This window comes from Oryzias latipes, chromosome 22, assembly GCF_053564925.1.
Source record: "Oryzias latipes strain Hd-rR chromosome 22, Olatipes_Hd-rR_3.1".
In the NCBI taxonomy this organism is placed as follows: Eukaryota; Metazoa; Chordata; class Actinopteri; order Beloniformes; family Adrianichthyidae; genus Oryzias; species Oryzias latipes.
The window spans coordinates 8,057,018-8,201,196 of NC_136258.1; the positions used below are offsets into that span (position 1 = coordinate 8,057,018).

The 144,179-nt window shown below is 43.3% G+C and overlaps 1 protein-coding gene and 2 long non-coding RNA genes across 8 annotated transcripts; 2 read left to right on the top strand and 1 right to left on the bottom strand.

Moving 5' to 3' along the window:
* The first annotated feature begins 32,073 nt into the window (after window positions 1-32,073).
* On the top strand, window positions 32,074-99,721 carry fgfr3 (fibroblast growth factor receptor 3). 5 transcript variants are annotated; one of them, XM_011490710.4, is made up of 18 exons: window positions 32,074-32,486; window positions 34,978-35,203; window positions 57,413-57,676; window positions 60,484-60,549; window positions 67,888-68,060; window positions 77,150-77,273; window positions 77,419-77,609; window positions 80,078-80,222; window positions 82,232-82,407; window positions 85,889-86,037; window positions 86,142-86,263; window positions 86,373-86,483; window positions 86,553-86,743; window positions 88,934-89,056; window positions 89,255-89,325; window positions 94,500-94,637; window positions 94,740-94,845; window positions 95,576-99,721. In XM_011490710.4, exons 2-18 carry the CDS (start codon window positions 35,056-35,058, stop codon window positions 95,738-95,740), a joined length of 2,463 nt encoding a protein of 820 aa, XP_011489012.1. In that variant the 5' UTR covers window positions 32,074-32,486; window positions 34,978-35,055; the 3' UTR covers window positions 95,741-99,721. The 5 variants fall into 5 exon arrangements, with proteins under 5 accessions (XP_011489012.1, XP_078796930.1, XP_011489011.1 ...); XM_078940804.1 differs by having other exon boundaries at window positions 85,892-86,037; XM_011490709.4 differs by lacking the exon at window positions 80,078-80,222 and adding an exon at window positions 81,545-81,689.
* A 20,290-nt stretch (window positions 99,722-120,011) lies between these two features.
* Window positions 120,012-126,254, bottom strand: LOC144989047 (uncharacterized). 2 transcript variants are annotated; one of them, XR_013653186.1, is made up of 4 exons: window positions 126,132-126,254; window positions 124,749-124,820; window positions 120,601-120,647; window positions 120,012-120,148 (listed from the first exon to the last, which is right to left on the bottom strand). It is a non-coding gene; the product is annotated as an uncharacterized LOC144989047 (long non-coding RNA). The 2 variants fall into 2 exon arrangements; XR_013653185.1 differs by lacking the exon at window positions 126,132-126,254 and adding an exon at window positions 125,336-125,471.
* Window positions 126,255-136,692: 10,438 nt separating this feature from the next.
* On the top strand, window positions 136,693-137,469 carry LOC105356977 (uncharacterized). Its single transcript, XR_002292957.3, has 4 exons — window positions 136,693-136,724; window positions 136,839-136,873; window positions 137,055-137,116; window positions 137,274-137,469. It is a non-coding gene; the product is annotated as an uncharacterized LOC105356977 (long non-coding RNA).
* Window positions 137,470-144,179: the final 6,710 nt, after the last annotated feature.

A 144,179-nucleotide genomic window follows, 5' to 3' on the forward strand; every position in this document is an offset into this window, starting at 1 on the left:
ACTCCATGACTTAGGGGGTGGAGGGCTTGGTCGTCGCTGCTCCTTGCCCTTCTGCCGTGGTTTGGGGTGGGGGTCGGGGCTTCCGGTGCCTGGCGGGGGCGGTGGGGGGCTCCGTTGGTCGGGGGGTCGGGTCCGGTGCCTGGGTGGGGCGGGCTGGGGCGCTGCGTGGTCCTCTGGGCTTGGGTGTGGGGGTGCGTGGTGGGGGGGTGGGGTGGTGGTCTGGCTTGGCTTGGGGGGGTGGTCCCTTTGCCTGTGCTGGGGGGGGTTGGCGGGGGGCCCTGCTCGGGTGGGGGGGGCCCAGCGGCGCCGGATGGGCTGCCCATCTGCACCTGGGGCTGGGATCGGCCCTTCCCTGGCTCTGGGACGGGACGGGACAACCCTCTCGGGGCCCCCGGTCGCTCTGGGTGTCACCCGCTTCGGCTGCGGGGTCTGGGGTGGGGTGGGGTGGGGGGCTTGTCGGCCCTGTCCTGTGGGGGGGCGTTCTGGGGGGGAGGGGGGGGCCCATTATTAGTACGGGTCGGGGGGGCTAGCGGGTCGGGGTCTCCGCTGAGGCAATCAGTGGTTGCCTCGGCCGGTTGGCCTCCTCGGTCCCGTCGAGGCCTGACCAGAGCTCTTCTAGGGCCGGCGTCTGGGGGTGGGGGCCTGGGCTTGCTCCGGGGGGGGGGCGACGCTTTCTGGCTCCTCTCTCTCTGTGTGGGGTGGGTGGTGCCGGGCCTGGGGTGTCGGCGCCTCCGGGGGTGGGCCCCTGGGCTGGGTGGCCCTGGCCCCTTTGCTGGGGGTGGGCTGGGGGACGGCTGTTTGACCACCGGGGGACAGTCTACCAGCTGTCCCCAACTTACCCCCTTCCTTATATAACCTCATATTAGGGTGAGGGGGTGGGGGGTTTAGCCTGCGATGCGCCTTGGGGGGGGGCTACTTGGGAGTGGCCCCCCTCCTATGGTTGCCGTATGGAGTGGGCCCCCCCTCTTTCGGTTTTATTTGCACCTTAGACACGTAGGGTCCTTGGTAGGGGGGGTGCTTGGACATCACTGCCAGCAAGCAGCAGATGTCCTCCTGGCACCCTACCCGCCAATTTTAACCGCACCTTAGACATTTAGGGCCCCTTGGTGTGGAGGGTGAGGGGACATCACTGTGAGTAATCAGGAGATGTCCCCTTAGTGCCCTACTCGCCAATTTTAACTGCACCCCCCTTAGTACACACACCCCTCCCCCTTCAATATATACATTCAAACATAAACACACACACATGCACACAAACACCCTCTCAAACACCCATACACGCACACACATTTTACAAGGAAGGTGGGACCTGGGTCCATCTGTCCCCTACCCCGTCCCTGGTGGGGGGTGCGGGCCCCTTGGCGATGGCGGCCGTGTCCCTTGGGTGCCGGCTCCCTGGGCCCGGCGGTGCTCTCTCCGCACGGTGGGGGGGTTCATATTACACCTGAGCCGGGGGTGTTCGTGTCCCTGGGGGGTGGGTCCTGGTCCTTGCCCCTGGGCGCTGGGCCCCGCCAAACTTCCAACATGGCCGAGCCTGGTCGGGCCATATTTATAACATCCCTTATGGGCCGCCCTTTTTTCCCCGGGGTTCCCCCCTCCTGGGCGGGGGCGGCGGGCCCCTGCCTTGCTCCTACCTGGACCAACCGTGGGCCGGGTGGGTGGCTGCCTGGAGTGCGGAGCGGGTCTCCCTTGGGGGGTCCTGGCTCGTACCTGGGGTCGGGGCGGGGGGATGCCCGGAACTCCTGGGTGGTGGTGGGGTGCTCGTCTGGGGCTGTGGGCGTCCCTCTCCGGTGGGGCCCTGCGTTGGGCTCTTCCGGCGCGGCGGGGGGCTGCTTTCCTGGCTGGGCTGGGGCGGCGCTCTCTTTCCCTCTGCGCCTCCCTGCTCTCTGGCTCTGGGGGCCTCGCGGCGGTCCTGCTGGCCCTGGCCTGGGTGGCGGTCTTGGTCGCCCGGGGGGCGGTTGTTCCCTGCCTGTTCCCGTGTGGCGCTGGGGGAATTCCGGCTGCCGCTGCTGCTGCGGCGGGGGTATGGGTGTGGGGGTGGCTGGGCGCTCCTCCTCCTTCTTTTCACATTCCACCATCCATTTTAGAAGAACATAAACACTCACCTGAGCACAGGTGTTAGCTCACCTTTGCACTAATAGTTTGCATGATTGAATGAATGAAAGATTTCACACTAGTTGGTTTAAAGGCATAAGTATGCGTTCGTGAACACTATCTGTTTTGTGTGCATGTTGACATGTGGACATTTCTGCGGCTAGCAGGTGTGTTGATAATATTTGAGTGTGTGTGAACAGGCCCCGCCCTTTTTGTACTACATTTGAACCGTACCGTAACGATAAACAACCAGTAAACCTGCCTGCTCTATGCTGCTTCATGGTCTTACCCCCCTTCCCCTCCTATTATCACCCTCCTACCCCCCCCTCTCTCTAACGTCCCTCTCTCTTGTTCCCCTCTTTCCTTTTCCGTCCGGTCCAACACCAAAGATTTTCAAACATGATTGAAATTAATAAAGTTTGGCCTCAATTACAAAAGGGGTTTATTCAGACATACCTTTGGTTTGTCTGAAGATGAATAACCCCTCTTGTTAGAATAAAATATGTCCAACACAAGAGGCCCTCAGCTCTCATCTGTTTGCCTAGCTGTTGGACAGGACAAGTTAAAAAAAAAAAAAAAAAAAAAAAAAAGTTCAAACATTATTGGTTCTACCTAAAACAGCCTCTGTGTATACATTTAATACAAGTTGGACCCTATTAAGACAACAGAGACGTGTCAATGGGCGGTTGAGCAGGTCGTCCAATGATCGAAGGGTCGGCGGTTCAATCCCCGCTCCCCCCAGTCAACTGTCGTTGTGTCCTTGGGCAAGAAACTTCACCACCATCTCCGTCTCCATTGTTGCTCCACTGGTATGTGAATGTGCATGAATGTCCCAGTGACCATGGATGCACACTGGCAAGTGAATGAATAATGGACACATAGTCAGCGCTGTGAGCACCAAGAAAAAGCGCAGATAAATCTATTCCTTTATTGTTATTTTTCAATAACATATCCCTTTATCGCAAAGGTTTAATAGAGATCAGAATTAAAACAGACCTCAATTTGTTCATTTGAGAGACACTTATCACCAACATCTTCATATCATCATGCTCTTCTGCAGATTTCTGATGTGGTTTTCACTCTTTTAAACACACTGTCTTGACTGAAGAGCATTTCAAAAAAAATAATTCTTCTGGAAGCATCATTTTGTTCACACAGAAACTCGCTGAGTTACTTCTGCATGACAAAAATGATCATGCAGTAGAAATTGCTGCACATGTATTGAATCTGCTTTTTTATTTTTTATTTTTTCTGCACAAAAAGCTCAATTTCCAGCCTGTTAAAGGACAATTTTCCTCTGTTTCCAAGGTAACCACAAGCTGCCATCTAAATGAACCTCTGCCACAGAGCAGCATAAATATTCCTACATGTTTTAATATGGATTTCCAATTAAGCTTAGCCACCAGCATTAAACACATCATTACTCTTTAGACCCCTAAGAGACTGAAATATGAAGGTTATTGTAGTTATGATTTTTGTAAATGATTCTTTCCTAATGAAGCATGTTTGTTGGACATAAAATGCGATTGTTTCGCATTGATCAGACTTAAATAATACTATATCGTTGTAATATCTCCACACTTCTTGGAAAGTTTGTAACCATGTGAAAGTGAAACATTTGCGTGTGAGGAGTCCCCATGCAGACACTTTCCCTGCAGTTGACTCCAGCGCACATTTCTTGGGTGTTTTGAAGGCATCTGCTTGTGTCCAGAGACAGGCAGAAAGACAGGTAGCTGTGAAGATAAAGGACCTAAAGACTGTGACATCTGCAGTTCAAGTACTGACGTTTATCCACCTCCACGTCTAAGGAGCTGCTGTGCTTTGTAGGTCCGATATTTCTGTGGAAGGTATGTATCTAAATATTGGTTCAAGTTTACAGGATATTCGCCTTCAGCAGAGTTTAACCCTCCTGTTATGTTCGTTTGTGAGGAACAGAGATGATGTCTCAAATGAGACAAAGGACACAATCCAAAATACAGGGCTCTCTACAGATTGGGACTGGTCTTAGGAGGATATGAAAAATGGTTTCCAAGCATAGACATTGATCTTGCTAACTTTTCTCCAGCCACGCCTCCTCAGTGCCTCTTCACAACCTGTAACCCTTGTGCTATCCCATAGGATGATGTTCTCCCTACCATGACAAAGGTGGATAAAGGTGAAAAGGATTTCATGTAATCCGTGGACACCAGTGAAGATCACAAATCATTGAAGAAAAAAGGTTTAGCGCACTGTCTAGTGGGTCTAGATGACCCAACTCCCAATGTCAAAGAGCCTAGGATAGAGCAAGGGTTAAAATTCTACCGCCAGTGTCATGATGTGTATGACAAGACAGACCCAGACGCTGAAACCCGTAAGCAAACTCAAACCAGGAAGTCGTTTAACAGATGTATTTCTCTTCCACATGTGGCATAAGAGAAAGTTCGTTGCAAGGTTTGTAGCTTATTGTAATCTTGCCCCTGGGTCTTGACATCAGCGTTGAAGCTGGATGTAGGCGAAGGTGTTCGTGACATGTTTGGTACTTGGCAGGAGTCTTGGCCAGACAGCAGTGAGCGAGACCGGAGCTTTGGCGAGACAGGATCGTCCTGGCAGGAACAGGATGGATCGAGGAGCTATTGGAGAAGAGGAACCAGGTGGATACTCGTAGAGATGAACCAGAGAGCGAGCGACAAGGCGAGGTAAGTAACAAGTTTAAACTAGGAAACTTAGCTTAACTTGGCGACCAGACAGAAGCACCGTTCAGTGTAACGAACTGGCAATGAACGCTGGGGTTGGATCTCCTTAAGAAGGCTGGAGGGTGATGAGGTGAGTATCCGCAGCTGGTTCCAATCAGCAGAGCAGAGAGGGGAGGGGGAGAGTAGACTGCCAGAGGCACCATGACAGCCAGCTCTTTAAAATCTGCAGACAATTGCTAAATCTGGTGACATTTGAATGTTTCACTGATCCACATGGCCGTTTTCTGCATGAAACTTTTACAGTTTAACAGCAACCCGCAATCCGAATGTTGAAGGAAAGCTTTTGAGAAAATCTAGTCGGATTTTAGAGTCAGGAAAAAAAAAGAAAACAGTTTGGAAAAATTTGAAAGTTGATTTTTTAGAATTTTGACAAAGTTGCGCGCATATGTGTGATGAAAAACGCAGCTGATGAGTATTCTGCTGATGGAGAAGTGCCTGCAGGTGTGCAGGAGGTGTGGCTTGTTGACGCAGACCAAAGCAGCAGCACCCAACTCTTCCCCTCATTTCTGCTCTAAGAAAACATAGAATTAGGAGGGACTAGATAGATAACCCAACATGTCTACAGGTTAGATAGAATACTAAAGTTTTTAAAATAAAACTTGAACGCATAATCTGATCTATTTTTAAATAAAGAATGAAAAAAGGAATCGTGTGATTATTGTCCTGGATTTTGGTAAACAAAGATATTTCTTTAGATGAAACCGTTTTATTAAAATCCCATCATCAATGCATAAATTGATTATTTAACTTGTATTTGTCATTCAAGGATCACATTTAACTTTAGATTGGGTCACAAGTCACCATCACTTACTCACAGGTGTGGTGAATGAATGGAGCACAAAGACAGGCACACATACAACAAGAAGGACACAGAAAGTTTTGTAGATGTGCCATCAATCAATCTATAGCACTCTTTGGTCCTGAATTGTAGGTAAAAGCCCTTAAGACACGTCTTTGTGTCGGCTGACAGCAAATGAAGCTCCTTCGCGTCGTTTACATTGAGGTCATTCATAACTGAGGTCATTTCAAAAAGTTAAACAAAGAAACAAAAAAAAGATTTCTACCAACACGTACAGAGAGATTTGATTGAAGTGAAAAACGACTCACTTCTATCCAGAAGCGAGTCCAGAAGCAGAACCGAACCCAGGCCTGCTGGATCAGAGAGAACACAAAAACAACCACAGGAGCATCTGCAATGAGAGAAAGTAAAAGGCTTCATCAGTAATGAAAAGTCAGGAGAGCAAAGAGAGGACGCAGCCAAAAGCGGCAGTAAAATCTGACCTGAGCGGCGGGCTGGTTTCACAACACAGGCGCCAGGTCTCTGAAGGCCCCGCCCCCTTTTTTTTTTTTTCGCTCTCAGAGTGAGTTTTAGTCCCATGCTGAGCGATGTTGTTTCGTCAAAATATGAAAGTGTGCGGACATGATAGAGGTTGGAGGAGTTTCCTTTGTTTCTCCTTCAACTCGTCAGAACAGAAGTTTGGATGATTTCACTCTGACGGGATGCTTCGGATAAGTCCAGTCATCTCATTCGTAAGCGAGAGGTAATACATGCTCTGGTCAAACATCGGTCCCACTGAACTGGTTTTTTGTAATTATGACACTTTCTGCTCACAAATCTGTTTGTTTTTGGAGGCAGCTTGAAATGAAAGCTTCAGCTGATCATTTCTTAGCTGAGCACACTTTCCCACAATGCAGCCCATAAAGTTGAGAATGTGCATAATCCCATCCAGAGTTATGACATATGGTCAGTGGCTTAAGTGATCCGGAGCAATCTCAGGAGGTAAGTGGAATGTTATTCTCAAGGGGCAGCAGGAAGGTAAATAGAGGAGACAATGTTCAGCAGATATGGGAGAATGTTGACATGGCTGACCTGGCTGCTTATCCGATTAAGGAGGGTAACATCTCACAGCTGTTTACTCCCCAACCAGCAGTGTGAGTTCTTCTTTCAAGTGGAAACATGTCAAAATCATCAAAGGTTTTATTGGTATTAGATCAATGAGAGGCTGGTTTGATTGGATTTTTACGTTTTCTTTCTCAACTCTTATTGAAATTTCCAACACCAAAATCAGGATCGACTCCTGCTTTACAAAAATAAATCCAATATTCCACACAGCTTGAGAAGAATCTTAAACTTTGACCTGCATTTACTGATAGACCTCATTATTGTTGTAGTACAGAACAAAAATTGGATGAATGCTTTAAAGCCTTCAACCCATAGTTTTCCTGTTTCTCTTTCTTTATTCTAGTATCTTCCGCCATTTTCTGCTGCTTAACTCCTTCAATGTTTCTGCTATTTTAACTATTACAATGTTCAGCTCTTTCAGCTTTTTCCAGCTATGACCTTTGGTCCTTCAAATCCTAATTTTTTTCCAGGATTTCCAGGATTTTTGCCTCCATTGAAATACATGGGGAATCCTTGGTGCAAAAGCTCTTTGGTTCGATACCCGGCTCTGGCGTTTTTCATAAACATATCTTGTTTGTTATTGAGCTGTTTTCACTTTACTTATGGTTAACTTTGATCATTTATTTATTTCTTTATGTTATTACCCTTTGAGTTTCCTTTTCATTCAGCAGCACTGCATTCAACCCTACATTTTCTTTTGGAAATGCAGCTCCTTCTAGTTTAAGGAGTCGTCCTCATGCTCGCATTTTCTGACAGTCTCAGAAGTTTGATGGTTTCAAGAATCCGTGCTAATATCCACAGCCACACACGATCCTTTGCTCTCTGTGTGCTTCTCCTGATTCCACGGTTCACATGATGACTGGGTTTAGGAGCTCATCAATAAAGATCTATAGTGACTCTTCTGTTAGTTTGAGAAGTCTGAAATGGATTTACAAATACAATAACTCAGAGCTTGTGATCTGCAGTGTGACCCCTGACCTCTACGTCCTCCTGAAGAGCTGCTTTTCACTGCTCTGTTGTCCTGCATGGGCTGGACAGTACAGACTGTACAGACGTTGTACTCTTACAGCTCTTTGGAGATGTCTAGGTCTTAATGCTGAGACCTCTAGCAGGAACTTTTAAACGACAAGAATGCAGAAGTCTTCACCTTAGTGTTTCTGAATTTTCATAAAGACTTTAAGCATTTTGGTCATGTACAACAGGACAGCAGCTCTCTGTGAATGTTCCTCCAGCTAAAGAAGGGCTCTGAGTTTAGTTTAGTGATGTCTTACGAGAAAAAGTGTCTCAGCTTCTACCAGAAACCGACTAGGCAGGAATCTGCTGGATCATTTTAATTAAAACCTGGAGGCTTGACCCATTGGAGGAGCTACAGGAGCAGAATGAGGTGATGCAACAACCACCAACCACGCACAAAGGATCCTCACCTCGTCTTCTAAAAACATAAAAGCTTCAGCTCTCATCTGTCTGCCCAGCTGTTGGACAGGACAAGTTTAAAAAAAACAACAAAAAAAAACATAAAAGCTTGAATGAAGAATGTAGAATGCTCTGTGAAAGGTAAACAATAAGGTTATACACAAGGTACAGGGTTACTTTTTAAATGTGTTTTTTCATTTCATTTTAAATGTCATCAAGATCAAAAACAGATGTAAACAATTACATGTTGCGAAAAACCTTGTTTCTCTGGCTTTTCTCATCAGGGGTCGCCACAGCGAACGAGTCGCATGGTAAACTTGGCAATGTTTTACGCCGGATGCCCTTCCTGACGCAACCCTCTCAAAGCAACCAGGCTTGGGACCGGCACAGAAATAGAGAAGGGAACAGGGAGCAGCCCGGAGTCGAACCCTGGTTTCACGGACGGAAGGCGCCGCAAACCAGCACGATGATCATGATGATGATGATCATAATACTTTTTCATAGCTGGAATGAAAATGTTGTTTAAACCATACATTTTCATTCCGGCTATGAAAAAACAAATGTCACTGATGTTTTTGCTTTCAAGTAAATGCTTTAATGCTTTTAAATGCTTTTATGTTTTTTTGTGGCTGGGTGGCTCGGTTGGTAAGGTGACAAGCTACCATGCAGGAATCCAGGGTTCGATTCCCGGAGGGGAATAAGCAATGGTACTGGGGGGCAATTACCATATCAATGGCGAGCAGTTAACATCACTCAGTGAGGGTCCTTAGGCAAGGCCCTTAACACTACTGCCTCCCGAGTGCAGTTCAGCTGCAGCTCACCGCTCCCCCAGGGGATGGGTCAAATCTTCTTCCACTTTCGGCTTCTCCCATCAGGGGTCGCCACAGCGAACAAGTCGCATGGTAAATTTGGCAATGTTTTACGCCGGATGCCCTTCCTGACGCAACCTTCTCAAACCGGGCTTGGGACCGGCACAGAGGTAGAGAAGGGAACAGGGAGCAGCCTGGAGTCGAACCCTGGTTTCACGGACGGAAGGCGCCGCAAACCAGCACGAGCTAAACCAGCTCAACACAGGGGATGGGTCAAATGCGGAGAAGAATTTCCCCATTGAGGGATAAATACAGTATATATTTATTTATTTTTATTTTTTAAACTTAGGTCATTTTAGAGCCGTGTTAATAGGCAGGAAGGGGTTAATAGAAATGTTGTTGGAAACCTTTATGCTTACGAACATAAAGAAATTCATAAAGAATTCTGATGTTTTGTGGAGAAAGTTGCAATAACAAGACAATCAACTTCCTGATGTGAGAATAACAATATTTCATATTTGAACCAAGCCATTGTTTGCTGTTCAGAACTAAACGTACACCACATATCAGGAGTATAGAAAAAGGAAAAGTAAAAAAAAACCTCACGAATGTCCTTTTTCCATGTAAATGAAGATGAGTTGTGTGGTTATGACTCGTGGTTTCAATGAGCAAAAAACTGAATCTGAAAGTTTTTCCTGGTCACCAATAATGAGCAGACCTGATCAGACAGACCAATGAAATTTTGAATTACAAGATCACTGATCAATTGGATTTCCTCTGCAACATAAAAAGAAAGCTACTGATTTTATTCGTCAAAATTTCATTCCAAAAGCTATTTTTTTAGATAAAATTTTCACAATTAGAGATTTTAACTGAACGTGTTAGAAGGGCCTATATCACGCAAAATCTCTTTTATTTTTCTTTAGCTTTTTTAGTGTTTTATAATCTTCATTTCTCACAAAAACAACCCCAAAGTGGTATTTTGATCCATTCCCACATTTCTGAGTATTCCTCTAAATAACCTGTTCTCTGAGCACCAGCCCCTCCCGATCCACAAAAAGTTGTGGGCTCTAACATTGTGACATCACAAAGTGAGGGACCGCCCCTTGCACTGCTAGCCCCACACTTTCTCAGTGGAACTAGCGGTATAATCGGCTAAACGTTTTCCTTTTCTATGAACAATATTCAGATCCATCTTTGCCAAAGTTCAGATGTTTGTTTCCGTGGGTGAATTGCAGACGCGCTGTTAAGGCCGGCATCACGTTGACGTCATGAAATGGGCGGAGAGAAAGGGGGAGCCACAGAGAGAGTCGTCTCACTGGGGAGGGACCACTGGGGGGTTTGAACTTTGACCAGTCAGACGAGTGAAGCTGCAGGGAAGAGAGACGTCTCTCGGTGACATGTCGCTCTCTCCTGCAGTTTATGACGGCATCTTGCTGAGGTTTCTCCTCCGTGACGCCTGTTCTTTCTGGAAATTGACAACAGCCCCCCCCCACACACACACACACACACACACACACACACTTTAAAATGCCCCCCTCCCTCTGATAAATGCACGTTCAAACACTTGGTTTCACTTTTCAGTGCACAGCGTGACCCACAAGCACTATAACTCCCACACTGCAGGCCAGTGCACGCTGTCATGTACCACTTCACACTGAGCGTGCACACACACGTGCACACACTCACACCCACATGTAGAGTAGCAGGGCGGAGCTCCCACTAAAAGACTTGTAATTTGTGTTTTGCCAACAAAGGCTGCCTAATCCTGCAGTGGGCTTTGTCACAGCAGCTATTGTGCGTGTGTGTGAGCCTGTGTGTGTGTGTGTGTGTGTGTAAAAAAATGTGTGATGTGTGTTATTGTAGTTGACAAAGCAGATAAAGCGGGTTGAGGGAGGGGGGGGCAAAATTAACTGAAAGAAGCAAGTGAGACGGAGCAAACTAGAAATCTTTGGTGAAAAGTTGTGAAGTGAAAAGTTTTTATGTGTGTCTTTGTGCGTCGCTCTTTGTCTGACCTGTGTGTGCGTGTCTGTGTGTGTGGGGGTGGTTGCAGTTTGTACCCCCATGGGCTCACCTCTTTTGCAGCTTTTTCCATGGCTGAGCTCATTTCAGCCCATCTCCTCTTCCTCCCCTGGCAACTCCTCCTCGCCCGGACTCAGCCCTCTGCTCCCCAGGCTGTCCGGGGTGCCAGGAGGTCACAGGGGACAAGGGAGGAGGCTGTAACGCTTGTTGGAGACATTTAGCGTGAGACGGAGATGATCTCTCTGATATCAGCGAGGGGGCATGAGCCCCGTCTAAATAAAGTTACCAAAGTATGACAGGTGGAAAGGGATAGAGCTAATAGCTCCAGAGCAGCGAAGGACTCTGTTCCCTTCGTGTCCTTTTCAAATTGTCCCATTCTGAGCTTTCAATCAGCCAAACCACAGTTATAAGGGGGGGGGTCTGAGGCTCAGGAGCCACATGTGGCTCTTCTACCCCTTCACTGTGGCCCTCTGCATGAAGATAAAGACAAAGGTTTTCATTTTTAAAAAAAATAACTTTGAAGTAAAATTGAAATAATTAGTACAGTCAAAAAGAATAATACTTTATCCAAGCCAGTTGAAATACAGTATTTATCACAAGTCGAACTAAAAACATTTTTAACAGATTTATCAATTTAGTTCAATTTAAACAACTTCATTGATTCTTTTGAAGGTGCAGAGAGAGCTTGCAAAAGTTTACATCACAGAGGCGCATTAAATAAAAAATATAAATAAAATATAAAACAATACTATACAGTACTATACAGTATGGCCTAAGAGTACACAATAAAAAAACAGCAACGTGTACAACTGAAAATCACTCCGAGGTCAGTAGAATTAAGGAACCCCAGATTATCAAGCAGATTTTCTCATTTTGAACATAAATGCACATTTTGGTTGTAAAAATAAGGTAAGGGTCACCTAATTAGCTCTAGTTTAAAGTTTCCCACAGAGATGCCCCCCAAACGGTAAATTAAACTATGTTTTTTAAATCACTGCTACATTGCACAAATCCTACACGACTCAGGGTCTTTTATTTTGAAAGGAAGTCATCTGAATCTATGTCAGAAACTATTTCATATATTAAAAAATATATTTCTATTCATTTTTGTGTTTTAATTATGCCCAAAAAACAAAAGGTTATTGATATTTATGGTAATAGTAACACGACTATGAATACAAACCAGTATTTTTAGAACTTTGTGGCTCCTACTGTGTTGTTGTCAGTGAGAAATTGACCCTAATGGCTCTTAAAGTGTTGGAGGTTGTTGACCCCCTGATCTGGACAAAAGGGGACTGTCTCCAAAGATGCAGATAGCATGAGCTTTGTTTGCATCTTCTGTTTAGCTGCAGAAAGTTGGATTGTCTCGGATCCGTTTGCAAGAATTTGCTGACGGGCTTCTGGGTTCAATCCAGCGGCCGGAGGGAGGAAACTGACATTCAACTGTGTGCTTGTTGCGCTGTTTTCAACGAGCTCTGCAGGGAAAACTGCTAAACTGCTTTCGGCAACCCCCTCCCCGTCAGAGAGCAGAGATCCTTATCTGTGCACGCTGCTCGGTATCTCTCTACGGGAGCAGTTGTTCCTATGTACATGTGATCTTAGCCAGCGCCGCAGAGGCAGTTAAGAGCTAACCATGTTTATTGGACGTGTAAAGTTTACTCATCAACAAATCTTCAGTTTCTGTCTGCAAAGTTTTTCAATCAGCAGGATAGATTTTTGTTTTGCCTGTGAGACTTGACCCTTGCACTAGTTTTGTTCTGAAATACTTTGATCGTTGAACTTTGTGTATCTGATCGCTGGGTACACTTTATCAAGAGGGAAGAGTGCGTGCTTTTCCAGGGCACAGCTTATTACATGTTAAACCGAAGCCTCCACCCCTCACACTGGTCCTGACTGAACGAAAATGATCAAGTTAAACAGAGGATACAAGTTTTAGCAGAAAAACGAGACACGCTTTGATGGTTCAAATCCTCCCTCGGTAACAGCTCAGGTTGGTTTTCATGCTGGGGTCTTTGACTGCCGTCCTGCTCTGTAAAGGTTTTCTGCTCTCCTTCTGCCTGATTATTTATACCAGAGGTGTCAAACTCATTTTCACTGAGGGCCACATCAGCATAGTGTCTGTCCTCAAAGGGCCAGATATAACTTATACATGTAACTAAATGTAATGGAAAATAAATGTACCTACTCCTTAATGTTAAATAACTCATTATTTATTTATTATAACTTTTTAAAGTGACAATTACAGTTGCAGAGAAAACATGTTTGCTTGTCACTTTAGCATAAATCCTTTTAAATTTTGTCTGCTTATTAAAACCCACGATCAAACTGTCCATGTGAATAAAGAAAAATAACATAAAACTGAGCTGCAAACAACATGTATTACATGAGTAACATTTAACAAAAAAAGGCTGCACACAGCCTCGCATCCAACTGATGGATTGATTACAACAATTTTCTGCATACAGACCTGCAAACATTGAATAATTACAACAGCAGCTCCACATAAATAATATGTAATGAACTAAACATTTTTATTTTAAGAATTTAAAAACTTTTATGCTCTCGTAAAACAACATAAAGTGACTTGGCGGGCCACATTTGGCCCCCGGGTCTTGAGTTCGACACATGTGATTTATACAGTTCTGACGATATTTTTTCTAATACCATATTTAATAAAGGAGAGTTTGATTATAACCTTTACCGCCTCTATGGAGTGATCTTTGTGCCTTTATTCCAAGCGCAACACTCACTGTTCTGAGCGTAAAACATACAAAATGTTGTGTTCAAAAGATGTTTCTGCACTTGAAACTGAAAATACGTGCAAACAAAACCATATTTACTCAAGAAAAATTGTCTCTGCACTCGAAGCAGAGAAGGACACTGTGCCCCAAAAGCCGGCCAATCACATACATGGACATGAGGGTTAATGCTGATTGGTCAGAGATTCTTCCAATCGAGCACAAACCTGATCCAGTCTACGAGCTGATTGGAAGAATCACTTCTTAAAGTTTTAAAACTGTGAATGTTGAGGTTGGAATAATGGCGCTTACATGCCTCCATATTCAATTTTTTTCCAATTCAATTTTATTTGTATAGCCCAAAATCACAACAACAGTCGTCTCGATGGGCTTCGAAGTAAAACATGAACTTAAAAGGATCACGAATACAAAGACTTCAATAGGAAAATACTAAAATGAACTAACAAACTGACTAAGCTACACTGGCATCCCTGCCCTTAGACCCCCCTTCGCGGTAAGGAAAAACTCCCAAAAAAACCGGATTCCGGAAAAAACGAAGAAACCTCAGGGGTGCCCACATGAAGGAGGGATCCTCCCCCAGGACGGACAGGCGATTTACCAGAACTCTTAGAGAAGAATTAACTTATCTAAATCTACAACTACATATATAAAAGTCCAGCAGACGAGCTTCATCCAGCCGTGGTTGTGGGGACAGTCAAAGGCGTGAGTCGAGCCGGAGACAGGAACCACAGCCAGGTGTAGGAGCAGGAGCAAAGGCGAGGTAAACGGTCAGGAACAGGAGCACAGATGAGCCAACTGGAGTCTGGAAGCACTCCCACTCCCCAGGAGGGGAGAGGAAAAGAGGGACAATACATGAATCACACTGCACCAAACAGAGGCATGGAGAACTAAATGATAAATTATGGTCAAGAATAGAGGAGAGGAAGGGTAAAGTAGATGAGAAAAGAGGACAGAGCCCCAGTGCACCATAGTTACCCCAGCTTCAACTTCTAGCAGCCTTTTAAAGGAAAAAGTTATTAAGTTTAATTTAAACAAATTAACATTAAGTTAAATAATCTCTAAATACTATGTCTCCACTGTGTCTACATTAACCCCCCCCCCCCCCTTGCTCATTGGGTTTAAGGAAGTTTTAACTCTCTGCTCTCTTGACTAAAAAAATGTTTGACTAAAAAATTCATTTCAAATTCATTCATCAAGACCAGAACGTAGAAAAAATAGTGTTAGAGCATGACTCACCGAACTGATAAAAATAAATACCATTGATGTTTAATCCTTTAATTCTGATTTTGGCTGTGAAAGTTCTCTCTGTTCTTTCACATAATCTTGACTTGAGCCATGAGATAAGAGCAAGTCGATAACCCTTTTGCTATCCCATGACCTTTATCCTTTCATCATCAAAACAGGAACAAAATGACAGCAGACCTATTCAAACATTTCTTCTCCGTGTCTTTATTTTGCTGTCAGAGCTCAGACAGTTAGAAGAAGTTTTTTCAGTGTGGTGTCATTTGAATTTAAAAGCAGCGGTAAGCACCGTCATGAAGCTGCACTCCACGTGTGTTATGCAGGTCACAAGCATGACGCTGAACTCCCATATAGGAACCGGTTTCAGAGTAGAGAGTGGAGAGGGTCACCGTGTTTCCCGCACTATAGGGCGCCTGGGATTATGGGCACACCATCAACGAACCCCCGGCACCAGTGTGCAAATTAACCAACCCCTGTAATTGAATTACTTTTGCCAGTAATAGAGTAACGTAACAAATTACAGTTCAATTTGGGGTCGTTAAATTACAATTACCAGCCTCCAGAAACCCTCATTTCTTCATTCGTCACATTTTGGTGCAGTGTCACCATATAGGTGACTAACAAAACAAAGATGATACAACATCTTATGTTGTCTAATTCTTTTGGGCATTGCACTAAATGTATGATTAATCAATGAATCATTAAGATTTATGAAGCACTTGATCTTTTCTAGGAGCCCCAACTGTCACCCCTATTACAGAGTGGAGCCAATCGGAGGCTGTCAAGTTTCTGTGCACAGAAAACCCTGCTGGTATTGGAACCAGACTGTGAGAATGGCTGCTGGAACCTCTCAGTCCTCCTTCAGCCAGTGTGTTCATACATGGACCTCCTTCCAAAACCCTCCTCAAATGGGTATGAAGTTTCCTTCGCAGTACTGGGTGCTTTAACTCCCAAATTTTCTGATTTTTATCTTCACACTGCAAAAATGCTGATACCCTCTATTAATGATTGAAAGACAAAAAAGAAAAATCAAAGGAGAGAATTCAGGATTACTGAGAGCAACAACTTCAGCCAGTTACCAATTCAGTCAATGATCAGCACAAAGGCGGCGCACCAACATGAAAAACACACCTATTTGAAGCTGATTTGAAAGGAAAACGTGTCTGATGTGGTCATTTTTAATTCAGACAGTAGGTGAGTAGCTGTGTTTACATGGACAAAAGTAATCGAAATGAACGCCTGATCAGAATAAAAAGGCGTCATGTGAACACGCCGTTCAGAATACTCTGCCCCGATCAGACTCGTTCGGTCAGATGGAGATAGGTGGTTCTGCCAATTGGTGATCCGATCGTGGTGCATGTAAACAGTTTACTCCAATCGTGGGTCACTACTGCTGTGGCTTTACGTCACGTATAGACGGTGTGGCGCTCCAGAGGAGGAGCGCGAACAGGACCCTCTAGCTGCTCTGCGTGAGCTGGATTCAGGAGAACCGTGTCTCCGAGCAGAGGAGCGGCTCTGGGACGGTTTTTGATCTAACGGAGGCGGCTTTTTAATGGAGAAATGCCGCTCAGTCCTGAAGATCAATCATGTGAATTCATGTTTCCAGTCGTGTCCAGACAAAAATAGAGGCTGATGTTTTTCCCACATATTTACGTTCAGTGAAGATGCACATGGGGCGACCGCATCCTCTGAACCGAAGATTGCAGGTTTGAGTCCCGCCCTGTCCACACATGTGTCAAAGTGTCCTTGGGCGAGACAATGAACCCCACCTTGACGCTGATGGAAGGTTGCCGCCAGTGTTCAGCAGCTGAGTCGCCATCAGTGTGTGAATGTGTGGCTGGGACTGTGACTGTTATGCGCTTTGGGCTTATGAGGAAGGTAGAAAAGCGTTATATAAGTATACGCCATTTACCATTTGTATTGACCGCATGGATTTTAACTGCATCCATGGCTAAATGTTGTTGTTAGCACGTACTAGCCTAACTCTTCTTCCGGCTTCGTTCCGCCAAGAAATAAAAGCACGGTTTTAAAAAAGCGAACAAACACTTCATAATCATAACCATGATAAAATCACGTTTAGAAGATCATGTCGCTCTATGCTGCAGCTTGTTTGTTTACAAGGGAACTCAGTATTTATTCATCAACGGTCATTTCTGTTTTTTCAGAGTTCTGCGCATGTCCAAATGATTTATTCTGACCGAAAGTGTGCCGTATGGAAACGTTTGTTATAATCGGATGAAGTTTTTCTGGTCCCATGTACACAGTTCAATTCTAATCCGATCTTTGATCCGATCAAAGATATTTTGCACATAGAACCGCGGCTAGTGATAAAAAAAACTGTCTGACACAGTTGTGTGGACAACAGTAAAAAAAAAGACTCAAAGACGTGTTGTTTCCCTGCACCGATGATGCCATAGTCTGACAGTCGGATTGTAAATCACGTGGGGTTGAGTCAGACACCAAGGTGCTTAGTGCTGCTCTGACTCGGGCTTCCCGAACAGGTCAGACCGGCACTGCGAGTCTCTCCTCTAACTCTCCTCCTACGCTGCCACTCTTGCAATCCAGCGGCCAAACCCTGCGGTTCTTTGCGGAAAAATGAGTTCAGAGTTGTGCCTCTCTGCCCTCCCACACAGTCATTAAAACCGCCTCATGCAGACGAAAGAGAGGGGGAAAAAAATCTCTGCTGTCAGATGAAGGTCCTCTGATGTTGGCTGTGGCTGAAAGGGCACACACTGAATTATCCAACACATCGGTTTGCATCCTTTTCATTTTCTTTTGTTTCTTTACAGAGAGAATCCCAAACAAATTGTGTCCACACCGTTTCTTCTCTTTGCGTGTCAGTGAGCAAACAAACCTCCACTAACATTCAACAGCACGCTCTGATTTCTGGAAGCCATAAATATCTTTAAACCCTGGGCTGTGGCAGCAGCTTTTTGATGTCAGTAAGTGAGGTTGGGCTAATGAAAAAAATATCAGGTTAAAAATAGCTTTTGGATGAGGAGCAGGCAGAAAATAGCCATTCTACTGTAGAATCGGTTTCTGTCTTTTCCGCCAGATAGATCACAGGAAATCCTGAAAACTGAACTAATAGAGAATCAAGGCTGAAATAGAGAACAGTTCTCAGGTCAAATTTGTCCTTTGTGAAAAAATAACCAGCATTTTTCATGTGTTCTTACTTTTTAATGTCTCAAATATCAAAGTTGTGCCCAATTAATAAAACAAATAAGAAACGTCTGCATCCTCACATGGAACACTCCTCTGCAAAGAGCAATCAGCGTTAGTGTAAAGGCCGTGGCACACAGCCACCATGTACATTTTGCACATATTGCATTGATGAAAATTGTTCATACGTGAACATACATGAAAAAAGTGACTAAATCTTGTGATCTTTGTTCTTGTGCGTCAATTACGCAATTTGAACATGATATGTGTGCTGTATATGTGATATAATGGTTATACATCGGTGGTTCATCCGTGAAAATTCTGTTAGACATTCGTGGAACGGTCGTGGAAAGACACAAATTCGCACATGCAATCAGTAAATTCCACATGTATATACAGTACAGACCTAAAGTTTTGGTCTGTACTGTGTGTGTATGCGTGTGTGTGTGCATGCGTGCATGTGTGTGTGTGTGCATGCGTGCGTGCATGTGAGAGTGTGTGTGCATTAAAGCTACAGAAGTCATTCACAGCAAAAAACTTGCAAGAAATTTTCCTTTCTGCTGTCGGGCGCAGACTTTTATTTTTCTGCCTGAACGTGTATCTTTTACAGCAGAAAGCTGGTTTTATTAGATAGATAGATAGATAGATAGTCTTTATTGTCATTGCAACATTGTACAACGAGATTAAGGTGCAAAAATAGTCAAATAGTAAAAATAGTAAAAAAAATAAAATCACAATAAATAGTATAAAAACAATATAAAATACAGCAGACATAACCCACACACGCGTGAACCCTTGTTTTTCAGGGCAGAATCATTCAAATTCATCTAATTACTAAAATATGTTTGCACACATCAACAGCTAACTGGATTAGCCAAAAGATTTTTACATAAAATAAGTCATATATTCCCTTTGAGCCTGCATCCAAACGTGTTTTGACTTCAGTTCTGGTCAAAAGCTGTCTTTATTTCAGGTGCAAGTTTGGCTTTTAATTTTACACGACAGCACTTTGTATTTCATGGATAAAAAGTGCTCTAAATTTGATTGTGACACTAAAAGAGCCGAAAAAGGGAGTTTGACCATCTTTGAATAGATTTATAGAGCATCTGTTAGATCACCGTATCTTCAGTTAATCTGTAAAGACTCCTCATCCTTCCCTTCGTTGTTAAATAAGCAAAAGTATCTGACCACTCCCTGAGACCGAAGCGTTCACTGGCAGAGCTGAAATACTTGCCCAGTGCAGACGATAAGCCTGCACCTAAAACATAAATACAGCATTGCTGAGTTTGCATTTTCCTGTCAGTTATAACGAATAGAATTAAATTCATCTTTACTGTTTTTTAAGGATGCAGGCGCGGCACTTCTCCTCTATCCCCAGATGAATACATTACCCAGAGGCTTTGCACCAACAGAACGTGGCATCACAGCACCTGCAGGATGGAAGATCAGGAGCCACAGATTCATTTATATAACCTCACCGGAGGAGCTTGTCTTGGCAGAATGCCGGCTCAAAAAAAGGAGTAAAGGTAGATTTGTGTCTGATAGAGGTGGATCTGAAGTCCTTTTTGCACTTCTGACAGGGACAAAGTCAAATCCAAAAGGACAAATGAATAAATCCAAATTCTTCTGAATCCAAGTGGAATTAAAGTTGACCACAAGATCCACCAGAGAGAGACAAAAAAGAGCATAAAACTTAAAGAGGAGAGATATAAGCAAGAAATTGAACAGTACAAGGACAAAAGAAAAGCAAAACAGAAAAAATGTGGTCATACACCAACAAAAAAGGAAAAAGGGGCATGTTGCAATGAAAGTATAATAAAAATGCAGCAAAGAAAAAGGTGAAATCTTTCTGTACACAAAGATAGAGGAAATTACAAAGTTTCAGGCTCAATTCAAATAGTTTTCTACATCACCTATGATAGCTTTCAGTCTCAGCATTCTATAAAAAGGCAGGAAAAGGATCTAATTTCATCTCCACTCCTTTATTTTTCCTTACCTCTGGCTGGTACCGAGGTAACTGGCAAACTCAGAAAATGCTGATTCTTTGAAAAGAAAGAAAGACATAAAAATGATGGCTTCTTTACCACATTCAGCTTTTCCTACTGAAATTTTACCTGTTTCATGTGAAAAAAACACTCAGGGTTTCACCTCTGCTTTGCTTCAGGCTCTCGTTTAGTTAATTATTGTGTTTAATTTTTTTCAGGTCAACAAAGTAAAACTGTGTGATCTTCCTCTGAGCATTTCTATCACATCATTTTGTTTTTCAGTTAAAAACAGATCATTAATGAATGAAAAAAAGACTTACAAAGACGGAGAAAGCTGCCTTTTGGGCTCTTTGGGGGTTTAGTGAAAATGCAAACAGCGGAAAGCTTGTTTTGTTTGCTAGGCCTGCTCTTGGTTTAACACCCCAGCTTGTAATCAGAGCAAAAAGGGGGTAAAGCCAAAGTCTGACATGGAGACGGACCGAGTGTGCCAAGACCCGGACGCGGAACAACAAGCCACTGTTCACGGGGACAAAGCAGAGAAGATTTAAAGTCTGCTGTTGGAACTAACCCGCCTCGAAAAGCAGCAAATCATTTTACCGAAAAGCTTGATCGATTCCAAAAACTGAAATCAGAGTACTGAAACGGTCTGTCATTTCCTGTTTAAACCCACAACATTTGACCTCTCTCCTGTCATTCTGTTTGATAACTTACAGTAACCGCTAGTTTTGATTGTAGAATACAGTGATCCCTTGCTATAACGCGGTTTGCTTTTCACGGTTTCGCTACTTCACGGATTTGCATCGTGCATTGTGTTCTGCATTCTGATTGGCTAAAATGTCACTCCGCTTCTTCTTTACCTGTGCGTCGATAACGTTGCAGTTTAATATGTACACGTACGTAAAACAGCTCGCCAAATTTACAACATGTACGTGCAAATTCTCTTGCAATTTCGAGTTTCTGTTAAACCCATAGAAAAAAGAGCGACAACAACTGCCTATGACTGTGTTCTTCTCCTGAACAAACACACCTGCTCTGCGGGCTTCAAAAGAAGAAAACACTGCAGAGTGGAGTCAGGATGCAGCGGCTCAGTCTGAAGAGCAGTGAAATACACCCGAGTCACTATTTGTCCCACTGTACTTTGTATATTTTCATAATCATTTTACATTTTCTCCCGTTTACTATTAATTACTCTGGTCGCGGTGGGCGGGGCTAATCTCCGCAATTTGAAGCCTTCTGTTCACATCGATGATTAAAATTATTATTATTAGACAGTACAGTACAGAAGTTATTTGTTAAAAAAAACGTTTCTAAAGTACTTTTATTTGTGAAACAAATGCTAGAGCCTGTAAAATGGTTTGTTCTTTCTTTTCAATGTATAATAGAGTATTTAATTGTATATCAATTGTAAGAAAAAACAAAGGTTTCTACTTCACGGATTTTGCCTATCACGGGTTCTTTTTGGAACGTAACCCCAGCGAAAAACAAGGGTTTACTGTACATCATTCTCATAACATTAGTAGTTTTTCACTGACAGTCGTCTTCCATTTTCAACATTTAGTCAAAAATATGACCAAAACTTTAAAAATGGAGCCCTGCTGTAACAAAAGCAGGTGGAGAAAAAAACTCCCCTACATATAATAATATTGATTACAAAAAAGAAGACTCCTTACATTCCACATTCTGTGTGAAAAACCTGTGTAGTTTTTGAACCATTTAATGCAATTAAAGGTTAATTTTCTAAATTTCAACTACTGACCACTTTTTTAAAAGGCCAACTAAAGTTGTGTCACATTAAATGTGATGATGGTTCCCTTTGGGTTCCTTCTCTAAAAATCCACAGCTGTCTTCATTTAAATTATAGTGTATTAATCTGGGATGGGTTTTTCATGTTTTAGGTGTATTCAGACTGGAAAAATCCTTTGTTCCGGAACCAGTCTCCTTAATTTGGTCTGGATAAGTCTGAACCTTGCACCTGGTCTGTATTCAGACCCCCATCAAGGGGATTGTCCTGTTCAGAACCAAAGCTTGCAAACAAAACCATGTGACTAAAGATCTCTTCAGTCATTGGCCAGGAACTACCAGGGCAGAGCAAAGCAGCTAAAGGCAGAAATTATGGAAGGCCTGCGCTTTGCAATCCTTTTCGCATTTATCCGACCACATTTCAAGGAGTTGCTGTGTCTCATCGTTGTGGTGTCATGGTTTTGTTCAAAGAGAATTCGTAAGGAACTGTGTGGTAGATTTGGGATGATGTCACAGCAGCGCCGGGCGCGTGCTGCATAAGGAGATACAGAAAAGCATGTAGCATTCTCTTTAGCATGCGTTTTCAACGGTGCGTTCAACATACAGTAGTCGTACAAATACTTCACGATATCACACGTACGACAATGGTACGTTCCATTTTCCTAATGTCCCTTAGTCTTAAAAAATACTTCACAAAACACTTAGCACACCTACGACAATGGTACGTTCCATTTTCCTTATGTCCCTTAGTCTTAAAAAATACTTCACAAAACACTTAGCACACCTACGACAATGGTGCGTTCCATTTCCGTAACGTCCCTTAAGATGGTTGCACAAGCCTCTAGGGAACTGCCAGACACACCTGTTCTCTCCCTTACAATGGAGCCGCTCCTCTCAACAACTTTCCACGGACCGGACAACCCAAAGGCCTGCAGCACCCACACAGGTATGCCCCTGTGCAGGTGCAGGTGTGTGTCTTGCCTTAAATATAGAAATAGTGTCAGCTGCATAAATTCAACCAGGGAGTTGATTCTACAAAAGAGGAGTCTGAAAGCTGAAGACTTTCAACCCCATTCTAGTTTAAGAAGTTCTTGGAACGACCAGTAATCCTGCAGACTGAGAACAAAAAGTTCTGTGTCTAAAAAAATAAAACTATGAGCCTTTTTGAGATAAGATTGGGCTTTTCTGCTGATGTTAGCAAAACACCTATTCTGCCCTTAACAGGAAACCATTATAGACGAGCTAGAATTTGTCCTTTCAGAACATTTCTGCAAATTCATGTTCAACATGATTTGCAGCAATTTGACCAACTGAAGGCATTTTGAAAACGTCTCCCTGACAGTAAAGAGCTATAGCTGTTCAATCTGAACTTGCGAATGCATGAACTCTGCATAATTCTGATACCAATGTTCTTTCTTCGTGAAATGTTGCAGATATGGACGTTTTAGGAATGAAAAGCTGCTTTTCTTTCAAAACGACTCTGAGGTTTCTCACAGTAAGATTGGAGATCAACTTGACCTCACCCAGTTTTATGTCTACAGGAAGCAACTGTGATTGTGGTGGAGTGACTGTTTCCCAGCCCCTGTTTTAATAGGTTTGAATCCCCACCACCTTGACTTCTGAGCAAGGCACTGGGACAAGGTTGGAGATAACCGACATCCGTGTTTGAATGTGTTGTATGAACAAAGTGTTGGTATTCACGGACCTTTTATACATCTCTACTTGAGAGTATCATCCGCTAAGCTGTGTGTGTCTGGTTTGGCAGTTTGTCTGTTCAAAACAAAAACAAGATTGGTGACATGGTGAAAACAGGTCCAATAGTTTTTAGTCATCTTGTTGCTTTGCATGTAAAACAGAAAATTCTATGAGACACTGTACACAGAAACAGGAAACTCATCTTTTTTTAAATCCAATTATTGAGATTTTCTGGTTTGCTTCCATCTTGGTTTATGAGCTCCAACACATTTTATGTTGTTGTCGTCTTTTTTTAATCATTTATTTTCTTTTCATCAGTGTTTCTTTTTCTGATGAGTATTTCTAAATTTATTGACAAATAGGAAACAAAGTCTGAAAAAAATATAGAAAATCTTTTTTTTTATTCAAAAAATCTGTTTCCTCCATCTATACAAAGACAACTTGAGGTATTAATGTTAGTTCTCAGAATTATGTTAGACAAACCTCCTATCAGTCATCTCAGCCTTGTCACAGAAAAGTCCATCTGAAGGAGCAATTCACACCACAACGAACGTCAAGATACCCCCATCCCATAAATGCCCATTGTCTCTGCCCCCAGGACCAAATTTTACACTATGGAGGATCGATCCATCTCCCCAATTTTGGATTGTTCCAGTGTGCGTCTGTGACTCTGGACTGTTTCTAAAAACGATGCTGATATTTGAAATTTGGCTGAACGGCAGTGAATTAAACCAAAGTCAGAACTTTCACAGCTTTGTGTTCTTCTGGATTTCTGTTAGTTTATTTGTTTGTTAGCTTGATCTTGGAACCCTTTGGCTTATGAGAGCTGCAACAGATGTGACCCTTGTGCTGTCCTAGGCACTTAAACATTGGGAGTTGGGTCATCTAGACCCACTAGACAGTGCGCTGAACCTTTTTTCTTCAATGATTTGTGATCTTCACTGGTGTCCATGGATTACATGAAATCTTTCCACCTTTATCCAGCTTTGTCATGGTAGGAATAACACGTCAATGTAAGGGTGGAGTCATAAGGGCTAAATCCAGCAGCAGTCGGTGCAGCAAAAAAAAAAAAATGGACAGTGACAAGCAAAAGAGATTGTCGTGTTAGCTTAAGCAGTGAGCTCAGTGGGGTTGCAACACAGAGTGGTCCCCCAGATCACCGCTAACTGTTTACTCCAAGCTTTTTTGGTTGTCGCAGAAGTCCATCATGAGAGGGCGTGGTTTTGTGACATGCACCAATCTAGTTTTTTGTGGAGATATCACCCAAAACAATCTTCACAAGCATAAAACTGGGGTTTTCTCTTCCATTTGGTGTCCTGCGTGTCTAGATTCTTCAAACTTTTGTTCCTTTTGGAAAACTGAGAATTTGTTCTTCCCTTACTTTTATTGCAACCAACAGTGCTCCCATGTTTGTGAGGCAAATGTGTTTCTGCAGCATCATGGGAATTCGTGTGCCCACCAAAATATTTATGTTGTCACATCAAAGTTAGCAAGAGAGTAGTGAGACCACCAACTGTTGTCTGTCCTCCTGTTGGACAAGACTGGGCTTCTTAGTGAAACAAAGCCTAGTCAGTGTCAAACCATGGCCTGCTGGATGTATAGAACTATCGTTTCCCAAGTGTTCTGCACAAACTCAGAGCAATCTGACCTTTTAGAAACGTTTTTTTTTCCACAAGACATTACTAACTCCCAAGTTGGAACAATGTTTATGCTAAGTCAGCAAATGTTCAGCTCTGTGAATGGAAGAGTGGCAGGTCCAGACTTTGATTTTACTGCTTAAAAAACTGCATCCAAACCAGAGTTCTCGCTGTTTCTTTATAATTCATGGCTTTCATCCTCGTGTTTGTGAAAAAGAGCAAAGCTGTGGTCCTACAGACGTGATGCTCAGCTTCTTTTTCCTCTCTTTAAACACAGGTCTCTGACATCAGGTCTGCATTTCTGTGAGACTTCAACCTCTGACTCCATTATTTTACCCTTTTCAATCTTCTCCAAATAACCTCCACGTGTCAGAAATGCTTTCACAGCCTGCTCTCTTGTATCACAGCCCCCAGAGGGACAAAAAGGTTTCCAGCTCAAACTGGATCAAACCGTCTACCAGCGAGTGGAGGAAACAATGCTGCCTTCTGAAACCATGCAGAACCGTTCTCCTGGTTCATCTGGATTAAGCAGATGAAACAAATGAAATCAACCTGCTGGGGGGTCTAACTGCTCCGTCTGTGTGACAGCCTCCATCTTCCAGTGGGATCGGGGGGGGGTTCCCTCACCTCCTGATCAGCTGGTCAGAGCCCTCAGCCCCTTCGTGTCAGTAAATCAACACAAGACAAGCGTTTCTTCCTCAGTTGTCCCTCAAAACAATCAAAAAAAAACACTGAGTTTCATGCTTCTTAAAGTCTGAAAATGAGAAAAGCATCTTGACAGTTGAAACTGCAACTTCTGCAGGTTCAACTTCATTCTAAAATCCACAGATGCATCAATTCTAACAAATACTGTAGCATCTTTTTGGGTTCATACTAGTCCTATCCTTTTTTTTACCCTTTTTTATAAATAAATGACAGATGATTAATTCACTCATTGGTTCACAACTTTCAAACAAGACTGTAGGGTCTAGAGGAGAACACAACAGGTCCCTTTCTGATCCCAAAAGTAAAAAAAAACATGATCAACTGAAAATTTAAAAAAGGACACAAAGAATCAAACAATATTAAATCATTTTGAATTATTTTCAATAAATGTGTGAAATGTGAAATTTTGAAATTTGTTATATTAAAAGAACATTCAGGTTTTTTTGTTTTGTTTTGTTTAACTTCCTTCCTTTTTTTCCCCAACTGTTAAAACTTGATTATGTTAAATTTTCAATAAAGATACTAAAGATACTGTGATTCCCCCCCCCCCCAAATACCTGGAGCTTAAACAAGCGGACATGCAGGCCGGAGTTTACTATCCCAACACTGACAGCAACAGAAAACAGGTGTATAAACAGTAAATCCACCTTCCTACATACACTGTATGTAGGAAGGTGGATTCCCTTCCACCTGTCAGGTCACATCTTTTTGTCTTCTGTTCTGAGCAAGAAATACTTCAAAAACCTTTTTTTCTTCCATTTTTCTCCACCTGGATGGAAACCAGATTATTGGCATTGAACACGGTGGTTCTTTTCTATCAAAATGATCGTGTTTACCTTCGTTAAGGGTAAAATAACACGTGCACACAACCTTCCAAAAGGCCAGTCTTTTAGGTACCGGAATTCTTTTTTTCCGGCTGCATTTCCATTTTCCCGAGAGTAAATGAAATGAATGAGAACACAGGCCGGCAAAAATAACTGGTTCTTTTCTCCTTCTCTAAAGTGTTGGAGGGGTTTCAACCATCTCAGTAAGAAGACCCCCTTTTCTCTCCAAGCAGCAGTTGCTACCCGGTAAGTGTACTTGTGTCGGCGGTCTGGGGGGGCTTGATGATCTGCCCCCTCCCTCTGAGCTGCATCTTTGTCTGACCAGAGCCTCCTCATTAATGATTAGCCCCTCGGCTTTTGTCCGCTCCAGATTGAGTCAATTGGCCGTTGGAGACACAACAACAAGTACGACAAGCCTGAACAGAACCAGCCCCAGCGGGCCCTTTGGGGTTATCAGTGAAAATATGCAGCGGGATAAGGGCGTGCAGCGGTCTGCCGCCAACAGACAGAGTCCCTCAGCTTCTCAAACCTTCTGGATGTTTCAGTCTTGGACAATCAAAGCCCTCTCTCTTCTTGTTGCTTAATCTTTAACTCATTTTAAATGAAAAAGATTTACCTTTCATCTCCTGCTGATCTCTCCCCTGGGGGGGCTGGGGACCAGGAATGTGAGTGATGGGGATGGGTGTTTGTGTGTGTTGTGGGAGTTCATTAGAAGTTTGGGTGTTGCAGGGTTGCTGGGAGGAGTTTTGTTTTTCCTATTAACATGAGCGGTTGTGTGTGGGTGTTTGTGTGTGTGTGTGTGTGTGTGGGTGGGTGTGTGTGTGTGTGTGGGTGGGTGTTTGTGTGTGTGTGTGTGTGTGTGTGGGTGGGTGTGTGTGTGTGTGTGGGTGGGTGTTTGTGTGTGTGGGTGTGTGTGTGTGTGGCTGACGGGGTCATTTGGTCAGTTTGCCCATCAGTACTCGAGCTGTCTCGGTGAGCATTCTCACCATCTGTATGACCTCTCCTCCTGACCGGCCGGCTTTTGTTCCCGAGCTCTCCTCCTTCACGCTAACTTCTCACCGCGCTAAACTCCCAACAGCCATCAAGGCCGACCTTCATCAGCGGTCCGCCCTCCTCGCCGTCCGCGTCTTTACTCTGCACTGTTTGTTCTTTCAATATTGATGTTTCCCACAGAATTCATGTAAAATCCGTCATTATTACTAAACAACCCCTTAAAGCGCAAACACTTTACTTTTCTTTTGGTGTTGTTTTGGTTTACAGATGGAGAATACAAACCGGTAAAACACAGTTTTTATTGAAGGGGACCTGCTGCTGCAGGTTTCTGAGATCTGCTGTCAAACAGGAACATGGAAGATTTTCCTGACATTGTTCCATGTTTACTTTGAGGATGTATCTGTTCCAGTCATGCTTGTGTTCGCAGATCTTGCTCTTGTGGCGACACTGAAGGCAAAGTTGGGCAGAACTTTTCAAGAAGAAGTCTGAGAGTGTATTCAGACCGAACACAATTAGTTCACCTAAAGTCAACCAGACTTTGTTTATTTAAGTCTGAATAACCCGCTGAAGGAACCGCTCTTGGACCCATCTCTCCAGGTGGTCTCAGATCGTTTCTAATCAGCCTCGGTTCCCACAGACTGAACAGGCTCTGTGCTCGCAGCGGAACCACTGGACCCAAACGGCCGGGCTTTACGATGTCAACAGAGAAGGACGGTAGCAGACGATGAGACACAGCAACTCTTTGAAATGTGGTCGGAGAAAACAACTTTGAACACGACACACGTTGCTTCTCACTGTTTTCCCAACAGTCTATATGTCATAAACACTTATCGGCGTACCTTCACAGCCATCGTCTCCTCAGTAACCGCCTTGTAGCATGACTCCACCGTAAAAAGTGATGAACCTGACGTTGATACAGACGCTCAAAATTGGTGAGTGAAATATAAAATTCAATTCAATTCATTTTTATTTCTACAGCCCAATATTTAAAACAATAGTCGTCTCAATGGTCTTTATACTGGTAATTGTGTAATAAACTTGAATCATGGAGAACATAAAGTCATAGAGTTAAATAGGTAATGACTAACTAACCAGACTAAACTAAACTGGGCATCCCTGCCTTTAGACCCCCCTTTTCTGTAAGGAAAAACTAAAAAAATAAATAAATAAACCTCAGGGGTGTCAGATGAGGGAGGGAATCTGAACAAGTGAACTATCCCGACAAGGATTGCAAGAAAAATCCAAGATTTCCGCCTGTAGTTGCCCCGCCCTCGCAATTCCAGGCCAATGACTGAAGAGACCTTTAGTCATGTGGTTTTGTTTACAAACGTTGGTTTGGAACGGAGAAGTCCACTTGACGGCAGTCTGAACGTAGACCAAACACATGGCTTAGGTTTACGTTCATGATTCTTCCAGTCTGAATACCGTATATTAGGGGGGCAACTTTCAAACTTCGATTTTTGGGTCACAGTTTTGTTTCAGTTCATATGGTTTGTGTTTCTACAAAACAACTACAAAGAAATAAGACATTCAGAAAAAAAATATTTTTTTAAATTGCCACTAAGCAACTAACAATGAAGAAAAATGGTTGGCTCATACAATAAGCCTGGTTTAATGTAAAACAACAATAAAAAATATATTAAAATTAGCACACGTGTTTGACACTTTTAACGTAAAATATGCCAATGCAGAGGGGATGGAACGATTCACTTGGGTTTAATGGTGAAACATACAGTTCAGTTGTAAACTAAGAATTGTGGGTAAATGCCGACTGCTCCAGTGTGTCTGTTCAGAAAGAACACCATCCTTTCTGTGCACAGCACCATTGATTGTTGTTCATTTAATCCGGTACATCACTGCATCATCTGCATGATGGGAAAGTCTGCCACCAGGATTTTCTATTTTATTGTTTTCAAAAGCTGATGAATGAAGGTTTCTTCAGAACTGTTGCTTTGATTTACCTTAAAAGGTTTAAAGGTTGTAAACTAAAGGACGAACCTTGGCTAGCAGCTCAGCGTCTTGAACACTTGAAGCATTGAAGAACTTTCACCTCAGAGCTGAAGCTGGGTCAGGAAGCAGCAGAACCAGTGATTTCCCAGCAGAGCAGCAGCTTTAGAAAACCAGCCTGTGATGCAGATTCCAGACAAACGTGTTGAGGCAGCAAGCTGCCCTCAGCCAATCAGCTCACATTAGAAGAGAAAACCCAAACACTAACATGACTTCTGGCTGCAATTTATTATTGCTTATTTTACTGTAATAAATACTGCATTTCACTATTGATCTGGGTTTGATTGAATGAGTTTTCGTGGATGCGCGTTCATGCAACATGCGGGGACGGGGGGGGGTGGAGGCGGCAGCCACAAATCACGCGCAGGAGCCCACCTTTCCCGCCTGTAGGTGACAGTGGCACACTCCTGACGCGCCGGGCTTTATGGTGCCATAAAGCGGCCCTCTCCAAACAGACTTTATGGGATGACAGTAATTAGAGTGTTGTTTTAAAGTCGGGTGCAGGTTCCATCCCCTCCTGACAGCACCAATTAGCCCAGAGGCTCCGGCATGTGTCCCGTTCAATGTTGACCTTCACTCACTTACTTATGATTTTATTCAGTTGAAGCTGTCATATATAATTCTCCCGTAACGTTTGACCGACATGTACTAAACACGGGACAGCAACAAATGGGTCGGAAAAAACTGCAGGACGAGTTTGGCTCTCCAGCTCCTTCCTCTGAAACTTCAGCAACTTGATTTCCTAAATTCAACTCTTCTCTAAGCCAGTCGTGCCTCTACCCCCCACCATGATGGACCCTGTCAATCTAAAGCTGCATCTCTGGGTTCTGATGCTCCGGAGGCTGACGTTTTCTGTGAACGCGTCATCCCTTCGCCACCACCCCCAGCTGCCAGGCCCCCGTCCCGCAGGCAGACAGCGGTTTGGTGCAAAAGCTGCGTCGTCACACACGCGGCGTTCACGCACACCTATGTTCCAGCTTTCAAAATAAAAGCCTCCCTCCTGGCTTTTAGGCGAATCAAAGGACACACATGGTAGATAGATAGATAGATAGATAGATAGCAGTGACGTGCGGTGAGGTTAATGGCTGGTGAGGCACTGACGTCATCAATCAGATTTACAAACATATGAACCATACTGAGTAACTTATTCACCATTTAATTGACAACAGTTAACGTGTTTTGTTTAAAATATCATTTCAACATGTTTTTTCATATACAAACTGCAGCATAGAAAAAAGCACAAACCTTATTATCATCTTACCTTTACTTGTAAATAAAGCCCATATGCCGCTCCTTCTGAAGAAAATGACTTGCCGCTTGCTATCACTTCTTCTATTATTTTTAGCGTCATAATCTCAGGGCTCATCGGCGCCCCCTAACTTGAGGCACGGGGACTTCTGGCCTCACCCAGTTGCTTTTTTGCCGGCGTTTAGCGTTCAGCACAAGAAACACGTCCCTCACAGTTATTTATAAAAACAAACACTGTACATCATATACGTCTGTTAAATTATGTAAACTCAGCTCATATAGTACAAGTGATTGAACCGACATACAGAGAGACAGCAGTACCGACTGACTGCATAGGTATTGCGCAATCCAAGGTGAGGCTCAGCGGGCTGGTGCCTCATCGCACGTCACTTCTTAGTATCTGAACGGCAAATGCGGAAATTCAGCGATTTTGAAAAGAAAAAACACCCAAAAATTATACATTTAAATGGAAAATGACTGCAAAGCACAAATTACTGAACTTAAATATAATAATAATTGAATTTATTTTTCTCTTTTCTTCCCATAATGACAGGTGAGGCACAGCCTCACCTGCCTCTCCTGACTGCACGTCACTGATAGATAGATAGATAGATAGATAGATAGATAGATAGATAGATAGATAGATAGATAGATAGATAGATAGATAGATAGATAGATAGATAGATAGATAGATAGATAGATAGATAGATAGATAGATAGATAGATAGATAGATAGATAGATAGATAGATAGATAGATAGATAGATAGATAGATAGATAGATAGATAGATAGATAGATAGATAGATAGATAGATAGATAGATAGATAGATAGATAGATGAAACAAAATACTTAACGTCTAATATATATGGGAAAGCAATTGCTTTTCTTGAAATGAAATATTTACAAAAAAAATGTTTCCAAAAAGAACAAATTCAGTTACATAATTGAGGAAAAACGTGCGTATTTCTCTCTGTCTGATCTTGTTTTGGGCTGAAACTAACGTCAATATTGGGTCATTTTCTCCTCGTGACATTAATAAAGTTCTATTCTATTCTATTCTGCAGACTCTCACGTTTGAAAAGCATTGCGTCACTGATTCAACTTTTATTTTGAAAGTGAGACTCGGAACGCCCTGCTGTTACTAAAGCTGCTGCGACTCCAGCTCACCGCCTCACAACTCTACTTCACTGGGAGCAGCACAGGAGAGCCGCCAGTCCGAGTCCCCGGATCACTGCGGACAAAACGCGCAGCAAACGGAGACCGGAGCGGAGCCCCGGTCACCGCGCGCGCCTTACGCCGCTCCGCGCACGACGGGATGGTCAGGCTCTGGAGCCCTGAACGCGTTGGACTTCGCGAGGCGGGATTAATATAGAGAAGTTGCAAGTGTGGCTTTTGCGCTTTGAAGAGGATTTTTGGCCGCTTTTTTCTCCCAAGCGCGGACGTCAAGACTTTGTGAATAATTAGTTGCTGGAGTTTCTGTGAACAACCTGGTTCTGTCAGAACGCGAACATCTCGGTAAGAACAAGTTTCCTTCATTTGTCACTTGTGGACTTAGGGAGACACAGAGGACACCAATGCTGTCTCACACGGGTCAGAGTGACAGCTTGGAGCGGGTTTTTGTTTGGAGACGTGTTGTCAGGTGGCGCAGCGGCTCGCGCGCCTGCTCTGCTGTCAGTGCGCAAACGCTGCGTCCGCTCCGGCTGGGCTCTGGGAGGACCTGATGATTTGGAAAAAGATTCTGGGGGTTTTTGCTTTATTTTGTCTTTTTGTCCTAAATGTGATTTTTTTAAATTACCGTTTTGTGTTTACTTTTCCGACCAAAAAAAAAGAATGAAAGAAAGAATGCGTCTTACGCCCTGAATAAATTAATAAAGTCAATAATTTTAAGCACCGGGCTTCATTCAGGACGTGCCCGCGGCCACAACGACCTCTTTTCTGGGGAGGACGTGAGATTCATTGCGCATCCGTCCAATTTGCCTCTCTAACGCATTTGGAGTATCTTCTGAAAGCAAGCAGAGGATGTTTTTCCTCTCTCAGAACGTTACGAACCAAGTGTGCGGCTGTGCGCCTTCAGCAGCAGATCAGTCTTCCTCCTCCTCACGCGCGCGCGCCTCAGTGGGCTTCAGATGCGACTCCGGCCGCTCCGCACACAGAAGAAAGTCACAGACAGCTGCTGCTGAATTCCAGTCCCTCCTGTCAGTGAGCTTCTTCATCAGGGCCCCCTCCGGCTCCAAATGAGGGTCTGATCATCTTCTCGTTCTGGCGTCAGTCTCTCCGTGGAGCTTCATTGAGTTTGCCTCGTGGTAACTTTTCAAATCCTGAAGTGGCTTCTTCAGATTCAGGCTTTGAGAGAAGAATGAAAAGGCTTCACCCAAGCTGGTGGGTTTGGGATGTAGACCAGGACTGATCCGACATCAGTAAAGCGTTAAAGGCACGTGAGGATGTGTTCTGGCGATGAAGATCTGCTCCTCCTCAGGACTCACAGGAGGTTTTTGTGGAACTGAATTCCTTCATATCAGTTTGATAAATCAAAGGCCTGCAGATTTCAGGCGATCGATATGTCTGCCCTGAGGGGGGCAGAAATGTGAGAAAATCGGAGTAGGCTGAAGGTCTTCTCTCTCACAAAATCCTAAAGCATGTTTTTAGACCCGCTGCTGATGCTTCGTCTTAATTATGGAAGTCTGCCGACTCTCTGCAGAGGTGTGATTAGCATGTGACCTCGCATTGATCCTTGCTGAAGGGAGCGGGACGGCAGGGATTTGAACCGTCTTCTGCCTCTGAGCTCCTTCAGCAGCACTGGTGTGTTTTTACTGAAAACAACATTTACAAAAGAACTCACCTGTGGGCCTTCATCCTGCTTTTCCTCTCCATCGCTGCCAAAATGATAGTGACCCCAAAAATTAAGTACAACGAAAACGCTGAAACCTTATCACGTGTTACTACATAAGCTACTGCTCTGGCACAGACGGGTAGTTTGTCTCACCTCCTTGCAGTCAGTCATGTTGCAACACTTGGCTCCCCTTCAGATTCGTCTAAACTACCATCTGACACTCGATTAGTCACTTCCAAGTCCTTATTGTTTCTCACATGGCTTGAGAATGTCATGCTGCTTGTCTAAACAGATCTGTAATTTGGCTGAAACTATCTTTAACGGCTTATCAACAGTTTTATTTCATGAACACACAACCATGCATGTGCTTCCGTGCTTGCCAGACAAAACGAGTTGTGTGCTTTCGAAGATCTGGATTTGGTGCACAGCTTTTTATGCCGTAGAAACTAACCGTAACTGGTTAGTGGGCGTCTTTTCTTTTCAAAGCCGAGGACATGAAAAGCTGCAGCGTTTAAATCAGTGGAAGTGCAGGGTCTTGTCAAGTTAACCGAAAAGGAAGCTTCTTCTGGGAGAGGAAGAAAAAAGTGCATTAGCTGAGACTGAATGCAGCCTTTCTGTGGACGCTGCGTGCACGACTCCCTCCTGCGTGTGTGGAGGGAAGCCACTCCGCTTTTCTGCAAAGCTCCGTGCATTCCTGCTTCTCCCCGGTCCAGCAGATGGAGACCACATCCCCTCATCAGCTCCCGTCTGCGCCGCTCGGTCCTTATTTTAAACTGCACCCTGGTATTTCTCGTCCTCCTGGAAGATCCGTAAAAGTGTCAGTCACTCGTGAAAGCATGCGGATGAGCTTCTCAAGCAGAAATGAGTCCTTCTGAAAGGTTGGTCGGTTCTGAAAGTCAGGCCACACTTCTCTTTTCTGAGGAAAACTGACGTCTCTGTTAATCTTCAGCCTAGAATCAGAATGAGCACATCTCAACGACCACGTGTTCTGAGAAAAACTACAAGAGGGATTTTCCTCCTAATGCTTAAAATCTGTGTGGAATGTCAAAATAGAATGTGGGTACACCCCGAGGCGCTCCGCTGTGTTATATCTTTTCTTGATGCCTGTGATGTTATGACAAAAGCTCCAACTCTTCCATTTCTTATCCAGCTCTAATGGACTTTCTTGTCTGTCAGGTCAGTGGTGGGGAGTTGTTGGACGGTGTCCTGCAGCGCCTGCGGCGGCCGTTCTGCTGGAGAGAATGCAGATGGAGGATGCCGCCTGAGCTGGAGCCGGGCCTCACTGCTCTACGCCGCACCTCTCCTTCCAGAGGAATGAGGGCTCTGCGGCCATCCCTCTGGCTGTGTCTCCTCCTGCCTCTCTGCGTCACTCCGGCCAGGCTGCCCACCGCTGAGCCCACAGGTAGGATGCGCCGTCATAGCCGAGGTCAGGCTGTGCTGCCGCTGCCGCTGCTGCTGCTGCAGCGGGACATCTCCAAACAGAGCTTAAGGACATTAAATGCAGCAGGAATGCTTTTTTTCATCTGCTGCTGAAGCGTGTCAGTTCAGACAAATTTACATTTTTCTAAATTTATCCAATTATTGTACAACTTCACAGTTTGCACGAAAACGTCAGTCGTCTCTCAGCTTTTCTTAAATTTGAGTTTTAATGTACAGACGTTTGATTTAGCGAAATATTCCCAGAATTTTCAAACCTGATGGCGCGCCGGCTCCAGCTGTTTTCATGAATTGTTAATGGAATTTCTGTTGCTGCCACAACAAAAGCATCACACTCTGTGCAGCACAGCAGCACACACAGCTCCAGCTGTCTCTCTTCAGGACTTTTTTGATGTGAAACCAGAAAAGACGGCGTTTACTTCTTTTTGTTACTCCCTTCATCACTTGCGTCACTTTCTGTGAGTCTGACATTTGCTTAGAACAGCACTCTGTTTTCTCTTTGTTCACCACTTCAAATGAAAAAGTTTCAGAAGACATTTATTGTTCATGTAAATGCGGTCCTTTTTTTTTTTTTTTTTTTATTTCAAGAGGAGGATTTAATTGGACTCTTCTTGCTTTGCTTTGCTGCGCTTAGCGAGACTCGCCTCTTTGTTCTGGTGACAGACGTACCCAAAGATCAATCCAAAGTAAACTCCGACTGTTTGCTTTAATCTCTTCATAACGCACACGAACCCCCCAAACACAGCACAGTCATCTCTTTCTGAGCCAACTTATTTCAACCGAGACACTTTGCACGCTCTGCATTAGGAAGGATGATGCTTTCAGGACGCCCGTCTCTGCGAGTTGAGGTTCTCTCTTGGCGTTTTGTAACTCTTTCATGCTTCTCAGAGCGCGGCTGTGAGCTTAAGGCTGAGAACCAACAGGCTAGAATGTATATCTTTCCACTTCATGCATGCGTGTTTTGCAAACATTACCATGATGGCGAGAAGACCTGACAAACTCGGCTTTGGTGCGACGTGTTGCGTAACCGGTGAAATTCCATCACTTAACAGATGCTTGGGTTTTGACACGTACTTGGCTGCAGGCGGATCTTGCCAGCCTTCTCCGGTGTGTGACTTTCCCTCCTCATAGTGCCTCCTCTGTCTGCTCCGGCTCTCTCTCAGAGGAAACTCCCAACGATTGCCATTGGTCGCTTTCCCTGCTGGGAGCCGCCACAGCCCGGCGTTCTGGCTGCGGCGCTCCGGTACCTGCAGGTCCACGAGGAGCTCTCAGCTTGTTCACGTCTGTCACGTTTTCCTGCATTGAATCTCTTCATATTCGACGTGCTGATAACACAAGGGTTAGTGTGTCCTGCTGTCAGATGGTCTTCAGTTTGTTTCATCAAGAGGCATGGAGGCCGGCGTCTGTCGACACCTCCGCTGGTTTCCTGAAGCAGTTGATGTTCTGAGCTTTAGTAGGTCATATGAGAAGTTTTGGTTGCAAGATTTGAAAAATCTGAAACTTCTTATGCGACGAGTGCCCAATAAAATGCAGCCAGATGTGTGGGTTGAGTTTGTAGTGCGAGCCACTGTGCCCTGCAGGTGCTGCTGCCTCGTTTCACTGAAGAACATTATATTTAATAAAGTTTAAATGCACCAAAATAAACACATTTTGTCAGCAGGAACTTGTATTTGGCTTGTTGTAGCTTTGATAAAAAATCACAACATTTTAGGTAAATGACAAAAGAATTGCTCTCGCTTTAGTATGATGAGTATGTAGTATGATTAATATGATGATGATGTTGAGGATCTTAAAGGAGTAGTCAACATTGAAACGGATAGAGTTTTTTTAAGCATCAGAGTCTTGGGCCTCATCAGTTTCGGTTCCTGGATTCTCTGAAGCGTCGGATGGAGGATAGGAGTGCAGTGACTCCCTCCACAGCGACCTTTGCACCTGGAAGGCATCTCCGGCCTGCGTGCCGCCCCCCCCCCTGCGGCTCTCTGGCTTCCAGCATCGCTCCCCGCGTCCACAGATGGAAGAGCAGTGGGGGCAAAATGACAGTCGTTTACTGGCAGATGGCACGATTTCCCCTCAGCCACTGGGCTGCAAAGTTGTCACTTAGGTTCTGTGTGTGACACTGTGTGTGTGTGTGTGTGTGTCTATGGGTTGCATTAATGTGTGCTGAGGACAGAAATGTCCTTGAAAGTTTACAGGAAGCCCTAAATAATCATTTAAGGAGATGAGCTGAAAATGAGTCTACCTGCCTTCATTAATTCACCACAGTTTATTGGTGGGCATCTGCATATTCGTGTGTGGACGTAACCTCTGACCCCCGGGAGCTGCTCTGCTGCATGTTTGTTAAGTGTCCTTTTTTTCAGGGACGGCAGGCTTTAAATGAAAACACAGGGAATGTTAAGGAGGAGAGTTTGCTCTGCAGAAGCTTGCACGATCTTTAAGGAAGAATGCGTTCACAAACAAAGTTTATTAGAATAAATCCCAAACCTTTTCCTCCGTCTAACCTTGTGCGAGCGTTGGCTAAAGAAGAAGGTGACATAATATCCCAATGTCAGTCTGCAGCGTTGTTTATTTCTTAAAAAAGGTTGGCAATATTTCCAGGTTTTCCTTCAAAACAAAAGAGGCCAGGATGACCAAGAAGGCCGCGTCACAAAGCCACAACGAACATTTAGTGTATATTGCCTTGATGAAAATTGGTCAGACTGTCATGGTGCAGGGTGGCTTGAGAGCCGGTTGGACCCAGACGCAGAGGCGGAGGCATGAGGATCAGGGGCAAAGGGGTTTAATGCGAAACACAAACGAAAAGCGCTGCAGAGCAGGATCTCAGAACTGAAACATAACTCACTGTGACGTGGCAAGAGAACAAGGAACTTGGCATGACAAGACGAGAACACCAGAACAGGAACACTAATGGACCAACACAGGAGGAAGGCAGAGACAAGACTTAAATACAGACAGGGCAGACAAGACACAGGTGGACACGATCAGGGCTGATGGGGACCAAAGGAAGTAAAACTCAAGAAAACAGACAAGACAGGAGACTTTCAAAATAAAACAGGAAACAGAAACAAGACAGAACAAGGACCAAAAACAAGACAAGTTCAAATCATGACACAGACGTGAATATACATGGAAAAAATGGGAAAAGTTGTGTTTTTCTATGTGAAATTTTCTCAGCTGGATCTGGAATGAACCTCGTTAAAACCACAGAAGTACAAATAAACCACGCAAAAAACACGTAAACTAACGTAGAACATGAACCGTGTGTAATCATTGTTTATGTGCAATTTATTAGTGATTTGTGTGCCAATTACATAATTTTAACGTGAAATGTGCGCCGTATACGTGATATAACTTTTCTGAAGTCTATTAGACATACGTGGAACGGTCGCGGAAAGACACATTTGCATATGCATCTCACAAAAATCACACACAATTGCGTAAGATTTACATAACAAATGCATATTAACTGCGTAAAATACTCGTAAACTGCGTAATTCTCAACCAACCAGAAATGTCGAACAGCTCAAAACCGAATTCACGTAAAGACCCGTCGGCCAAAACCCTCCACAGACATCCTCAACTTTTGCTCCAAAAGAAAGTAAAGTATATTTCGGGTTTAGGCAGGTGTTTGAGAATTTCAAAGTGGACATACCATAGTTAAAAATAAAAAAAGCAATTAACCGATCCTACAGCACCATAAACATAGGTCAAAGAGAAATAAACACTGTGACACGCTTCCAGTCGACTGCTGCGGTAAATTACTTGTGTTTCTGTTTTTCTGCGGTAATAAAACGTGTTTTTACTTGTTTTCGGCTTTAAACACGCTCTTGTACTTTCCAGCTCACTTGTGCGAGCCTGTTTTTCAAGAAAATCTTGAGGTTGTCATTTACCGTGGAACATCATTACCCTCCTGTCATCCAGTTATGCAAATCTATGTTTGTGTGTGCGTGGGCCCACGTTTGTTTGATAGAAATCTGCTTCATTCCTGAAAACCTAAGAAACCTTTAAAGTGTTTTTTTTTTGTCTTCACTTCTCTGGCAACAGTATCCTGAAATCTCTTGGTCTGCATGGAAACAGAGGAAGACAAACAAGTTTAGAGAACACCTTTGTGTTGAACAATGGCTGCTCTATGCTCAGTCTATCATGCACTCCATCAAACCCTGTAGACATTTGAAACACTGTGCTGGAAGAAAGTTAAACATTAATCCCAGTTTCTGTTTCACAGGCTTGATCCAGAGAATTTAGGGGTAAAATTCTATCCCTTTGTTGATTTCTTTCTTCTGTTTCACACCACAAATTTCATGTGCTGGATTTACTCCCCCTCCTTTTCTACTCTTGTTTAACTTCAAATAATGATCAAACAGTGAAAAAGACAACCGAGTTGCTAATGCAGTGATTCATTAAGGTCATCGTGTCAAGTCGTGGTTTTTTTCTCCCAAGGTCGTGTCCCACACCCACTACGCACATTTATGCATAAAGCACGGATAAAAGTTGGTCGTACGTGAATATACGTGGAAAAAGTGGGAAAAGTTAGGCCTTTACATGAAATTTTCACAGATGTATCACGAATGAACCACGGAAAGAAATACGGAAATCTACGGAGCCCGTGTCCTGACATTAAGATATAAAAATATATCTTGTTCCCACAGATTAATATCTCGTTCGCACGAAATACTATTCCGTTCCCATAAGATACTATTGCGTTCCCTCAAAATACTATTGCTTTGCCTCCAAATACTATTCCGTTCCCTCGAAATGATTAACTCGTTCGAACGCAATAATTAATCCGTTCGAACGCAGTAATTATTCACGTCATAAGTCATTCACGCGGATATGCTCTCTGTACGCCGGCAAAAGCCGCTTTCAGCGGTAACTTCCGTGTCTCTGTGACCCATATTTGTTCAAAAAAGGAACATGGAAAACAAAAATGATCACTTTATTACCGTCTCAATGAATATAAGAAAAATATCAAAAGATTTATGATAACTAGGCTGCTTTGTCATACGATAGCTCCTGCTAGGCTACTACTAGCTCCGCCGCAGAGCTCTTTGATGTATGCCGGCATTTGGGCAACTGGCTGGTCTGTTGTCAGACAGCTGATATTGTAGTTTAGGGTCGAATAGGAATAATAATATTCAGGACTTGTCTTTTATTAACTTTAGCAGTCAGTTGCTTTACATTCGAAGGCTATTAGGCTACATGCTAACTGAATAGCCAATCATGATCATATCCTGTTATTAATTTACGTCATAGATTTACAGCAGATACCTTCACATTTCTCTCTGTGTGTGTCTCATTACATTGCATTGAAGACACGGAGGATGTTTAGAAAACAGATTTATTTATTTTAAAAAGCACAAAGCATCGATCGTATTCACGTTCACATGATCATCATCTGGTACGCCCTCCGGTCATCTTGCTGCAAAAAAGCCGCTTCCTGCAGCTACTTCCGTGTCTCTGTGAGCATTCAATAGGGGTAAAAATAAAAGCAAGAATGGTCGATCTGTGATTTTCTCGATTAAAATCTGAAAAATATCATATTAAGCTGGCTGCTTCGCCTAATACACTTACCTTTAGCTCGTAGCATAACAACAATAGCACTACGTCACGTTTCCCAGCATGCTTTGCAGCCAATCATTGGCCAATCACCGTGTCCCTGTGACCAAGGTGTAACAACAAGACCAACTAGTCCTTTATTCTTGTTACTTTTACTTTTTTTCTACAAAAAGCAGACTACGTGGTGTGGTGCATTATCCCAGCAACGTGCACCGCTGCAGTCAAGGTCCGGTGATATAAAGCGATATACATATGCTGGTTGTCCCCGACGCATTGAATAAAGAATCAGTTCAGAGAGAAAGTTCACGTCTTACCGCTTGTTTTTGGCCAGAAGATAAAGATAAAAGTTGTTTTAAAGAACCCAGCACAGTGATACAGATCATTTATGCTATGTGACCAGAACTACTTTTTTAGGCGTGTGGTTATCACGTTTTAGTTTACACCCAGCAGCCAATCAGAATCTAGTATTCACCCTGACTGTGGTATAATTGCATATAAACTATGTAAAATACGCATAAACTGCGTAATTCTCAACCCATCAAAAAATTTAAACAGCTCAAAACTGAAATTTGCGTAAAGACCCGTCGGCTGAAACCCTCCACGGACGTCTGCACACATCAAAAAATAAAAACCGCATAAGTGGACGATACACAAATTGTGGCTGTGTGACACATTGTTGGTCTGTTGGACGTCTTGATGAGTCTGTCAGATCAAATAATCCCAGCGCAAAGCTTTACTCGTGCACCGTCAGCAGTGGATCAGCGGGTCACTGTGTGGACTTTAGATATTAATACACTCATCAATGCCCTTTGAAATTCTTTGTTTCCCATTCGATGAATTATGGATGATCTGTTCTAACCCCCCTCCCCTTTTTTTCTGAAGCAGTGCTTTTTCTGTCTCTCTTTTCCGCCTCTCCGTGCTCATGTCAGCATCTCCCCACACTCCTGTTTCGGCCCGTTTCCACGTCTCCATCAGTTTGGGAGTGCTTTGATAGCTGCGTGTGCTGCCTGCTTCAGCCTAATGATGTCTGTGGGGCATGCACTCACTGCTGCATGTCTCCCACACACCTGTGCGTGTCCTCCGCTCCACCTCTGGCTGCAGTTCAGGCCAGCGCCTCGCCCTCTGGCTGACAGCAGGGTTGACATGCAGCAGCACTTTGATTACAAGCTCCCCTCAAGGAAAGTGTTTAGATATTTAACAGATATCACAGGAATGTGTGGAAACAAAAAGGTTTTCTGATGGAATTCCACTAAAAATGTCTTCTACTGGAATTTAAATGATGGAAACATGCAAAAAAAAAAAAGACCTAAAATTTTCTGCTTCGCTAGCTGTCACACGTATGCACAAAACTATCGAAATGTAGAAAAAACACAACTTTGCAATTATACTGTTTCAGTTAAATCCTAATTATGCAAATAAAAACAAACCAACTCACATGTTGACCAATACTTTGATTGACAGCAGATCCACATTCACATGTCTGCCACGGCGCTGGCCCTCATCATCATCTATCACAGGAGACGTCGGCGTTTTTATTCGATAAATGCGAGTTTTTTCTAAATTGTTGTGTTTCCATTAGGCAAATTTATTATTGTAAATCCAATTTGCATAATATCATAGTCAATGGAAACACAGCTAATGTCATCTTTGTTATTGTGGCTGAATTGTTGGGATACATTAGTAAATGCAAATGTTTCATATACCCTATGCGAGTCCTGTCTGACGTCCTACGTTATACTTTGAGCTGGCTGCCTTGTAAAAGCTCAAGCTGGGATAAAGTAAATGACAGGCGGTGAGCAGCAATGGCTTCATGTAAACACAAGGATGAAAGAGGGACAATCCCGGCTTGATCTGCCAAACTCCCCTCAAGATGCGTCTGAAAAAGCAGGGACATCCTTCTGTACTTTAAAGAATAAAAAATAAAAAAATCTGGTCTTCACAAGAACGCGGCTTTGATTGGAAAAACCTGAGATGACCACAATAAGAATGCAAACGTGTGAAATCCTTCTGGCTTCAGCTGGAATTACCAAGATCAGCAGCTTAGTGTTGTGGTGTTGTGTGTTCAGGTAATTACAGAGCTCTTCTGGTTTGGTTACAAATGTCTTCTCCTTTAAAAGAACCTTCAGCCTGAATCTGGAGGGAGTTTTCATTCATTTTTGATAGTCCTCTGACAAACAATTTACAATTCATTCAACACATTCCCCTCACTTATATGGGTGTAACGATTCATCTGAGCATAAAAGTCATTCTTATCATAATTTGTGGTTGATATCGGTTCATTTTGTTCGAACTGATTCTCTGACCTAAAGTGGATCCAGATCATCTTTATCCAAACTTCCAGCAGTGAGACTCAGAAATTCCTGCTACTGAACAGTGAAGTTTTCCAGATTTCTTCCAGATCATCAAGTTTAAATGAAACATGTGTCCAAACAAACAAGTAAACTAGAATGAATGTCAAATCCATTCACATATTAGTTTCCTAAAGTTCAGCCCACTGTTGTTTTTTCCACATCCAAAGAATCCAAAGGGAACATTCTTAGAACATTCTAGACACTGGATGGTCACATGACTTTATTCAAAGTCTGTCCACACATTGGACTGGAATGATGGACTGATCCGTTTCTGCTGAATCACGTAAAATGAACCCAATGGTATTTTCCAATATTGATTGAGTTATTTCATCTGGACATGACTTTATGATGGTATAGGTCAAGCTGATTTGATGCTGCCTCAGACAGATTGATCTGGTTGGATCATAGGAATAGAAATCGGTTCATCAGTTAAGTTGATTAACCCCTAACTTTCCATTTTAAAAATTATTTGTTAAATAAAAATGTTTTCACAAAACTAGTGATTCAAATTGAAAAACTATGGAACTTTAGTCATAAAATTAAAAACCCTTATAGTAAGAACTAATAAAAAATTGAAACCTGAAAAACACATAAAATTACTTTAAAAACAAATTCTGAGTTTAATTAATAAATAGTCTAATTTGATTGAAGATTGATTCAGTTAAAGTAGATTTTTTTTAACCATAGAACTTTATCTCTGACTTATCTCTAATGCTTGGATAAAACAGTAAAACACTTTTTCAGCTTTGCTATTTTCTTTGGTTAAAATGATCCAAACTACTAAACTAAAAATGTCTTAACTTATCTGAATAAAGCTCATTAAAGCTGAAAGTCTTATCATCAAGACAGTTCCTGTCTTTTAAAAAGCCTCTGATTTTTATCTAAATGTTGATGTAAACTATCATTTTCCTTCTTGTAAATTCAAATAACCCGTGCCGCTGGCCTCCCTAAAAATAAAGATGTTAAAAGATGTTCAGATAACATTGGTGTGAAAATGTCTATACTTGTTCTGCAAAGATTCCAGCTCATTTGACACTTTTACCAAACCAAAAATCATTTTACATCTGGTGTCCTTTTTAGTAACACTTCCACCTTGTAATCAGCGCAAGCAAATGAATGCCTGTTTTTTTTACTGCCGGACTGTTTCTTCCTACAGTTTAGCCAACACTCTGTCATCAAAGCACGCCTGAAGTTTCCATGTGTTCTTGCACTTTGGAGGGATTTCTGTTTTTTTTTTCAGATTCGCATGTTGGGTCTTTCTAAAAGAAAGTCCTTATTTTTTCTGTTGAATCTGCCTGTTATTGTTCTTGTGACACCAGCTGCTGACTATTCCTGTCACTCCGGTGCATAAATGCTGCCTCGTCTGTGAGTTTGAGCCGTGACGGTCGCTGTTGACCATTGGCAACCTGGAGGCCAGTAAATTCTCATCCTTCACTCCCTCCACTTTCCATCTCTGGAAACAAACAAAAGAGCCTGCTCCTGTTTCAGGGAGTGCTTTCTTTTATCTCATCCATGCTCTTATTTTCTCATTAATTCTCTCCGTCTTCACCTGCATGTCTTTTCACACATGTGTTCTTTTCATCCTCCTCCTCTCTCTTCTTCTTCTTCTTCTCTAAACAGTTAATAGAATGCCCAAACATGTCATAAAGCTGCCTGTCTTCTTTCCATCGCTCTCCATCAGTGCAGATGACACGTCTAATACTGAAACCAAACTCACCCTCAGCCTCTTCCTCTGTGATTGTGCCAGGAGAGCTAAAATAATAAACCCTCGTGCCGTCTGCAGTGTGTAATGGAATCCTTTTTCTCCCTGCAAAACAGAGCCGTGGGGCTTGCTGCTGGTTACAACTCCGCTTTTGACTTCTTGAAATAACCTACATTTGAAACATTTCGAACCCCTAACATGTTCTGTGATAGCGGGCTTCATTTGTTTCTAGGTGAGAAACATTGTTCTCTTCAGTTTCTTTGAACTGTCTGCAGGCTTTGTTTGCCGGTCAGATTCCAGTATTTGAGTTTGAGCCTCCTTAAGAAATCCCGAGGGGGTCAGGATGTCAGCCGCGACTCTTATCTTGAAGAAGGACTTCGAGCCGCACAGATGAAACTGCTTTAGTTTTCTGTCTGACACCCGGCAGATCCCGTCCTTTCGAACTGATAAAAGGCAGAAAACATCTCGATTTTGTAACAGAAAACACGATTTCATTTGGGCTCTACTTTACTCTGAGAATAAACACTTTGATAAAAGCCGTGTCGCACAGCCGTTGCATACGTTTTGTGCATTTTCCTCGTATGACATTCGGTCTTGTGTGATCCATCTACTGAGTGTTTGTGAGTGTTTCTTGCCTTCGTCGGTCATTGATGGGCACAGATGTCGGTGGAGAGTTTCGGTTGTTGCATAAATCATACGCAGTTGTGCTTGACTTTTGTGTCTTTCCAACTCCGTTCTAACAGACTTTTCACGCATGACGTATAACTCTTATATCACGTATACAGCGCACATATCATGTTCAATTTACATAATTGATTTGCGACTCACTAATAAATTGCAAACAAAGAGCGCAATAATCACGGACAGTTCATTCACGCTTTCTTTGCGTGGTTTATTCTTTTTTTCTTTCGTGGTTTTGACGTGGTTTATTTGTGATACATCTGTGAAAATTTCACATAAAGACCACGACTCCCCCCCCCCTTTTCCCACATTTATTCATTTAAGACCAATTTTCATCCGTGCAATATGTGCAACATGTTTGTAGTGGCTGTGTGACTCGGCCTCAAGATAAACAAATGTTTAACACAGAAAACTCCCCTGGAGCATGTAAAGCTAGACCAGCAGCACTGTAGGACTTTACGTAATACTATGGCTGTTATTTCAGTCTGGAAATTAACTTAAACATGTTTTGATGCAAATACATCAAATGAGAATGTTTATTTAAAATTTCTCTTTGGTTTTTGTCGTTCTTTGGATACGTTTTATGCCAGGATGTAAACTTTAGCACTATCCCTGCTTATGTTCTGTGTGTTTATTGCTAAAAGCCAGATGATTTGAAGGTGAAGTGTTACACTAGTGACACGGATGGACTCTTATGAACAGTTAGACTGTAACAGGATTCGCACAGGAAGCCCTTTTCAACGCTCACTCCACTCATTTTGACTCCAGAGACCCAGTGAGAAGTGTGGTACAGATGTTTGGAACAACTGTCCTCCAGTTGGTCTTTCTCCTGAACAGAGGCTCTTGTCTCTGATCAGCTTGTTGTTAGTGGAGGGAAGACAGACGGGTGGGAGGGGGGGGGACTTTACTGCATCTCTGTGGCTCTCAAGAGCAAACACACTCCAGCACTGTTTCACTTTCAGCACGTTCCCTTCACCACTACAAGCGTTTCTAGTTTTCCCGCTGGAGAGCCGGCCGGAGCAGTTCCAGGGAAAAGCGCTAGCCGGGCTGTCGGCAGCGGGCCGTGACGGAGGCTGTGTTTGTGGCTGCAGCAGGTCACGGGACCCCCACCGTCATAAACAGAGCTGTAAATGCTATCGCCGACATTCCTCGCCTTCACCTTTCCAAAGTCATGTTTCAAGTTGGGATTTGTTTCTCTGAGACAGATAACCTTGCGGCTTAGAGTTCCTCTTTGTGCTCGCTTGGTTATCAGATCCTAACACGGCTTAAACTTCTTACCTTCAACACTGATTTACCCACAGCCTTTTAGTTCTGCTCCATTGCTTTAATGAATAACATTTTCATTTTTGTTTCCGTCACAGCTTCTGTCTCCTTTGTAAATGCAAAAATACCACGTATAATTAAAGAAGTCGAATGAGTTTATGAGACAAGAGGGGAAAAGACAAACAGGCAGACGTGAATTTCTTTAACTTGTCTCGCTGGGACAAAAAAATACACAATTTGCAACAAAATACCATAGTTATTTTTATAAGTATTATTGTGTTTTTTAACCCCCATAGTACTATGAGTAGATGTCTGACAATGACTGACCGTGGCAACATTTAACACAGTTGTAATGGTAAAAGTGTCGGTATTACTGAATCCATTAGGTAGATGTTTGTGAGCTGCTGTCAGTGCCACACCAGTGAAGTTTATCTCTACTGGAGGCTGTCAGGGCCTGTGTCGGAGTGGGGAGGGGCGGATGGAGGTCACACATGGGAAGTCGGGACCGGGGGTCTCGGAGGGGTCGAGAAAGGCCAGAGTTTAACATTTCAATCAGGAGTCTCCTTCTGCTGGGTCAGAGTGTGTGGAGATGTTTTCCATCAGCCGTTGGGACATCTTCAAACATCACTTTGAACCTTCGCTTCTGATCGTTTCAGATGCAAATCGGAAAGCTCACGGAAAAGATGTTGGACTCGTGCGACAAAAAAGCATCAATCCAACAGTTCTCAACCACAAATGTAGTTCATTGCAAACATTACAGATAATTGTAATCCAATTAGCCTACTCCAGATTATTTGAATAAAGACAGACTATCTTAATCAGATTATAATGGTCTTTGGAAGTGACTAACAGATTACATCAAAGGCTTTTCTGTGTAATCCCTGTACTGAGTTCGGGCTTCTGAGCTGCTGAAACTTCATGAAACATGCAACAAGCACAGAACTTTTTTTTTAAATACAGCAAACTTGTTGTAGTTTGCATCATTAGAACTTTCTTGTAATCTGATTGGTTGTTCAGGGACCTGCGAGTATGTCGTATACTGGCCCCACACTTAATTTGCAGACATCTTAGCTTTTGTTGGCCGAGTTTCTTACACTTGTCTGCTGAATTGAAACTAGGCCAGTTCGTCTTTGGAATGACAATTACCGCGGCCCAATCTCAGGTCCTATTGGGAGGGATGGAGGGGAGGTGAGGGAGACGATGCGGGTATGAAAGAAGCAAAAACGATTGGACGGTGCCAAGATGCTCTGGACGTACTGTAGCTTCCGTTGCTCGTTAGCGCCGCTGGGCTGGAAAGGGGGGTGGGCGAACCTGGCAAAGGCCGGGGCGGGGTGTTTAGAGGCGACGTCTATCTTTAACTTGAATTTGAGGGTTCTTAATAAAACGCAGCTCGAGGAAGAAAAGAGGCGACAAGCTGGAGAAATCCTCCCTCCCTCCCTCCTCTGTTCCTTTTTTCACCTCCTCCTTGATCCGCACCAAGCCATCCCTCATTTCTCGCCGCCTCCTCCTGGCAGGCTTCTCCGACAGCAGTGTGAGGTTGTTGGCCTGGCCCAGATTAGGCTCATTGTCTGGAGGTATTTACATCCGGCCAAACCATATTAAACAGAGATTAGGGGTTTTCTCTGCACGCTTTAGAAAAAAAGAGGAGTGTAAAGAAGAGGGAGCCTTTGGAGCGGGATTTACAATCGGCATAGCTGTGAAATGGAGAGAGAGAAATGAGCCTTTATGGAGAGGGCTGGGGGGTGGGTGTGGAAAAGGGAGACAGATTCTGCTTGAAGGTCGTGTGATGCTGCCTTGTGGTGGGTTTGCCAAATGGTTGGCAGCAGGTCCAGTTTTGCAGCAGAGGAAGTGAAAGTTGGCGAGTCTGTTGGTGGAAAGAGTCCGCTGCTCTGAAACAAGAAATATCACCACCGCTTGGTTTTCAGGCCGCATCCTGCACAGAAAATCGAAATGTTATCATCGCTAGGGCTGCACTATATGAGGAAAACTTGCGATATTAGTGATCAACATTGCGACGGCGATATAATTTGGGAGACTTGAGCAAATATCAAAAAAAACAAAAACTAAAATTCCATTTTACTGCAACAGTTTAATTTCAATAAGAGTCAACATAACTTAAATTATACTCCAAATCACCCTAGTCTCCATGGGAGGCGAACATCCTACACGAAGGGGCTCCATCTGATTGGTCAAATGCATAAATGGATTTATTTGATTCTGCCATAAGATTGTTTTAGCACATTTAAGGTAACCATTTATTGCAATTCTCACCATCTTTTGGGATATGCATATTGCATGGCTTTATACTGTGATAACGATACATTTATGATTTATTGTGCAGACCTAATACTAATCTGTGCGATACATCGCAAAAGTGCAAAAAGGGTGTGATAAATAGTTACCTTAAATGTCTACACACGTGCTAAAACAATCTCATGGCAGCTTGAAAAATGTAACAAATCAAAGGAATTTCCCTCATTTGACCAAGCGGCTGGACCACTTCATGTGGTTGACCAATCGTTAGGAGCCTTTTTATCTTAGATGCCTGGACTATACTGAATGTCATGTTGACTTTTACTCAAATGAAACGTTTGCAGCGCCCGGCCACAGACTGGCAACCCACCCAGGGTGCACCACGCCTTTACCCAAAAGTAGACGGGACAGACTCCAACAACCCTGTGACCCCGAAAAGGATATTCTTAATGTTCTTGTTCATGTGTTACAATATTGACCACTAACATCGCACATTGCAAGTTTTCCTCATATTGTGCAGCCAAAACACCTTTGACCCCACTCTCTGTTTGTCGAGTGGGTGAAGGTCTCTCAGAAGAGGGGCAGGCCCCTTCCTGGTCCTTCAATTTATAGAAAGACATCCCGATATTTAAAGTTTCCCTAAGTAAAGAACTAGAAGAATATGTTAGGAAGTGATAAAAGAACGAAGCTCCAGTGGAATGAATGGGAGCTTTATTAATGTTCATAGAGTAACGGACTCAAACTGCTGAAACAGCGTTTGTTTCTGTCAATGAAATCCATTCTTTTGTTTTCCACATCCCACCTGCTTGCCGTGCAGATTGCATTGCATCTCTGCTCCACACACATGCTCACCAATGGGCCGTGAAGAAGCAGCAGGTCCCGTTCTTTCAGGTTTGCTGCAGCGGCAGAGGTAAACATCTGATTACCTGCAACATTTCTCAGAGAACTGTTTGCTGCTGGTCTGAGAGCATGCTGGAATCACTGCTTTGTTGTATTATTAGCTAAATGCAGTGAGGAGGAGGAAAAGAGGGCTTGATAAAGATGAATGCCTCCCCAGGCCATCTGGAGTCCATCACTTTCAAAAGCAGTTTTAAACACAGATACGGTCTGAAAAGGCATCTGCTGCTGCTTTCCGACCAGACTCAATAAAAGTACCTGTTAAGAAAAAGAGGCCTGTAATCTGTCAGTGTTTATGATGCTCTCTCTCTCTCTCTCCGCTGCCTGTTGAAGCTTGCGTGGATGTCTGTTCCGGCACAGAAGCCTGGCTGAAGCAGAGCGTGAAGTCCAAGCAGCATTATTAATCAACATAGAGAAAAGCACGACCCATAGACTTCCTGAGGTCCTCCAAAGCAGAGTTTACCACAGCTCAGTCCAGTAGCTGAGATTTTCCTGAAACTCTTTAAGCTGCATAAATCTAGATGAGAAGTGGTTCAGAAATGACACCTTGTGGTTCAATTCCTGCCCGTAACAGTAAATGTTTTCTATTGAGAAGGCAGTAAATAAATACATTCATCAGTGAAACAGAGTGACTGTTAGTCGTATGGACTAAAGTTGACACGGGAAAGTCAAATCTACAGGCTCTTGTCACACAGTCTGTACATATTGCACGGATAAAAAATTGATCGTGCCTACCGTAATTTCCGGACTATAAGCCGCTACTTTTTTCCTGCGCTTACAGCCGTGCAGCTTATTCAGTGACGCGGCTAATTTATGGATTTTATTGGCGGCCGCCGTGTACGTATTTTCGGACACAGTGAATGGTTTGAATTCTCTAACACCAAGCACAAGTCATTTTTTTTCAACACACCTCTAAGAAGCCACACAGCACGGACCTCACTTCAGGTCTTAGACACTTCAGTCATGGTTCAACAAAACGAAACACGCATGCCCAGCCGCATCCCAGAATCCTTTGGTGCCATTAGACCCAACGTGCACGTGATCGCCGCTACAATATGATGAAGCTTTCAAGTTAAAAGCAATCGTTAAAAGCAGCGTGAAAAAATCCACCATCACCAACGGGTTTGGAAAAGCCGGTTAGCTGCGTGACGGAGAGAACAGCGCATGGATTGAATTTACCTCTGAGTCACAGTGACTCGGCTGGCTGCACATCAATATGTGGGAATAATATCAGCCTTTATTTTGTCGGGACACGACTGGAGACACAAATTTATGTGGTCGTTTTAACGGTTTCTAAGGACTGAGCGGAGTTTTGCATTGAAACGCTCACAGCCTCCGTGTGAGCTGGAGACTGCGTGTCGTGTGAGCTGCGGGGCCGATGGCAGTCTGAAGGCTCCCACACGTAACAACGCATCCGCCCCTCATCCACAAAACGTACAGTATTAAGTCCGATTGCTCTGCACAGACACGATTTGCTCCGTTCACCGGTGCAATGCGTTACGGATGTAATGTTGATTATATGGTTACTGTTTGTAATTTTATGTATGATACCTAGATTGTCAATAAGTTAAAAAAATAAAATAAAATAAAAACCATAACTGAGGAACTTGTGAACAGAATAGAGGTCGATACTGTTTGGCAGATGTAGATATACTCAAATACATGAGCCTGAGGCAAAGCTGACTCCACCCACTGTGTGCTGTTAAATCACGCTTGCTCTGTGAGTCAGGACGTGATTCGTCAGGATGACAATGTTGCCTAATTCATGCGGCTTGTACTCCGACGCGGCTTGTGTATGTATAAAATTAGTTAAACACGTGAAAATAGGTGGGTGCGGCTTGTAATCGGGTGCGCTTTGTAGTCCGGAATTTACGGTAAATCCACGTGGAAAGAGTGAGAAAAGTCGTGGTCTTTACTTGAGAAATTCACAGATGTATTAGGAATGAACCACGGTAAAACCACGGAAGAAGTACGAATAAACCACACAAAGAACACATAAACTAATGTAGAACATGAATCGTGTGTGATTATTGTGCTGTTTATCTGCAGTTCATTAGTGATTCATGCCTCAATTACGTAATTTAAACATGATATGTGCGCCGTATACGTGATATAAAAGTAATACATCAGTAGTTCATGCGTGAAAAGTCTGTTAGACAGACGTGGAACGGTTACGGAAAGAAAAAATTGTGTCATGCTCAACTGACCAAAAAGTTTGAACAGCTCGAAACCGAATTCACGTAAAGACCGGTAAAGGACATCTGTGCACATCGACGAACGCAAGAAACACGTGTGTCAGTACAGTGTGTGAGGTAAAAGGATTTTGGTGTGGTTCACTGCAGTGGGAACTCTTCATGGACTTTCCAGTTGAGCAAAAAAGTGCTTATAAATGCAAAAGTAAAAGTCGCCTATTTTCAAAGGGAGCGCTTGCGTGTTTGTGTGTGTGTAAATGTGTGTGTGTGTGGGGGGAGGGCCAGAGGGGTCAACCTCTGATCGGAAGATCGGAGATTCAGTTCCCGCCATGCCCACCTATGTGTTGAAGTGTCCATTCCCGCAGAACCCCACATTGCTCCAGGTGGCTACAGGTTGGCACCAGTGTTTGGCAGTGGAGCTGCCATCAGTGTGTGAATGTGACTGCAAAGCACTTTAGGGCTTAAAGCAAGAGTTTAGAAAAAGGGTTGTATACAACATTTGCCATGTGTGTGGGAGCCCCCGCATGTACGTGCGTGAAAGCAAACCAAATTAAATGTGTCATCCCATACAAAGCGACACCCTTGGGACGATCTCAGTTTGTGAGGAACCTGACCTCTGAACAGGTGTGAACTCACAAAAGAGAAAAATCTGACGTTAACAACTCAAAGACTAACAGCAAGAAAACAGCAGATGTTGTTCTTTTTCTGTCTTAAAACCTTGCCACTTCTAAACTAGAATCAGTTACTTTAAGGCCCAAAATCTGGAACCACTTTTGGTTTCTGAACAACCGATATTTAGCCAGGATTTTCTATCAGTTCTATCAATTACTCACATGATTGCTACATTTTGAAATCAGCAGTTTCGTGGACCATTTCCTGCCTGAAATGTCCTGAGATTCTGTCAGTACAGCAGACTTAACAGTCGTGTGGTAATGCAATATAAATGCGGTACGGTATTGTGTAGTCGATTCAAGTGGGTTTGCTGAGGTTGATGTCATCAGCACTCCTGATGCTGATAACTTTAGTTTGGTTCTTCTGGTCTCTGAATCCCCCCTGTGTCTGTGTTAAAAGGGGGGGGGGGGGGGGGGGGGGGGTAAACTGTGCAAAGGCGACCAACATAAGGAGGCCTTTTCATTCCCGGGGCCACAGCGTGCCCACTGGCCTCTGGTGAAGTTTGTGCAGGATAAATAAACCTCCTCAGACGCACAGAAAAGACTTAGACGCAGCGCGGTATCTCAGAGACAGACTTTACATTATTCCACAGGGCTATTCGTTATGATATGTATCTAGAAGGGTTGGATGGGATCAGAGGGCAGGGGCCTCTTGATTTATTGAGAGAGCGTCCGCCCTTCAGTTCACCAACACGCACACACATACGTATGAATTAAAACCCACATCCACTTTGACACGCACACTCAAAACGTACACGTCGCACATTGTTTCCAGCTGGCCCCAGCTTCCAACACACCCTCACACCAGGCAGCCGATGGCTCACACATTCTGGAGGAAGCAGTGGGATGCAGAGATGCGATCCGACCCAAAACCGCAGGAAGATCGCTTCATATTCTGCTTTGTCTTAATCACTGTCCCACTGGGGATCCCGGTCCAAAGCTGTCATCCGCTGATGTTTGGGTCCTTTCCTTCAGAGTAACGGCTGTAAATGCGATTCCAACTCCTTTGATTCCCGCTCAGGCGTGTGTTATTTGATCGAATGTCACCGTCTGGATGCTTAGGAAACAAACTTCCTCTTCTGGGCTTCATGTTTTTTTTATCTCCGTTTACTTAAGGGTGTGGGTGTCCGAGCCCCCACACTTCTGCACAGCAGGAAGCACAGCTGCTCCTTCCTTTTTCTGTCGGCGCTGACAGTGCCCAGTTGCGAATTCTTCCCTGCATTTTTCGCTGCCACTCGCCCAACGGAGCATCTCGTTGTTGCTCAACAGAGCAAAGTCACAGCCAATCTGCTCTGAATTTGCATTTATTGTTGCACGATCTAACAGCTCCGGGTTTCCAAAGCAAAGGTGTGGCTTTTTTTCCCATTTGTTCAACCTCTGGCAGTGCAAACATCCAAGCATAGAACAAAACTTCCTCCTACGTATTTCCCCAAGATCAAAGCAAAAGATCAGACAAACGCTTTTCACACCTTCCAATCAAACGTTTTCTCTTCTCAGAGTATTCACAGCGTCAAACATCACTTGAAAGGACCTTTATAATTTAGCTGGATCAGTCTTTTAACAAGTAAATGTGAATTTGAAAGCAACGTCTATTTCCAGCCAAGTCTACGGTTCACTCAGAGCTGCCAGCAGAAGTTCTGGTCGAGTGCTTTAGGGTCCATAAAGCCAGCATGAGCTACGAGTCTCTGGAGAGTATTTGATCAACTCCATAAAGCCTAAATCTGCGTGTTAAAGACCTGAAGAGATTGTGCAGCCTGTTTTCTCCTGTCTCTCTCACGGTAATGCAGCAGCCCATTCATGCTGGGCTTGAATTTATGTGCCTCTGCTTCGCTGCGCAGAATTTCTCATCTTGTTTTAACCAAGTGTCGTTAGCTTCACACTTTAACAACACAATTGGCATTTCCAGTATTTCTAAGTAAAGGTAGTTTGCCATCTCTCGGTGGGTGGAGTGTCTTTGCACCAGGTGGAGGAGTTTGAATACCTTGGGTTCTTGTTCACGAGTGAGGGACGACCGGAGCGTGAGATTGACAGACGGATCGGAGCAGCGGTCGCTGTACCGGTCCGTTGTGGTGAAGAGAGAGTTGAGCCAAAAAGCAAAGCTCTCAATTTACCAGTCGATCTTTGTTCCAATACTCACCTATGGTCATGAGCTATGGGTCATGACCCAAAGAACAAGGTCCCGAATACAAGCGGCTGAAATGAGCTTCCTCCGTAGGGGGGCTGGTCGCTCCCCTGGAGATGGGGTGAGAAGCTTGGTCACCCGCAGAGAGCTCACAGTAGAACTGCTTCTCCTCCATATCCAGAGAAGCCAGTTGAGGTGGCTCAGGCATCTAGTCCAGATGCCTCCTGGACGCCTCCATGGGGAAGTGTTCCGGGCATGTCCCACTGGGCGGAGGCCCCGGGGAAGAACCAGGACACGCCAGAGAGACTATGTCTGTCAGCTGGGGTCCCCCCAGAGGAGCTGGAGGAAGTGGCCGGGGCGGGGGAAGTCCCTGTCCCGGATAAGCGAAGGAGGATGAGGATAGGATGAGAATATTCTATGAATCAGCGGCTGTGGTACATATCTGAAGGCCTTACACATATGTAGTAGAAAAATGTTCAGGTTTTGTGTCCAGATGAGAAAAGCTGTCATAACTTTTCCAATTTGCATTCTCTGTGTTTTCAGACGCAGCTTGCGTACCTTTGGTTTGTCTGCAATGTTCTCTGTGCTGAAGCTGTTCAGATGGGGTTACCTGCCTGTTTCCGGTAGAAATTGAGCCGCTGTGGCTCTTCGAGGGTGTGTTTCTCTGCCCAAGCAGCCTGTCTCACTTGCAATACCTCATCTATAATTCAAAGTGCCTGTTATGTATTCCCCACGTAGATTTTGTCATCTGGGGCACTCTTGCTTTCAACCTTGCCACTCAGCTCCAATTTCCTAATCTCGGTCTGAGGCTGCCTGTGAGTGGGCTGAGCTCACTGCTCACTAATGTTGCTCCATGCTCAATGGGGGGGTGTATTTAGAAACCATAAATCAGGCTCTTAACACACCTCATTCAGAGTTTCCCTGTGGTGGGTGTGTGCACATTTGTGTGTGCATACAAGTGCGTGTAATTTATCGGCAGTGTCGCTCATTCAAGGACGTCCAAGATGGCTCCCCTCGTGCACATGTGCAATAATGCATGTAATTGTGTGGCGGTGTGTGCGTGAGGATTCCTACGTATGTGGATGACACCGTATTGAGTGGTTGTCTGTGCCAAACAATGTAAATAAAGTTTTCATCTGAAGGCATTTCTCATGAATGGGCAGACATGAAAACAACATACGTCTGTGTTATTCTATCTAAATGTGGCCCCTCCCATTCTCAGTGGAGGTAGGCAGCCTTGGAGGTAAACATGTTGATCTTTCCCCGCCGCCGTGTTGGCGCTTGGAGCTCCTGGACTCAATGAGCTTGTGTTTGACAGAGAAGAGGCTGCTTCATCCTCACACAGCCTGGCTCTCCTCCTCCTCCTGCCCTGCATGCACTTCTGTGACCTCCGGAGGCACGTTTTCTGATTGATTACCGGCAGCTCTGCTTAGAACACTGCTGCCATGTTCTTCCAGAACTGTATGCTTCTGTTCAGTTTACCGCAGTCAAGATTTTTAGAGTGTTCTTACCAACACGTCTGAATCGTACTGTGTGCAGATGGGGACAGTATAGAGTTCAATACTGCTGGGTAGGCCTGCACAACAAATCACAAATTTATCGTTATCGCGATATCAAGCTGTGCAATACACGTACACACAAAAGACGGCAAAAATTACAAAAAAGGGTTACCTTAAATGTGCTAAAACAATCTTATGGAAGCTGGAAGTATTTAGTAAAACAAATAAATCCCTTTATGCAATCAGATGGACGCCTTTACGTTGTTAACCGATCAGATGGAGCCCTTTTATGTTAGATGTTCGCCTCCTATGTAGACGAGGGTTACCCGTTATTTAAATTAAACGATTTGGTTGTCTTGCTATTTGTTCATGTATCGCAAGTTATATTGTCACCGCAATATTGATCACTAACATCGCAAATCGCGGGTTTTCCTCGTATCGTGCAGCCCTACTGCAGGGGTTGAAAAGAGGACTGAGGAAAGGACAAAAAACCGAGATTCATTTGAAGAGTGGAGCGTTTTTGTGAGCAGACAGACGACAGAACTGGAGATGAGGGTTTCTCTGCTGTTTTTTCTGGTTGAAGTCTTTACACAACTCATTTGTGATGGAAACGTAAACCACATTGACCTCCTCTATCCCAAATCGTTCTGACCTAAAAAGAACTGCTTTTGATCGAGTTGCGGCTTGGTGTGTTTCTTTGGATCAATGGAGCTCTACCTCTGGGAATTTAGGGGGGAAATTGCTTATTCATATTTATGTGGAGGAAAACTGGAAGATGTCGAAGATTTTGCTATTTTAATGAAGGAAAACTTAAAATTTGTTTGATGATGATTAAATAGATACATTATTTTTAACTTATTTGATGCTCAAGAAGCCAATCTATATTTGAGTAAAAAAAAAAAGGTCCTTCTTGTAGAATATGGAACGATGAGGGAACAGTCCCTGCCACACAGAAAGTCTGGATTTTACTGTTGGGCTCTCTGTTTCCAGACTCTGCGTCCAGTGAAACAGCCTTCCTGGAGGACGTGGTTCTGGGCTTGGGCGACCCGCTGGAAATATCCTGTGAAATAGAAGACCCCTCGGAGCCCATCACCTGGTTTAAAGACGATGCTTGGCTGTTGCCGACCAACCGAACGCGGGTCAGCAACCGGATGCTGCGCATCATCAACGTGTCGTACGAGGACTCTGGAGTTTACACGTGTCGGCTCGCCCGTACCAACGCGCTGCTGAGCAACTACACCATCAAGGTGACAGGTGAGTGTTTTGGGCATCCGTCAAACTCAAAGCTTTTGTCTCAATCCCTGTTACAACCAATGAAAACCAGCTCAAATTACATTAAACCCGTTTGATTTGATCTGAAAGCCGCTTTGGCTGCAGCCTGAAACCTGAGCTGCTTTAGTTCTCCTGCCTGACTGAGAGACAAACTGAGACCAAAAGGGGGTCTCACAGAAATTTTACTCATTTCTGGGAGACCCCCTCAGTACTGTTACTCCTACAGACCATAAGAGTAATTTCTCAACATGACAGCTTCCTATAACAATTCAGAAAAAAAGACAGTGAAAACTTTGCAAAGAAAGATTGATTACTTCCCCTCTGAAGTCCACCCTAGTTCCCTACCAGGCTGCACAAACGCACACATGTGAACAAGCTTTGATGCACAAACACACACTGACACAGACCTACACACATATATCCCACCCGTCCAGACCCAGCCAAGTTTCACACACACACACACACACACACACACACACACACACACACACACACACACCCGCTGTTGCAGTCAGGAATGAGGTTCATCGTTGATTATTGAATAAGACACGGTTATGCACGACTATGGTTCAGGAGCAGGCTTCTACCTACGGTGATGGAGGGGCAGATTTAGGGGAGCTGTGTGTGTGTGTGTGGCGGGGGGGGGGGTCAGAAGAATGTGAGTTACTTAAAAGTCAAGCAGCTTTCTTTCCCGTAAACCTGGTGGACACCAGCTGAGTCTCTTATTGACAACTAATTAGAAAGCAATTAGCTCCAAACGCTGCTGCATTAAAAACAGATGGGAAAGCAATAAATGCACCACTTTGCTCGTCTGCTCCCTCTGCTCAGTCCTGACACGCACACACCCACGCATGCACGCACACACGCACGGATCTGGCTGAAAGCCGGACAGATACTGGCCTTTTCCAGGTCTGATTAAAAGTGCTCGGCTTCTTCTTCTGGACCGCACATCAACAGACACAGACTTAGCTAAACGCTAGGGTTCATGACAGAAAAGGCTGTTTTATTTATTCTGTTTTTATCTTTTTAACTGAATCATGAATGGCTTCCAGCTCTGCTCAGGGTTTAAAACCTCTCAGGACACCGTTTGGAAGCATGAGCTCGAATCACTGTAGCGTTTTTAAGGCGTTTTTGGATATTTTCAGTCTGATGTTTTACAGCGTGGCCACAATATCCTGTTCCCTCCCTGAGAACAGGCAGTTCTCCGCCCTCTACTTTAAACACAGAACCTCAAGTACATCTAAGACACACATGGACCTTTGTGTTGCTCCTTAAATATTTAAGGAAGGTGTCGGATGCCTTTGAACAGTATCCGATTCAGTCCTTGGAGAGCGTTCAGGCAGCGGAACGCAGCCAAATCCCAACGTGCAGCCGCGGCACACATGTTTGAGGCAGGTAAAGTGTGAAGGTACGGATCAGCAGCCGCAATGAAAATGCAGACACAGTTGAAATAGATCACAAAAAAACGAGTTGAAAAGTCAAAGCAAGATGAATTGTTTTAAATTTGACAGAACGGGGAATGAGGACCTAACCGCGGCGATCAAGGTAGTATTTGTATAGTAGTATTTGGTATATCTCCTTAAATGTTGCGACATTAGACAGTACTTCTGCTGTTAACCACTCTGCTTTCATATCATAGACTTAAAAAAAACAGGCAGCTTTTGTCAAACTAAAAACGGTCTGACCAATTTTTTACATTGAACTCGACGAATATTTTTTTAAAGAAAATTTTAATAAATTAATTTGATTTCAGTCAAATCGATTTGTTTTCTTACATTTTCATAAATTTATTTTACTTTTTATTTCTTTTTGGAGAAAAAAAGCTAATTTTTATTAATAAGTCTGATGCAGCAGAAAAGTTAGTTTAATTATGTACAAAAATAAGATAAGATAAGATTTTCTTTATTGATCATGCATTGGGGAAATTCAATTGCTACAGCGGATCAGTACAAAAAAAAGAAGAACAGCAATGTGCAAAAACAATGAAAGGGTGTTTAAAATGTGCAAAAATACAAAAATTAATTACATTTAACAAAAGAAGAATCTACACCTATATACACTGTTACAACTTAACATATGTTATAGGTTAATAATAAAATAAAAATAAAGTAAAAGAAAAAAATAAAGTAAATGAAAAAAATGTAAAAAAAAAAACATAAATGTTTGTCTCTTTTTCTCTGAAGGAATCACACTTTTTCAATGTGAGGTTTATTTTCAAAACCCAAAATTCAATGTAAGGAACACCGTCTGCAGTAAAGCAGTGAAACCAAAGGAGTTAAGTTAAGTTGGAGTTAAAACCTGCAGGGATGAGACTCGCCGGGCCTGTCAGGTTCAGAGCTGGCTCCCGTCAAACCAGAGCTGTGGAACTGAACCGGAAAAACCCAAAGGTCAGATGTAAAATAATTACAACTGTTCAGAAAGGGCAGCACAGGCTAAACAGCAGTGTGTGCAGTAACCACAGCTGGAAACGGCACGTTTGTGAGAACTAAAAGTCCCAGCAGCATTAATGAGTCTTTATGAAGCTGCTTGGGTGGAAACATCTAACAGCAGACATTCACGGCTGCACATGTACATTTGTGCAATATTTGACTCAAACTTGTTCATTCCCAGCTCTTAAACGTTTAATCTTGGCATAAATGTCTGTTTTTGGTCCTGATAAGCTCTTGTCTGTTGTCTTGGACCCAACAGCATCAGTCCTGACTGAAAGAAAAAAGGAAACTTCACAGACAAGCCATTCCTTCCTTCTGCTGACTTTTGTTTCATCACAAGGATTTTTATTTGTTTTTTAGATTCTCTATCATCTGGTGACGATGAAGACTATGATGAAGATCTGGACGATGCAGGTACTGGAAAAGGTAAATCTCAGAACTTCTTTCTTTAACATGTTTGTTTGCCTCAGACATGCGTTTTGATGCTTTTTTTTTTCTATTCTAAATAGAAAAAAGTAACTTTAATAGGGAGATCAGATCAAAAAATGAACAGTAGCCAAGAACAAGGCATGAGTAACCATCAGGTTATTTTCTGAACTTCATCAAATCCCTGTGATGGAAACAGGCGTTTTTTTCATGCATTTCGGTGATTACTCCGTTTAAATTAGGATGAGAGGGTTTTACTAGGGGCTGTTCCGAGAAAGCTCTTCAGGCACGTGCCACTGTGTCTGTCTATGGAGGATGCTGGGATGTGATGACGGCAATAACATTTCCATATTTGTAATTAGCATTTTGTGGCTCTTGTAACCTCCTGCTTCTTGCAAAGCTGACTTTAACGTCTCCCCAGAGGTCTTGGCTAAATACCCGAGTTTCACACATCAAAGCCGGTGGTTTTCCAGCAGGTAACACCCCTCTAAGTGCTCCGTGGAGATGTGAGCTGATTAGGCATTCAGACACGAGCAGGGTTCAGGTGGAGGTGAACGGAGGACAAGGAGAAGGTCTCTCTGACTTCACAGACTTGTCAAGCTCTGTTCTGTCAACAAGGATAACTGCAGCTGCAGTGAGACGGAGGAGGACCATAAAGGAGGGAGGCAGAGGAGGAGGATCCACAAGAAAGTAAAGAAAAATCAGAAACATCATGGAAGATCTAGATAGAAATGATGCCAGACAAAAGAGGAAGGAGAAGCATGGTTACACATATGAAAACAGGCAGGAGCTGATGATTGACAGCAGCTACAAGGAACATCCAAGCCCAGCCAAGAAGTGGTTCACTGATTACCGTCATCTATCCCGACACTTTTCTTAGAGGTTTATGAATATTAAGACTCCTTTAGCAACAGTTAGCAACATTGGGCAGTCGTGGGTCAGAGGCTGGGCAGTGGTCTTCCAGCCAAAGACGTATGGATTCGATTCCTCGCCGTCCCCGTCACAGGTCTCTGACACGTTTGGTGTGTAAGCGCTTAGTGGGTATCTTTTACTTTATTTTTATATTTTATTTTACTTTCTTTTCAATTTGTTTGTTTATTGTTTTCAAAATTTGAACAATTTGGACACAAAAACATTTGAACACTTTAAGCATAAAAGCCAGTAGCAGCAAAAAGATATCACCCACACCCCACACCCCGCCCCTCCATTGAACTTAAGGCAGCGATCCAAGTAAAAAATAATTAAAATATAAATTAAACATAAATAGAAAGGTACACAGGAAATCAATACATACTTTTTCCCCTCTCCTTCTTGAGAAAAGCCAAAAAATAAAAGGAAATAATTCCACAGGTGTTTCAGTTCATTGACCCGTTTGTTTATGAGCAAGGCATTAAAGAAGATTGCTTTCAATTAATGTTTTGTCCCTTTAAAAGTAATATCTTCTGCCTTCCTTCCTTAACTGCATGCAAAGTATTTTCAACACATTCTTGATAATTCGACTTTATTTTTTCCACGATATTTATGCTGTAGTGCAAATTATTCCAGTTATAAGTGCAGCAATCGGCTCCCTCAATAAAAGAAGGTGGCCTTCGAAGCATTTGATTGACAGATTCTCCTGAGCCGCGTTCAGTGGAAGGGGTGCGGCCTCCAAACATGCTGTCTCCTGATTGGAGAGAGTGGTTGCCATAGAAATGTAGTCTAAGACTGACATGGACCAATCACAGCTTACTGAGGGCGTCTGGTTCCGACGTGGCGATGGACATTTGGCGGAAAAATGGCGACTGACTTGATGTCATTTGGTTGGAACCAGAAATGATGTCTGACTCGCTCTGTCCAGTTCTCTATGTACCGTCAATTAATGAAATTCAAGGTAAAAAATGTATTACCATAAAAAAATTGGTCTTAGCCCTATTTCAACTAAGCTATACTTTTTTTTGGTATAAGGATATTGGCTGAAGCTGTTTTGGATGTTTGCTCTAAATTCCCTCTTATGTCCCTCTTCCTTAATTCCCTACCGCCACTCTATCATGTTAACTTCTTAGCATGCCCTCGAATTTTGGAACTTTCTTTGTGGATGTGACTCTAAGCATAATTTTTCTCCCCAAAACTAATAAACTTACATATGATAAACTTGTTTGACATTTACAGTTTTAAATGTTGGTTCAAATGCATCCCAAAGTCTTTCAACAGGAAAACATGAAAGCAGCACAATAAGATGCAGACCAATGTTTCACAAACATTCTTCTTTTGCTCCACAAATCCCTGCAGAAAAGCTTAACGGCGTCAGAGTAAAACCGGCCTGTGTCTTGATGCAGAGCTCGACTCCAGGAGGAAAGCATGGAGTGTCTTCCAAATGGGCCCAACTGAGCGCCAGTAAATATCCTCCGAATGCCAGAGTTAATCTGTGGGTGTAAGTCCACCTCATGACATATGAGGCTCTGATTTCCTGCCCAAAAGAAGAGGGATTAGCTGGGAAACATTAAACCTCTGTCACCGCTTAATGTCTGCTAAGCCACTGCTAATTAACTGACTGTAGCAGGAAGGAGCCATGTGACGGAGAGTCCCCGACGGTCAACGGGGGAACATCCCTGTGACGAGGATTTGGGGAAAAGGGGAAGAGCGCGGTGATGAATGAGGAGAAGAGATCTGCTGACTGACGGAGGAAGAGCGTTTTTAGGACTAGAGTCCTTCCTAGAAGAACAGATAACAGAAAAGCTGCTGCAAACTCCCAGAAGAAAATTCGTCTGCGGCTCAGTATTGCACAACAGTCATTCACATCCCAGAAGGAACGGCGTCGACTTCAATATGAGCAGAAACCAGGAATTGTGCTTCAGGAATACTAAAAGTCAGCCCAAAAGATGTTTTTTTTTTAAACTTGAAATACGGATTGAGGAAAAATGCAAAAAATGTGAAATAATTTTAAAATCACAAGCTTTCAACAAAATCAGACGTTAAACACATTTTGGACGCCTGCGGGAGGACTGGTGGTTCTCAAACCAGTGACACATAATCATATGTCAGGTCATGTCGAAGTTTTAATATTAATTTTCTTGCACAGCAACCCCAAAATGTCCCTTAAGGGGCTCCGTACAAATCCACCAAAGATTTTTCCTCATAGAAAGGATCGTATTCCGAACCATTACAGCAAAGTAAACCTTGGTGATCCTGAAGACCCGACTGTTTTCAGGAGATACACGAAGAACCGGCAGCGTCTGAGCCTCTGCCTGCTGACGCCTGGATTTCTGAAGGGATTTTTGTGCGCCGGGAGGCGGCGTGCGCTCTGAGCCGCCGCGGAATGAAAGAACAGTGGCTGTGTGTCTGGGGGAGGGACTTTCACAGGGTCTAATCTGCGCCCTGCGCCGCAGCTTGTTTACTCTGGCAGGAGAGCAGAGAGGCGGACGGCGGGCCGCTCCACGGCCGCCATTTCTGCGCTTCTGTTTGCTGGAGTCCACACTGTGGGGCAGCGCGCCTTCAAAGAGGCCCAGAATGAAATGTGCTGTGTGCTCACAGGCGTCAGTGAGGGCCAATTACACAATGACGCAATTAAAACAGCCCCACCTCCCCCTCCTGGGTGTTTCAGAGCTGAAAGGCCGTGTGGCCTGGCCGCTGGGTGCCATGCTCCGGCTAATCACTGTTCAGTGTCTCGCCACTGCAACAAGCGAGGAGACGGCGCCTGTTCAACAGTTCAAATTACACAGATGTTGTTTATTATTAACTCATGAAACAATCACATTCTTTTTAATACCTACGATTGTTTTATTCTGCCTAAATCCTCTGCTGCTAATCTATCTATGGAGATGTGTCAAAGTGTCCTTTGGCAAGACACTGAACCCCACATTCGTTGCTCCCGGTGGTTTTAGGCCACCAGTGTGTGAATGTGTGTGTGTGTGCATGGGTGAATGGGACTGTAAAGCGCAAAATAAGTACACCCTTTACCCCATTAGGACTGAAGCGATGACCCCCCTCCCCTGGGTGCTGTGACTTCATGGAGTCCGTTGATGCAAACAAACGGGACCCTGTCTTGCATTTTCAGGTTCCTGGGCAGACGTCCTTGTTGTGTTGCTCCTCAGCTGACAGGTGGACACGGCTCTGCAGCTGCAGACATGATGTCGCTGTAAACCTGCCAGCCTCACAGCCGCTGCATATTCATGATGGGCGGGGGGTGTGAGAGGGTCCCACCCTGCAGTGGGGTATCTGGTGCGGTCCCCCTTTTACTCTTTCACTCCTGTGAAGCAGTGTTGCCTGTTAGGACGTGGCTCCCTCTGTTCAAAAACACGCCGAAATCCCACGTAGAGAAAAAGTCTGAACCTCTGCAGGAAAAGCTCCAGTTTGAGGGAATCAACTTACTCTAAATCCATTTGTTCTGACTGTGATTGTCGGGCGGTTACATGGACAGCGTGTTTCGTGTGTTTCCAGGTCAAATCCATGGAGAGTTCTGCGTCGGGTTGCGCAGGTTTTGGTCTGAAGCCACATTTGTGGGCGAAGCAGCAGCAGGAAGGTGTTTTTAGGCCCAGACGAGTTCAGGAGCAGCAGGACCACACATCGGGACGGAGACTGTTTAAAATCCCAGCGTCTCTCTCTATTTGAGCGAGAGCGTGTGTGGCTGATCATGACGCCAAGAAAACAATGTGTTCAGACGTCTTGGAGGGCTGGCGAGTGGTTGTGCATGCGCAGAGACAGAGGAGGAACAGGGGGAGGCCAGAAGCAGAGATTTTACTTTTAAGGAGGAGGAGGTGTGTGTGTGTGTGTTGTTCCACGTGGAGTGTATATCTTTGCAGGCTGGGGAGTCTAACTGGAATAGTGTTTTTCACACAGTTTACTGTCTGCTTAATGGAGTTTAGTCGGATACTGTTTGCTTTCTAAGAAGAAAGGTCTTTCATCGCTGAAGATCGGCCTCGGTCTGCTTGTAATTACTCTGTGAAGCCGGAGCCAACGTTTGAAGGCGGGAGCCAAAGATGAGTGTGTCAGGGAGGCATCAGAGCGATGCGCACACATACTGCAGATCCAATCCAAGCCTGCTGTGATTGACATGTCACCTGTCTTGTTTTGGGGAGATAAACCCGCCCACGTGGAGCAGAGTGTGGTGCGATCGTTGGTTGAGCGCACACACACACACACACACACAAGCGCTGCTTTTCACATGCTAATCAGCACCTCATGCGTTTGCAGAGTAAAAGAGACATCTGATGACCGGTCAGCCGCAGCTTTTTGTTCTGCAGACCAGCTCAGAGAGGGAGAGCACCACGCCTTACTGCGCTCCTCACCCGCCTCACCCGCACGGCAAGAACAATGAGCCTGTCTGAGGGACGACCCCCTCTTTGTCCACTTTCTCCTCTATACAACTCAATAAATCGCCCTGAACTCTCAGGACGGAACAATTCCCACAAACTCCTCTGTTGTTCTCGGAGAAAGAAGAAGATCCGTTTTGTTTGGTTTTTCCAGCGGTTCTTTCGGAGTCTGTCACGCTGGATTTTACACGGCTCTGCTGTTGGGAACTCTGTGGACACCAGAGTTCGGCTCTGCCCCAGAAGAAGGTCAGCCGACGGGCCCACAGCTGCTGCACGCGGTTATGAAAATGACAGAACCGTTCCGTCCAAAAAGGGCTGTCCCGTGTCTGACTCGGTAAACACCCGCAGCATCAGGTCTCCATGACAACAAACACTAGAAAAAAAAATCCTCCTCAAAACAAGTTTTAAATTATAGAATGAAAGATGATTTTCCTTGTTATACGTGAAAAGAAATTTGCCGCTGGAATGAGCAGAATATGTCAGAATATGTAAGATCCTGATATGAGCTATAAAAACTCAGTTTCTGTCTTAAAAGTAAGAGTGTATTGATCAAAGAAATCTTTTAAGTAGGTACATTTACATAAAAGATTATACTTTTCCCCCAAAAAATATCCTGTCTGAAGCACTAAAAAAGTCAAACTCTCTTTATTTCTAGACCAATTACCTAAAATAAGACTAGAATTGCACATTTTAAGGTAAAGGACATGTCAATTATGAGTCAAACATCTTATTTTAAAGATCAAATGACACAAAAAGATGTTTAAAATATACCATCTTAGAACAAACCCACCGAAAACTTGCTATTGGGGCAGTTTTGTCTTACATTGAAGGTAATAAACTACACACCAGACAAAAATACTTGGTGATATTTTGTGTATTTGCAGTAAACAGACTACTTTCACATCTTTAAAGCATCTAAATCCGACGTTCATCTGCATTTGGGCAAAGAAGACACAAAAACCTTTATACTCTTTTCCAGAACTATGGAGTTTTTGGGGAAAAAGTTATCTTTCCAATAATATATTCTTCACATATCTGTGGAGCCGCTCTCAGTTTACTGGGTCTAAAGCGCTAACAGCTGATTTGAGGCTTCACAAAGTTTTAAAATATGAAACCAAATTGCATGTTGTGCCTTAAAAACCCAATCACTGCTCAGCGAGCTCATGTTTAGTCTCCTCCCGGCGCCCTGAAACACTGTGGTGTTCCTCAGAATCAGTCATAGATGCTGTGGTTCTTTGTCTCCATTGTTCACTTGTGTTTTTCAGCACCAGGACCACAAAGGCTATCACCACAGAGCTGGTTTCTGTCACAACCTCTCTCTGTCATTTTACCCTTTTTTTAACCCTGGGAACATGCCGCGTCACTTATTCTTGGCTTCGGAAACCCAAACTTCAGACTTGGAAAGCAGACTCTGCGTGTGCCCAGAGAGTTGTAGTTGGAGCGAGGACGACCAAAAGCTGGAAGCACTCGGAGTAACAGAACAGAACAGCCGCACAATCTGACAGGCACGAGCTTGTGATTAGCAGCAGAGGCACAGAAATAGGTCCAGAAGGTGGGAGGATGGGGCAGAAAAATCAGCTTCATCCACATCCGAGTTTGTGTCCGAACAGCTCCTCTAAAAAAAAAAAAAACAGGACAGGATCTCTGGATCCAAAAGATGGAGGGTTATTCTCACTGTAAGACCTTGTATTCAGCACACACCACTTTTCTTCATGTGTTGGACCTAAAACAAACCAAAATATCGGTTGGAAGAATGAACTTCTGATGGCTTCCTTGATTGTCACTCTTATTTGTTTGTAGCTTTTGTTGTAATATTTCAATTTAATATTAGCGAAGCTTGAAGTCAATCTTAGCATTACCCACAGTTTTTATGAATCTAAGAAGGTTGTGCTCACATCTGACTTTTTTTCCTTTTTTGTGGACTTGAGTTATTCTTATCGTAAATGTAAAAGTGTTTTGTTTCCTCTTTGAGGGAAACCATTTTTGAAGCCAGTTTTAAATATGTAGAATAAAGCCACAAATGACACTTTTTGGTTTGTTTTTGACGCAGCGGCGGCGCCGTACTGGACCAAGCCTGACCGAATGGACAAGAAGCTGCTGGCGGTCCCGGCAGCCAACACGGTCAAGTTCCGCTGTCCAGCGAATGGAAACCCCATACCCACAATCCACTGGCTGAAGAATGGCAAGGAGTTCAAGGGCGAGCAGAGGATGGGGGGCATCAAGGTGAGAGAAGAAGCGTGTTTACACCTAAAGGTCAGCCTGTGATTTATGAATTCAAACCCTCACGGCGGTGCAGAAAACTTCCTGGAAGGGGTCGCGTCCTGCCCTCTCTACCAAAATGTGTTTTTAGCAAGGCATTTTAATCCCCCCGGTAGAGTGGAAGAGCGACTGACACTAGATGACTTTTGGGATGTTCCCTGGTGTGAATTTCCATCACAGGAAGAGTGCGAAGGAGTTTGCTGAAAGAAGCGCGTGATGGGCGAGCTTTCCCACGGTAAATAAAGGTCAGGAAACACGCCACAGAGACATACCCCACCGACCAAAATACATCTCAGGGGTCAAACTGCTGCACTGAAATCAGAGTGGTGCACAGATACATTTGTGCTCCCTGATAGTTCAGCGCTGACAGCTCAGCAAACAGCTGCTGGATTCAGTTTTGTCCTGGGATTCACGCTAAACGTTGGGCTCTCATCTGGAGTGGCCCCACTAGGTTAGCTCTCAGCTTTGTCAGTCCTTTTATGGCTGTCAGTCCACATATAAAAGACGGAGTGGGAAACGCATTGAGTTTCAACCAACAGATGATTGTCCTTCAAAAACACTCCCTTTTGCAGCATCTATTCTCGCTTTTCTGCATCTATTCTCGCTTTTCTGCAACGAAAAAACGCCCTTGCTCCAATCAGACATTCATGTTCTCTGATCCTCTTTTTTTAATTTTTTTTCAATGCTTTTTTTTAAGTGGGCCAAAAAATACACTGGACAGATAGACCTGACAAGCAAAGACAACAACTAATACATACGCAAGAAAAAAAGGAGGGGAGAGTGTGAGAGGATTCCATCCTATTACATACATTCAATCTTGAACTGACAATCATGCATTTTGATAATTATACATGTCTAGGAAAACATTAGTTAGTAGACATTCATATAGATGGGTAGGAAACATATAACTATACAGTCATTATGTTCTTGATACAGCTATAAAGACCTTACAGTCTAATGGAAAACAAGTATTATTTCAATCCCAGTGTAGATGTCTAATTCTATGAATATAGAAAAATATGTGTGTTCGTGTTATTGTGGCTCTCAGATAAAAATGTGTTCTGTGATCTTCAGTCAGACTGCACGCTGGCGTCACGGTTTCCACAAGCTCATGCTGTAATTATGACATAACAGCGCTGGGACATTTTTCTACTTTCTAAGCTTTATTTTTGCCAGATTGTGGCTGAGACTGGAAGAGCTTAGGTGAAAGCAAAGATTCTCCTGAAGGATTCTGCATAGATCTAACACATGTGTCTCCAGTATTCACAGTGGACAAGCAGGGAGGGGCTTTGTGTTCTTTTGCTACTGTCTACGAACGCATGTCGCCACCTACAGTTAGCCTAGTGCTAAATGTTAAAGTAAACTCAATGAACGTTTAGTAAACTTTTCACAGGTGCATCACGAATAAATAATGCAAAGACCACGTAAATCAACGTGGAACGGAAACCATGTGTGATTATTGCGCTGTTTGTAATTCATTAGTGATTCGTGCATCAATTATGTAATTTGAATGTACACATGATATAAAGATTATACATTGGTGGTTCATGTGTAAAAAGTATGTTAGACATACATGAAACAGTCGTGGAGAGCCACAAATTCGCGAATGCATCTCTAAAAATTCACGCACAATTGAGTAAGATTTACTCAACAATTGCATGTTTATACCTAAAATATGCGTAAACTGTGTAATTCTCGACCGACCAGAAATTCTGAACAGCTTCAAACTGAATTAACCTAAAGACCCGTCGGCCGAAACCCTCAACGGACATCTGTGAACATCGACAAACGCAAGAAACACGTAATTTTTTACTGAGGTGATGTCGTCATTTGCACATGTCAGCTGAGAACTGTCATTTACACTCACAGAATTATATTCATCTAGTACAGTACAAAGATGGCACGGATAAAGTGAACGAAGAGTCCAAAAACAGCCACCGGGGCAGAACAGACCTGTGATTGGGAGGGTTGGAGGCCCCAACAGGCCTCTCCTCATCTGTGAAAGTCCGACCTTTAAGGAGTTAAATGTAAGGAGATCCTGCAGCTATTACCAGTTTACAGAGATCCCCAACATCTGCTCCCAGCAGAGCGGCAGCAGTTGTCCGCGCCCCTCTGTCCACACTCGCACCTGTCGCCGGCCCTCAGCGCTCCCCGACAGGCTTTTAGCATTTGCTGTGCACATGATGATTTGCAGATGATAAGGTAGAGTCATGTTGTTGACAGCAAATAAATCCTGAGCCAACTGCTCAAAGGTCCTATAAACGTAATTCCCCGGTTGACCCATTCTGTGTTTACGTGCTCGTGTTTTCTGAGGCACTAATCAATGCGTTTTCCTCAAAGCTTATGTGGGTTAGGGTCTCCATCGCGCCGCTTGAACCACATACTCAGTTTCTATACATTAAAAAAAGCATCTTTTGTGGAGGACATGGATTTAAAAAGGGAGATGTCTTCATATTTATCTAATTATACTTTTTCTTCTGTTTAGAGAAGAAATGAGGGATCTAAACCAATAAAAAAAATACTATCTAGGCTCCGTTTTCTATTTGTGCTGAGCATTTTCATCTCAAGTATGGGGCTCTGCGTTTGTCGACATGCAGAGTTTGTGGATGAAAGGCTTTTCACAGACTCGTGTGAAGTACAGAGGAATGGAGTGGGAAGGTGCTGATCTGTCACACACTCCAGGTTTTCTGCTAATCCAAGCAGATGAGGCTTTTTCTGATCGTCCTCTGATTCTCAGTTATTTAGTACTCTATGAGACAGAATGGTTGAACTAAAAGGCTATCATTTCATAGCAACATTTTTTACTTGTTCTTGATGTATTGCCTATGATCTGCTCATTGGTAGTTTCAAAGTTCCCTCACTGCTCAATGTCTGTTTAGTCCAGGACTGTCCAGGTCTCTGGATTTTGATTGTCACCGTTTGTTTGTTTTTTTTTTTTTTGGGGGGGGGGGGTTTAATGCCAAATGTGACATCCCCCATTTGCCAAACTACAAACCTAAATGATTGGTTGAACCAGCTCAGTGGCCTGTGGTAGAGTGTCTGCCCTGTGGTTTACGATGACTCTAAAAATGGGACCCGATGCCTCCCTGCTTGACACCCAGCATGAAGGCGTTTGATTGGGGGGGGTTGAACCACCGAATGGTTCCCGAGCACAGCTGTGTCTACAGCTCACTGCTCCCCCAAAGGATTGGTCAAATGCCCTTCATTAATTAAAAATAAATGTACTTTTTTATTTGAATAGCAAATTGTTGAAGCGCAATGCATTGTGGTCAATATTTGCCAATTCCGTAAGCATCGATGCAGACTGGTTTTAGGGAAATTTCCAGGGCTCTGTTTTTTTTGGATTGTGGATTCAGACACTGACAAGGAAGTAGTGGGATAATGCAAACTCAAGTGTTGGGTTTCATTTAAACCTATTATCGCCCCCCCATGTTTATTCATTTATTTAACAGAGACAGTGCACATTAAAGGCATGGTTGCAATGCGCCAAGATTAGCCCAAAGCTAGCTATTTTTTCATCCGTGGTCCCATGCATTGGGACTACATCTGAAATAAAGTGTAACCAAGTTATTTCCAACAGAAATTAGAAAAACAAACATTTCAGGACTAGATTTGGAGTGTCATTGTTATTAGCTTCAGCTGAAAATTCTATTTTTTTAACCAGGTCAAAGAAATAGAGGCATCCCGTGGAGTTCAATTGTTTTATTGATTTAGATGTTCCTATCAAGATCTTATAAGATGCCCCCCCCTCTGGAGCTGAAACGGGAGCCACGTTTAAATCCGGTTAGCTGATAGCCATGTACTCCCCCCACCCCCTCACACCCACCACCGCTGTCCTCCCACCTCGATGGACTTGAGGGGGGTGGAAAGAAGAGGGGCAAGCTTTCAGACTTTCGGGATCAGCCCATCAGAATGTCAACAGCGTTCTTCTTCAAATGTGACCATTTCAATCAAACGGAAAGGAAAAGGTTTCAATCTGCGTCATGTGTTTAACATATGACCAAGAGAAGGGAATCCAACCGTCTTTGTATTCAAAAACTGTACCCTCACTTTTGAATGAAATAGAAAATAGAAAAAAAGTAATTAGTAAAAAATACTACTTGAGTTACTGACAGCGTAAGGTACATCTGGTTTAAAGTCAGGCAAAGAAAAATCACAACAGCATTTCCAAAAAGAAAAAGAAAATGGAAATACTGCTAACTGAAAAGAACAAAACACATTAAAGTGATTTTGTAACCACAATACTTCAAAAAGGTGTGTAGAATACAGCAGGCAAACAGGAAATTGGTGTTTTTTTAACCAATATCCAACATTCCAAGATCATTAAACACTTGATATCTAACTGCTTTTTTTTCCTTTATTGAAGATGTGTCATCAAATCTGCTGTATTTTTGAGTTACCAATTCCTTTTTGCATTAAAATGAGTCATTAGTTACCCCGTCAAGCATCAGTGCTGCCTTAGAAACTTTACTGACGGCAGATCTTTTGTTTGGAGGATTTCTAAATATGGCTGAAGCGTTTATCCTGAGTATCTGATTAAAGTTAATCAGCAGGAAAAGAGAAATCGTTGCACTGACTGAATTATGTATTCTTTTAATGATACTGATACTATTCCAATATTGCAGCACATCTATGATATATGAATGGCACAAATGCTGAAGTGTTACTACATGAAAACAACCCACTGTATCTGAGTATGGATGCTGTTTTCTAAAGTAAATCTACTCTAGTGTGTTTTGGTCAAACTAATGGAGTAGATGTTACCTTTTAACCATGACGCACTAATTTTATAAAGACATAACATGTGGATTATATCTGCTAATCACAGAAAGCAAATCATTCCAAAATCTGAGTTGACCGAAGCAGGAGGATTTTAAGAAAAGCAGTACAGACAGCATGCTGCCCCGTGTCACCGACCTCATAACCCCCCCTCACATCTGCCTCCCATAGCTTCATCTATTCATCCATAGATAGGAGGAGACCCGAGTCCTGACAGCCACACAAAGGCCTTCTAAAGACTCTATCCTGCCATCAGGGTCCTGAAGGTGAAGACGTTTCCCTCCTGCTTCCGTCCTGGCATGACAAGACGGTTTGGGGTTTGACAGCTGGAGTTCATGTCGCCTGAATGAATCCCAACCTTCAGACAGGTGGACGGCCTCAAAGCTGTCACGCAGGCTTCAATCCTCTCCAGCCGTCCAACGCCCACCAGCCAGTTTGCCGTTTGCTCTCGGGCATTTAGGGCTGCAGAGGTGCGGGTGAAAGCTCCTGACTGAGCAGACCATTACAGCCCATTAGCCCACCAACAAAACACACGTCCAGCCTCCACCGGAGGAAAGTGACCTTTCTGAGCAGTCACCCTTTTGTTCCCCAAGAGCCCTTATGAAGAAGTTACTCCAGACGTGAAGTGTTTGGTTTGGGATCTTTTGTAAAATACATTTTAAAAACTTGATTGAAAAAGGAAGTCGAGTGATATTTAAAGGCCGAGCAGACACGACTGTGAAATGGATGTGATACTGTTTGTCTCACAGTCAGTAATAATGTAGAAAGCATTATCCATCCCTTCATAATTCATCTCCTTTACTGAAATCTGGAAAGTACCCACAGTCATTGCTGCCCCCACTGATTGGTGCTGTTCCCTGTTGTTTCTTCTTTCCGCTCTGCAGCTTCCCGGACTTTAACTTTCATCCGCGGCTCTTTCCATTCAAATGGAGCATAAGAAAAATAAACGGAGAGTTTGTCGGCGCTAAAGGAAACGGCAAATCGGAAACGAGGCTCATTTGTAAAATGGAAAATAAAATGCCTGCAGAGCGATGAGCCCCTTCCCAGATAACTCTATTATGAGGGGGCCTCGGCCTAAAGGTCAGAGGTGACCCTTTATTGAGCCATCAGACGGAGGTGGCAAGAGATGGGCGTGCTGTTGACCTCTTGAGCCAGGCGGGGGTCTTTGTCACCCGGAGCCCCATCCGCAGGAAGGGATTTCATTGTGTTCATGCTAATCTGCAGCAGAGAAAGCAAGCCTTTATTGGACAACATAATTCTATGTTTCATTCTGCCAGGTTGCATTGCATTTCACACATTTTTCAATCCCGGATCTGACAGGTTTCCATGGCGGGCTCTTTGGCTGGCTCCACGCCGTTACTTTTTAGGACTGTGAGCACTTTTAATCCTTGTTTTTTCAGTCCAGAGTTTAAACACAGCCTGGATTGTGGCTCTCCGTGGTCCATGTAGGAATTTCTGCGCTTGCAAAATTATTTTTGGACTTCTTTACTTTCCTATTTCCGACCTGCCAATAGTTAATCAGCTTTCTCCCCAGTCGTTTCTTTCCAGAAAAGCATCATAAATGTGAATACAGTTTGTTCTATTTACGCGGCCGCATCACCTATGATCTCGCGCCGTCACCGTGTTCCAGCTTTCTCCTCTGTGCCAAAGTTGGCTGGTTTCAACCGCAAAGCCTCAAGGCTGCATCTCTGTGGGTCAAATTAGACAGTAGCGCAGATCCGGGCCGCTGGTCAGCCTGACATGGTCATAAATTCTGCTAACTGGCCCCACTGGTTCTGACGGGCTAATTTGTGAGGTGAAGCCGGAGAGTTTGGACTATAAAGGGAGCAGAACTTCCTGCGTTTTCTTCGATAACTGCCACAAAAACAGTTATTTAAGGTGATCCAGACCCAGGCCCGGGGTCTTCTTTTGAAATCAATAAAAGAATCAGAAGCAGTTAAGAGGCTTAAATAAAAGAGAAAAGTAAGGATCAGTTCTTGTCTTTGTTTTAGGTTTTAGACTTTTTTATTTTTATTTTCATGAAGTGCACTGTTTCTGAAATGTGGAAGTGTCTGAGCATTTCCATGGTTAACACAATCCTGTGCATCCACAGCCAGAAGTTTCTAAGACCTCTAAAGCCCCCCACGGCTCCACCATAAGCTGCTTATTAGTTTAATTCTGGTTGGAATCCAGAATAATTCAAATGGATGGGATTATCACATTTAGAGAGTAATGGTTCAACAGGAGTTACATGTTATGACAGTCAATGGCGTGCATGTCTAAATATCCCGTAAAAAAGGCGTTTATGAAGACATTCTGTTTTTCATGTGAGAATTCTTCCTGTAATGGAGCTGAGGTCAAGCTGGCAGGTAACTGCAATGGCGAAGAGGGAGGGTCCTAGAGTAAACCTTTGACTCTCAGGGGCCGGCGCTCTGATCACCGCCTGCAGTTTAGTTGGTGGTCTTGGCCTCCACTGAACGCCGGCTTCAGCACATAATTTACCACCTTCTAGCCTCACGCACCTCCACCCCCCCGGCTCCTGCGACCGCAGCACAAGGCGTCACTCATCTGCTCATGAGAGCAGCTATTGACTCCAGTTTGACTCTGAAGCCCCTGGTGGGGGGGGAGTGGGGACTTGGGGTGCAGACTGGGTGGAGCCAAATAAACCATTTGCCAGCGTCAAGCGGGCAGCCTGCTCTGTGTTACCACGCAACTGCAAAAAGCACTCTCTGGCATAATATTTACACTTCTGCCTTATTTTCCAAACGCGCCTCCAGGAGAGGGAGAGATGAGGAGTTTGGGCTGTGGGAGCGGAGTGGAAGGGGTTGGGTTTGATTCTCATCCCACCTGAAGGTGTGGGCTTGAGTCTTAGCGGAGAAGGCAGAGGCCTCTTCCTCTGCAGGTGAGCTGAAAAGCCTCAGGTGGAACGCCGTCCTTCGGACTGCCACCCTTCCCTCCGCTGAGCACAGCAGCCAGCATCTCCAGAGGTCGTTTCCCCCTCTCAGCTTCTCTCTTGTTTCCCCGCTCGGCGCTGGCTCGCAGCCTCAGAAGTTGTGGAGTTGGTATCTGTCTGCTGCTGCTTTGAATTACCACCCAAACTTCACTCCTCCACGCTCTCAGCCTGGATCGCTCTCAACTGCTACAGTGGAACCAATTTTAGAAGCACAAAAGCATTCTGTCCTCGCTCTGGATTACAGAGAAATGCTCCTAGAGAGGAAAACACACTTTCCCTCTCTCATATCATCTGTGCTAAACACAGTCGCATAATGTCTTTCCCTTGATCCATTTGCTCTGCAGTGCAGCCTGTAGAGAACCAGAGAAAAACACAGAGATGTCCAGATAATACTGCATGGTTTGTTTAACCAAACCTGGCTGCTGAAGTCTACAGTGTGGAGCCGGGGAATAAAATATGGAAGGCTAACATGTGAAATGAAGTTCAGGAGGTTCCCTCCTCAGAATCTGCCAAACATGAACCCTTTTATTTGTTTGTATGTTACGTTCATTGTTGAATTGTTTCACGTTCATTTAAAAAACAGCTCCATATAGGATTTCCGCAGGGTCTTAAAAAGTTTTAAAGCATTGGATTTGGAAATAATACCTTAAAAGACCTTGAATTTTGATGTCTGAGCCTTAAGAATTGTGCTTTTTATAGTGGTTCTTTTTGAAATTTTTATTTTTTTAACCATTTTGATCAAATAATCCAGATACAGAGCAGTAGAACCAAACTTTATGCATCAATACACCCCCCACCCCAAAAAAAAGAACAACAAAAAGAAATGGGCCAAAGCCCGACAGATTGGTCTTAATTTTTTAAACAATGTTCTCTAAAAAGGTCCAAAAGAGTCTTAAAAATAGCTCGAAGAACCTTGAAGGAACCCAGAGGAACAGCGTCTGTTGTTAAAACATCCCACATCACTATCACTCCCCCACTGTGCTGGGCAAAAAAGTACAAATTGCTTCTCTTTATGACTTTTGATACTTGCAAAAATTATACATTTTTGAGGATTTTCTGTCTAAATTAACAGCATCAGTTTGACATTTCACTCAATCTTTCGTTGTGTTCCTTCTGCTTTATCCCTCCCCCAGGGTTCAGTCTGTTTCTGTTCCTTTAAGAGGAGTTTAAAAAACTCAGAGCAGCTTGAAATTTTGGTTTGACATACGAATAAGTCTTTGCTAAATGGACGATTGTGTCTTGAAGGAAGCTGAAAGTGTGACACCACATCTTGGAGGACTAAATGAAACGGGCGCTGTTTTCCTGCCTCACTGTGTTGTAACCCCCCCTTTCTCTCCCCCAGCTCAGACACCAGCAGTGGAGCTTAGTGATGGAGAGCGCCGTGCCGTCAGACCGCGGGAACTACACCTGTGTGGTGCAGAACAAGTACGGCACCATCAGCCAGACCTACCAGCTGGATGTTCTCGGTAAACAGAGCGCTCCTCTCACCTCTGTTTCTGCGTCAACAAAGCATACATTAACATCCCAAAGTAGTTGTAGGAAAACAGCTTATTTAGCGCTGCGCGTCACATTTCCCCCACACTCTATCTAATGAGCACTTTTTTCCCTCAGAGCGATCGCCTCACAGGCCCATCCTCCAGGCGGGCCTGCCGGCCAATCAGACGGTGTTTGTGGGCAACGACGTGGAGTTTCATTGTAAGGTTTACAGCGACGCTCAGCCGCACATCCAGTGGCTCAAACACATCGAGGTGAACGGCACTCGATACGGCCCCGACGGCGTTCCGTACGTCAACATCCTGAAGGTGGGTGCAGAGCCCCGCCCACTCTTTCCCTCCGCGATTAGGGCGGGACAGTCGCTGTCGGTCGTAATCTGTTGATGTGTATTTTAAAAGTTTTTTAAACTCCGGCTCATGTACCTGAAGCCCAGGTGATGTGGCCTCATGAAAGGACGAAAGGCGTTTGTCTCTGATCCGTCCTCTCCTCCAAAATAAAAGTCTGGTGTGGTCTTAGGAGATCGCTTCATTTCAAAGCCGTCTTCTTCTCTGCAGAGAGAGAGGGAATGAAATAAACATCTGGTTTGGACTAAGTTAACTGCTGTGGTGGCGGCAGCGCAGGGAGGGAGACAACCGCCGCTGCGTCAGATGTGCTGCGTCGCGTGGTTTGAGGAGCTGAGAGAGGGGCACCCAAAGAAGCCATGGAAAAATGAGGAGGAGGAGGAGGAGCACGACGAAGGGCAGTGTCAGCAGAGAGTCAGCAGAGTGTGTGGTAGAGCGGCGGGCTAAGATGGACGCCAAGAGCCTGAAAGAGAGAGGGGGGGGGGGTTAGAGAAAGACAGATTGGAAAGAACTGCAGGAAAGAAAAATGTAGGATTGAAGAAATGAAACGAAAAAGAGAAAAACACAAAAAAATGCCTCAAATCTGTCAAAATAAAACAACCAAATCAAGAGTAGAATCCTCCAACAAACGTTTCCTAGACCCCAGAAAAATGAATTCAGACAATTTCTTCTTTGAAATCTGGTAAACATTTTGAATTTCTATTGTTTTTTTGACATGTTTCTAGTAAATTTTAAATGCTCAGCTGGAGACAGGGAAAGTTCAAGTCCTCTCAGAAAAAAATGAAGCAGAGCAGAGAAAGTTTAGGGTCAAATAAAGAAATGTGAGGAACAAACTGAAAGCTAAACACCAAAAGGATTTTGTTTTAAAGTCTTTTGTTTGCTTCAAAAGTAAAAAGGTGTAGACATTTAAAGGGCAGAAAAAGCTTCTCCATGTTGTCGTCTTCTGTTTCACAAAGCCATGAATAAACTTTAATTCTGGTTTTTGGTTAAACACTGTCTGAACTTTGTGGACAGTTGACCCCAGAACAACAGAAACACCACATCAAGGCTTAAGCTTTCCACCAGATTCGTTAGTGACTTCAAATTAATAATAAAAAAAAGGATAAAAAGAAGAGAGAGACTTAAGAGAGACAGAAAAAGGAGGTGAAAAAGAGACTTACAGGAAGAGAGAGAGAGCCTGTCAGCCCAGACTGTGGCTCCAGGCTCTATTTTCAACCACCACATAATTGAAACAATATTTACTGAGATTTGAGTCTGTCTTTCTCTCTGGGCTCACCACAGTTCATTTAGACATGATGGGGTCTCTCATGTGTGGTACGCTGGAGGAGTTAAATACGGCTCGGGGTGGGAGGAGGGAGCCGTGCGAGTATTTACTTTGGTGAGAACTGCTTGAACTGCTCTTTAGATGCCTGGAAAAAGATTTGAGGGTGAACAACGGGCCCTGCAAAAAAAAAACTGGGTGTTCACAAGAATCTGTACAACACGATGTGTTTTCTGCTTTATAAGCTCGACCCATTGGAATCAGTAAGCAGCCCTTTTATTAGGAGCTGAAGTGCGAGCGGAGTGAGCAACACGCTGATGAAAATGGTGTTTTTGGTGTTTTTAACCTGTTCTCACTGCATTTTTCTGATGATGGAGGACGTTCATAAAGAAAAATTCAACTTAACATTGTACTATTTTCTTCACATAGTTGTGATTCAGATGAAAAAATGCAGTCGGAAAAAAAGCCTGTGAGACGTAGATCCATGAACGTCTTTGTTTTCCTGGTCTGAGCTGGAATCTGGATCTAAACTGGCATTTATGTTGCACCGCTAATCTTAACTTGGGGGGGGGGGGGGGGTGAGGGGCTGTAAGCTAGCTGGAGAGCAAGTAAACAAAGGGATGATGGGAAATGGGGGACATGATTCGTAACCACTCGGGTCGCACTTGTTAAGTAGGAGTGGAAACGCATCAAGAATTGTGGCACAAGCTTATGACATCATCCACGACTGGAATTTTGTCAGAAGTGAACTTCTGATCAACTTATGCCGCTCTGCAGAAAACGACACAGGTTTATCAGTTTTGGCTAATCATAATTAAAAGACCACGGAGGATTGATTAGACAGAGAAAAATGGAGAAACCGTCTTTTGGCCCACATGGAGACGCACCTTCACCTCATCCCAGCTGCTTTGGTTCACTCGTTAGTTTCATACCTCCCATCTCTCAGCTCTTCTTTAGTTGCTGCTGCAGATCATCCTCCTATTCATTCACTGCATTACATTGGTTTGGAGTTTACACTTTTCTTTTTTTTTATTTCTCATGAAGTGACTCAGTGCAGTTTTTCAGGTGCTCTCCTCCAGCCGCCGCTTTGTGCTCTCCTCTAAATGTTTGGTATAGATGTGCTCCTGCTGGAGCTGTGCAGCTCTCACTGTGCCTCTCAATTCTCCCTTCACAGAGTAACGTCAGCAGACAGACTGTGACTCACAGTAAGTTGAAACTGTTCAACGTGACAGAGAAAGACGAGGGGAAATACTGGTGCCGCGCCTCAAACTTTGTAGGCAAATCGGAAAAAGCTTTTTGGCTTGAGGTTACAGAATCAGGTAAATACAGAGCTTCGTTCAAGCGGCGCCTGATCCTCTGCCGGCACTCTTCGCCTGTGCAATGCTGCTCTTGGTTGCGGGTCTGCTTTGCTTACTGATGGGACAAACGTGCTCAAGGTGACTTCATCATGTTTCCTTCGCATCCATAAAAACCTCAGTGTTGCGTTTCGGCCGCTGCTCTGGCTCCAAAAGCTGCAGTTTTCAGATTTCAACAGACAGCCCTCCTGTGCAATCAGATGCAAACAGAAAGGCAGGACAGCAAACGTCTCGAATAGTTTTGCCGATGAAGTAGACTTCGTACAGTCCTGGAGGAACTCCTGTGCGAAAGCAAACCTGAGCGGCCAAACATACGGCGTCCACACCACTGCAGCCACGGAAGGAGAGCCTTTTCTCCTTCCTCTCTTTGCTTGGATGTCAGTTAGCTTTAAAATGACAGAAAACACTGTCAGGGTGCAAAACTGCAGACAGACGCAAAACAAAGAATTCACCTGTAACTTGCATGTAATGTTCCAAAGCTGGAGTTTAGACAGCAGAAGAAGGAAACTTTCCTAGAAACTACTTTTATTCTGAATTCTTTGTTTTTATATGAAGTTACAATGTATAGTCAGATGGAAATCCTGCTTTTTTTAAGCCTTTTAGAGTAAACTATATTTATGTACATGATAATATATGATCTTTAGCACACTAAAGAATGATTCTTAAATAAAAAAATATGAGTTATTTTCTTGAGTTCCTTTCCTACCCGGAAGTAAGACGACTCCATCTCTGAGGCTCCGCCTTTCTCTCCTTGTGGGTGCCGCCCATTTCATGACATCATCCTGGAGTCGACCTCGGCAGCGTGTCTGAGTTTCTCCCACCAAAGCAAACATCATCTGAACCTTTGCAAAGGAAAGTGTTAAGTGATCACCACTAGCTCCATGGAGATAGTGTGTGTTAGCCTGTGGGCGGAGCTGACATAGTAGACTCTTCCTGAAAGGGGCCGTTCCTCAATTTGTGACGTCACAATGTGAGAACCCACTTGTTTCTGTGGATTGGGAGGGGCTGGTGCTCAGAGAGTGGATCAAAATAACCCTTTTAGTGAGGAATGAACATTATAATGCACTGAAAAGGTCAAAAATGTGGTTTTGCATGATATAAGCCCTTTAAAAAAGGTATCTGTGGGATAAAAGTCATGCTTGGGTGTTTTTCATTGCTGCTCCTGCTTCCAGTTGTTGGTTGGTGGCAGTTTTCCTTGTTCTTTCCTTCAGGGTGGTGTTTCTCTCAACGGCTTTGGGTTCACCATGTCTTCTGTGTCCCTTTCCCCCTCCCCTCGTCCTCTACAGACGGCTGGTATTAACACCACCGATAAGGAGCTCGAGGTCCTCTTCTTGTCCAATGTGTCCTTTGAGGATGCGGGCGAGTACACTTGTCTGGCAGGGAACTCTATCGGCTTTACTCACAACTCTGCTTGGCTGACGGTGCTTCCAGGTATTTTAGCTCTCTGGACTCTTTGTTGTCCATTTGTCTGCTCTGAGTTGCACAAAATGTCAAACACTGGTGTAAAAATGTGATTGCTTCTGCACTTTTTTTGGTTGTTTTTTTTTTTACAATTCTCTGTTTTCCTCAGTAGCAATTCATCAACATATGAATGGCATATGAGTTAGAGCTGTGGACTACTGGAAATGACTGCTAGTTAGCAGGTGTAAAGCCCATAAGCGGGGTACAAACAACTCAGAGCAGAGCTTTTGTTCAAATGTGTCAAGCAGTTTGAAGACATTCCTGTGTTTGATGTTAAAGGCAGTAATTACCTCCTCGTGGAGACGCACACGCAGGTGTAATTACCTGCTTTATGATGAATGATTTAGCATGAATGTACACGTTTCTGCTCGTTTTTGATTTGTAGACTTCGCAGATTAAGTTAGAAACATCATTTAGGGGAGCTGAGCTGCTGAGCAGAGCTTCAGAGTAGTTTAGAAAAATCACTGATGTCGTCTGATGACTGCCTGTGTTTTCTCACATTTTCTTTCCAGTTTCAAACCCCAAGTTGGAGGATGAGTACGCCGACATCCTCATCTATGTGACGGGATGTGTGCTCTTCATCCTGGCTGTGGTTATTGTCATCCTCTGCCGGATGAGGATGACCACGCAGAAAACGGTCCCCGCACCTCCCGTGCAGAAACTCTCAAAGTTCCCTCTCAAGAGACAGGTAACAGAAAGTAGATACAAGATTTGCAGAACTTTGCCGCCCTTTCTTCTCTCTGTACTCCGTGTTAGCCGTAACCCAGATGTTGCGTTTCGCACTGCATGGCGCTCGTTAGCTGTGGCGCCGTCACTGTCCTGCTGCGTTGCGTGGAGTTGGAAGGCCTCTCACTGGTGACATGTGTTCGCATTTGTCTTGGGGCAGATTCATCGCAGGGATATTTATTCCCTCCTGTGACTGTCAGTGTTGGTGTTGGATTTCACTCTGGGTGTAGCGCTCACTCTGCGCTGAACTGTAGACAGAAACACGACATGCAGCAGCTGCATCGCTGCCATGTGAAGAGCTCTTCGGGTCATTTCTGCAGGCTTCTGCTCCGAAGGGAAAGCTCAGTCAAGGCCGAAGGTGAATGCCAAGTATTTGTCATATAGGGCATATGCTAGCTAGAGGAAAGGTCAACAAGGCAGACTGTTGAAGTACAGTGTGTGAGGATGGCAGCCTGTGCAAACCATTACAACTCCTCAGAATTTTCCTCTTCTTAGTTGTCAGGGTCAAGAGGTGAGGCCTGAAATATTCAGCTAAAAATTTCCGATAACACCGCATCCTACTCCATGATTATGACATATAAATGTTACATAATACATGTTGTGTATGTGAAAGCCTAGAAAAGGCAGCTTTTACTGTTCCTGTGTTGTATTTCTGTATTCCTTTGCAGACCGGTGTTGTGCTCATGTTCCTAATAGCGATTTTAGTAAATGATGCATTTTGAAGCTGATCTGACGGACTTTAAATTTGGTTAAAGAAAAAAAAAATATTGTTCTGACTTGTCAAACAACACAAAACCATATAAGTCAAACTTTTTTCCACTCGTTCACAAGAAGTTGAATCACGTATGACTCCACCAGGCTCCTGACTACAGTACCCATAATGAACCAACGATCCAGCTGTCAGCTGACAGACAAAATCAGAAAACCAATTTGAGCTGGCTCAGCAAGTTCATATTTAAGGTGCCCCAGATTATAAAATGGATTTTCTATCATCCAGCAAAACTCAAGGATTTTAGGTGTGCCATGTAGTCCAAAAGATAAAGTAAGGTTTTTTTTAATTAGCTCTGATTTCATTTTAGTTTATAAGATGTACAAATTTCTGGCTAAGATGTACCAAGACTGGTGAAACAAATTGTTTTCAGGCTGTTTTTGTTTTTTTAAACCCTGCTGCGTCACACTTCTTACTACATTTGCTGCACGAAGATGATCCCATGTGATACAGGGTGTCTTTCATTTTGAAAATTGAGAACCTCACTCAAAAGCTGTTTACCTTTTTAATATATATATATTTTCATTTTTCTTTATGTTTAGCCGAACTCTGCTTTTCGCTCTATTCCAAAAAAATATATATATGTAGCATAATAGTAGCAAAAACATAAATGCAAAGCAGTGATTTATCTTTTTAAATGGGGAAGTCAGACTTAGGCCCATACTGGTTTTTTGTGGTCAAATCGAACCACGTGGCTCTCTAAGTGTTGAGGGTTGTGGACCCCTCTTCTAGTACAACAAAAACTCTGTTTTGCCCACAGTTCCAGAAAATGATGCCGATAGTTTTGACACTGTGGTTTTTTTCAGCCTATAGTTTTCCTGATGATCTGTCCAACCCCACCGTATGGACCCTATGGGGAAGTTTTGTGCAAATGTCATGTTTCTTGTTTTATAACTAGATTGTGTAATCTCCAACGTGCACAAAACACAATGTTGTGGAAAGGGAAATATTTTTGAAGGCGTAGATGTAATCAAAGTAAATATTCTACTTTTATGACAAGCTCTTTTTTAGTGCTTTATTTTCACCCTCTAAAGCTTTTCTATTTTTACTTCCTTCACATAAATAATCTCATAATGTCTTGCCGGGATAGAGAAAGTCCTTATTGCATTTTTCTGTAATCTTTGCGTCATTTTTCTAGAGCTAATCTCCCACTTCTTTTTTTTCTCCTTTCATAACTCTGAGTAAATCTTCTGTAGAGCTCCTGGCATCCTCCATCAGATATTACTTTTCAAAGGAGGGTCAGAGCTCCTCCGTGGGTTTTTATACTCTCACAACCTTTTTCTCATGTTGCTGCAGTCGTGGAGTCGGGTAGGTGGTTTGTTTCAGGGTCTCACCTGAAGGATGCGTGTAGCAAACACACGCATCAAAAGCAAAGTCCCTGCTATTACACCCCCACCAGCCCAACAGTCAGAGACGTGGTGGGAGGAAGCTGAAGCCACTGGTTCAGAGGTGAAGACGGGACTTTCTCTTTACCCGTGTGTTCCTGCTGCTGCACGGACTCAGGCCCACTCTTAGAAAACGTCACCATCAGAGAGGGTTTCTGACCCGATCCGAGCCGCACCAGCCCCAACTGGGATCAGAAGTTTGCAGTTTAGTTCGTCAGAGTTTGTTGTTTGTTTGTTTTTTCTTGAAAAATATGTTCACACACTGGAGACAGTTTTATATTGTAGAGCTGAACTTTTGTTTCTCACCGGCTGATGCTTAGATAAGAGGAATTACTTCTGTAACATAACCAAATAAGAGAGGGATAAAATGTGGAAAAGTTTAGTAGAAGTGGCAGTACAGAGTCTGACTGGACCGTTTAACAAGATCTTGAGAGTGAGAAGATGATGAGGAATGGAGGAGAAATGTTCTGATTCCAGTTTTAAGAAGGGAGACGTGCAGAGAAAACTCATGAGTTACACAATGAAATTATAGAAGCTAGACTGAGGTCAGAAGAGAACATCATTTATGAACAACAGTTTGGTTTCATGCGGAGAAAGACAACCACGGATACAATATTTGCTTTGAGGATGCTTCCGGAGAAGAACAGGGAAGTTCAGAAAGAGCTGCATCGTGTCTTTGTAGATCTAGAGAAAGTCTGTGACAGCATCCAGAGAGAGAAGAAGAAGTCTGGAGTTGTTCAGGGATGAGAGCTGCAGGATGATGGGATGACAGAGCTGGAGGCAGCAGAGATGAAGATGCTGAGGTTCTCTTTGGGACCAGGATGGATCAGAGATGAATCCTTCAGAGGAACAGATCATGGTGGATGTTCTGGAGGGAAGCAGATGGAGATGGTTTGAGAGGAGGAACAGTGATGAGGTTGGAGATACCAAGAAAGAGAGGATTACAAAGAGGAGGTTGATGGATGAAGAGGAGGAAGACACGATGGTGGTTAGTGTGAGAGACGAGGATGCAGAGGAGATGTTAGATGGAGGCAGATGGTTCACTTTTGTGACTTCTAAAGGGAGCAGCAGAGACAACAATGGGAAAACAGAGACGTAATAAAATATTTAACTCGACTCAAAGTAACACTTTATTTTGAAAGTTTGTTAAAAAATTGAGTGAGTATAAAACGGCTTCATGCAGAAGTTGAGTAGGTTAGACTCTCATTGGATTTCTCTCTTTCTCCTCGTTAAAACACTTGGAATTGTATTTTTTCAGAGACTATAACAGATCATTTTTTGTACCCAAGCAGGTTTCCTTGGATTCAAACTCCTCCATGAACTCCAACACACCTCTGGTCCGGATCGCCCGCCTGTCATCCAGCGACGGGCCGATGCTGGCCAACGTGTTAGAGCTGGAGCTGCCCTCTGACCCCAAGTGGGAGTTTCCTCGGACACGGTAAGATAAGAATATGTGACCTTCAAAGGGTTTTTGAGTGTTGTTAAAAAAACATTTCAATAATAGGAGTCTATAAGTGGAAAATCCTTTTGCTTTTGTTCCAGGCTGACTCTGGGCAAACCTCTAGGGGAGGGCTGCTTCGGTCAGGTGGTCATGGCTGAGGCCATCGGCATTGATAAGGAGAAGCCCAATAAGCCACTGACTGTTGCTGCAAAAATGCTGAAAGGTCAGAAAAGTCCGTGGCGGGTCTCTGTGCAGCGTCATGGATGACTGCACGATGTCCCTCCGTGCGCTCCAGCCTTTTTCTCTAACCAGGCCTCGCTTTCTGTTCTCAGATGATGCAACGGATAAAGACTTGTCAGACCTGGTATCAGAAATGGAGATGATGAAGATGATAGGCAAACACAAAAACATCATCAACTTGCTTGGAGCTTGCACGCAGGACGGTGAGTCTGCGCTGCAGACAGCAGCTTAATGCACACGCCGCAGGTGACAACAACTCCACTCCCTCACAGGTCCTCTATATGTCCTGGTGGAGTTTGCCTCAAAGGGGAACCTGAGGGAGTACCTGCGAGCGCGGCGGCCGCCTGGCATGGACTACTCCTTCGACACCTGCAAAATTCCAGATGAGCAGCTCACCTTCAAAGACCTGGTGTCCTGCGCCTATCAGGTGGCCAGAGGCATGGAGTACCTGGCTTCGCAGAAGGTCAGCGTGCTTTTCTCATTACAAGGGCTTCTGCTTTTTAACCAAACTCAGTGTGATGTGTGAGACAGCAGCGCCCTCTAACTGCCCCCCATGTCAGAATCATCTATTAGCAGAAGGAAATGTAAAGGCATTGATGAAGCAGACTCCTGCAGCGACAGGTTCACAGACTCTGACAGACATGCAGACGATTCATTTTTGGTAACGTTGCATAAAGACGACTCAAAACAAAACCAGAAAAAAAATCCCAGAAGCAGAATACAGCAACAAATTACGTTTCAAAAGCTCAAACTTCAAACGTACAGAGATCGTATTATCCTGCTACGAAGAGGAAACGTTCAAACACATCAGTCTTCCTTTTCCATCTGACACACGCACTTTGGATTGGTGCACCACCCAGGACTCAGGACCATAAACCCGAGATCCTCAATCAGAGGCCGGGTCTCTGAACTTTATCCAATCATATTATGGCTGGGTGTGAAGCTGGGATGAGGGTCAGCACCGCTAAATCTGAGGCCATGGTTCTCGACCGGAGAAAGGTAGTTTGGCCCCTTCTGGGTGGGTGGAGTGTTTATGCCCCAGGTGGAGGAGTTTAAATAACTGGGGGTCTTGTTGTTGTTGTCTTGTCAAAATCTGGCTTTCTCCCCTCCAAATCTAAATCCTCCACTTGCAGACACATAGATCTGTGTACCTTTTCCTTTCCTCGTCTGAGCTGGAATCTGTGCAGCTGGATAACTCCAACATTGCCCACCATTTATTTTTTTGCTACGCTAACGTTAGCTTGGGCTAGTGAGGGGCTTGTTGTTGGCGGGGGGAGAGAGTGTAGACCAGGGGTCGGGAACCTTTTTGGCCAAGAGAGCCATAAACGCCACATATTTTGAAATGTAATTTCGAAAGAGCCATACAATAATGTAGTGTCCCTTTCCCACACTGTGGCACTGAGACTTAACCTCTTCTAAGGTTCTTTATTCGGGTTACTGCAGACCGCGACAAACGCCGAACAATTAATTCAGCAGCTCCTGAATCTCTCCCGCCGAGACGAGACGAGAGCGCGTCTCCCAACTTTATCTTCACCTGCTCCCGCTGCAGCCCTCCCCTTTCCCTTATTCGGCCCATAGCTGAACCCCATTGGTCCAAACTACCTAACAACCACCTGAGCGACAGAACTGAGAGCCAATCAGCTCTCTGCTTGATGCGGTCAATGAACCCCAGAACTTTTAACGCGGCCCAACAGCCATCCAACTCAGTCCGCGACAATATGTTTAAAACTAAAATACAAGTGAATGTGTGCATTTGATGTAATTTCAACCTTTTTAAAGTACAATAAGTCTGTGGATTCTTTTTAATAACATTGTTATGCTGTTTCTAATAAATGATGAGTATTTCTCGTGGTAGTTTTGCTGATGGTCTAGTCTGGTTTACGTGGTGAGTTTCTGCATCATGCAGGCGTTGAGACTTTAAACGTGATCTTAGGTTGGTATGAATGTTTTGTAGATGTGAGACAGACTGCTCACATGCGGACCTGGAGCCAAACACACACTCACACGCTGCAGTGAGTGACGGGCAGTGGGTTTTACCTATTTACAATCCCTGCGCGATTCACCTGCTGCCTGTCCCCACAACACCTCAGCCCCACCCTCTGCTTTCTCCCTCACACATCCCGTCCCCGCAACTGCGCGCTCTTTCTCAGAGACGGGAGCGCGCAGTTTTAGGCACGGCAATTCACAGGTTTCCGGGTGGTACAAACTCTGTGAATTAATAGACAATTTTAAACTTATACTAGTGCTGGCGCAGATTTGTCTCTCTAAGCACCGCTACTACTGCGCGCCTCTGCCATCGCATCGCGCACGAGAAGGACTGGTCTAATGAAGAAAAAAAATTTGAATTAAAGATTTGTCTGCGAGCCACATGTGACCATCAAAAGAGCCATATATGGCTCGCGAGCCTTAGGTTCCCGACCCCTGGTGTAGACAAAGGCATGCTGGGAAATGAACTAGGCTAACGTCCGTGCCCACAAACCATCAGCGAAAATAGTTCCTCAAAAAACGACACAGGCTTCTTTTATTTAGGCTAAAAATGGCATAATCCTAATGAAAAGACCACTGGGAACGATTTGACATTGAGTGCACACATGCATGAATGACTAAATGTGGAAAAGGCTGAGAGTTTCATGTCTTTGTCCGTCTTCTCCAGTGTATTCACAGAGACCTGGCAGCCAGAAACGTCCTGGTGACCGACGACAATGTGATGAAAATCGCAGACTTTGGACTTGCCAGGGATGTGCACAACATAGACTACTACAAAAAGACCACCAACGTGAGCATCTTTTCTCAGCACTTTCCACGGGGTGAACAGTTGTATCATGATGGGACGATGCTGCAGTCGTTTTCTCTACATTCACAGATGCTGAACTGCACTGTATGAAGGACAGTTTTGGCTGTTTGCGATGCTGTCGGCTCTGTAGCCAATGGTTTTGCTAACTGGAGTGGCTGTGCTGTACCTCTGTTGTTCCAGGGTCGCCTGCCCGTGAAATGGATGGCTCCGGAGGCTCTGTTCGACCGGGTCTACACGCACCAGAGCGATGTGTAAGTTTGCACAAACCATGCCAGAGGAATGTGTGTGTCGAACGTGTGACTGAGCTTGTTAGCGCTGATCTGTGTGTGTGAATATGGAATCCCAGTGTTCCCTCATCATTTAATAATAATAATGATCCATTTTATTTAAAAGCGCCTTGCAAGGAATGCAAGGACCCTGTAGAAAACAAAGGTCAAAAATAAAAGAAAATCAAAATGAGGAGGCAGAATTAAACAGATGAGTTTTGACTTGAAAGTTTGTAAAAAGTTTATGTAACGGAGAGTTGAACAGAGGAGGAGATTAGAGGTTGGAAAGATAAGGAGGAGCCAGGTTATGGAGGGCCTTAACCCTTGGGCTATCTTAGATGACCCCACCCTTACATTGAGGTGTTCTCCCTACCATGACAAAGGTGGATAAAAGTGGAAAGATTTCATGTAATCCATGGACACCAGTGAAGATCACAAATCATTGAAGAAAAAAAGGTTCAGAGCACTGTCTAGTGCAGGGGTGGGCAATTCCAGGCCTCGAGGGCCGGTGTGTCTGCATGATTTCCAGATACTCTTCCCCTACTCATGGCTGATTACCTGGTTCAGGTGTGTCCAGTCAATCAGAACATGCCAGAGCAGGGTATGCTGGAAAACATGCAGGACTGCGGCCCTCAGTGCCCACCTCTGGTCTAGTGGGTCTAGATGACCCAACTCCCAACGTTAAAGTGCCTAGGATAGCACAAGGGTTACAGGTGAAGAGGAGGAGTTTAAATTTGCTTCTGGAGTTCCTGGGAAGCCAGTGCAGCTGGTGGAGAACCGGGGGGATATGACTGAAGGAAGGGGTTCTGGAGTTTTGGACCTGTCGAAGCTTAGCTGTCGGCCTCCACGTGGGCACCAGACAGGGGCAAGAGGGGGGTTATCCCCCTGCCCCAGGACAGGAGATAAGAGGATTCTTTGGAAACTGCTCCTTCAGGCTGTTTTTAGTCTCCAGTTCAAAGGAGTCGGTGGCAGTAGGGACAAGCGCACCTTTTACTGCCCCTGACTGCTTCTGTGTTGGCTGCCATCAACAAGAGACAGACGAGGGGGGAGGGTGGGGTCTCTGCAAACCCTTAAACTGCTTCAGCCAGACACTGCGTCCCCAACACAGCCATCCAAGCCAAACAAGGGCCCCTGTCAGCAGCGCCTGGCCGTGTGATTATACTCGACTTGGAACAGGCCGAGGGGAGAATGAGCTTGTCTGTTATTTCAGCAGGTCTGGATTACAGACTCAATCCTCCTGCCAGACCTCCTCCTCCCTTCATACAGTAGTCACTCAGAAGACAGTGTACTCTCACAACACACGGGGAGGCTCTGACCTCTGACCCATTGATGCTTTTCACACAGAAGGATTTAAAAACCATTGAAAATAAAACAGCCATTGGTTCTTCACAAGCAATATTCTGCAGAGCTGTAAACAATCTCAGATGCACATCCAGACATTCACATGTGCAGAAATTTAGAAGAAGCATCTTTTTCATCCACATGTGTCATGATTACCGTCTTATTTCTTCTCCAAGCGTTTGCTTTTACCAAAGCTGCAGAGGTAAAGGCGGTGTTCAGAACAGCTTTTGTGAGCTTTTTTAGAACAGCAGAAGTGTTACAATCGCTGCACATTTGTAACAAATGTTCGGACTTGTTAAAAGCTAAGAGGCTGGAGGACAGATCAAAGGACAAAACGTTTCTCAGTGTTGTCAAAGGAGAGAAAGAACTGCTGCAAGGAATAAAAAAAATATCCTGTCCTGTGTGAATTTTGAGGGGTCTGGCCATTCTGTTATTCCAGCACTGCTAAGAAATAGTAAGAATTTACAATAAACTCCCAAAATTTTAAGTATAAGGCAATAAAGAAACTTTTTTCTGCTTTGCTTATTAATTTTCTTTATTTGATATTCTGGAGAAGATAATTAAACTAGATAACAGTAAGAAATACAGATAATTATCTGTGTTGATTATAATCAATTCAAACTTGACTCATGACTTAATGTGAAGTTGTGTTTTTTTTCAACATTTCTTGAATTTCAATGATGTTTTTTGCAGATGTGTGATCAAAACGAAGCTTCTGATGCACTGAAATTACTCTGCACCATCACATACTTTTCCACAAGGAGAGGTCTTACGAGTGAGAGTATAGATTTGCTTGGTACAGAAAAAAGTCCATAACCTTTGGCAGTCTTGCGCGTTTGGGATCAACTCGGACCATAGATGTTTAACCCTCAGAGCCGCTGATGGTCACTAGAGGCCATACCATGACGAAGTATCACTCCAGTTGGAGAACAGGGTGGAGGAGGGTCGGAGAATCCATCTAGGTCCATACATTTAAAGGCAGAAATTGATTCAAAGTGAAGGCCAGATTGATGATGATGTGGAGAGTGACGTAACTGCCCAGCGAACCTGGAAGGGAGGTAGATCTTCGTGATTGAAATAGCGCCAAAGCTTCACTTCTAAAACTAAAGTTCTGCTGTGATTCTTCAGAAATGCAGAAAAGTTAGGTAACATGTCCTGTAATTTCCTTCTGCGTTTCTGCTTTTTCCTGTTTGCTGTCTCACAGTCCTTGTTGACCGTCGGTCGGTTTGTGGCATTCAGGCTGGAGCCTCCCTGCAGGACCAGCACTGAGTGCTCACGACGAAAAGTCACTTTTTTGTTCCAAAAATCATGTCAAAATCTTTTTTCCCTCTCGTGACTCCTCAAGCACATAAAATTTAAGGATTTTGACACTTTATGGGGTTCTTTGTTGTCCATAACTGGTCATAATATAATGCACCACTATTAAAAAATGACTGGAATCATTTTGCTTAGATGTATCTGAGTGTACAGCTCCTCCTGCAGGAATGTCATGCTTCAGGGAACCGTGGTGAAGGAATGAGAAAACAGAAACGTCACAGTTTCTGTTTCTTTTGTCAAAAATTCCAATGATTCAGAATAAAGATTAAGCAGACCACAAAGCACTTTACCACCAACAATAGGAACAACTGATGATGGGATTTGAATTTGCAGCATTGCTTCTCCTTTCAGAAAGGTTCTTGTATTCTTGTAAAAAGAAAAATAAAGTTCAGACCCATTTTCTGGCATTGAAGATATTTATTTGCTGTTTAGCATAAAGGATATAACTGGCTATGACTTTCCAAGAATTCAGAGAGGAGATCATTAAAGTCTCTGATCATCTTTGGATCAGTTGTAAAATCGTTCCAATGTTTTTTTAATTATGATGTTTTTAGCCAAAATCATAAAACCTGTGTCGGTTTCGAAGACATAAGCTGTGTCCAAATTCCCTCCCTACTCCGTACCTTCTAAAAAACTGTATAGTGCAGATTATCTAGTGCCCTGAAACCATTCGTTTAAATGCAATGCATTGTGTCTATGTTCACCAATCACCGCTTTTTTGTAGAGACTTCTGGGAGATTTCTAGCTCTGGATTTTGGAATTCTAGATTCAAACAGCTCTATAAAATGGTGAACGTATATATATACGTACATATAGTGAGTAGTGAAGGAATTAAGAATAACTGTTTCTGCAGAGCAGCAAATGTTCATTTGAAATTTGCCTCCATTGGCGCAGAGCAACCCCGCCCCCTTTTCCTCCCTGTTACTGAGAGCTCTGATCTCTGCCACCAGCTTACAGCCCCTCACACCATCAACCTAAAATTAGTGGTGCAACAAAACGTTGAGCAATATCAGTGCTATCCAGACGTCCAGTTTAGATCCAGATTCCAGCTCAGACGAGGAAAACAAAGATGTTCATGGATCTATTTGTCTGCAGATGGATGATCAGAAAGGGGCGGAGCAGGAAGCTATTTTCTACATCACAAATACGATCTTTTTTAGATGACATCCCGATTCACCACAATTTGAATAAAGAAATACACTGAATAGCTTAGTTTTCTTTATATTTGTCCTCCTTCATAAAAAAAAAAAATCCACAAGAACATGTCAAAAACACAATTTTCATTGGATTGGGTCTTTAACATGTGCTGATGTCAGCCGCTTTCTCGAGAATTCTGATTACGTGTGCACAATTACCATAAAAATCAAGTTCCCAGACCTCACTGGTTTATCTTCACACCTTTAATCCTGCTGCTCCTGCAGAAAATGTAGACCTGGTTACGGTGCTTTCAAGCCACATTAACCAGGTTTACCGAGCAAATCAGATTTCCTTCATGCTCAACTGTGGTTATTCTGACACATCACATCTACAAGCCAGAGTAAGACCACTGGAATTTGATTGTAATCTGTCAATCACAATGTTAACATCCAGTATTGTCTGAGCTCCAGTGGACTAACACTCAGCAAAATCTTTGAGACTGAAAAGTCTCTAACCGTAACATTGGGGGGTGGGGGTATTCATCTAAAGAATAAGGATTTATCTTAACAAATCCCGATTCATTTAACCAAAATGTTTGGTTGTGTATAGCTAGCAAAGTAACAAAGAGAGTTTGAAGGCTCTGCTGATAAAAGTTTACATCTTAATTACCTGCAACTATTAGGCGCCTGGCAGCCTGTAACCATAGCAACCGTCAGGGAATACAAAGCACAGCAGAACCTTTCCTCTCAAGCCTCTGAGGGCAGAATGGCTGGTCATCCTTTTTTCCCCTCTCCAGATCTAGTGTGCGCCCCGAAAGAGCAGGAGGGTGGGGCACATTGTTATTTGGTGGGTTAATGGATGAGCAACGTTCCTGCAGGTTAATCCACCTCACATTATTTCATTACCTTACTAACCTTTTCAGAACCGGCAGAGCTGCTGCAAAAGATGAAAGATGTTTGTTTCTGTTACTCATCACAGGGACGGTGTGTAGAGGAAATGCATATGTGATTAATGTCACGCATTAACCTTATAAAAGTAAAAACAGTCTGTTAAATGGGGTTTTCTACTTGCCCCAAAACTCAGTTCCAGTTCATTTTCTTCTTATAATAAAGTCAGTCCATCATCTTTTTATCTGTCTGTTCTTGTTTGTGTCTGGAGGGAAGCGATGATGAGTTTACAAACCTTATTGACCTCCTGTCTCAGGCTAAAAGAGGTTGGAATTGATTTCTAAATTGAGTGCAGTTACCATTGTTGAGATCAATAGTCAATTCCAAACAGTTCAAAGCTTCTCTTAGAGCTCCAACAGAGCAAATGTGCTTCCTAACGCATCTGAACACTGCATTTGTTGGTTGTTTTTGGCTCAGATGGTCTTACGGGGTTTTGCTGTGGGAGATCTTCACCCTGGGAGGTTCTCCATACCCGGGAATCCCAGTGGAGGAGCTCTTCAAGCTGCTGAAGGAGGGACATCGGATGGACAAACCTGCCAACTGCACTCACGAGCTGTAGGTGTCTGACCTGGAGGGAGGAGAAGACGACTGGGATCAAGTCTGTGTTCAGAGGGTTTCTGGATCCAGATGTGTGAGAGCTTTCTGTCTGGGTTTCAGGTACATGATCATGAGGGAGTGCTGGCATGCGGTCCCCTCCCAAAGGCCCACGTTCAGACAGCTGGTTGAAGATCTAGACCGGATTTTATCGATGACCTCCACAGATGTAAGTCTACAAACACACAACTGCTGTCCACCTGTTAGACCTCACTATCACTGTCATGCTGAGCTTTGGCTGATAAACAAAGTCTTGCTTCACTAGTTGTGTTTTCGTTGACTATGAAATGATACAAATTAAATATGCGATAAATTCGCCTAATGAAAACACGACAATTTGAAAAAATCAGCATTAATCATAAAAAGGTTTTTGCTCTTGGAGGAGTTCTTGAGTCGTATCCACATTGACTTATTTCGCTAAACTGCAATGGAAACACGTTTTAAATAAATAAGTCACGTTACCAACAGCCGCATACCATTGGGCGCTGCACAGCGGGGGCCACCAGAGGTCCCACAGCGTCACATCAGAAGTTGAGCGTGTCATGTGGAAGCGTTGGATCCACAGCTCCTCTAAAAGCACCAACCACCATTTCCCAAAACGGCTTCATCTGTAGCCCCTCCCACGTGTAAGGAGGAAGACGCCAACGTCTCCTTTGATGGATGATGATGAGCTAGTGCCACGGCAGACATTTTAATGCATCTGCTATCAATCAAAGTATTAGTCACGTCCGTTGTTTGTGAATGACTTATGGCGTGAGTCGGTTTGTGTTTATTTGCATAATTAGGATCCAAATTGTGAAATTGTTATTTTTCCACATACATGGAGAACGGATTCACTTGAGCGGTTATAGCTCCTTTGGGAGGTTCATCAGACGTAACCTATGATCCTCCTCTGACAGGACTACCTGGACCTGTCGGTGCCCTTTGAGCAGTATTCTCCCACCTGTCAGGACTCCAACAGCACCTGCTCCTCTGGAGACGACTCCGTGTTTGCCCACGACCCGCTGCCCGACGAGCCCTGTCTTCCAAAGCAGCTGCCCAGCAACGGCGTGATCAGGACATAAAAGCGCCGCTGGGTGGGGGTTCCTGTCACAGTTCCCCTCCCAAAACCCCTGGAGGTCTAAACTCACCATGCAATACTTCCACAGCTCTTCTGCTCGTCTTAAACTTTTTAAACGAGGTTTTTTTTCTTCCAGAATTGAAGGAATTTTTTCTTTTCTTTTGCCAGTGAACCGTAGTCGTGCTCTTTTCGGAAAAGAAAGTATATTTTTTTACTCGGGCCAGTCTTTTGCTACCGCGTGTGGGGAAACCATTCCGTGCCTACTGGGAATAAACCTCCAGACGCTGAAGAAAAAAGGATGCGAGGAGGAAATGATGGGCATTTATGAGTGACAGCGAGCAAGAGCCTGGTTTTTGATTGGCTCTTGTCTGCACAGACCCCTCAGATAGAAACAAAAGGTCTGATCCAAAAGCAAAGGGATGCAGAAAATCAAAAAATCGGCAAAGAAATTTACTCCCGAAGAGAGCGTCTTCGTCCCATCTTCATCACATGCAGCTTTGTTTGCAAAGCAGTTCAGGGCTGATCACTAAACAAGGGTTCCAAGACTTTTCTATCGGCTATCCAGAAGAGGGTTTAGTGTAAATATATATTAGCAAATGGGTATCATATTGCTGTCTACAGCCATGTACTTTAAAGACAAAAAATGTAAGATAATATGTGAGAATGGAAGACACTGTCCTTGTAAAACATGTAATCATTTAAAAGGTTTATTTGAATAATTAACATGTATATTTGTAAAGATATTTATAGACTTAACATGCGGTTTGGAGTCTGAAAGGTCTAGTGTAGAATTTTAGTACTGTACACACAGATTTTTATTTCAACGTTTTGTAACTTATTTTACAGCGGAACCTATTGTCGCAGCTGGCGGTCTCTTCCAGGTTGTGATCCATCTTTTTTTTTTTTTTCTGTTTGTTTACAGTTTTATAAAAATGCATTATGTACGGGCGACAAGAGGCGGAGCTTAGAGGGCGAGTGTGATGCGAAAGGCCGGAGCGGGAAGTCTGAGCTGTCCGGGGAGCTGGAGGTTTCCTCTCAGCCCGATTAACTCTTGCTGGGCAAGAATGACAGCAGCTCTTTGTGCCACGTTCATCTTAGATTCACGGCCACATATTTACGTCACAGGAAGCCTTCAGAGAACCGCCAAAACATCCACATGCATGAACTCTGCAGCACCTTCGGCTAACATAGCTTGCACTCGACTCCTCCTGTACTACATCTGGCTGTGGGGGGGATCGTCTTAAGAGCAAGTGTTCATTTAAAACTCCCTTTCCCAGCATCCTTTGCTGAAACCATCAGATAATGTGCTTTTTATTCAAAAAAGGTCTGAGCATGATTGTATTACGACGGAGTTTTAGGGTCAATTTACAAACACTTTTTTTTTTTATTACGACTTTTAAGTTTTAAATTTACGACTTAAAATCTCCTAAATCTACAAGAAAAAGAATCAGAGAACGAGAAGAAAACGCCAAAGTTGTCTGTTTATCATAGCTTAGCTTGAAGATGAAAGATGTGGAGCGTTTTCTGCAGCTTTTTTTCCGGATAGGTTTAAAAAACAAAGAAATTCTGAACCTTTTGGCGACTCAGAGTCAGATTATGGTCAGCGTAGCCGTCTTTCCGGCGTTCGGTGTCGGTAAAGCGGAGTTTCATCTGTAAAATAAGGAGCTCAGAGACACGTTTGGGTGTAGAGGACCAATCCTTTATTTCCTTTTCATTCACTTACCCAGAAGGCCATTTGTCTCATTACGTCATGAACCTCTCATGCACAGAACACTAAAGATGAAGGTAAACAGTTCCATACGCCCCCTCCTCCAGATGAAACGTCCCGTTTCAACATAAAACAACAAAGATGAATGAAAATAGTCTGTTATATTAGCATTAGAACGCTAAAAATGCCAGAAAGTGCTCCTCCTCAGACGGATGCATAACACAGACGTAGAGATCTTGGTTTCATGGAGGAAGAAAGGATTGAAGTGAACAGCTGCAGGGACACTAACGTCTTCATCAACGGCTGCAGAGATCCTGAAAGCCGCCCATCAATAAATAAAACATGAATAAATCGTAAATGCCAAATTAGTCTTAAACGTTTTGATGGGGTTTAGCTGGTATGAGCCTCAAAGGCTCCCATACTTCAGCTGAGCCCCCCCCACTCCCTTTAAACCAGCAAAAAAAGGGGCTGACAGAGTTACTAAAGGGAAGTGATGCTTGCGTGGCATCGGAGGGCTCCAAAGACTGCTGCTAAAAGGAAAACAGTGGGAACAAATGACTGTGCAATGGCCTCATTCCAGTAAGTAAGCGGAAAGGTGAAAAACCCAACAAGTCTGCATCGGTACTTACAGGAGTCCTGCTAGTATTTGAAGTACTTAAAACAATGAAAACTATAATTTAATGTGTTGCTACACTGGTAAAGTTTGGTGTTGGAACAAAAGTTTGACTCTTTGGAAAGTGGACTCCCACACAATTGGGTTTTTTTTTTTTTGTAGTGGAGATTTGGCCCAAGTCTTATTATGAAGTGCCTCAGCTCCTTTAACCAAGAACAGGTGTGTGATTAGTGGTTAATCGTCTTTTGAATGTAAATAAGACAACTAAAGTTTAATAATCTGGGAAGCAAACTGAGGGACGACAAACCTGTTGTGATAAAAAAAAATGATTGAAAAAGTCAAAAAAGCACTTCTGTAATGGATGGACGGATCTAATGAAACTTGTGTTTGATTTTATTTATTTCCTCCATGCTGGGTTTAAACTTTCCCTATGGTGAGAGTGTTTTATTCATACTTTTCTGCTTCTCTGTGTTTCACTTTTATTGTTCCGTTTAAGAGCCAGAAGCATAAGATGATGATTGTCCCCCTGCAGATGCTTTGGACTGTATTTGTTTTAGTGCCTTTCTTGGCTTTTTCTTTGCCTCATCATCACGCCTGTTTTTTTTGTGTGTGTTTTTGTTGCTTCTGATGTGTTGCATCACTTTTGTGCAGGTAATAAACACACACCAAGCTCTCCCCAATGAAAGTGAATTAACATAGACTGCTAACACTGATTCTTGCTTGTTCATTTTCCCTTGTGCTGTTTTTAATGAATGAATATCTTTGACCAGCAAAAAGGGGTTCTTGTGTTGCTTTTGTGACTAATGGTCTTGTTTCCTTTAGTTGAAGTAGACACACTGCCAAACGCGTTCAGTGACACTAATATTAATTATTTTTTGGAGGATAAATCACACACAGGCCTATGTCTTCTCTGTTTCGATCTCCAAACACACACGTGTGTGTGTGTGTGTGTGGCGTAAAAACAACAACGCTGCAGGAGGGAACACGTTATTGAATGTCTAAATTCAGAATTAGGGAGGGATTTTGCAGAGCGTTCAGCTTCAGCTCGCTTTGAAATATGCAGCATGAAGCCTTAAAGATGAGACCGGAGGAGCTTTAATGTCGTTTCTGGATTTATCCCTTTTTTAGCATGCGTTACTTACATTTTTGGGGGTTCAATTAGCGGGTTTACACACATTTAGACTTAATTTTCAATCCATAACACAACCCAGCGGCGGGTGACTTATAAGAGACCTGCAGCACAAAAAAAGTTTTACGTTTTATTTAAGTGTTTTTGGAAAAAAATTTATCAAAAAAATGGGGAGGGGATCAGGGCACTTTGTCACATTCACGTCTTCTTTTGAAGTTTTTATTAGTTTATACAGATTTTGGCACCAGCTTCTGTTTACCCACATAATTTATTGTCCTTCTGCATCATGCGTTTATAATTCTAACATAGAAAGGTGGGACTAACCTTTTGGCTTTATTTACTTTTGTAATTCCGAGCTTCTTTGCTGTCTGTTTTGATCATGATGTAACATTCCACACAAACGTGCCTCCGGGCAGAAAGAGAAAAAGCGATTTCCCAACGCCTCTCTCAGTCCCTCTCCTCCCCTGTGTGCCTGAAACACCATGCTGTTGGAGAAGGTTTTCAATAAACATGTTGTAACAGCGTCCGCTGCCAACCGTGTGTGTGTGTGTGTGTCACTGTGCATTTGCAAAGCAAACAGTTCCCACGGCAAACACCCGTCCAACCGGCAGATCTTCTAATCCCGCAAGTCAGACGTTCAGAGGTGAATTGCGATGAGCTGGAACTAAAAGAGCAGAGAGCACACGACTGCCTGGAGGTGGTCAGCACGGCTGCACACAGACGATCTCAGGGTTCCAGCGAAAACAACAAGCTCTGGAAATTCTCTTCACCCCAAGACTGATGTGGGGTGGTGTCACCCAGGAAGACCTCAGACGCTGGTGACAGAGAGGCTTATGGGGCTGTAGAGCCACCAAGAAAAACCCCTGAAGACGTCTTCAGGGGTTTTTTCCTGAGACGCCCAGGTCTTCTGTGCAGCTGCCCCTCAACAAACATGACTCAGGAAAAATGATTTTTTTTCCTGGATCATCACCACACACATCTGTCTGACATTTAAAAGCTTAGCGGACTCTGTTAAACCCTGTGAGCTGATCGTGTAGTCCCTTTGAGCAGCTTGTAGTCAGGAACAGGCAGCCACAGTGACTTTTGACCCAGTTTGAGGTCAACACAAGGCCTAAGAGGGACGGTAAACATAAAGTGTCATGCACACTCACAACTCAACAACAACTTACACGTCACACCCATTTTCAGACTCTGCAGGGAAGCTAGAGGACCTGAAAAAAACCCAAACCTCAGCCAGGATTCCAAGCACAGCAGAAACCCACAAGTCCTCCAATCAGAAGAAAGAAGCTCCCACAATTATGCAGAATTTCATCAACTTTTATTGATTGAAGTTGCCTTTAACCCTTGTGCTATCCTAGGCACTTTAACGTTGGGAGTTGGGTCATCTAGACCCACTAGACAGTGCTCTGAACCTTTTTTCTTCAATGATTTGTGATCTTCACTGGTGTCCATGAATTACATGAAATCTTTCCACCTTTATCCACCTTTTTCATGGTAGGGAGAACACGTCAATGTAAGGGTGGGGTCATCTAGGATAGAACAAGAGTTACAATTTGATTTATTAATCTTCAAAGTTCAGGTTTGATAGTCAACTGCATTTCTTGACCTATACCTGCAAAAAAAGTTTCAATTTATGCTCAAAATGACTTTTCACATGTGGTCATTTTTTGTGTTTATGGTTGTGCTGTCTGTAAAAATACTTGTACTTTTAGTTGTTCAATCCATATTTAACTTTAGTTTTTACTCTAATTTAACATTTCATTTTAAGTAATATGTTGTCGGCAGAAGAATTTCATGTTTATCCCTTGTGCTATCCTATGACCCCACCCCACCCTTACATTGACGTGTTCTCCCTACCATGACAAAGGTGGATAAAGGTGGAAAGATTTCATGTAATCCACGAACACCAGTGAAGATCACAAATAATTGAAGAAAAAACGTTCAGTGCACTGTCTAGTGGGTCTAGATGACTCAACTCCCAATGTTAAAGTGCTTAGGGTAGCACAAGGGATAATAGATCAAACTCTTCGTGGTAGCTGCCGGTTGTTTAGCTCATTTTTGTTGATACCTTACAGAGTGGCGGGTGCAGTCTAAGGACACAGCTGGGCAACTATTCAGAAATGACCCAACTCCCTTTGTTAAAGTGCCTCGGATAGCACAAGGGTTACTTAGGAAATAAAATAAAGTTTCATCCTCCTCAGGCAAGTGTGAGGGTTAATATTCTTTATATTATCTCAAGTCTATGAAGACTGTCCTTCATCCATGTAGATTCCATCATAGTAATAGGTTTAAAGATTGTCATCTGGACTTAGTTTTTAAAGTTAGAAGACGTTTCATCTCTCATCCAAAAGGCTTTGTCAATTCTGAAATAGCTGGTAAAAGAGCTGGTATATATGCGCTCATGGAGGAGGAGTCAGACCTGAAATTGGATGGTATTGTCAAATTAGCCAACATGGTTTCGGGTCGTTGGGAGTCCTTTGTCCTCAGCTGGGGTTGGGGTGACCGTAGCTACCCTCCCCTGGTCATCTCTTTCAGCTGTTAACGACTCAGGTGGAACTGGTTTGGTTTGTTTAGGTTTTAAAACACTGCCGTAGATGGATGGAAGAATAAACCTGAGACCACCATTCTTATTAAGAGAAGGTTTATCCTTCTTGACAAAGATGGCTTCTTTCACTCCTCGCTCAAACCATCCTTTCTCTCTGGCTAGAATTCAGACTTCACTGTCCTCGAACGAGTGGTTTGTGGCCTTCAGGTGGAGAGGCACTGCAGACTCAGGTCCACTTGAGTTGGCTCTGTGATGTTGGTAAAGCCGCTTGTGTAGAGGTTGGTTATATTATCTCAAGTAATTCAAGGCTGTCTTTCAGTTAGGAAACCAAAATCAGTGCAAAGTGCATAAAGTGGTTTAAAAGCCTAAATCAATATGAGTTTCAGCTGAAGTCAGTTTCTTGTGGCACAAATAGAAGACGGAGGGAAGTTTTTTTTCGTTGGCATAACTGCAGTTCCTTAGCCTGATGTCAATCAGTCAATCAATTTATTATTTGTAGAGCAAATAAAAGCAGAGGCAACCAAAGTGCTCAACATAAAATAGAACAGTCCAAATAGAAATTAGAATATAACAATATGATAGAATAAAGCAATAATAACAATACAACAATCGATTAAACAAAAAAATAATTAAATTAACAAGCTGGCCCACGGCTGCACGGTGGTGCAGTGGTTAGCGCTCTTTCCTCACAGCTAGAAGTCCCCCGATTCAAGTCCCGTCTGGGGGACCAGACCAGAACACCAATGGGGGGACCTTTCTATGTGGAGTTTGCATGTTCTCCCCGTTTTTCTCCGGGGACTCCGGCTTCCTCCCACCGTCCAAAAAACATGCTTGATAGCTTAATGCTTAATCTAAATTGTCCCCAGGTGTGAGTGTGATTGTGGACACCCTGCAACAGACTGGCAACCTGTCCAGGGTGCCGCCTACCTTCGCCCACAAGTGGCCCGGATAGGCTCCGGGATAAACGGAAGAAGATGAATGAAAATGAATGAAAGCTGGCCCCTGGAGTTGAAAACCCAGCTAAAAAGAAGAGTTTTTAAAAGTGTCTTAAAATCACTGACGGTTCTGGCAGACCTCACAGAAAAGGGGAGAGTGTTCCAGAGTTTAGGAAAGACTCTGTCTCCCCAAGTCACAAGCCAAGTCCTATCGTTATCCCTTGTGCTATCTTAGATGACCCCACCCTTACATTGACGTGTTCTCCATACCATGACAAAGGTGGATAAAGGTGAAAAGATTTCATGTAATCCATGGACACCAGTGAAGATCACAAATCATTGAAGAAAAAAGGTTCAGCGCACTGTCTAGTGGGTCTAGATGACCCAACTCCCAATGTTAAAGTGCCTAGGATAGCACAAGGGTTAAAAGCATTTGATCTTCAGATCTTAGGACTCGACGTGTGAAAGCACAGAGAGACACTGAGGTGCCAGAACATTCAAACATTTAAAAACCAGAAGTCAAACCTTAAAAAGGATTCTAAAGACATAAGAGAAAATGTAAACCCAGAGATCTATGTCCCTTAGAGCAGTGTTTTTCAACCTTTTTTGAGCCACGGCACACTTTAACCTTGACAAAAATCCCGCGGCACACCAGCATCCCAAAAAAAAAAAAAAAGCAGAAACTCATAGTCTGTTTTGATCTACAGCCCCCCCCCCCCCCCCCCCCCCCCGGCAATCTGACGTGCATTTTTGTGATAATTGTGGTAGAAAAAGCAGGAAGTTGCAGATGTTTTTTCTGAAAGATGTAATAAAAGTTAAGTTACATACAAACTGTATGTTCGTTGTGGTTTCAATCCGTGTAACAAGGACGACTCATTGTACGCTGAGGCGCTGTCCCTTTAAGCCAATGCATCTATGGGAGATGTAGTGTGAATACTGCGAAAAACGGCAGAAAGACTCGCGTCTTTGAGCTTCATGGTTTTGTTCACTTGTTCCACGGTCTGATACCGGATTCTGTGGAAAGCTACACCGCTAAAGACGAGCTTTAGCTGGTATTTTTGTTGGAAATGAGTGAGTTATGAGCTAAATTGGAACAAGGAAGTGAAGACTTTTAACACTTCTGATTTGTCAGCCTTCAAGAATGATTGGTGGAGTCGTGGAGACAGTAAAAGCTGCGGGACTTTTCAGAAAACAGTTATAGCTGCAGGTAAATCGCGGTGCCGTCATTCTTATCAAAATGTCTTTAATAGAATCAATTAAACACAAAGAAAAAAGTATTTTATGATCTTTCATATTCCTAACTACTCAGTGTTTTATCAGGACCTGTTTGGATGAACAAAGAGCTGATTTCCTGGAGATGGTTAATGTTTTTAGATCAGTTAATGAGGGCAATTTTCCACGGCACACTTGACCATCTCCCACGGCACACTAGTGTGCCGCGGCACACTGGTTGAAAAACACTGCCCTAGAGAACCAATTAGACTCTCACTGCATCTTAACTGCTCTTTAATCATTGAAAGTCTTTACCCCCCGTCTTTGTGTGCTGAGCACAACCCCCCCCCCACCCCCTCCCTCAATGGCTGCAGCTCAGTGAATGGACAGAGGGAGGGGACGGAGCGAGCTGCCCGGCAGAAAAGGACGATTCTTTGGGGCCTTCTGATGCTACTCAGCCAGGAGGGGGGGGGGCAAACGCTGGACGGCGGCGGAGTGCGAGGTCTGTGTAATCTGGATAGGACGGCCCCTTGGCCTGGCCCTGGGTCCGTCTCAAGTGTATCTTGAGGGGAACATCCTGCCCCCAGATTGGGACTTCCTCCACTGGCTGAAGTGGTCCATTCATGGAGGTCTTGTGTGTGTGTGTGGGGGGGGGGGGGTTACTGCTAAATGGATGTTTCTGTTTCAGAGGTGTTTGTGACGGCGGCCAATTTCCGCCGTCGACACCCCCACTCCCACCCCCACTTCTCCTTCTCTCTGTCACTCCCGCTGCCCAAATCTTTACCCCCCCCCTTTCTCTTTCCTTTTTTTTTCTTTTCTTTGGTTTCTTCCACAAACCAGCTTCATGCCACTAACAGAATCCCACCGGCTCTTAAGGCGTCAGTGTCCCCCCGTCACAGTGGGAGGGGGCGAAGCTTAACGTAGGGAGGTAGGACTACAAGGCATCCCCGGGGTTATTTTCGGTCAGGGAACAGTAAGTGGGGGCGACGGATTTCAAACGCGAGCAGAAAACCTCGGTAAGGGCTAACGCCGAGGACAGGTGACTTTTGTTTGCTCCTCGTGGCTCCGGCTGCGCAGAAGGGCCCCTGGAAAGCTCAGCCATTTATATCCCAGCCTGCCTTCGTGTGTTTCCAAAAAGCACTTTAATTGTTTCCCATTCAGGCAAAGCCGCAAAACGGCAGGCACTCCAGAATATACAAACTGCAGCTTTTTTGGGAAAATAATTGCACAACTCAGACAGGCTTTGAAAACACAGACTTGTGCTCCCCGTTTAGAGTTATTTTGGTGGGTTAGAGGATAATCAGAAGATAGCTGCTGTCTAGAAAGGTAAAAAATAACACTGCTGCTGCTTCTGCTGATATTTTGGTGAATATCTGGTTGGGTTACACGTCTGTGTACAATAAGTGGGCATTGAAAACGTGCACTGTTGTGTGTGTGTGTGTGTGTGTGTGTGTGTGTGTGTGTGTGTGTGTACACATACTTAGTTCCTGAAATTGGACCTTGGTATGTTGTCAGTGTAAGTGTGCCAAATCAGCGATTAACTGCAGTCCCTTTGAGATAGGCGTGCAGCCGACTGACATCCAGCAACAGGTGTGTGTAAAATAATCTGGCTTTCAGCGCGAGCTGAGGAGCTGCAGTCCCACAGAGCTGCAGGAATAGACCTGATGAGGGTTTGGAGCCAGCACAGGTGTGTGATGCACAGCACGTCGATTCCCCCTCTCAATATCCAGGTTCTCGTGGGCTGCATCAGTTGGTCTAAGCACTTGTGTCCTCACAGTCATCCTGGAAGATCCAGATTGTTTCTGCAATTCTTCTTTCTTACAGTGCCTTTGAGCCAAAACGCCCCCACCATCACCACCCAACCAAAACCCTAACACCCCCTGCACTCACATACTTAAAAACTCACCAGAAATTGTTGAGACTATATTTTAGACATGAACATGAACGTGAACAACCCCCCTCCCTAAGAAAATGATGACATCACAGCACAATGCCATTGGCCCCATTCAAGAAAAAAATGAATGGGGCTCAAAGAAAAGCACCAAATTAACTAATGAAATGAAAACAAACATGCCGGGATGTCCAAAGAAAGATTTAAAATTATTATGGGATGGCCAGAGGATCTACAGCTTGGTAGTGTTCTGTTGAATGGGGCTGGACCCAGAAGCAGGACAGAAACTGTATTTGGATGAAATGATAGTCTTCCAGTGGTGTTGCAGGGTTTCTGACTTGAAAGACACGTGGCTTGGATGGATGATGAAATGGATGAGCTGCTGGTCTGTTGGAGGTTGTGAAAACTGAAGAGTGGGGCTTGCTTGGTGTCCCGTTGGATGACAACTGGTGGCCAATGGTGGAGATGAAGCTGGAAGCAATTCCTGAAATAGGTCAGTACTCTACCGCAGGAAGCAGACGGACTGACCATCAGCTGAAGGGTGAGGAGTCCAGATAAAGGCTGATGAGCTGATGGATGGCAGGTGTGAAGTTTGTCCCCCGGTCGGAGTGGGAGGAGACCAGGATCCTGACAGGTAGCCGTTTAGTGGCAAACGAAGACGTTTTTACACAAAATGGGGACAAAAAGTTTCACAAAATTCCCACACGCCACCAGGCCAAGACTACATATATGAAAATAAATCTAAAAATATAAAGTTTGCAGATTTTGAGTGGTATTAGCGTAGTGAGCTTACAAACTTACCAACTCCCAACCACAGATTTGAAAATGTTTTGTCCACATCCCACAAAAAAACATTATTTTTGACATCCAAACATTTTGTACTCCTCTCCACCTTTATCCATCTTTGTCATGGTAGGGATAACACTTGAATGTAAGGGTAGGGTCATCTGGACCCCATAGGATAGCACAAGGGTTAGGTGACCTGGATTGTATCAGAAAAGCTGCTCTTGGGATTTTGAGCACAGACTTGTGTAGACAGGTTGTCCATGGCCAAGCTGAAAGAAGGGTTGATGTCGAGAAGTTCTGTCAGAGCCTGTGAAACACTGCTGTCACTGACAGTACTGAAGAACAGTTCTGAGTGTGAGCAGACTGAGTAGGCCATCCAGTGGTTGCAGCTACTGAGCAACAGTAAATAGTGAGTAAGTAACAGAGCTGCAATGCTGTGAAACTCAAGATGAACACAAGTTAAGATGCTGAGGGCTTTTTATTCATGGATGTTTGCTTTATGTAGGATGGAATGTTGGATCTCAATCCAGTTTCTCTGCTGATTAAAAACGTTATATGTATCTGTCTGTCTGAATTCTGTACAAACACTAAGAACAGTCTAGCAATTAAAGAAAGACAGCTAAATTTAAAAGGCAATCCTACAGAACAAGGATCTTTATTATTATCATTATTTCAGTGCAGCTGAGTCTGAAGTGTGATGGGAGATGAAGTCCTGAGTCCACGTTTTATCTGTGATGGATGTCAGGAAAGCACCAAAAAAATGACTGTTGAAGACTGAAAAGGACACTCCTGAAGGACCGGGAGGACAGGCCTGAAGGACCAGGACGAAAACCCTAAAGGACCAGGACGAAAGGCCTGAAGGACCAGGGAGACAGGCCTGAATGACCAGGAGGACAGGCGTGAAGGACCGTGACGAAAGGCCTAAGGACCACAATGAAAGACGTGAAGGACCAGGAGGAAAGTCTTCAGTACTCTTTAGTGTTGTGCAGTCATGACTTTTCTGTACATAAAACTGAAAAGAGAATTTCATTAGCACACAGATGTTGTAATTTACTCTCACAAAACTGAAAAAGTTACTTTATCCATAATAGAACTTACAAACATGTTTGTGACTTAAACTATGAACATAATAACCATGTGGACACGTCCAGTAAGGAGAATCTTCATTTGTGAAAAGCTCACTTCCTTTCTGTGCACCGACGGCTCCCTGTGCAGCAAAACACTTCTACTGAGTCCAGTGAGCTCTCTTGGCCTCTTTTGACCTCAGGACGGCGACATGCTGTACTGTAGATCATCTCATCCCTGTGGTCCCTCTCAGCGAAGAACACCATCATGGGCCAGGACTCCTTCTGCTGTTCCCTTTTATGGGACATCTGCTCCATCGCACTGGACTTTTTCTCTAATAGCCGGGTTGGAGAGTGATGGTGACATTTGTGTGTGAGCTGGTCTGACTTATTTCTTCCACAAGTTGCTATCATAAATGAGAAATGTCCGAGTATGTTTTAATGGAGAGAGGGGCGCGCTGTGTTTATGCCTTCCTCTGGACCTTTTTCAAACTGTCCTTACAACGAAAGGTGAAGCAGATACAGGGCAAACAGTGTAAACTATGGTGGGCATGCCGCTACAGTGTTGCATGACATCGCCAATTACAGCTCTGCTGCAGTGTTTACCATTTTTTAGCAATGTGTTTATCAGGTGACTCTTCTTAAAATAATCCTTCTGAGCAGCTGCCTTACGACAAGTAAGAAAGGGTACTAGGAGCTTATCGCATCTCATACGGTCCAGAGAAATGATCTAGTTTTCATGATTCTGCTGTCCTGCCGGTGTCCAACAGCAAAAAATCCATCATTTGTTTGGACACATTTGAGCTTTCATGTCTTCAAAGCTTTTTTTTTACAATCTTTGAAATTATCTTGAGAAACGATTTGTCCTTACATTCTAACATTTCTATTATTGCTAATGTTATTATGTTTTTGACATTTTTTTCCCAGTGGTTGTTGTTGAAACCATACCAGAATTTAAACTTCTACCAAGCTCCGTCCAATCTTTAGAATCTCATAGCTACGGTCACATATCCCAAAATTTGTAATCGCTAGGGAGCCGTCACATTTTTATACAGCATGTGGCAGCCTTGGAGGTTTAAAGAATAATTTAAAATTTTATGGCAACTGGACAAAGTTTTGACATCGGGGGTTCATTTCGAGGTCGAGCGGTGGCAGTCCTGTGTCGACCACTGACTGATAGGAGGGTCTCCGGCGATTTCAGACAGCCACCCTCCTGCCACGGACGGCCGCCATCTGGAGACATTTGCACCTCGCCCAATCAGAGCCGCAGCCGGCCAAATATCCGACAGCCACTGCCCAGCTCTCGCCCAATTTTGTGATGACGTCATCCCCTCCTGATTGACAGACACCTGACTGCCGCTGTTTGCATTCATCTCCACGCCGATTTTTTTCAAAAATTGGGCGGTGGCAGCTTATCTTAAAGATTCTCCCCATCGCACATTGGCAGCTGTATACATGACTGTAGCACAGGGGTGGGCAATTATTTTAACTCGCGGGCCACATAGGGTTCTAAAATTCAATAGAAGGGCTGGACCACGAGCAGATGTGTGGAGTGAGACTGACATAACATGGAATGTAGATGAAAACATTCGGATTGAAAATTGTATTCTAAAACAGAAAATTCTAGAGTTCTTAGTTTTAAACTTTTGTTCCCATTTTAGATCAATTTTTTATTGTGAAGCCCTTTGGTGCCGTCAAGGAGTTGTAAAGTGCTATATGAATAAAGTTTCATTCATTCATGATCCTTTTAATAAAATAAATAACATGATTTATGAAATAAAGCAATGACCAAATAACACTCTATGATTATCAAAGACAAAAATTCAGGAAAAATATACTGATACATTTATTTAAAAAAAACAGTAAATAGTCGATCCTCTCCCGCCATAATTCCGCAGACTTTGAGCTCATCACGCATCTCACAGTTAGCAGCTATGCATATATTACCTGTTATATTACCTGTTACCGTGTTACCTTTTCACCAGTACAGAGTTCCCTCGTTCATTGCAGGAGTTTCGTTCTAAATACAACTGTGATCTCATTCTCCACGGAGAATGATTACAGATGTTTATGTCAGTAAAACTCCTCACTGCACACTTCTACACTTTTCTCACACAGACATGAACATTTTCACTCTTTTCTCTTGTTTAAATTCTCAAACCTTCATAGAAATTTAGTCCAGGATCTTAGAATGAAAACAAAGATCTGATCAATCAAAGATTTCTGTAGATCTGAAGAGCTCCCCGTTTCTGTACAGGACATACAGCACGGACTGAGGAGATTGATTGACAAGGTCTCCAGCCAATCAGGGTGTAAGCAGCATAATCGCTCTAAAAGAATGAGCTAAACCGCGAAAGATGAACTGCGACTTAGAAAGGAAAGACTGTCTTCTGTTCTCTTTTACAGAGATTTTAGAGGGTTTCAGGTTGGAGCACAGACAGACTGAAGAAGGGGGGAAGAAAATGTCACGTCTTGATTGTGTGACCAGAATAAAAAATAAAAATGGATGGGTCTCTGATATTGTTCAGTGGGCCTGACCAAAGATGGAGGCGGGTCGGTCTCAGCCCGCGGGCCGCAGTTTGTCCACCCCTACTGTAGCATGACACAAACTACAAGTTAGTCACAGCCCCCTTATGGCCAAAACACCACATAAAAATCCAATTATGTCTGCCTTGCCTGAGGATGTCACTAAGATGCTTCTCTTGTGCTGACCTGGACGTTGGTGAGTTTTTATTTGTTTTTTGAGATCAAGTATCACCATGGATGTTTTACACACTTTTTATTTAAGCACAGCTTGTAATTTGGTCATCATGAAATTGTTTCAAGTCTTTACTCTGATCGTCTTTTGATCTATTGTCAAAGCGTTCCCAGTGGTCTTTTAATTATAATTATGCTGTTTTTTTAGCCAAAGTTAGAAAAACCTGTGTCGTTTTCTCAGACATAGTTTCTGCAGAGAGGCAGGAGTTCATTAGAAATTGATTTGTGGTGCAGAGTGCTCTCATTTCCCAACATCTCTTTGTTTACACTCCCTCCCGCTAGTTTACCAACCCCTTACAAGGTTACATTAGTGGTGTATCAAAAATAGCGAGCAATATTAGAGCTCTCCATCTGTCCAGTTCAGATCCAGATTCCAGCTCAGACCAGGAAAACAAAGACGTTCATGGATCTATTTGTCTGACAGTGGATGATCAGAATGGAGAGGAGCAGTGACTGCAGCCCGCTGATTGTAGTTTGCATGTAGCAACTACAAGCGTTTTCTAACAGTATTTTCTGTCTGCTCCTGATTCACCAGAATATGAATGAAGAATAATCTTAATCTTAATTTTCTTTACATATGATGTCCTTCATCAGAAAAATGCTACAAGAAACATCTTCATCAGAATTTTGCCTCCACCGTTCCCTGTTTTCTGCAACCATCTTTAATGATAATCAGTATGTTCTCAGACTGTAGCAAAGCTAAGAAATGCTCTCAGCCTGGATGACATGCACCAATTCGTGACTGGTTGGGAGGGCTTGCATTAAAAAAAGTGTTTTGACTACAATATTGTGATTCTGCTGATGTGTGTTGCCTCATAAAAGAAATAAAAAGAAAACCTTCATCTGTGGTGAAACATTTATTTTTTACACTTCAATCTAAATTGACCTGATTTCTCGTAATAATAACTCACCCCCCCTCAACAGAAAATGACTCCATGTGTAATCCGTTACCAGGACAGATGGGGAATGTCGAACTCTCACACAGATGCTTTTTTTTTATTCCAAGATAAATTTGTCATAAATCCTCGTGTGTTTTCAAAAACATCCTGTCAGTGACAACATCACGCGGTTAATGTCTGTTACTGATGGTTTGACCAGAAACTGAACAACTACAGACTCACACAGGTGGTTTGGCAGAGATTTTTACACCAGATGTCCTTCCTGACACAACCCTGCATTTTATGCCCTTCTCTCACTCCTCATACAACTGCTGTACTTGTTCATAGTCTTGTCACTTCTCAAATCGATTATTGTAATTCCCTCCTGTTTGGTTTGCCCGATAAAACTCTCAAGAAACTGCAGCTTCTCCAAAATTCTGCAGCCCGCATCATCACCAGGACCCCGTCATCCCACCACATCACACCAGTTCTCCAAAACTTACACTGGCTTCCCATAAAACAAAGGATTAGTTTCAAGATTCTTCTTATAACCTTCAAAGCACTCCATAACCTGGCTCCGCCCTACATTTCTGATCTTCTTCACATTTCCATTCCCTCACGATGTCTCCGCTCCACTTCCTCTCTCCAACTCCATGTCCCACCTGCCCGTCTTGCCACCATGGGGGCAGAGCTTTCAGTCGCTCCGCCCCCCAGCTATGGAATTCTCTTCCTCCAGATCTACGCAATACCGACTCACTGCCACTATTCAAATCTAAACTCAAGACTCATCTCTTCAAACAATCAAACAGTTAATCCATTCGGTTAACACAAGCTCATTTGTCTGTTTTTCTATCCTGTTTTTATGTCTTTATGCTTATTCATGTTTTACTCTGATAATTTCTTATTGATGTTTTATTCTATTTTTCTTATTAACCTTAGTAACCTTGTACAGTGACCTTGGGTGACCTGAAAGGCACTTGAAATAAAATATCTTATTATTATTCAGGCAGGGGTCAGAGCCACAAAGGGTCTTGCCCAAGGACCCACACAAGATGAAGCTGGGAATCAAACCCTGCTATCCCATGTGCCAGGCCTGCACTTAACCAACTGAGCCATCCAGTCACAGTTCAGAGTTTTTGCAGAGAAGTGACTTTAACTACGGTGATATCTGGGGCTCGCTTGTCAAAATCAGACTGGAAATTCAAGTTAAACTAATGAAGTATCTACGTCTTGAGAAATCCTTCTAAAACACTACTAAAGTCCCTGTTCCAGCCTAAAGTCGTAGACCTTAACCTTCAAAAAAAGTAAATGGCCGTTGGGTGAGTGCACTCGCAGGTCGATTAGCAGATAAGACAGGAACATTTAGACTGCACTTTGACTGGAAAAGAATGAGATGTTGTCTTGTAGAAATGTTCTGTAAATGAAGCGAGACTCAAAGGCCTCTTTGTTTAGTTTATATGCCATGAAATTAGGAGTCATTAAGGCAGAGGGAAAATGTTTCCACGTGCACAAACCACCTTCTCTCATTCTCAAGGTAAACCACAGAGAAAAGTCATCCCGTCTTCAAGTCCTTCTCCTTTGTCCTCAGAGATGTGCTGCAGGTAGCTCCTCTGACTGCACCTCCACACACAGCCTTCTGTGGATGAGATGGAGACGACAGACGGATCCATTCAAGCTTTTTTCTTCTGTGGTTTTCATCCCACACAGTCGCACGCACTCATCAAAGTTCCTTCAGAAACGACTGAGGACACAGACACAACTCTATGCTGGCGATGTGAAATGTAAAGGAGGCCTGTGAAACTCCACTGCAGTGCCATCAGGACAGGTGGGGGGCGGGGGGGGCGGTGGAAGGAAGTTCACAGCTGTTTCAGACAGCAATGGGGGACATTTCCCCGCTCTGACGCACCATGAGATCATCAAAGTAAAGATGTGGACCTTGATGTGGATGTGTTGCCATGTGGGATTCATTTCTGACACCAAACAGCAAAAAATCCAGAGAAAATGATTTATCTTATGATTGAGGGGGTGAACAGCAGTAGCAGATGGTTACTCAGATAGTCCTTAAAGAGCATTGAAAGCTATACTTTACTAAAGTACATCATTAACAACCTCTGTAAACTGCTGCGACCTGAAGAAATAGAGTGAAACTGAGTCAAGCTTTTAATGTGATGGCTTAAACACAAACAGGAGCAACTTGGAGAAAGTTTTTGACGACTTTCAAAACTCACTCTGGCGAGTTGTCAAGCAAAAACGGGGGTGGGCTCAAGCCTGATAATACGACTATTCACAAATAAGTCGTTCAGAACTTCGAATGTGTGTGACTCTATTCTGGTTCTAACAGGAAGTCAATGAAGAAACTCAGAACATCAGAACTCAGACGGCAGCATTTTGGGTGGAGGCCATTTTAGAGAGGCAGGGGAACAGGAAGCACAGAAATTCAGTAAAGAAAATAAATGATGATGAATTAGTCAGTATAAAGGTCTTAAATCTAGGATATAGGGTCCTGTTTGTAAAAAAAAAGTGTAAGTATTTTGACAAAGGAATACAGTTTACTTCGTGGTAGTTTACAACCTGCACCTCATTCCATCCTTTAACTCTGAAATATTGACAGTAGATCAATGTCCTGAATGATCTGCATTTGTCTCTCATCCGTGATTGGTTGTTTCAAATATATGCAGATGACACTCTGTTTAACGATAGCTGTGTTTCCATTGACTAAGAAATTGTGCAAATTTTCCAATGTTTGTCTCTGTTGGTTGGGGGGGGGGGGTGAAGGGGATTGGGGGTTGTGTGTGGGTCAGGAGGAGGGGTGGAGGCCCACAACTTTTATATGATTGTGCTTGTTTTTATATTAGTTGTTTTATTTTGGTGTAAAGCACTTTGGGTCATCGGGGTCGTGGGGGCAGCAGTCTAAGCAAAGATGCCCAGACATCCCTCGCCCCGCCCACTTCCTCCAGCTTCTCTGGGGGGATCCCGAGGTGTTCCCAGGCCAGCTGAGAGACATAGTCTTTCCAGCGTGTCCTGGGTCTTCCATGAGGCCTCTGTCCAGTGGGACATGCCCGGAACACCTCCCCATGGAGGCGTCCAGGAGGCATCCGGACTAGAAGCCCATGCCACCTCAACTGGCTCCTCTGGATGTGGAGGAGAAGCGGTTCTACTCTGATGTTTTTTCGGGTGACCAGGCTTCTCCCCCCATCTCTAAGGGAGCGACCAGCCACCCTACGGAGGAAGCTCATTTCCGTCGCTTGTATTCAGGACCTCGTTGTTTGGGTCATGACCCATAGCTCATGACCATAGGTGAGAATTGAAACGAAAATCGACTGGTAAATTGAGAGCTTTGCTTTCTGCCTCAGCTCTCTCTTCACCACAACGGACCAGTACAGCATAACTATGGACGCTGCTCTGATCCACCTGTCAATCTCACGCTCCAGTCTTCCCTCACTCGTGAACAAGACCCCAAGATATTTAATGTCCTCCACCTGGGGTAGGAACACTCCCCCCACAGAAAGATGGCAAACTACCTTTCTCCGGTCAGGAACCACGGCCTCAGATCTAGCGGTGATGACCCTCATCCCAGCCGCTTCACACTCGGCCGCAAACCGCTCCAATGTACACTGGAGGTCCTGGCCGTTCCACATGTCTAACAGACTTTTCATGCATGTACCACTGATGTACAACTTTTACGTCATTCACACACAAACCATAATGACTAGCATAGTAACAGAGCAATAATCACTGACAGTTCATTTCCGTGTTCTTTTATGGTTCATTTGTACTTCTTCTGTGGTTTAAACGTGGTTCATTCCTGATACATCTGTGATAATTTCACGTAAAGACAATAAATTTTCTCACTTTTCCCAAGTATGTTCATGTATAACCAGTTTTCATCCGTGCATAAATGTACATAGTGGCTCTGTGATACGGCCTTAAATCTGGGAAAAGAGCAGGACTCATCTAATATAAGAGACATGAGATAGCCCACACCTTCTCCTTCTGTGACCATTTACCATTCACTTTTATTCTCCTTTCATCTTTTGGACTCCGAATCTTCTGCATAATGCTAAATTAAATTTGACAGATTATTCACTGAAGATTTCCTCGGTTTTTCTTCATGTCGTCCAGAAAGTAGATCAGTTGAAGCAAGCGATGAAAACATTCCTCCCTGCAGTCACCACACTGCAGCAATCAGCTGAAATCTTGTACGGATGATGAAATGCTCTTATTCATGCAGAAAAATATAAGCATAGCTCATACATTTTTTAGCAATGCAACCGGCTTCTCCAGCTTTTGCTTATCTGCAAGTGATCCTTCCATCATCTTTAACCAGGAAGGACGTTTTTATCAAACTAAAGAGTTTGCCAGAAGCTTAAAGCCACATTTACTGGGTCAGTGCTTTTACCTGCACGAGCAACAGTTTAGAAAAGTAATAATACAGTGTTTTGACACAATTTTTCATAGCACAAAAAAATTCCTCCCAAGAAGGTTAGATTCGATCTCACACAGACCTGCACTGGAACAGCATATTGAAGAGCTAGATATTATGAAGCGGAGTAATAATATACAGCAGAATGCTGAGCTGACACTCATTGGTACTTGTGCAATGCAGCAGGGATTTAAGTGTTAGCCGCCCTCCAATGGTTTTGTGAGAAACGGACAAAACAGGGATGTGTTTAGTCCAAGCTACCAAATTAAATGCACTTGAGCAGAACCTTTATCCATCACTGCCTGAAGTCTTTTTACACTGAAAATATTTAAACTTAAACAGAATCCATCCCCAAAGGGAGTAATAAGGTGAGCTTAATCTTTCCTTTTTTTGTGCCAAGTGTGTCTCAGTATTTTGTTGTATCACATCACAAGAATGGAGAAAATCAGTGCAATTGTGGAGCTGCTGTTCAGTTTCAGTTTTTTAGTTTTGTTTTAAAGCATGAAGGAAAAAGAGCCAAAGACGTTCTAAATTAGTCTACTTTGTTTGTGCTTTGGAGGAGCAAACACCTCAGCTAATCTATGGCCTGGAATCTGGTGACACAGCAATCCAGCCCTGTTCTGGAAAGTTGAAATCACAGCATGAGGAAAAAGTACAGCACAGTTGATGCACAATACTATTAAAGCTGTGCACGATGGAGCAGTGGTTACCACTCTCGCCTCACAGAAAGAAAGCCCGGGTTCAATTCTAGGACCTTCTTGTATGGAGTTTGCATGCCCTTTTTGTGCATGTCAGAGTTTTCTCCGGCTTCCTTCCACAGTTCAAATACGTGCTTCTTAGGTTAATTGGTTCCCCAAGAGCAGGGATGGGCAACTCCAGGTCTTACTGCATGTTTTCCAACCTACCCTTCTCTGGCGTGTTCTAATTGGCTGGACACACTTTATGGAGGTAATCAAACATGAGTAGGACTTTGGATATCTGGAAATCATGCAGCCACAGCGGCCCTCGAGGCCTGGAGTAGCCCATCCCTGCCCTAGAGTGTGATTGTGTGGCTGAGTAACAGACTGGCCTATCCAGGCTGTACCCTCACTCTAGATGCACCGAGGCGATAGAATCGCGCTACTTCCAGACTTATGCACAGCAGGATCTCAGTACATTGAAACTGGGGGCCTCTACCACACGAATCGTATTCGGTGTGAATGCAGCTCAATGTTTTTTTCATGATACTTTTTCTGTAGGGCAAGTTCTTGAAGTTACAACCTGACTAATCTGGCCCCTGTAGCCCACTGTGAGGGTGCTGTTCCTCCACCCTCACTGGCTTTAAAAGTCATGGATTCAGCAGGAACATTCATTATTTTGTTTTTCTGTAGAGTCAATTCTCTGCCAGCTGTCCTTTTTCATCCAAGGCTGACCTCTACAGGATGTCCACTTGGGGGAACATCCTGGCTGAAGGGTTCAGCTCAGAGCAACCCCACCTCCTCATTCAAATCTTAATAACTGATTTTATGGTTTGTACAATTACTGAAGCCCGATGACACAACGGTGTTGTAATATTGGGCTATATCAGTGCTTCTCAATTATTTTTTGCGATGCCCCCCCTAGGATAAAGCAAATGTTTCACAATTCAGAGAAAAGGCGCCTTGATGCCAGTGCTTCTCTATGTATGACACAATGTGTCCACTCAGCATTAGGTGAAGCCTTCTTGATGAGGGATAGCAGACCTTCTCTCATCCCTGCCATAGTCTGTGCATTTTTTACATATTTACAGAAGAGCAAATCCTCACACAGGGAGTTTGTCATGCCAAAACGCACATAAGCAATGAAGAAACAGTCTTTGTTGCTGTCAGTTGCTTCATCAAATTGTCTGTGAGTTCATCTATAAGCTGTTCCTGCAGATCATTTGCGATGTCATCTATGCGTCTTGCGACCGTCTCATTGGACAGTGGGATGGTTTTTAATTTTGCAGCACTCGTGTTGTCAAGCATGACAGAAACCATGTCTACTGCTGCAGGGAGTATCAACTCCTTTGCTATTGTGTGCGTTTTTTCTGCTCTGCGCAACCTGGTACGCCACTTTAACCCTTGTGCTATCCTAGGTACTTTAACATTGGGAGTTGGGTCATCTAGACCCACTAGACAGTGCTCTGAACCTTTTTTCTTCAATAATTTGTGATCTTCACTGGTGTCCATGGATTACATGAAAACTTTCCATCTAAAATAGCACGTGTCAAATGAGGCTAGAAGTGCTCGCTGGTTTAATGTTGAAGCGTTCTCAAAGCAGGATGATTGTAGCCATACTCCGCATATTTTCACTTTCACACAAATCAAGCGGCCTGTCGACATGTGACGTCTGTAGGTGAGGTCTTAATTTATTTTGTTCCATACTGTCCACCGCCAACATTTTCAGACACAGCACACCAACAGGCTTTCCTCGTCTCCCACTATTGTCACCGTGAATCCCAGCGCTAGAAAAGACTCATCATACTTCCTTGTCTTAGCTTTAGGAAGACTTTCATTTGTCTTGTTTCCTCCGTCTCTCTCCGCCTTTCTCTTTGTTATTGTTACAAATTTCTCCATTGTGTCTTTCGCGGGGTTTGCTGACAGAAATTTGAAACGTTTTAAACTCTCACGCAGACTTTGGCAATAAGCGCACAACCTCGCCACCTGCTGTTGTGGATGTACAATTACACTTTACAAAGCAAAAAGCAAAGCCTGTTACTCCGGGTATTACGCGTCCCCCGGCCTCGCTATATAAATAAAATTGAATTAAACTTAATGAAATGGTAGGGGTGTGAATTTCCAAAAAGCTCACACCTGACTGGTGAAAATGGTTGCCATAGAAAAATAGATTCAGACCAACTTGGACCAATCACTGTCTACTGGCGACGTCTGGCTCCAACATGGCGGCACCTCTAATGCAAAAAAATGGCAACAAAAAGGACTTCATTTGGCTGGAGCGGGAGTGTGACATCACACTGACAAAGTCCGGTTCCCAGATACAGTCAATGGTCCCATTGTATGTTACAAAGTCCAACTTTACATCTACAAAAACCCATGAACATTTTGGTTTCTGAAGTTGTTCTAATCTATATTAATTTATCGTTTTAGCTTAGCCATTTCATTTTGTTAGAGGTTCAATTTAAGGGCGTGTTCATTAATATTATTACTATTAGGCGGGTTGAAAAAAACAATATTTAACATAGCTTCAAACTTTACTTTTCCGTCTGAATTGCTGCTTTCTGAAGTGCTGTAGTCGAGTGAAGTAAAGTCAACACGTTCTTACCGGCATGTTTCATCTTCATGGTGCAGAATCCGATGAATGACAGTGGAGATCATCTGTCCAACGAAAACATGGCTGTGGGTTAGACCCATCACACCACAGAACCAAAGGCAAAAACACAACAGAAATCTATACAGTAGCATTTGAATTGTTGATGCACATAAAACACCCACACAGGTTTCATGTCTTTGTCTTCATGCAAAAAATGGGCAAACCTGTACGGGGCACACAATAAATATTACCTTCGTAGACCGCTCTGTGAGCCCGTAGAGTGAAAATGTTCATGCGTATCTTCTTCTACAGGCATGCTGCAGCCATCAGGTTGTAGTGAACATTTAAGCAAAACAGGTATAGAGTAAGAATGAAGTAGGTGTGATGCAGGCATATCAGGCACAGCACTTTGTGTTATATTTTTATATGAAAAGTGCTTTATAAATAAAGTTTGATTTGATTTGATTTGATCATACAGATTTTTCATTTTCTCAATCACCCACCCCAAAATCCTGTGGACTGTGTAAGTGTGTATAACGTTCGTTAGCTTAACAAATACTTCACAATACACTTACCACACTCACGGCAATCATACGTTCCATTTTCATACACAGGGTTTTATTCAGTTTAAACTGCCAGAACCTTTATTTGAACTTCTGATGCTGTGGGACTAAATTCCCCTCAAGTAAAAAAAAAAAAAAAAAGCATGAATAGAATATTCCTGTCTGCTTCCAGCTCCACATTTGATATGAAAGGCTTTAGGTTTCAGCTCCTTCTGTGACAGAGGCTGCAGCTCTCCTCTAACAACCCAGAGGGGATTATGAATGAAGATTCCCACTCCAGTACTGAGATTATTGACAATGGAATGTACCCATGACCTTCAGTTTAACTTCAAGCACACTGAGAGGTTAAAGGTGACGACATTTTCCTTCACGAAGCTCATTTTTCACACGCAGGACAGATCTAGCAAGCACGGACGGACGGACAGACAGACAGATAGACAGACAGACAGACAGACAAATAGATAGATGGATAAGCATATTTGCTGTCAGTGAGTGATGGTGGTGAAGATTAAACAGCCATCTGTGTGCAGTGACGGGTGAGTCTGGATCTCCATGGAGCTCTTTTAAGCGTCTGCAAACTGCACGGGGCTCTTCGCTCAGAGGCCGACTTAAAAGGCCTTCCAGGTCTTCTTTGTTTCCTGCAATCAATACAGAGGTACAATGTTCAAAGGAACCCCAAGCACTCTTCAGGGAGTTCAATTAAAATGATAAAACACTGTTTATCCTGGTAGAGTGCTTCCACAGCATAAACAGGACCCTGAATGTTAAATATAAAATGGTGCACAAAGATGATGTCATTTGGAGCATTGTTTGCAATGACGCTTATCTATGCTATGAACATTATCTATGCTAATTAAGTTATCAGGTTTTTGGAGTCCCACTTGAAACAATTGATTTTCTCAAAAATCCACAGCACACCTTCCAAGTGAATTCTGGTTGAGCTTACTGACATCAACCTAATTTTCTCTCAAAATGTTTTGGAACAACTTCAGTAAAGTACGAAGCTACAGGTGTGGAGTCATACGAACAGTGCTTCAACGTAAGTGAAGAAGCTAGAGTATTGTTTTGTATTGCATGAGTTACAACTGACCTATGAAGAGACTTATTGTGTTTGGGTTATCCATTGTGTGCCTCTCCCTGCAAAGGCAAACATGAAGAACAACACAGTTTACTAGAAAATGTACAGGGCTTTCCATCAATCCTGCCTATTGGCGCCTCTAGGCATTCTGGGTAGGGTTGTCATATTACAATGTCACTGTCCGGTGGGACTTGTGGAAAAACTGTGGTACATGAAATACGCTGTGTGATGTGAAAGTGTTTATGAAGTATCTGAAGGCCTTCGTTGACTTGATGTGCTGACAGAATTTTTGATCACATGATTTCAGCTGTTTTGGTTGTTGGAAACGCAACTGGAGGAACAGCCACAATGCTGGAAGCAGAGGAGGAACACTCCCACTGTGCAGGATCAACACCAACGAAACACTAGCGCAATGGTGGGAAACACATGCAGGCCACGTCAATGCTACTGTCCGTTAGTGTCCAAGACCAGCTTTGAGGTCCACCTGACAAGCAAACTCGATCAACATCACTGGATGTCTAACGTGAATGTCAGACTGGTTGATTCTGATCCACATGGAGAGTCTGTCTTCCAAATATTGTAACTCCTAAAATACTTAATCGTTTTTGTCAATCCAGTGTATTCTGAAAGCTGAGACACAGCACTTTAATGATTTTTGTTTTGTAGGCACTACTGTTTACATATAGTCAGCTGAGACTTAAACTTTAAGTGTCAAAGACTAGCTTGGACTCTAACTCATGCACAAAGAAACTGAATGAGGGGATTCAGTTACGATTTTTGAGTATAACCGCCCTCAGAGCTTATAGACTTTCCAACATTGTCTTTTCTAATCCATTTTTGGAAATTTCATTTTGTTCCCCCACCCCAAAGCTGTGATGCCAAACATCAGCAGAGACTGGGTCTAAAATGGCACAGAAATCCAATGGAAGTCAACATCCAACGTTTAGGGGACACTGAAAAATAGATCGATGCTTAGCAGGTTAACCTCTGAGGGGCCCGACAAAAACTGTCTTTGCATAGTAGGATCTTCAGTGTCAAAACAAATTCAAGCTAGTTTAGGATCACATGTGTAGAGCCTCAAATTATTCATAATTTATCCTTTGTGCTATCTTGGATGACCCCACCTTTACATTGACGTGTTCTCCCTACCATGACAAAGGTGGATAAAGGTGGAAAGATTTCATGTAATCCATGGACACCAGTGAAGATCACAAATCATTGAAGAAAAAAAGGTTCAGAGCACTGTCTAGTGGGTCTAGATGACCCAACTCCCAATGTTAAAGTGCCTAGGATAGCACAAGGGCTAAAAAAATAAAAATGACCTTGTGCAATCACACAATCAACCAATAAATCCCTCATAAATATTCAAAAAGATCATCAAATTGTGCAAAACCTGCACACAGAATTTAAATTATCCATTATATTATGAAATATATTTCACTTTGCTATATAAAAAACCTGTTCGTTATTTTAACACAGCATTTTAAAACATTTATTTTTAATCTTGTTGAACAATATTATACTTCTATGGCTTCTTCTGAGAAACTCAGATTACAAAATGAATATTTTCTAAAGTAGCTTTGTTTTTATTTCACATTGCAGTTTTTCAGAATGATTGTTTGCTGCGTGAAGCATCGTGTTCTGTTTCGAAGTCTTGTGGTTAAAGAGGATGAAGTTTTCTTCTGTGGTACTTTTCTGAACAAAGTAAAAAATTCAAACAAATTTTTTTTTACGTCATTTCACAAAAAGTAACAGTTGTTCTTGATTTTTTCTATTTTTCTTTGGTTTCTTCTCTTTGACATTTGTCTTTTAGCCAGATAAATTGTGACTTATTCTTAAATAAAAACAAAAACTGACAGAAGCAGCAAATGTGGTTTCTTGTTTGCCCTGTAAATAGAAGACAGAGTTTCATGCTTGTATATATTTTCTTCATGCTGTTTGCGTACCATGAACAATGATTTACTCTTTATTTTACTCCGTTTCAGAAACCCACAGTAATTATTCAGGACATCCTTATATGCAGACACATATGGAAACCACAGCCTGACATATATTTACAGTTGTCCTTTGTTTTAGCTAACCAAAAATAACAGTTTTCGTTTTTCTCCAGGCTTTTTTGACCTCTTTGACATTCTGGGAGACTTACCCATAAGTGTTGCCCCAATCCAAGAGAACTGTGTACAGCTCCAGATTCCTGAGCTCCTAACTTTATTATAAGGAGAGTCTTTGTTTAGCTTTTATTTCTCAACCCAAACTGAAGACAAAAAAACAGAAAGAAAAATTAACAGGAAAGCTTTTGTGCGTACAGCCTAAAATGAGAAGAAAAAACAGACTTTGACTGAACCCAAATGAAAACGTAGATTACCTCTGCAAAGTCACCTGTTAGGTCTGCATACCTTTGGCCAAAGACAAGGATGCAGCAGCTGAAATCTGAGCCCCCGCCCTCCCCGACAAACACATAGGTAGCGTGTAGCAGCTTCAGTAAGTGTTAGCAGACTGCAAAAGTCGTGGTAACTGTTTGCCTTTAGAGGTAAATGTCTCCTCCGACAGCTGGCCGCTTCGCCTTTTTTCCTCAACAACCCTCGACCTTGTTGACACAAACCAACATACTGTGGTGCACGCTACAATCACATGTGTACGTCGCATAATTGCAGTATTGCATGCACCCATATAGTTCCAGCATGTTTTCCTACATCAGGCTGAAGACGGGCCAAATCAAATTACAGACAGATTCTGCTCCCATCAGCAGCAAAGGCCACAGCTGTGGTTTGTGGAGCATAACCGGCTAGAAACCCCGTCAGTACAAAGAGACTTTGTTTTCTTGAAGCACTTAAGGACAGATTGAGATGTAATCATAAAAATCTCATGTTTCAGACGCTTGCTCACCCAGATTTAGATGCTGAAACTCATTATGACAAAAACGGTGTAGCAGAAACATGATCGTTTACCTTCTGGGTCATCTAAGGGTCACATTTAAGAAGAACCTTGTGTGGATGTCAACGTGTGAAAACAGCAATCTCTGTACTCCAACACATTCAATTCAGAGAGGACGGGGACTTCATTCCTTTTGCTTTTATTCACATCTTTTGGTGAAGCTCAGTGCACAACACTGAAAAAGTGTAATTTATACAAACTGGCAGGACGCATTAACATTAAACTTTCATATTAAGCAAAATATAATCTTGGGGGCCGCAAGTTTGAGACCCTGTTTTAGAACATCCATTCAATGTAGACATGCACTTTGTAGTTTGTCTGTTTATTTCATTCAACTTTTCCTTAAAAGGATCTGAAATCATGGAAGAGCCACATGTGATCTTTTCCGTTCATTTCGGCAGGACTATGTTGGGTCACGTGGCATGAGTTCATCTTTATTCTGTGGAAAATCCTATACAATAAGATTGATTGCGATTTAATATTGTAGTGATCCTGCCCACGGCAGAAGTGCATTGTGGGGGGGGGTCTTCTTGTTAGGGTTATTTCTGTCAGTGGTGTTAAACCCTGAGTGAGTTGGTTATTTCCAGGGTGGACCGTTGCAGTGTTGTTCTGTTCTGTTCTGTTCAATGCTGGAAAGGTCTGAAAGGTGGTTTTGCTAAGAAAATTGGACTCTACCAATAGACTGTACCTCCTGACCTTCCAGCTGCCTGGGAATGAGACATGGGTCAGCTCAATCTTCTGCCTGCTAGAAAATTTATGTGGCCAGTCTGAATTGTTGAGTTCTGCTCCATCCTGACCTACGCGACAGAGCAGCGGCTACATTGGTGTCAAAAGAGGGATTTGCTTCTATCAGAAAGACGCAATGACAGTGCAGATAGCTAGCAGTGTAACCCTTGTGCTATCCTAGGCACTTTAACATTGGGAGTTGGGTCATCTAGACCCACTAGACAGTGCTCTGAACCTTTTTTCCTTCAATGATTTGTGATCTTCACTGGTGTCCATGGATTACATGAAATCTTTCCACCTTTATCCACCTTTGTCATGGTAGGGAGAACACGTCAATGTAAGGGTGGCGTCATCTAAGATAGCACAAGTGACTCGAGCAGGACCTCAAGAACCCTCAATGGCTGTCCCAACCTCTTTGGTTGCAGAGCAGAGGAGCAGCATTACTCGAAACCTCTGCAAAGCTACCAAGATTAAGCGGCCTGACTTCTCTCGAGCCTTACCTTGCCCAAGTGGAGGTAGCAGCAAGGAGCTGCCACACACTTGACTGCTCAACATCTCCCATTTCCAGGATTCTAGAAAAACAAATGATGATGATGATGAATGACGAACATTAACGTGATTAACACAATGTTATATGGCATAAAATACAATAAAACAGACGTCCAGGTTGCAAGTTTTTTTCTTAAAGAAGAAGAAATGGAAATAACTACATGCCGTGTCAGTCCACAGAGGAGGTCACCTCAGTGTCCTTGACCATAAAAACATTTTTTAAAAAAACACTGGGCCTAAAAGAACAAAAAAGTTTGCATAAGAAAAAATTTGGACCATCTCAAATCTAGGTAGAGAAGAATTTGACACACCCCGGCTGGCTCTCAAAACAGTAGAGCTTGTGATTTCCATCCACTGCTGCACTGAGACACTGTAAACACTGAGACTTTTTGGAGATGTGGTCATTCCCAGCTAAAATATACCAATTGAATTGGTCTGAGCCAAACGTCTAAACAACCGATGGATCAACCTTACTGGGGGGTCAAGAGAGTTCTTTGAAATTCAAACTGTTGACGATATAATGTTGTTTTAAACAAACCTGAAATCCCATAGGCTATGTTGATCTGGGCTGTTGCTGAGCTGTTTGGGTGGATTATTGTTCACCCTTTAACTCTGGAGACGTCACTGGTGACTTATGAACAACACACGCTCTTGGAGCTACCGTAACTCTTCAACCGCTGACATGATCAACACGAATCAGCTGATTCTGACACGGAGAGCGGGGGCTTTTCACATCGGCTTTGCACCAAAAAGTAACAATAAGTGTTGCATCACAGTGCAAAGCTGCTTTTCTCCACGACAGAATCAGCTGGAATGACGTCATATACAAAAGCTGTTGTCGAAATGTTTGCATTTATTAAACTAAGATGGTGTTTTAAAAGAAAACATTCAAACAGCCAAAAACTTTGTTTAAAAGGACGTTGCAAACAGATTTGTTAGGAAAAAGAAACAGGCTCAGCCTGAAAAAGTAAAAAGCTTTCTGAGAGCCTTCAGCTATGAATCTCTGCACCAAATTGTTCCCTTTCTTCAAAACTCTGTCTGTAGGCAGAAAGAAAGATGCTGAAAACGTCTGAGATGGCAGAAGAGTGAGATGAAAGAGGACTTGACCGTGTGAAGGGAAAAAAAGAGTAAAGGAGGAAGCAATGAGAACAAAGCCAAGACGAGAGGCTGGAGACTTTGGGGACTGGGATTCGCTCCTCTGTCTGCCTCCTGCTCTTTCTTCCTGCAGTTGGGTTCCTGCTTCCTCAAATACCCCTTTTCAACTGTGAACAATTATCACATCTGGAACATTCTTCCCGACATCCAAGATCAGCAAACATCAGCACCTGCCTAACCTTTCGCCTGACCGGAGATGGCCGGGTCACCGCCGAGGGAGCATCTGGAAGTTTCACTTTAAAGAGAAGCCGGAACACTTTGTGCACACCAAGCCTTTGTTTTTCTGCTTCTGTTTATCCCAAACTGATGCGGGGAGATCCAAAAGGGTTCCACTGTAATTCGCTGGTTTGTTACACATCCCAATTTGCTGCTACGTCCAAAGAGAACGTACTTCTGTGCACAGCTCAGGGTTCAATGCCCTACAAGGACATGTGTTTGAGTTCAACTGATGATTACTCTGATTCTGCTGGAATAACAGTCTGGATAAAAATGTTGCCTTTAGGAAAAACAAAATGTTTCTCAGCAGCAGCGTTTTCAGTCAAACCCAGCATTTCAGTCTTTGGAGCTTACTCTTGAAATAAAACTTTTAGTGAAAAAATGTAAACAGAGGACCCCTGGTTCATCTGTTTTTCTATTCTGTTTTGGATTTAAACTCTCTTGCTGCTTGGTTAGGTTTGCTGCTGCTCGCCGCTCCTCTGCCACCCCTGGTCAGAGCTACACGAGAGAAAAATTCATTTTAAAAAAAAATGTTTGGTTTTATCTCCATAGCAACCATTTGATGTTTTGGTCTCCTGGGCTTGACGAACATGCTGCTGTAATTTCTAGAAAAATGGGCAAAAAATAAACTTTTGGATTTCCTTAGCAACTGTGTTTTTTGTTCACCACCTCCACATTCCTAATATGTCCATATCGTGTGTCATATCTATCCATTCACATTGAACCAAAGATTTATGTGACATTTTCACGACATTCCAGTTTGGAGTGCATGACCGGCAGGGAACGCCAATTTTGGGAACTTGCCGCACAAACACCTCTCAAAATCCAGAAACTTTCAGAACGAACATTTTATCCCAAGCTTCCCGGTGATACCCCAGAAGTTAGGAGGCAATCGATGGAAATCCCTAGGAGGAGTTCAAACCTGTAGAAGTACTAAAAGGGATTTTGTTTGAGTTAAATTCAAGATGGTGGCCAAGATGGTCAAAGGTTTACAAACTTCAGTCGTAGTTGTAGACTTAATCTGGCGGCATGTGTGTGAATATTTGTGAAGATTGAACAATATTGTGGGAAAATTGCTGCATTTCACCCTTTTGCCAAGCCATAGGTCTTGTGGCCATCCCATAATAAATTCTAAACTTCCTTTCCCGAAATGTATTTTGGTTTTTGAAGCACCTTTTTGGAGATTTTGGTCTCATACACTTTTTTTGCCGGTTTCTCTTTTTTTGAGGGTTCCAAAGTGGATTTTTACCGAATTTCTAGGTTTACATAAATGTACAAACATTTTGGTGAGTTTTTGAGGCTGAAATGTAAGAAGAAGTGCAAAAACAATCTGGTCCTTGCTGCTGCACACGAAAACCTCGATGTTTGGGTTACAGTGAAATGCAAGAGGATACCTGGGGGGTATTCCAGGAAGCATGTTTAAACTAGCCTGACTTTAAGCCTGAACTCTGGCTGAAATCCGCCTGAACTCGCTTACTCTGGGTATGTCGGTTCCAAAAGACCGGGTATGAGTTGGCGTAATTGCGCTTGACTTGGTAACCCTGGGTTAATGCTCGTGCACGGAAGGTACATAAAGACATTCTCAATAGATCGCCGATTTCCGGAGTCACCATGGAAACGCGTGGAGAACCAAAGAGAGCGCAATACTTTAGTGAGACGGAGTCTGAGATTTTAATGATGGCGTAGGAAGATTATGCGTCCATCAAAAAAGTAACACGGCTGCATCATCAAAAGAAAGAGTTTCTGCTTGTAGTAGAAGAACAGACAAAGTAAACACACGAGTTTCTGATCTTATTTCCATTTTCCTTGTGACGCATATATATATATAACTTATCCAATTTTGCCACCTTAAATGAAATACTTCTATTGGTAACAAATAATTGAGTTAAATTTAATCAACCTAATGTCTTACGTCTATAAAACTCAAAAATTGTTTATACAACTCAAATTTATGTATTCATCTAACTAAATGTCATATTACTCCAATTCAATTAATATTTTTTCCATCTTAATTAATTACATTTCTTGATCTCTCATATGTCTAAGTATGAGCCGGCAGATATACTCATTTTTATAACAATAAAAAGGACGGGGAAAAAATGCACGTCGCGCTCAAATTCATTAAAGAATTGTCCATCTTTGTTCATCACCCTAATGATTGGTAGGGGTGCTATATAAACTCATCATCCTCTCCTTTACTCTCTCTCATGGCGCAGAGACATAAGCAGAGTGGGACAAGATAACTCAGCAAAACATGGCAAAACACAGTAAAACAGCTAAACAACTAAAAAAATTTGGTCAAAAAGCCACAATTAAACCAAAATCCGTCCAGACAGGCAAAGGAAATGGTATCCCACAATCCCTTGCGGTGCCGACCTGACAGCAGCACCAAAGTTACACCTACTTAATTGAATTAATTTGAATGAAAGGAAAATAACTGTCTGATAAATACGTGTTATTTTTAAACTGACTTAACAAAGAAATGATTTATCTTAACTGAAGCAAATAACTAAGTTAGATCAAAGTAAAAAAGTTAAATTTTCCAACATCCATACGTGATCTTATCACCCTCTCACGGGGGAAAATGTATTATCTGAGCTTCTTCATCCACTAAATCATCTTCAAATGGACACGCCATGCTGCTTCACCTCTCTGAAAACAAACTAACCCTTCAACTAAACCTGCTCCCGACCAGGTTATGTTCAGAGCATGAGTTGCCATGGCAACTTGACCTACCCTGAAACATACCTCAATTTCTGGAACCGAAAACTGAGGTTATCAACTTCCTTAGCCTCAAACTTACCGTGGGAGCTAGCATAACCTGCTTCCTGGAATACCCCCCTGATCATATTTATACTATACATTTTCTTCATGTTTTTGTTTACTTGTGCATCAGGTTGTGTTTGCAGGATGAACATGTAACTGCCTCGCTTTTATTGAGGCATTACTTTATGCTCAAACTCCAAACGTCTTTCTTAATTTCGTATGTGAGGAGTTCCAAGCTTTCAGCGTTTGTCTTTGGTAAACTGCCGGTTTATAATCTGTCGTCAGGGATCACCGGTCCCTGCCAAGCTCCCCCCTGCTGTCCCACTATCCTCTCCGTCTGTAATAAATCCAACTTAAATTTTTTGACTTAAAAAAATCTTTACAGTTGTAATACCTTTGTAATCTAAGTTCTACTAATCAAATGCAAAAATTTAAGTCAGTTCAGCAAGTTAAGGTAGTTGCACACTTCAATATTATTTATTGAGTTGTCTGTACTTATATATCTAAGTTGCAGTTCATTACAGTGTGAGAAAGTTCTGTGAACTTTTCTTTTTTAATTGTGAAACGCGGGAATGCCAACTTTGGTTGTTGGCATTGTCCACTGAGAGAGTGGTTTGTCAAGAAGCGTCTGCAGGTAAGTTTTAACTCTTATTTAATGACGTATTAAAATCAATTATATATATGTGTGTTTGTGTGTGTGTGTTAGTTTACAGACACAAACCAGAGTGACACGTAAAAAGTTAAACTTTATTATTATTTATCAACATTAAGGCAAAGCTACTTAGCATGTTGGCATGTTCTCTGTTTTCTATAAATATGAACATTTTGTTTTACTTTTTCCAGCTGACTCTGATGCCTTATCTCAACTACTTGCAGGAATATCTTCCACAGTTCACGGGGCTTCAGCCGTTTTGTAAACAACGTTTTGGGGACCCAGGACTTAGCCCCGCCCATGTCCACTAAGACTCATGGGAAGTGTTGATTCCCACACCATGAGTTAGGTGGCTGTGAACAGAAGTGTGGCTCATGTTGTTGCAGTTATAGAGTGTAGTCAAAGTAAAGAAGTTGTCTTTCTGTTACCAAGTGTGGGTAAACTCTGACTTTGTTCACCCACATAATAGTGATCTTGTGAAGATTTGGGACATAAGTAGAGTACTGGTGGTTTACTATTGCAGCCATTTATGAAGCATTTTCAGTCTCATCACTGTATTTAGAGTGAGGCTGCAATTGCTATGATCGCAAACTTTAAATTACTTCAACCCTTAGTTAGGTTACCAATAATTGGAATTTACAGTTGCTACATAAAAAATTAAGTCTTTATATCTTATGGCTGAGTTGGAAAAGGTTAAGATTCAGAGGTAGGATTACGTGACATTTTAGGTCACTGTAACTTACATCTGAGTTGGTCAAAATTAGGATTTGAAGTTAATCCAACTTGAACTTTTAAGTTCATACAATTTACAACTGAGTTAGAAGAACTTAGATAAATGAGTTTGCAAACTCCATCACAAAACTTAAAAAGGTTATGTTTAGGTTCTTAACTCAGAATTTTGCGGAAGTTTGTTGCCTTACAATTTTAAGTTCTACTAGCTTTTCTTTTTTTGCAGGTTATGGGGCTCCTCCTGACAGGTATAACCGCCACATCCGGAGAGCAAGGAGACGGCCGACATCCCAGCTCAGCTGCTTGAAAAATGGAGCAGTAATGCTGCACAAATATGTGTTGCTTATTTTTGGTTCTGATTCCAACTGTCTTTCCATTTTTATTAATAATGTCCCTAACAAAAAGTCCCTCGTAAATAAAAGCACAAGAGTGTTGAAAAGCTGCTGGTAAACTCAAGGTGTCTGAGTCTTGGATGCTTTTTTTTTTTTTTTTTTTAAATCATGACTGAAATGCTGCAAAGTCACCGCAGAGTTTAAAATGCTAAAGGCTGTTTTAGGAACTGAGGCTCCATATCTCTGCCACTGTTATGCTGAATGGGTTATTGAATAATTCCACGCCCGATTTCTCAGAGCAGTCAATGCCTCAGTCTCCCTCAAAAGATGGCCAGACCCAGGAGAAGGAAAAGAGCAAGCCTTAACCTGGTTAGCCTCGGTGCCGAACCTGTCCACACCCGAACAGCAGCAAAAGCAGCTCTTTGAGCGTGGAGAAAGTGATGCCCACCCTCCAGGTATGAAGAAGCCCCTCGCTCAGCAGAACACCAGCTCCAGTCCTTCAGTTCAAAGCCAGAGCGATAAAACAGAAGCGGGCGATGAGAATAAAGTGAAGTGGAGGAGGGAGGCGAAAGGCAGCAGTTGCCTAGCAACCCAGAGGCCTGACAGGTGCTTGGTGGGGATGGGATGCTGGGTTCATCTAGTAGTTCTGTGTTCCCTTTCTGATCCGAACATACGTGTGTGATGCTGTCATTCAGAGCTCAATGACCGCAGGAGAATTCAGCAACGATGCTCCAATGTGAGTGTTAAAGAACAGAAAAAGATGACTCACACCCTGGATATGTTTTAAAAAAATCATTTTATCAGCTACAGCATTCACAAGCAATGTAAAGAGGACCAAAGACAGTTTTATAATGCTGCCTGATTAGATGACAGAGACTTTTATCTGGAGTTTAGGACGTTTTACTTCTCCGGATTGGATAGATGGATAGATAGATCTTTATTGTCTTACATACAATGACATTAAAAGTGCCTTCTGGTTAGTGCAACATTCATACATTTAAAAAATAAACTACCTACATCTAAAATAATAAATAATACACAAAACTACATAAACGTTGCTTCAATATGTGTTAAAATGGTTTAAAACCAGAGAAATAATAATAATAATAATAAAAATAATTAATATAAGAAAGCTTCCAAACTGACATAATTTATGAGAATAGATCCAGGTTTAACATGTTTACGGCAGATAAAAATTGTTCTAAAATCTTTTTGTCCTTACTCTGCTTGACCAGCAGCGTTTGCCTGAAGGCCACAGGTCAAACAGAAAGTTTCCGGGGGTGTGAATCATCTCTGATGATGTTTTTTTTTACTCCGTTGAGGCAGCGGGAGCTGTGGAGAGTTTCCAAAGTGGGGAAAGTACAGCCAACAATCTTTTGGGCGGTGCTGATGACCCGCTGCAGAGCTTTCCTTTGAGCCGCTGCAGTATGTCAGGACACTTTCCACTTTCGGCGGTACGGGTCAAAGGTCACCAGCAGTCTTTGGGTGATGGTATTCCTCCTGAGGATCCTCAGGAAATCCAGTCTCTGCTGAGCCTTTTTCAGCAGCTCACTGGTGTTCGTACTGCAGGTCAGGCTCTCCTCCATGTGGATCAGAGAAAGATTCAGACCTGCAGACCCTGGTCTTCATCCTCGTCCAGCAGAAGCAGCGATGAACAGCTCCTAATCTGAAGCAGCAATGGAGAGTCAACCTTTCCCAATAACTATACCAAAGACAAATGTACCAAAAAAAAAAGGAAAAAACATATCCTTTTCTACTCTACGCCAAACATTTGATAGAAAGGAGGATTTGGACAGTTTCTCTAGTCCCTAAAGGCGACAGGTGTGACAGAGCAGAGGTGGAGGGCTTCACAGGTGAATATGTGTTGAGGATTAAAGCGCAGCCTGGAGGTCACGTCGACAGCCAATGGGGTGTCTTTCCTGCCTTTTTTTCTCTTCCTTTCATCTGCCACTCCAGCCTGGGGAGGGAGGATGAGGAGGGAATGGCGCAGAGCATGAGGAGGAGACAACAGAGGCAGAGGTCTCCCCGTCCGACGACTGATCAGTGATGAAGAAGACTTTTCATTCAGCTGTCGGACTCCATTAACCCTTGTGCTTTCTTACATTGACCTGTTATTCCTACCATGACAAAGGTGGATAAAGGTGGAAAGATTTCATGTAATCCATGGACACCAGTGAAGATCACAAATCATTGAAGAAAAAAGGTTCAGACCACTGTCTAGTGGGTCTAGATGACCCAACTCCCAATGTTAAAGTGTCTAGGATAGCACAAGGGATAATAGATCAAACTCTTCGTGGTAGCTGCCGGTTGTTAAGCTGATTTTTGTTGAGCCCTTACAGAGTAGTGGGGGCAGTCTAAGGATACAGCTGGGCAACTATTCAGAAAAAAACCTCCACCCGCTAACTCTGTAAACCATCATCGGAAGTGAAAAGGCCTTTCACATAGCATAAAAAGCTGATCTAAGTCTTAATGCACATAGAAGTTAGCTGCTTTAAAGTTTTTTACATACTGGATTTGTTATTTCAGGCTGCAGTTTTTCCATAAAGAGATGAAGAATGGCGGGTGAGCGAAATGATCTTTCTGTAACTTCTGTGATTACATCAAACAATCAGCATTTCCCCCGTGGCTTCGGGTTTGAAGCCTCCATAATGACCTTCTGAGGATGCAGCGGAGATTAGTCTGAAAGCAGCAGGAAAAGAAGAATCACAGGTCCTACATTTCTTCCATCTACTGGCGGCTTTTTTGACAAACACAAAAAGTTTTTCAGCCAAGATTTTAAAACAAAGGAAACAGACTCAAAAAAATGAAAAGAAAAAAACTTTTAAGCTTTTTCATCAGAGCATATCACATGATAGTTGAATAGTAAAGGTTGAAAACCAGGGTTTCCAGGACTTTGTTACACATTCCTTCACTGAGAAGGGGGCGGTTCCAGAAGGTACTGGTCTTTACAGAAACCGTATTTCCTGGTCCTCAAACCGTTGGTTGTTTTTTTTTATACACGGTCTATATCCTGCTTTTCTTAAGCCATTCAGAGAATAAACTGTGATAATATTTGACTTTTGGCACACTAGAGAACCATTTTTATCTAATATGAGTTATTTTGCAGCTCATTTTCTGACCCGGAAGTAAGTAGACTCAATCTCTGAGGCTCCGCCTTTCTCTCCTTGTGGGTGCCGCCCATTTTATGACATCATCCTAGAGTCGGCCTCAGCAGCGTGTCTGTGTTTCTCCTACGAAAAACAAACAACATCTGAACTTTTACAAATATTGATGTGCAGATTGTTCATAAAAAAAGGAAATTGTTTAGCCGCTAGCTCCACTGGGAAAGTGGGCGTGTCTTTTAGCCTGGTGGCGAAGCTGGCATCACAGACTCTTCTTGGAAGGGGCGGTTCCTCACTTTGTGATGTCACAATGTGAGAACCCACTTGTTTTCGTAGATTGGGAGGGGCTGGTGCTCAGAGAGCAGGTTTTTTGAGGAATACTAATAGAGAAATGCGTGAACGGGTCAAATCCCACTTTGGGGTTGTTTTTCTGAGGAATAAACATTATAAAACACTTAAAGGCTCAAAAAATGGATTTCACTTGAAATAAGCACTGTAGGAAAGTCAGATATAGGAGGTGGGACAAGCCCACGAAACACCTACTTTATTTAAATGCATGCAATGAGTGTGGGTTTCTATCAGTTTGTTTGGCCAATCCGGGACTCACAGTTGGTGAGGACAAATGTATAGCAATAGGGGTGACAGTAGATTTTAGCTTATGCCGGTACTACATCAAATTACATCAACATAGATCTTTTGAATAGCAATAAAACCAGATTAGCGGTGTAACCACTGCACCACTGTATGTAAATGTAAACGCATTCTAGCTGCAAAAAGTGTTAGAAAATGTCATATTTGTTGAAAAACGTTCAGCCAGGATTTCACTGTATTAATGTTCTCTTTATGAGGCTTTTGAAACATGACTTGGAATCAAGCGTCAGACCAATGCATTCAGAGACATTTTCTAGTTTTTAGCTCCATATTTGCTGCAGCGTTGTTTAACAAGGTTCACAGTTTTTTCGTGCAGTTCAGGAATAAAAACTAGCTGAAGAGACAAAACACTCTTTATTTCTGTAGCCTCTTTGTTGTCAGTCCTGCATCTTTCATGATTGCAAAAAAAGAATAATGTCACAACTTCCAAGCATAGTTCTCACATGGTGTCCCACATCTGTCCTCCTGAACACATTCAGCCTGTCGAACTTCAGGTTTGTAGCTCATTACGCATTACAAGCTTGTTTTTTTTTTACTGCACATTACACATTCTCCTTTCCTGACATGTTATCAATTTCGTTTTTTGGGAGTCACTTTAAATAAAAAGCAGTATGGATTTAACGTGAACCATTTCCAATTCAACAACTCTGATTGGGAAAGTCGTTTTATTCGGTGATAACCTCTGGAAACTGGTGAAAAGCTCTGTACCTGAAACTGAATCGTGATCAAATCCTGCAGTTCGTCTCATCTTCATTACATGGTGACATTGTTTTCTTTTGCTCACTAAATAGGTTCACCTCAAAGTATCAGAAAACAAATCGAGAGGAGGAAGAGATTGTTTTGGTGGCATGTGTGACATTCAGCTCCATTCAGTTTGTGTTATCAACTTTCAGCTGACAGCTGAGGTTGTCTCAAAGCCACACACAAAAACGTAAAATATGTTCCGTATAATTGTTATATTCCAATTTATTCCAGATGTTTCTTATCAGATTGATCAGGAAAGCTTCAGGAGATGTGATTCATGGATTTATGGTTATAATCACCAAACTGAGCTAACAAAAGGCGGCAGCAGGGAGGAGAACGTCTCCTCAAGAGACCAGCAAGGAGACGGACGAACACCTAACCCTTAGAACATCTCTGAAAGAAAAAATATGTTAGTTTTTGGTGCCGTGAAAGACCAGAAGGTCACCCAACATCTAGTATAAGACAAAAGGTAAGTGGCTGTCCAATGGCAGGAATCAAAACCCAATGACTGCGAGTAAATCACATCTGACGTTGAGTGACAGCTGTGCAAAAACAGCTGTGTGAGACGTGGAGAGCAGACGGGTGGAAGATACCGATGACTGGGAAAAACTCTCTGAAAACGTGAAACACCGAAGGGAGGAGGAAGGCAAAAGGAAGCAGAGATTATGTTTGTTAAGCGCACTCATTATGTAACTTTATAGCACCACAGCACAGCCATGGATGTCCATTCCCAGAATCTCTCAGGCAGTAAAACAGTGTCTGTTGTTTTTGAGCGTGGCAGCTGTCCCCCTCCCAGGCTTGCGGTCTGGACAGGATTGTAGCCCTGAAGAGGCACGACATTGTTCAGTGAACATAAATGCAGCAAAATGCAACACCCACAGTATAAAAATCCTCCCTCATTGCTATGATCGCTATGATCCAATGCAGGATTTTCCTAATCACAAACTCTTAAGCTAGGTTAGAACCAGGCTCGGAAACGTGCATTCAGGCAGCTACTTTCAATGAAAAGTCTATGTGAACGCATTTCGCGTGTTTCAGGCATTCAAAACTCTCAGGTTCGTGCGACCCTACATAAGTTCTTACATTTGTTTTTGAGCTCTCCGTACAAAACGCTTGGCCACTGAGCCTGTAATGAAAGCAAAACCAGTAGAACTTTGACCAATCTTGACTCAGCTCTGGTAATGACAGATTGACAGCGTTAGGAAAGTAGATTTTGCTTAGGCCGATACTTTAACAAATTACGTCAACATAAATCTCTTTAATAGCAGTAAATTCAGATTAGAGATGTAAAAATAAATCAATAAATCCATTTATTTGACCAGATATAAATTATAAATATCACTGGGAGGAGGTGTTCTGGGCATGTCCCACAGAGGGGCTGGAGGAAGTGGCCTGGCAGAGGGAAGTCTGGGCATCTTTGTGTGACAGACAGGGCTGTGGGTGGTGGTTTGTCCCTCATGGTGTTCCATAGATGAACATTCATGGCCAGCACCTGTCTGTTGAGCTGTGATTGGCTCACAAGGCTGATAAATAGCAGCAGTGGGAGTTCCATCTAGGTGCTGGTTTCCTGGTTTGGCCTTGGTGGGTGAGCTTGACATGTGGACCTTTTTTACTAAAGCTTTTAATCATTTGAGTCCTTTTAAAGTTTTTAAGCATTTGAGTTTGCAAGATTTTAAACTCTATTTATATTAACAGGTGGTGGCATGAGATCTGACCCTGGGGCATGAGAGGTAATATAAGGGTTTGTAAAACATGTGTTTGTCCCAGGGGAGAACTAACTTATTTTTCTTTTTCCAGCAGAGTTGCCACTGCTGTTTTGCTTAGTGTTTTTAGTCATTGTTTTTAATGTTTTAATCAAGCTTGACACCCTTGCGTTTATCCATTTTTAAACTGTTTTGTGCTCATTTTTAGTATCTTGGTGTCTGGACCTGGCTGAAGGTGGCTGCCTCCTCCTTTTATCCTTATGGTAGCTGGTGGGTGCCATATTTAGTATTGTGTAAGGGGGACCCCCCCTGTTTTCAGCCCATAAATTAGTGGTGACATGCTCAGGTGCACCTCTTCTGTTTTGTATTTTCTTTTAATCACTGTTTGGGTTGTGGTGTGTTTTGTGTGCATTTGGGCCCTGAGCAGGTACTCCTGGTGAAAGTTGGATCAGAGATCTCCCTTGGTGGTGTTTGTGGCTACCCGCCAGTGCAGTGAGGCTGAGTCGATCCAGGAGGCAGCCGCCCTCATGCAGTGTTGGAGTGCGGTCCAACTGTCCGAGTCTATTTTAACTTTCTCTTTTATGGAATTTGTGTCAAGTTTTTAATAAATTGTATATTCTTAACCTTTATGAAATCCAGTCTCCATTTGGGGTGCACATATAAGAGGGCGTTCGGTCACATTTGCTTAGACTGCTGCCCCCACGACCCGGTCCTGAATGAGCAGAAGATGGATGGATGGGATTTTCTTTGAATTTTGTAACTTAAAGTGAACAAAGATTGAGCTGTCTACACCTGCCCGATGCTTTTCTGTATCCAGCTTTAGACACAGCGCTGCAGCTCACATTACACCTCTGCAGGTGAAACTACTACCAGCAGGTTCCTCATTAATTGCTCCTTAAACGCCTCTCTCGTGTCTCTCAGATAAATGCGTAAATTTGAGTTGTATAAACAATTGAGTTTTATAGACGTAAGAAATTAGGTTGAATAAATTTAACTCAATTATTTGTTACCAATAGAAGTAATTTAAGTTGGCAAAATTGGATAAGTTACATATATATGCGTCACAAGGAAAATGGAAATGATCGAACTCGTGTGTTTACTTTGTCTGTCCTTCTACAAGCAGAAACTCTTTCTTTTGATGATGCAGCCGTGTTACTTTTTTGATGGACGTATAATCTTCAAACGCCATCATTACAACCTCAGACTCAGTCTCACTGAAGTATGGCGCTTTCTTTTTTTCACCACGCATTTCCATGGTGACTTCAGAAATCGGCGATCCATTGAGAATGTCTTTATGTACTTAACGAGCACGTGCATTAACCCAGGGTTGCCAAGTCGAGCGTAATTACGCTTACTCATATCTGGTCTTTTGGAACCGACATACCCAGAGTAAGCAAGTTCAGGTGGATTTCAGCCAGAGTTCAGGGTTAAAGCCAGGCTAGTTTAAACATGCTTCCTGGAATACCCCCCTGGTTTCTTTTCTTTTTTTTTCTTTTTTGGTTTCTAAAATGTAATGTTTTTTTGCTTTTCCTTCTTCCATCACATGTTTTTTGCGTCGAGTGATTTTTTTTTTTTTTTTTTTTTTTTTGGTGTGAGTGAGTTGCACTTCAGGCCCACCATATGGGGGGGGGTGCTACCCAACACAGGGTAGCGCGGGGGCCCTCAGCTATTAGGCCACAGACCCCAGCCGCTCCAGTGAGAACTAGCCCCGTATCAATACCCCCCCAGGCCTACCCCAACCCCCCTGGGGTACTGCTCCAGAACAATGGATCCCTGTTAGGATTAATGGTAACAATGAAATCTATGTTGTTGCTATGGTTACATTGTGAAGACACATTAGATGTGGTGAATCAACAACGTTCTGGTACATGGAAGAGACCATGGACGCTAGACGAACAATGGAGCGCTTACATATACCAGGACAGAGGAAACAACATCAGAGGAACGAAGACTTCTGAAGCTTCTGTGGTGCTAGCCCACATGACATAAACCACACGAGGCTTTCTCATGTGGTTCTGGAGCCAAAACTGGATCCCTGCACCTCTTCATGCGGAAATTTGATCTTTTGAAATGGATTAATGGGAAAAAGGAAAGTCTTAACTGTGGCTGGCTGCGTCAGTCACTGACTTAAGGAAGGCAAGGGCGACCCTCTAATTTAACCACGAGAGACACGAGTCAATGGAGATCAAATCAACAATGGAGATAAAGGGGGCCTCTGTTGTGATGAACACCCACTGCTCATGTTCACCCGGCTCGTTCTCTGCTCATTCACCACTTTCATAACTTATGAGTTTTTTCTGATTTGTTTGTTCCTTTTCTTCGCCAATTGGAGTATTTTTACTCCATACAATTTGTTTTTAGTGAAATCCAAGAATAACAATTACGCTAAAGAAGATGTGGATTTGTCTCATGATTTACTGGTGTGGCGAATAATTTCCTGCTTTTTTTCTGTGGGTGTCCCTCTGAGAATATTCTTTTCCTTCTTTGTGTTGATTTGTCAAGGTGCGTTCCCACTCAACGTGATTCGTGTGTTAATTTTAAATCTGCCTCACTTTCGACGCACGGTAAATTCCTTGCTCGACCCCTGTCCAAAAGTGAGTTCATGAGCTACTGACGTATGTTTTTAACCTGATTGCTGCATGGAGCGGTATCTGTGTCTGTGTCATTGACAACGTATGGAAGACAAGGGTGCATTTATTTTGAAGAGTTCCACAAAGACATGAGTACCGACGTCTCCATGTCTGGGTTCCTGAGATCATTCAGAGACTCTCCCGGTACCGGCAGCTTCACTCCTGCTGCAGGAGCTGCGTCTTGAGCTACACTCACATCGGCGTGTCCGCTCATGTTCAAATATCCACTTCCATTGAAAGTCTTTGCAAACGCACGTAAACCCTAGTTTCAGGCTTCCGTGTCCAGAACTGTCCCGTTAACACGTCTCTATGCAAGTCTTAAAGTCCGGTCTAGGGCTCTATGTACAGAACAGGCGTTCGTTGATCGCGTGCTGGAAGTTCAACCAGATGAACTTTTGACTGCTAAATCCCGAAAATGCGGAACTTTGACAACCCAGGGACTCGGATTTGGTAGAGACACGTGGAGGAGCTGTGGGTGCAACAACTCCAAGCAGCACATCGCCAACGCTGTCTGATTCATGTAATTTGAAAAAAGTGTTTCTATTGCCGTTTTACAAAAAATTAAATGCAAGTTCTTTCCCAAACTGTCATGTTACCAATAGGCGAATTTATCATCGCAAATACAATTTGGGCAGTTTCACTGTCAATGGGAACGCAGATATTGAGTTGTTGTTTCTCATTGTTACTTCACGTTGGTATATCTGTTTACATTCCATAATGCCCGGCTACGGTGGCTGTTTTGGTCCAGTTGTTCCGCTCTGAGCGCACAGCCTATTCAGACTGAGCAAACTTAGAGCGAGCTGAAGCTTAGTCCCATTGTAAACAAACCGAGACCACCTTAAAAGATGGGTCCGAGAGCGGTTCCTGGTCCCCGACTAGGGTCCGCTTGGGTGCATTCAGACTGCAAATTTGTTCCAGATTATCCGGGGAAACGACCTCTGGTTCACTTTAAGCTAATTGAATGTGTTCAGTCTGAATCCAGCCAAACATCATTCAAACTCCAGCCAAATCAAAGAATGTTCTCAGTTTCACCCCTCTATCTTTGGATTGATCCATGTTGCTTTCCAAACGGTCTCACAGTTTATGGTTTGTTTGTTTCTGAATCTGATAGGCTCCTGCTCATCGAATTCAATGTGATGTCATACTCTTTTGTGTTTGATGCTGCTCATGGCTCAACTGCATCGTTCTTGAGACCTCTGGAACAAACCAAAAAAGGTTACACTGGCACGGAAGGAATGGCGTGCTGTGAGTAGCCCCTCAAACAGGGCTGTAGCTGGTCTCAGACTGACATGACTTCCACCAACCACCTTTCATACTGTCCTCTGGTCATAGTGGGTTATTGTATTATAAAGACGAGGAGTTTTGGTGGGGTGGGGGCTCTTCTGTATATCATATTAGACCTAGAGACACGGGATGTGAGATCTGAATTTATCCCACCCCAAACCCCCACTCTCCAAAAAGTCACAGTTAATCCTGCCACTGCAGCCTCATGTCAGCTGTCTGCACCCCCTCCCAGCTGTCTCCTTAATGATATAGCTAATGAGACATCTGGGAGGTCCCACTCTCACAGCGGGAAGGCCTGAGCCAACCGAGGGGGGCACCGAGGGGGCAGCGCAGCAACTTTCCCACATGGCCCAGCATAACAGTGCGTGGCTCTTTCCTGAAATGTCATCAACAGCTCATTGAAGTTTTTACCAGTGGTAAAATAGAATAAGAGAAACGTGACGCTGGGGGGTTCCGATTATCTGTATTTGGCGATCACAAGTACCTTCTCACTTGAAAGGATAAGCCGGAGTCAATCAATCACATCTGTGGCAGTATTTCTGCATAATGTCATGAAGTTAAGGCCCTGGGTTTATTCCTGGCTGAAGGTGGTAAGAATGTGTCATTATCACCAGATAAAAGAGTACAGACACGGGCTGAAAGGCTACTCTGCCGGGAAGAAACCGTGTAAACTCAAAATAGAATTGAATCGAATCTACTGGATCAAAGAAGAAAAAATTGCAGCATCAGTCTTTAACCCTTTGGAACCTCGGCCCTATAACTTATGAATTAACCTCTCTATTTTTAATTTGAAAAACTACCCGCTTAATTTGCTGGTATGATTGTAACCCTTGTGCTATCCTATGACCCCACCCTTACATTGACGTGTTCTCTCTACCATGACAAAGGTGGATAAAGGTGGAAAGATTTCATGTAATCCATGGACACCAGTGAAGATCACAAATCATTGAAGAAAAAAGGTTCAGAGCACTGTCTAGTGGGTCTAGATGACCCAACTCCCAATTTTAAAGTGCCTAAGATAGCACAAGTTTTAATCAACACAACTTTACCTATGTGCCACTCACTTCATTTTGTCTTTTTTCCATGTTTTAGTCTCACACTAGACATAAAATCTTACAAAAACGGGAAATTCCTCTTAGAAAAAAAGTGATTGATTTTGCTGGAAACCCCCAAAAAATGTTTAAAAAACTGTTTTTTACAGTGTAGAATGAAAGTTTTAGGTGTCATTTCATAAAAACAACTAGAACAAATGTTTCCAACAAACTCATCTACATGTTTTTAGATGAAAAATTAGGGAAATAAAATTAATACAGGTCCCACACAGGTAGTGTTTGTCCTTCAGGCTGACTGTGTGGTTTCGGCTGCCAGGGAGCCCCAAAAGCTCACATTTGTCTTCTGGCTGCTCTGCTTCGATTTTTTTTTCTGGAATTCTGCTTTTTCGCATCTGTTTGCTTGTTCTAAATGTTTCTTATTGTTCCTATAAATGTTCCTTATTGTGTCAGTGGAAAAGAATAAAAGAGAAGAGTCTTTTGGAGAATGGTTTGGTCCAGCTGGATTTCACATGTCCCCTTTAGCTGGAATGTGCTCACAGGTGGAGGTGTGTCTGCCTCCCCATCCATGTTTGAACCACACGCCTCCCGCAACGGAGGCGGGTGGGACTTTTGGGCTGAACCACAGAGTTTTTAGACAACGCTGGTGCTCATTTTTGAAAAATCCTGTCGCCCCCTTTTAAAACAGAATAAACAAGTTTCCTTGTTGTTGGATTTCTGATGGCGGCACTCCGCCCCCTACAGCGGGTCCTTCACTCCGTCTGATCTACGCTCTTCTTCTGCCTTGTTCTCAAAATAAAAGATGGCTTTTGTCAAGACACCACAATTGCCATATTCTCTTTTTCAGTCAATAAAATCTCAGTTGCTGAATAATATGTACTTGGATCAGGCTGGTGTAACAGCAGCTCCACAGGTCGGTTCCAAAGCGTTCAACAAAGGTCCACAGTCCTCAGGAAACTTCAAATAAAAGGCTCTTGTTGAACTTTGTCCATCTCTCCAGTCTTTTGTGAGAGGGTGGGCTTAGCCCCCAACATTTCCACGTCGTGATTCCCTTTAGCGGTTTCTGCTTTTGTTTTCATTTTTTCACATTTCGTCTTGTTTTCAGAAACGTTTCATTTTTATTTTGCTTCGTGTTTTCAAACCTCTTGGTTTCTGGAATTTTGTTTGGATTTCTAAAATGTAATTTTTGGTTGTTGTTGTGATCTGTAATTTGTTTTAGCATGGACTGATTTGTTGGTTTGCATTGATTTGGACTTCAGGGCCACCGTATTCATTGGCTGTCACGCTGCAACATCCAAAGGATTTATTGTAATCTTCCACACATCACATTCTCACAACTCTGTAGGAAGGAAAAGTGAAGCAGCAGCTGCGGTTTTTCCTACCAAATGACGTTCTGCACAAATCCATACTGCGCCCGTCCACTGTGTCCTGTCACGGAGGTTGTTTTGGCTGAGTAATGAAAATAAATGGCCGTGGATAGATGAGGGTGCAGCGCTGCATGCAGCCTCATCTATCCACTGCTGAATTAGCTATTTGCAGCCCCACACGCTGTCACTGCAGTTCCTCCTTCAGAACAAATCAAAGCTCCACAATCACAAACTGACCTCCTCCTTTAGATAAAGGCTTTTCCAAAGGTACACGACGGCGCAAGTCAGGTTAAAGGGAAGAACATGTGAGGCGTCCCTCTTAAGTCAGAGGCATCACGCCTGAAATAATGAGAACAATCCACGATTTCATCAAGCGATCATGGCAGCACACTCAACTACCCAACACCAGCTGTGAGGCTGCGTCCACATCAAACGCCATCCGCGGGTAAAATTCCCGACTTTCCTGCTCCAAAAAGGTGTTCCTAAGCTTGACGCCGCAGCCGCGTGTTTGGGGGGAGCTACTGCCAAAAGTTTGTTGTCGGATCGCTGCATGGAGCGGCGTCTGTGTCCATCTCATTTCCAACACATGGAAGACACGGATGATGTTTGGAGATCAGGTTTTGTCATTTGGAAGAGTTTTACAAAAACATGTATCATCACATGACCGTGTCAGGGTTCATGGGTGTGCCCGCCTTCGCCGACCAGTAGTCAAGATGGGCTCCAGCAACACCATGGCCCCGAAAGAAACCTGCTGTCCATAGGTTATGGAGGAAGAACTGTCGGATCAATCTGGATGTGTGTTCTACCCGCTGATTAAGTCACTGAAGTCGTCACGTTCCCAAAACCGAGTCCTTAATTGGTTGACACGATTTGGCGACCTCGCCAAAGTCTAAACATTTCAACTCGGGCTGCACATATCGGGCTGCTGCCAGACCACCCACCCTGCTCAGATTAACCCTCCGATTGCGTCTGTACCATTGACTTAGCTTTGAAACCGGACGCT

Coding starts and splice junctions, on each gene's coding strand:
- fgfr3 (XM_011490710.4), top strand. CDS start 35,056: ATGCCGCCTGAGCTGGAGCCGGGCCTCACTGCTCTACGCCGCACCTCT. Junction 77,610..80,077: donor CGTACGTCAACATCCTGAAG/GTGGGTGCAGAG, acceptor CTCCCTTCACAG/AGTAACGTCAGCAGACAGAC. Junction 86,484..86,552: donor TGGAGCTTGCACGCAGGACG/GTGAGTCTGCGC, acceptor ACTCCCTCACAG/GTCCTCTATATGTCCTGGTG.